The sequence below is a fragment of the Girardinichthys multiradiatus genome, chromosome 22 (genome assembly GCF_021462225.1).
Source record: "Girardinichthys multiradiatus isolate DD_20200921_A chromosome 22, DD_fGirMul_XY1, whole genome shotgun sequence".
NCBI lineage: Eukaryota > Metazoa > Chordata > Actinopteri > Cyprinodontiformes > Goodeidae > Girardinichthys > Girardinichthys multiradiatus.
The window spans coordinates 35,999,054-36,143,232 of record NC_061814.1 but is presented as its reverse complement, the minus strand read 5'-3'; the positions used below and the strand labels follow the sequence as shown (position 1 = coordinate 36,143,232).

General features: G+C 40.4%; 2 protein-coding genes and 1 long non-coding RNA gene across 11 annotated transcripts; 2 read left to right on the top strand and 1 right to left on the bottom strand.

The window, feature by feature from the left end:
- The first annotated feature begins 8,638 nt into the window (after window positions 1-8,638).
- LOC124859243 lies at window positions 8,639-14,842 on the top strand. Its single transcript, XR_007036042.1, has 3 exons — window positions 8,639-8,722; window positions 8,905-8,988; window positions 14,566-14,842. It is a non-coding gene; the product is annotated as an uncharacterized LOC124859243 (long non-coding RNA).
- Window positions 14,843-60,698: 45,856 nt separating this feature from the next.
- fancl (FA complementation group L) lies at window positions 60,699-89,230 on the top strand. 3 transcript variants are annotated; one of them, XM_047351805.1, is made up of 14 exons: window positions 60,699-61,005; window positions 62,562-62,620; window positions 62,744-62,804; window positions 63,205-63,261; window positions 63,459-63,556; window positions 69,402-69,498; window positions 71,798-71,866; window positions 75,811-75,961; window positions 77,657-77,740; window positions 79,835-79,880; window positions 84,712-84,793; window positions 85,500-85,616; window positions 88,735-88,806; window positions 89,091-89,230. In XM_047351805.1, exons 1-14 carry the CDS (start codon window positions 60,919-60,921, stop codon window positions 89,136-89,138), a joined length of 1,128 nt encoding a protein of 375 aa, XP_047207761.1. In that variant the 5' UTR covers window positions 60,699-60,918; the 3' UTR covers window positions 89,139-89,230. The 3 variants fall into 3 exon arrangements, with proteins under 3 accessions (XP_047207761.1, XP_047207763.1, XP_047207762.1); XM_047351807.1 differs by lacking the exon at window positions 89,091-89,230 and adding an exon at window positions 88,838-88,954; XM_047351806.1 differs by lacking the exon at window positions 60,699-61,005 and having other exon boundaries at window positions 62,602-62,620; window positions 63,188-63,261.
- Window positions 76,001-114,305, bottom strand: LOC124859184 (serine/threonine-protein kinase VRK1-like). 7 transcript variants are annotated; one of them, XR_007036028.1, is made up of 16 exons: window positions 114,013-114,185; window positions 111,121-111,255; window positions 110,962-111,017; window positions 110,369-110,438; window positions 109,585-109,672; window positions 107,640-107,748; window positions 107,337-107,429; window positions 107,055-107,187; window positions 98,150-98,270; window positions 94,781-94,839; window positions 93,335-93,504; window positions 91,847-91,996; window positions 89,717-89,908; window positions 77,929-78,031; window positions 77,625-77,721; window positions 76,001-76,547 (listed from the first exon to the last, which is right to left on the bottom strand). XR_007036028.1 is itself a non-coding variant. In XM_047351802.1 (15 exons), the coding sequence occupies exons 2-14, from the start codon at window positions 111,248-111,250 to the stop codon at window positions 77,957-77,959; spliced, it is 1,446 nt and encodes a 481-aa protein (XP_047207758.1). In that variant the 5' UTR covers window positions 111,251-111,255; window positions 114,013-114,185; the 3' UTR covers window positions 77,709-77,724; window positions 77,929-77,956. The 7 variants fall into 7 exon arrangements, 6 of the variants coding, with proteins under 6 accessions (XP_047207758.1, XP_047207756.1, XP_047207754.1 ...); XM_047351802.1 differs by lacking the exon at window positions 76,001-76,547 and having other exon boundaries at window positions 77,709-77,724; XM_047351800.1 differs by lacking the exons at window positions 76,001-76,547; window positions 77,625-77,721; window positions 77,929-78,031; window positions 114,013-114,185 and adding exons at window positions 87,130-89,535; window positions 114,192-114,305.
- Window positions 114,306-144,179: the final 29,874 nt, after the last annotated feature.

Here is a 144,179-nt window from a genome sequence, read left to right as displayed (position 1 = left end):
TGTGTATGCATTTTATTTACCTGTACTGTATGCTGAGGCTGGTTGAAGATGCCACTACACTGTCAGTGTGCCAAGCACACAGAGCCCTGCCAAAGACCTGTACTAACCTACTGACCATTAAGACATAAGATTGTCTGCTTTCCCCATCAGAGTATTTAAAAGATTGTGTAAATAAATACAGTATATTAAAATCTGTCAGTTTTTCTTTTGAAAACCAAATCTATTAATTATCTGCATAGATTTAAAGTAGTCATTTGATAAATTTTATTATCATTTTGGAGGAATTTTGTTATTTTCTTTCCACTGTTGCTTTAGTTCATTAAGGTTCATAGACTTCTTTTCTGCACAGCTCCAGCACAATATTTCCATCAGGTGAAGGTCGGGACTTTAACTGAAAAATGGCAACATCTTGATTTTATTTTTCAGCCACTTTGATGTAGATTTGCTGCTGTGTTTGGGATCATCGCCCTTTTAACGAAACTGTCCTGGCATTAATTCTAATATTTAACAGGCTAACTGAGATCTGTAGAGATCTGTAGAGGAATAACAGAAACACCATCAGATGGAGGTCTGATGGTGTTTCTGTTATTCCTCTGAGAATTGTACAGTCTGAACTGGGACATTCAATGCTGGGGAGAATTCTAATTGAGGGAAACCAGTGGAAAATGTTTTCTACTTGTGAATAATCTTTCTTTCTGTAGAATTTGAATTGTTTGGAAATGGTCTTTCAGCCTTTCCCAGATTGAATGGTATAACTGTTGCCAGCCTGAGGTCAGTGCTGATGCCTTTCCGGCTTGGCATTGGGTTAATGCGCACCTGTATTATCCAGACTAATGGAAACAGCCAGAGTGTACACAGTTTTTTTCTTTGATAGTATACTGCACATATTACAAATAATGTACATGTGCAGTCCCTAAAAAAACCTTAAATGACAAGAAAAACAAGAAAGGTGATAAACTGTAACTCTCTCATGTCCAACACTGACAAAATAAACAGAGACAAACCCCCTGAGAAGACAGGCTTTGAGTTCTATTTACCCAGTTTACAAACTGAGATACACACACCAACCCTGGAGGCGTTGTTTGGCCAACACTAAACCAGAGGACCCTCACTGGACACCACTTGGCTGTTCCTTAACTCTCTGCACTCACCGTCTGGCCACAGGCTTGTTGCAATTGGCAGGCCGTGTTCTCCATGCTCCCTGGCAACTGCCCACTCTTGAGTTCATAGCTTTTGACCTGCATGTTGAGAGGATCATTTGGCTCTTGCTGAGCCGTATAAACAATGGAATTTGTTAGCCGAGGGCAGTTTGGCCAGAGCCAAAACACCTGATGTTCTCAGTCTGTCTTTGAGCCAGTTGTAGTGACTGTCCTTTGGCAGGTTTGAAACCATGTTAGACTCCATGTGCACAGTACTGTAGCATTACTCCTGTATGAAAACAAGCAAGCACTGCTCAAAGTGTTGACTTATGTCCCCTCTGTAACTGTAAAATCTTTAGCAAGTCTTAAAAAAGGGTTTGTTTTAACATCAATATGTTGTTTAACACCCAAAAGTGATCGATTTAGAACATTTTCATAGAAAAACAACTATATCTCGTTACTCTAAAGCTAAAATTAAACAAGTTTCAAACCAAATGATTTACACTTTTGTCAAGCATGGATCAGAACTATTATTTTGATGTGCAACGCTTAAAAATTGTGAGCTAGTAGAATAATAAACAATATCTTATTAGAAGTTTTCTAACAGATACTAAACATGTTCAAACCAAGCATCAAAATGGACAAGAAAGAGGATTTAAGTGATTGAGGACCAGACGTGCTGGTCTGAGTATTTCAGAAAATGCTGATCTACTGTTATTTTCATGTGGAACAATTATCTTGGGTTTGCAGTGAATGGCCCAAAACATGTGGATGAACATACCTTGTTAAAGACAGAGGTCTGTAATCATGATCACAGCAGTGCTAGATGACAGAAAGGCAACACTGGGTTAATCACCCAGTTGTTACAACCAAGCAATGTGAAATACCATCCCTGAACACACAACAACTAAGATTAACCAAAGTTGGAGCATAGCCTAAAGAAAAAACATTGCTTGGTCAGATGAATCTTGATTTCAGCTGCAACATTCAGAATTTGGTACAAACCATGAAACCATTAAAGAAATGATCCTTGCTGTCTTGGATTAGCAGATCTGGCTGATGGTAGTGATGTAATGGTTTGGAGAACATTTTTTGAATATAATTTTAGCAGTATGACCACAGCGCACCCATCTTCTGATGGATATGTCCATCAGGATAATGAACCATGTCGCCAATTTAAAACATATTAAACTGTTGTTTTTAAACTCAAATTCAAGCTGGAGTGTTGCTGTCACTACTTTCCTCTTAGGTAGCCATTTTGTTATGAAATTATGCCCAAGTTTGGTGTTCCAACGTATCATCTCTTCTGCAACTTTTTGCTGGATTCTTGGTGCCTACTAATTGCTTTTTTTTTCTTCAATGCTTTCTAACAAATTTCTCGCTTTCAGAGTTGGAAACAAATGAGAGCTACAAGCCTGAGCACAGTTGAAAGGGGAAACTTGCACAAATTATGAAATATGCCCTTTAATGTACATTCTCCCTCTCAAATATGAACATCATTGGTCTGGTGCTGGTTTGATGCTCATTACTTGCCTGGCCAGTAATCCTAGCTTGCATTTGCATTTTTCCAATTTTCTTTTGCAACTTTACAGATTAAATGCATTTATACTGGTCTGAATGTTCTGTGGCATTAAGATTATAATTATATCCAACTGCCACATCTTAAGTAAAGTCCTTCGGAGAATAGGTAGCATTTTAGAATTTAGTAAAGCAAATTAATTTAGATAAAAGCTGCACTAAAGTGAATTGTTAATCTTAGATTAATGAATTCAATAAAATATAGATGACTTAACCTTAAGAAGGAGGTTTGAACTCAAGATCTTGCAGCAACTTTCTTTCATTGTAGAAGTAATAGAATTATTTTTATTATTTTCTTTTCTGTTTAAAGGAAGTTTTAACAGCCTTAATGTTTACTGATATGGTTTCACCATTATTATCTGAACTATTGTCATGATGTAATTGAATTTATTTCAGCTCCTGTACAATCAATCAGGATCTGCAAATAGCTCTTAAAAAGTTAACTAAGCTTTAACAGACACGCCAACCAAGCCAATAAGATCTGGATCAACTAACGCTGCTTCTGTATCATATTCTGCGTGTGAAGGGTGACTGATAAATTAATGGAAACAAAGCAGTGACTGTTCTGTGGGTAACAAACTTTGAATGTCAGCCAGCGTGACGGCCACTGACTCAGACAGACACAAGGAGGAGGGTGTGAAACGGAGATGAGGCTGGCACAGATCCCTACCTGGTTGAGAGCAGTTGGCGCTCCTCCAGTCAGTGTGCCACCCTGGCTGCCATCTCTCCTCCCAGCTCGTGGCTCCAGGCCCCGTTTTTATTCACACTGAGGACATGACCAGAAAAACACTCAAATGGGAGAAGAGGAAGGCCGTTGCAGTCAGATCTCTGGATGAAACAAGGCATTTTATTACTACAACCTACATGTTTTCCTTATATATAGCCATAAATCATCTCTAAAACAGGTCAAATGTTGTAGTTGGAAAAAAAATCTGTAAAGAAAATCATAAATGTAATGACTGAAGTATTATAAAAACTTAAGACAAACAATTATAATTCAGTCCGAGGTTAATTTAATTGTGGTTTTGTCGTAAGGGGATATATACAGTATTAAGTGTTCCCCTACTGTATGTCCAAAGCTTTTATTTTATCCTTTACATTTGGGGAAAATATCAAAGTTTTCAAGCATATCCATAGGATTGATTTTAACTTTAATGAAGTATCAGACAACAACTGTAGCTTAATTTAATGGCTGACATGCTTGGTGCAAAGAAAAATTATCTATGGATTATGTATTTTCTGCAGCTCTTTGTAAAGTAATTTTTTAAGCCAAAGGCCAAAAACTAGAAATGCACCAATCAGGCTCCCCCCAAGGACCATAACTCATAAAATAGTGAAACATGCTGCCAGAATATGACAAAGGCTGTGGTTTTGAACTTATCAGAAGGTTAAGAAATTAGAAGATTATTGGCATTTAATCCTCAAAGCATCCTTGCTAAGTAAACCTAAACCTTTATCTGATTTGTATGACGCAAAACAAAGTGAATCACCTGTTACTTTATTTGTTTATATGCTAATAATGATGCATGTTCTTAGTTTTCAATAGAAATGCACATTTTTAATGGTATGACCATCACCCATTCAGAGCTGATCCAAAAAAAGTTTTAAATTTTCATCTCTGGCTGACTGATTCGTGCAGCTATACTGTATATATTATAGTATATATTGTAGCAATTTATCTGCCCTGATAATGGGCCTACAGCAGAATGGTAGCTGTTTCCAGCATTTCCTTACTTTAAAAACAGTGATGATATCAAAGTTTTGAGCATCAAGGTTTTTTTGGGGGGGGGGTTTGTTTTGTTTTTTTAAACTGGGTTTCTTCTAAATTGCCTGACTTACTGGCAGCTGAGAGAAATAGGTTAACAGCTCCATATTTTTTGCACTGTAACCTCATTGTATTCATTCTGAATCTAATAGATACTGTTTATTCCGCTAATTTATGTACTTATTTTGCAATTTAATTAATTAAAAGTAAATAGATTGAAACATTTTGGATAAACATAAAAAAGAAAACCTAATTGACAAACAGCAAAAACAAATAGCTGGGATAATGAAGAGGATCTGATTAAATCTTTTATTACAAACAACTTCACAGCATATAGCCCGAGAAAACAAGTGAAAAATAAACAATTAGCAGTCACACATTCATGCAAACAATTAAAATCCTGAAGAAAAAAGCGAAAAAAGTTATTAGCTGAGCAGAGAAGGTCATACTTTATTTAATATGAGGAAAAAGAAAGGTGCAAATTCTCCAAATTTTCAATATATATGAACAAGTTTTAATCCTGCAAGATTTGAAATAAAGAAAGCCTTTTCGATGAACAGCTGTAAATAAAGACAAAACTTATAACCAGAATCTTTCTGTATTGACAGTGCAAAAATATGTAGATCACTTTTTTTCATTGAAACTCAAGCAATAATTTTCAATCCATCCATATTAAAATTAATCCTTCATTTAACTTTCTAATGCTTTGTTTCCTTTTAATTAAGGTTCATCCATTATGATATTTTATGCGTACTTTGATAAGTAAATATCTTCAACAACATCACAGTACATTGTTGAGAGACTCTCACAAATGTTTTATTGTGAGTGAAGTGTCAGTATTCACAGTGATATTTGGTGCAAACTGGTGGCTCGCTTTATTCTTTATTTTCCCAATGCGTTTATTCACAAAGTCGCTCTGTGTTGTTCATGTCATACGACTGGGGATCTTTGTCTTTTGTGGAGGAAGAAAAAAGGAGGACAAACCTTGACATTATCAAGCTGTTAAAAGCTCGTTCATCTCTTTTTATTGGCCTTTATTCTATCAAGCTTTTTTCAATTTTGACAATTTGTGAAAACTTTGTTTAGAGAAATTTGTTTAAATGGCCTTTGGGTCTCTTCCTTGTAATTACATTTACCAAGTAGGTTGCCATTGTTATGGGGAAATGTGAAAGGACCACTTTTATGACTGGGGTTTTGAACAAGCTCAATCTGTGGTAAAATACAGAAATAAGAAGCACATTAACTCCTTGCAGGTTTGGATCTGAAAAGCAAGATGTAAAAAAAACATTGAGGGAAGACATTAACAAAATCAACCTTAAAACCAATCTCCACGTACAGATCATTGACAAAATCAGTGTGTGGCTCGACTTAGTTCATATGCAGAGTTTATTTAAACAAATGTTCAAATGATCCAAAAATGTTAAAACTAGACAGAAGCATAGAGTAGAAAAGCAAAACATATACTGTAAAAACCATTGACCTAAATGGTGGAAACGTAAATGAAAGAGCATAAATTTATTTTAAAAAGGTCCAATTGATAAAATGACAGCAGTTATATAATACGTTATAGTGCTGTTTAAAGTAACAACCTTGGTATATTTTGAATGAAGTGGGATAACACACATTTTGGCTAACCAAGAAATCACTTGAGTGGAATCTGAGAGACAACACGAAGTAGGCTAAAATATCTCAAAAACCTACATATCCTGCCAACTCTAAAGAACTTTGAGTATATATGTGAGCCATTCATTGGCATCTTCCGGGCCGGAAAGGGTTAATTTCATTTCTCAGACTATGGGGTTGCAGTGAGAGCCATTATCCACAAATGGCAAAAACACAGAATAGTCCAATGAAACATCCCATGAGTGGCCGCTGCCAAAATTGCTCCTGCAGTGACTCATCCAGGAGGTGACAAAAAAAGCAGAACATCTAAAGCTCTGCAGGCCTCACTTGTCTGAGTTAGGATTCAACAATAAGAAAGAGACTGCATCCATGAGACAGTTCCAAGGCAAAAATCACTGAAGACCTCAAATAACACATTGTCTTACTGTCTTACTTTTCCAAAAAACTTCTTAAAAATGATTTGTTTGATGCTCAGAAATTTTTAAGAAATAATAGTTTTTAAATACATTTTAGTCTACATAGAAATAGCCTATTGTCGCGAATCGACATCTTTGGTTTTGATGTGGTCTTGTGTTTTCTATTAGTTTGGAATTTCTCTAAGTTCTTTTAGTAGTTTATTTTCTACTATTTGTTATGGTTTTCTTATGACTATTATTATATTCGTTGTATTCTAGTTCTCTTGTCTTTCTTGTAGTTTCTAGTTTAGTTTCCCTTTTAGCATATCTGTGTTTATTTATGTTTAAATAGTTGTCCACCTGCGCTCTTTCTTTACCAGTTTATTTTCTCTGTTCCTTCTCGTCCTCGTTCCCTTTTTGTGGTTTAGGTTTTGTTTATTTTCGGTCAGAGTTTCTTTATGGGTTCTTTGTTAATTATTGCGTCTCCAGGTTGTGCAGAATGCTGCTGCTAGACTTCTGACAAAATCTTCTAAGTATTCCCACTCCACACCGTTACTCATCCAGCTGCACTGGCTCCCCATTCATTTCAGAGCTCAGTTTAAGATTCTGGTCCTGACTTATAGAGGTCTTTATGGTCAAGCCCCAACTTATATCAGTGAACTCTTGTATCCCCCCAGGTCTCTGAGGTCATGCGATAAAGTCCTACTGGCTGTACATCACACAAGGCTGAAAACTAAGGGTGATAGAGCTTTTGCAACAGTAGCTCCCCGACTCTGGAACTCTATCCCCTTGTGTATAAGGACTGCGGATTCGGTGGTGTCTTTTAAAAAACTGCTAAAAATTCATCTTTTTAGGCTTGCATTTGGTTAGTTTATTTCTGATTTTATCTTATCTTCTTTTATTTTACATATATAAATATATTATTCCAATTGTAATTTGTTTAATGTTGTGAAGCACTTTGTGATCTGTGTCTTGAGAGGTGCTATATAAATAAAACTTTACTTACTTACTTACTTAATTATTAGGTTTTGATGTTTCTTCTATTCCCACTAGTTTCTCGGTTTACTTTAGTTAGTGATTATTCTAGGTTCTTATGTCTCTTTTAGTTTATTATCTTCGTCCATAATTTTGCTTAGTTTCCTTGAGGTTTGTTCTTTATTGTTTTGTTTTTGTAGTCAGGTTCTTTGGTTATGTTCTTATCTAGTTTCCCTCATGTTTTGTTTCTAGCCTTGTCACCTTAGCAACTATTCACATTCTCTCAGTTCTCTACCTGGTCCACACCTGTTTTCCATTCTCCTCTGATTACCTGCCTCTGTTTCTCATTGGTTCATATCTTACTACCCTCTGTTTATAAGCTCTCTGGTTTTGATTGTTCTGTGCTGGTTCCTACCATTCGAATCTCCGTTACTACTCCGTTCACTACCTTCGTCTTAGTGCTATGCTTATCATGTGCCTGCAGAGTCAACTTGTGTAAGTTTTGGATATTTGTCTATGTTTTTGTACCTGCAGTGCTTTGCTTCGTTTTGGATTATTCTTTGAATAAAGAAGACTCCTTTAAACATGCTGCTGCCTAGCTCTTGTCTGCACGTTGGTCACTCTAAACCACAGAATGTGTCACCTATAAAAAGCCCATGGTAAAAACCCATTAATTATTTTGATGTTTGGTTCCACTGTTGTTTTAGTGCTTAACACTTTTGCCTTACAGCTAAAATAGTTGTTGGTTTGAATCTCTTTTGGGCTTCTCTGTGTAAGCCCAATTGTTTGGGTTTCTCCCAGATAATCTGGTATTCTCCAACTGTCCAAAAGCGAGCATGTCAGGTTAGGAAAGACTCAAATTGCCCTTAGATTTGAGTGTGCGTTGTTGATTCGCATTGGCAACCTGTTCATGGTGTACCCAACCTCTCAGCTGTTGATTTATGGAATAACCTCCAGCTCTCCTGAACCCCTAATTAGATCAACAGAAAATATAAAAATTTATGTATTTTCCTTGAATCACTGTCTTACCCCATATTTGACAGTTAAAAGTTATGTTTTAAATCAATACCTAGACAAAGTTTGTTTTGCATTTAGAAGTTGTCGTGAATACAGTATTTTGTAGACATTTTGAATGAAAATTCAAGGTCTAAAGTGCTAGTGATCGGGCAGGGTTTTTAGGATTTGAACTAATCCGGGGCAGATGATTCAGGATTTACTAAAGAGTTAGAGAATTGTTCACATCAATGGTTTGTATAGAGTCTGTATCTAAAAAATTATTTCTGTTATTTTTTTGTTTCAATTTGCTATAAAGAACTTCACATATTAGATATGAATTGCAATAACATGATTTAAGATATGAAAAAGCCGTTTATTATGTTAAACTCCTACTGATTTGTAAATTGGCAAATTATGTTTGTTGCCCCAATAGGAATGGGACCTGACCCTGGTGGGTGTCTTTTATATTCCTCTGCTTGACATGTGGCAGCCCTACACTCTGCAGCCACTTTATTAGGTACACCTTTTTTTGCCTTTAGGACTAACTGAATTCTTTGTAGAATATTTCAATAAGGTGACAGACAGATGCTCAAAGGTGCTCTACTTGACTTAAATCTAGTGACTGTTCCACTTGGAGTATAGAGAACTTGCTAAACCAGTTTGAGATGATTTAGGGCCCCTAAGTGTGCCGAGAAAAGGTTGCCTACACCATAACATTAACATCCCCTGAACCATTGATACAAGGTAGGATGAATCCAAAGTTTGTCATTGGTTATATCAGATTTTTTGTTTGAAGTTCCAGCAATTTTATTTTCTCCACCTTAAGCCTATGTCTAGCGTCACCCAGTTCCAATTTGAAAGTAAGAAACCAAGTAAGGGACAAGTAGGGGACACAGAAAACATGTGAAACAAGCTACTGTGATCTATTTGCTTCCAGTACTTTGCTGCTGGAACATTCAGACCAAAATGTTGTCCTGAAAACTATGTAGTCCTCCCCACAGACCTGAACATTAGGTCTTATACTGCAGAATTCTAGGTCACATAAGCACTTCCTTTAAACTCATGAGAACCCAGTGAACTTTAGGTAAAGGTTCAACCTTAAATCAACTTAAATCAGTCCCTCTCTTGGCTGTAATAGTTGTTTGTAACGGTATTATTAGCATCTTTATATTATGTTTATTTTTTTATTTCTTAATTGTTATTTAACTAATTAAAATAGACAGTTTGATTAACAATAACATTAGTTTTGAGTATTGTTATTAGTTTCCAGGGTACTTTTTCATTCCAAATCTTGACTGAAGTTTAATCATGTTAGTGATGTTAAATAAATCTTCATTCTAAGATACAGAATCTTTTTGCTTCTTTAAATTTGTGATAAAGATAATTTTATGCAAAGTCAAACAGATTTCCGATATCTTGTGATAGCTTAATTATTTATTTTACATTAACATAGTTTAATGTAACTTGCCAACTCCTAAAATAGAAACCTCTGAAGAAACCCTTCAGACGTTTCTTTTTTAGGAGTTGTCAAGCTTCTTTAAACACATATTTCTTGAAACACATATTTAGTGTCAACAGGTATTAGGTATTGTGGGTCTTAATGACAGAAACGAACACTTACTGACAAAACAATGAAACAGAAACTGGAATTCTGTTCTAAATTACAGGTTCGCATAAATTAATGCATACATTAATAATAATTGTTCCAAATAATTGAAATCTTTGGTTGTTTTGGCACCTTGAGGCAATAACACATAAATAGCAATGGATCTGATCTGTAGAAAATGGACATTTATGAGCATTTTGTTTTTGACCTGGTAGGTGTTTGTGGCAGATGAAACAAGCAGTTTTAAAATGAGTTCACAATTCTTTCAGATGGAAAACACAAAACTGAAGCTTGCATCTGACTTGAAGCTTCCAGTTAGGCAGTTAAATTAGTTATATAGCTCACACATGACATAGCATTGTAAGGAAAAGGTTATTTAGTGAAACTGTAACTTAAGAAAATATTTCACAGGTTATGGCATTCACCCCAGACACACCCTAGACAAAAGGTATTCATACTTCTCTCGGATTTAGGTTTAAAGTAATATTTAAATTTTATTAATATGTTTTTTCTGACTGGAAAAAACATTAATGGTTCTGAAGGCCCCACCCCGAGTCCTGACTTGAATCTGATACTGGATCTGTGGAAGGAGAAAAAAAGATTAGGGTGATAGCAAGGAAACTTTTCAACCTCAAATGACGTTATCTAAAAAGATGTAAATGTAAATCAGTGTATATCAGTGGAAACATGCAAGAAGTTAGTCAGAAGTTATGTCCTAATTAAGGCGGTTGAAACTCCCCTTTCTCCATGTGAAGTGAAATATAATCAAGAAGATGAAAATTAAATATATTTACAGTCCAATGTGATAACTAAGCTGTTTTAAAGATGGAATTATTACAATTATGGTCTAAAAAAAATTCAAATGTGAAACCTGTGGTTCTTTAAAATAGCAGAAAAAGATGGAAATTGGGGGTGGGGTGTTAAAGCTAAGATGGAGGGGAAATGAATTCCCAAAACTAATCTTTGCATAATCAGGGCACTGTCCCAGTGTCCTAACCCCATCAACATGCACACATACACACAGTACAATGCATAACCTCCACTGTGTGGGCGGTGTTGTTCCCATGACCCACTTAATACATCTGGGTCAGCTGTATTCAACCACCAATTTGCAGACACACACACACATCCAGCCAGGTGCATTAAGACAAATGAACTTACACAAACAGAATCAAAAGAGTCAGATTGTTTTCTCCCTCCTCTACCTAGTGAATACTGCTATCAGTTGACCGCTTGTTACTGGAAAGAGCAGCAAACCTCTGACACACTGCTGTAGTTATCCGATAAACTTCACTTTTGTTGAACAACTATCTGCCCCTCCACAGCCAAAAACTAACACCGCTTATTTATTCCCCCATTTACTCATCTCATTGCCAAGCTGCAGAAGAAGAAGCAAGGGCCGCGTATGCGGCCCCTTTTTACTGTATATAAAGAGCACTGTGAGATGAACACCTTGGAAAGCCAAAAGGTTGTCTTGCCATTTGTACAGCTGGATGTAAACTAGTAAGTTTTGCTGCCGCACTGGGGCCTTTTTGCAGAGGCAGGAAGAAAGAAAAGGGCACATGAAAAGAATGCTTAGGCTCTTTAAACGCAAGGGTAGCACTGGCTGCATCGCTTCCAAAAATAAAAAAAGGAAAAAATGAAAGAAAAAACTTTTGAAGTGTGTTTGTGTTTGAGGCGAGGGAGCAAAGGTGTGCTTTTGCGTTTGAGGCAAAAGGCAAGAGTATCCCCCCCATCTGTATGTGTGTGCGTGTCCATGTGTGTGCGTGGAAGTCCCTCTTGCCAGTTTTAAAAACCATGTGTAGCCCAGGTAAATGGCACGCTGTCATCTGTACATGCCCAGTGGCTTTTCCTTTCTCTTCACAGGGAAGAGTTCAGAGGGCCAGTTAGCACCGTTCACAGCGGACCCCGAGGCTTTAGTCAAACACACACGGACACACAAAAAAACACGAACACGCCGATATGCTTAACATCATGCACAAACTTTCTTACAGTATACACACACACATCTGCACATGCTATCAGGCTCTTGTAAATTCATGCAGCATCTGTACATGCATGCACAAAGATATTGAACACACACATTTGAACACACAGCTGGCCCGTGGCTAGGGTGTTCAAACAGCCGTGATATCGAAATCCAGCAGTTGGGAAAACAGTGGATTTTGCCGAGGTCCATAGCAGGTTATTGATCAAGGTTAGCTTAATGGGCAAACTGCCTGTGGCCAAGGGCCATTCCCACTACAGACGTGTGTGTTGTTGCATATAAGTGTGTAAAGACAGGCCTTTGTGTCAGTGTGAGTCAGCTTATGGGTGCAGATGCGGGGTTTTTTCACTTACCTATGCTGTAAGAACTAGCTGGCTTAAATAAGATAGAACAGAACACCTTTTTTATGGCCCGGGAGGCTAAAGGCAATAACCATCTGTCTTTATGTTACTTTACATTACCCACCAATATGTTGATTTAATTTGGTCTGAATGCAGACTAGTGATTGGTATGGTACTGTTAGGATTTGTAAAGGGCTGATATGTCTTGAACAGCAGCAGGAGGGTACAATTGGCTTCTCAATGGGACTGATAGTGCTTTCAGACAACTGTCAGAGCATTCAACAGTTAGTCATAATTAGTGGGTAAAGTTTTCAGAAGTGTGCGTGTCCCCACCCATAAAGCTGTCAAGCACGGAGGGGGGAGGTTGATGATTTGGGCTTGTTTTGCAGCCACAAGACCTCAGAACATTTGTAACCATAGAGTTGACTATGAACACCTCTGTATACCAAAGTCTTTCAAATCTACAACAAAACAGTTAAAAAATTGCCCAGGTAAATTTGAAACCTGAACTGCACCACAAAGTTGTGGAGGACTTTATTGGACTTGTCCAAATGTCTGTCTTTGCATTCATATAGACTAATGTTTCAGACTGGGTAGATAGTGTCTGTCAACATCAAGTTACAAGCCTTAAGAAAGATTTTCAATCAAAATTAGTTTTGGTCTTTGAACCAGCCATTCTAACAATTGAATATGCTTTGATTGAAACCATTTTATTGTAGATCTGGTTGTATGTTTATGGTCGTCCTGTTAGAAGGTGAACCACCACCCGAGTCCCAAGTCTTTTAAAGCCTTTAAACAGGTTTTCTTCCAGGATTACGTTGTATTTAGCATTTATATACATTCCTTTAAGCTCTGACCAGCTTTCCTTTTTTTTCCAAAGCAAATCATCCCCACATCATGATGCTGCCACCACCATGTTTATCTGGGGGGATATTGTGGCAGCTATACCATAGTTCCTAAATGGGTCTTGATATGTTTTCTGTTTAATGTTCTCAGTTTGTGGACAGCTATGACTTGGTAGGTCTGCAGTTATGGTATACTCTTTGCATTTTCAGGTGGTTTAAGCCCTGCATTTCAGACATTCAAAGCTTGAGACATTGTTTTAGAGCATAAAATCTGAGGCCTTTGAAATCACAGGCAAATAGAAAATGCAGTTTCCCTTTTGTCTGTATAACCTGTTCCTTGTAGTTTTACTTCTGTTCTAATAAGTAAATCTGCAAATCCTGAATCGTGCCAACAGAAAACACAGGAGAGAATAGTAGGATTTAAACTCCAAAGAAAAAAACAAATTGTGTCACAGCAGCTCATTCCTTTCTGTGTTTATGTGGGTATTGTATCTGTAAACCTTATATCCATTGAAACCAATATTAGCAGTCAGGAGAAAAACAAAGATTAGATATTTTACACACACATATGGTGCAAAAATAACTGCTGTTATGAGCGGAGGCGAGCACTGGAAACTGTACTTGCAAAAATCACAGCACCGCAGATAAATATGCGATTGCCTGCTAACATGACACAGTTCCAAAACTAAAGCTGGCAAAAAAAAAAACCTTATCGTGGAGCCAATATGTGCTAAAGAGACAGCATGGAGTCTACTGCTAAGTCTCCAAATGGTTCACAGGTGGAAAGCTTTTAATAGCAGCGTGCACAAGCAGCCGGGGCAGCGAAGATTCATTTCATTACAGCCTGCTGGACAAGTGAATGGTTAGAAAATCACCCAACATAGCAGGCTCAGCCCTTAATCCTCAGAAAACATAATTTCTCAATATAGCTAAATCTGAAAACAAAAGCCAACATGGAGCTCTGAGGCTTGTGGTCTCTCAAGAATGACTTTGATATCTGTGTTTTCTTCATTTTGCCAAACACAAATTTGCCCTCAGGCTTATTCATCCAAAACCCTGAAATCCCACAACTCAGACATCAAACCTTAGTATATGTGCAAATGATGAACAGCCAAAATGTCCTCGCTTTGCAAAAAGAAATTTTATCTGATCTGCAACTGGTCCTCTAAAGGGAAGCTCTCGGGCACACGCACATGCCCACACACACAAATGTCCCCTCTGCTTGCCTTCCAGTGTCCAGTCAAAGTAAAAGATGTTGAATTCTGTTGCTTACTCATGCATACAGCTGACAAATTGTCCCTCTCCGATTGCGCAGTGTGATTTGTGAGAGATGGAGCACGACAGAATGAGCTGGCAGCTCCAACCGAAGAAGGGCAGCGGAGACACAGACAACACCTAGTCAGAAAAGGTGCATTTGAAGAAAATTATATATCTGAGGGCTGAAAGGCCGCCGGAGTGCAGATGAGCTGCTTTTAAGTGCGAGTGCATGCACATCTAAGAAAGATCAAAAGACTTGTGAGACACTTCTTCTTCTTCTCCTCTCTATGCAATGACCTTGCTGTATCTAGCAGTACAAGCCTCCTGTATGGTGTTTAAACTCACACAAATAGCATCAACAACAATAGCAACTGAATAAATTGTGTAAACAAAATTCACAAAAGTGTGATCTGATGACAGGATTTACCTGTAAAATATTCACATAACGCCCACCAATCCTGATTTAATTTGTATAATATGACCCATACATCACCCAGCAGCTACTGCTTGCACTATAATTTAACCTACATATGACCCCTGTCCCACTGGATCTGTTAGTGTCATACAACATGTTTTTTTCTGGACCAAAATACATGTTGATGCTGTGCAGTGAAAAATTGTTGGTCTACTTACAGATTTCTTCTATTTTTGCTTTTTTCGTCTCAATTATGTTTCAGTAATCAAACACATTTTAATATCAGATAATGAGTAAATGCAAAAAGCAGCTTTCAAATTATGATTTTCCAATTAAATCAGAGATGAATCACATTTTGCCCAGTCTCACTAGCCACACCCAAGCCTTATTACTGCCTTACTTGTAGCATCAGAACCAGTCTGACAGCATGAAGTAAGCTAAAAGATCTCAAAAAAGCAACACATGATGACCAATCAAAGAAATTCATGAACAGTTGAGAAACAAAGTCAGTCATATCTATCAGTCTGTAGAGGATTAAAAGTGACTCCAATGAACCCCAGTCAGAACTATTATCTACAAATGGAGAAAACATGTGACAGTTGCCAAACTACCATAATTACTCCAAGAATGCATCAATAGCTAATCCAGGAGAACACAAAGGAACCCAAAACAATATCTACAGCACTTTGGGCTCACTTGCCTTAGTTAAGGTCAGTTAGATAAGATTAAAAGATGAAAAAAAGATTGGTCATAAATAGTATAGTTGCCAAAAACATCTTGATAGTCCCGAAGATGTTTGAGAGGATATTTTGTAGACTGATAAAAGTGGAACATTTTAGAAAGTGTGTGACCCCACAAGTGTGCTGTAAACCCAACACAGAAAAAAACAGAACATCATCCCTGCATTCCAACATGGTGGTGTTTATTGTAATCACAATTTTGTCTTTTTTGTGTACACAAGTTGTTTTACTTTGCTGCTTCAGAACCTAGAGAAGTTCATTGATTTGAATTGATGAAAACATGGATTCTTCTCTCTACAAGAAAACCCTGAAGGACAATATCTGGCCATCAGTTTGTAACCATAAGCTCAATCTATTTGGGTTCTAAAGGGAGACTGTGTTCCAAAGCACACCGACAAGTTCACACCTGAAAGTCTCAGAAAGACTATAGTCAAAGTCTGGAGTTAAATCTGATTGAGATGCTGGGACATGAGCTTTAAGAAGCCATACATACTCAAAAATCGTGTGTAGATAAAACTTACAATAAAAGTTGGTCTCCTGCTTTATTAACTTAGTGCCATAAAATGTAATCACTATTATCTCGGCTGTGTCTATCTGGACAGGTGGGGATATCTGAGCACAGAGCACATCGAATGACACCAACAAGCGGGAAGCTGAAGCTGCTAGTACAGTCTCACACTGTAAATATCACTGTCAAGGGTGGAAGACACTTTGATGTTAGAAAAGCTCTGACTTGTTAGGTCAAGAAAATAATGTGTGCAGTTTATAGTATATTTTTACAAGCTGTGCTCACAAAAATAAGCTATGTGTAAAAATTAAAAGAGCAAAATGCAGCTGTGCTGGGGGTCCGACTGACAAAGTCATATATATATATATATATATATATATATATATATATATATATATATGTGTGTGTGTGTGTGTGTGTGTGTGTGTTAGAATCATATAATTATTTCTACCTTTGTCATGCACCAAACATTTAGGTTTAGAAGAATTTTAGATCATTTCCCACTAACTGCCCATTCAGAGTTGTTTTGGGCACATTTTCAATCAAAAATATGTGATGGATGGGTGCTTTGTACAGTAAAAGAAGCTGCAGTTAACTCATTAAATATCCAGTCTAAGAGCAAGTTAAACCACTGCAAACAAAAAAGATCAGTAATAATAAAATACGAAGAAAATAGAATCCAAATATGACAGAACAGTAGTAAACGTTAAAGCAATCCTTTCTTCACGACTCATTGTGGCATGGCTACCTAGAAACTACTCCCCCTTTTTAAAGGATGTGCCTGAGACTGGATGTGCTTTTGTAGTCATAAATCTGAACTGCACTGGGTTTTTACACATTATGTATTTGTCTATGTGGTCCATAAGCAAGCATACATGTGCTTATCTCTCTGATCAGTTCTCAAGGCCAGAGTTAAGGCTGTTACTGATGTTTGAGCAGCAGAACTACTGACAAGGCAGCTAAACCTGGCAGGAGCAGTGTTTAGAAAAAGCTGCTAAGAAAGTGGGAGAAATAAAGAAACAGTGTGGTTTTGACTACCAGTGAGTGGAGCTTAGTCAGAAAATGGAGCATTTTAAACTGGGCCAAAATGGTTGATTGGAAAGGTCGATCAGTTATAATTTAACACAGATGTAAGCCTTTGGCATGGCTGATTTGTGTTTGATAAAACGTTTGCCTTCTTCTCTGTGTTGCTGTTTAAAGCCGGCTGCACAATCTGTGCACAAATCATAGTAAGACCCATGTTCAGTTCATGGCAGACTCCTGGAGTCCAAAAGTCCACACATACAAAGTGCTGACTTCTCAACCCTTCAAGAGGTACCACTGTAACGATGCATAACCACATGCCACCAGTTGCCACTGACAGACACAAAATGGCATCCACATGCCTGTGATACTATCCAGATGAGTTGAATAGAGTGAACTACATGGCAAGAAGCCATACTGGGTCTGATTAAACAACTCAAGGAGTAACAAGGATGAGTTGGTTTCACTGTTTTGTCAGTTAGAAGCAATTAATCCAAAAAAGACCACAACAAGAGAAAAGATTGTTACTTTGTGGACCAAGTACCCCATGGTATTCCTGCCCACCACATAGACACATATACAGAAAACTTTCCAACATCCCATGTTTTCCTCCACCAAGTCCTGACGATTGGCCTCTCCTAAACTACCAATTCAATGCTTCATGCATTGGCTCCTTTTAATATTATAGCAAAGAAAGCTGGATTTGGAGTGATGGTGCAAAAAAGAGGCATGGACAAATGATGAGTGGTGTCATTATGCTCAGCAATAAATCGTCTATGGTGACACCAAGGGTAAAGGGCAAATCCTGCCAGTGTTGTTATAGAGAGACACAAAGGCGTTACTCCTGGCATCATCATGTAGGAAGCAATCATATATGACCCCAGAGGTACAACACCCAATCAGTCCTGTTTTGTGTCAGCATATCTTATCCTTATTGAGACAGCACTGTGGTAGAGTTTTTAAACAAGTCAACTGTCCATGCATGTCTGCATTAATCTGCCAAATCTCGAGGACTGGCTACAACAGCTGTGGGGAGACTGTGAGCTCTGGGAAACTCCCATTCATTTAGCTCTGACACAGAAACAACAATACAATGTGTAGCATCAATGTGTTTATTCATGCTCCATGTTGTCACTGTGTGGCTTTTCTCTTACTATTCTACACCCACCACCACCAGTCTCAGATTAAGCCACAGAGCATTTACCACGAGTTACATTAATCCAACCTCTGGCATTTCCACCACCACCGTGTATGTTTGTGTGTAGTCGGGGGTAGAGTGGAGGGGTGAGAGTGTCAGTGTCAACACCCATTCTGCGCACAACACCCCATCGGTAGTCCCAGACATGTACACTATATACAGAGGTAACTTGACATGAAGACGATTGTTGCCCCGTGAGGAGACAATACCAAATGATAGTCCTGGCAAAGCTGGGACAGAGTGAAGAGCGATGCCTTCCCTCCCTCATCTCTAAAAATAATTCTACATAATGCACCTGATAATAGGTTTATGCAATAATGCATCCATGCATGGTAAGGCATCCACCCCAACATCACTCGGTTCCATCATTAGTGATGGAGTGATGGAAAAAATGGCCAAAGTGGCATAAAACCCTAAAGGTTCTGCTGTAACACAAACAAAAAATATGCAGATCTGTGGTACAATAACAATAACGGGGCCAAATATAAAAAGTAAAAGGCAGATTAAATAATCATGTGAGGGCAGTACTATGTAAGTAAACTTTTCAGATACATCTTACTTCTCTGTGGCCTTTGTACTAAATCCCAATTTCTATGCTTATACAATCAGTTTAGTCAAAGTTTTAACAAAAAACGTTAATCGGCATAAATAACTTGAATAAGAAGAATTCCTTTTTTAAATTTTATTCAGGCTTGTATCTCACAATAGATATATTCATTTCTATGACCAAAAATAGAAAAATGGGTATAAAAAAAATCGGTAATAGAAAAAGGAAGCATATGGCAGCCGAGAACACAGCTACAAGTTGTTGAAGAGTCGTGATGTTACATTGCTGTACTTGGACATTATGCATAAGTTTGTAGGTCCATCTGAACTAAACCTACTCACATGTCCATTGGCCATTAAAAGCTACTTCAATTAAGAAAAAGTAAAAATACTGATGTACAATCCCACTGCACCTGCGGTGAAACATTTTCTCATTCATTTAGCTCAGACACAGAAAACAAACTGTCACAGCTGAAGATATCGACCTCCTGCTAAACATGCAGGAGAACTGTTTGGAGAGACCGATTACTGATTCAGAAGTGCTCACTCCTTCATTTTTGTAATGTCAATAAGCGACCACACAAGCATTTGAAACATTCACGTTTAAATGATCCTCTGGATCTCTGGGATTTAAAAATCCCAAAGGGCAGTTAATTATTGTAGTAACTTGAACTCAAGGTTTTTTTTAAATCATCCAAATATACTCATTTCCTGTTTTCACGAGAGTGGTAAAAAAGGCTTTTTTTTCATTGTCAAAGCACTTTGAAAGCACTTATTTATTTGTGGTTTGTTCTTTAAACATAAAACAAGTTCTATACCTGTTAATTAAATTTGCCCTTTAAACAATAATTTTATTTTCTAAAATGAAATGGCTTTGTTGTTTTTAACAAATGCTATACAAGATATATAAAAAGGTGGAAGTGATGACAAGAGGAATTTCAATTGCACTCAGATGAAATCAATGAAGTAACTTCAGTAGCATGACTGCAAATGAGAATTAACACGGTGTTTGTTTACACCGCTGATGAGGTACTAGTACAAAACAGTGGCATAATGTTGACTCTATGTCAAAGATAAATTCCCATTTTGGATTTTCCTGCTATTTGTTAATTGTGGAACAAATCCCAGAATGTCATAGGATGGTTATGTGTAGCTAAAGCTATGCGTAAGGGAAGAAATGCGAGAAAATAACAAGCAGAGGTCAGGATGAGGCCCAACCTTCAACAACACACCTCGCCTGAGTTACGATGACATTACCACCTGTTCATTGCAACTTATTCCTTAGGCTTGTTTGAACTGGCATGCACAGAGGAATTTATCTCCGTGTCGAGCACAATGAGGAACATTGTGTCTGCGTGTGTGTCGGTAAGCAGAAGGTAGCGCTCCACACAATAGGAAAGGAGCCAGATTTAAGAGCACGGTCGCTTGGTGCGCGCCAAGCATCTCCATAAATCCTAATACACATTTCACATTCCCCGTGGGACACACACACACTGAAAAAAAACACAGCAAAGGCAAAGTAAGGAAGGGAATGAATGCATTTTCTTCTTATCTATCTGTCTTTCACTCTCTTTCCCCAGTGAGAGAGACAGAGGGGAATAAATGGCTTCCCTCTCCTTTCCTCTCTCCTCGGTGTGGGCTGACAGCGCAGCAGATGGCGGTTTAAGCAGTGAATTTATGAGCGCCACATTCTTAATGTTGCAGAAAGAAAAGAAAAGGACTCGCATCAAACGCCACTGACAAATGCACTTGCTAATATTAATGCACTCCTCATTCATCCAATATGCTGGCTAATTGCTTTTCTGTACACAGTAATATGGCACCTGCTGCTCAAGTCCGGTGCTCCCGTCAGGAGAGGGGAGATCCGGGAGGGAGGAGGTGGACGTGGAAGTGGAGAGAGATGAGAAAGAAAGTATCTCTCCCTCTTTTCTTCAACCCCCCCTTTTTCTTCCTGTGATGGATGCAAGGTTGTGGATCATGCGCCAGACCTGTCAGTGTTCCTAATTAAAATTTTATACTTACAAGCTCAGAGAAAGGAAAAAAAATGGTGGAAAGCACTCAGTAAACAGTCATTTATGAGAGGAGAGAGGCCATCACTGAGAAATTTGTGTGGTGCGGCACACAAAAATCCAATTTTAAATACGGCATCATGGAGTTAAAAACCTTGGACTTTATTAGAGCTTAACAAGGCCGTGTTGCCCACAGATCAAACCAGACTCCAGAGGTACCTAAAAATTTGCGAGCTGCCTACCTTTGCCACAAAAAGAAAAAGAGGAAAGAAATGCAACTCTTTTATGGGCTCTTGTTGAACTGTTGAGTGTTATAAAGTCTCAGAGGCTGTTAGGTCGCATTGCTATGTCACCTTCAAAGTCCCAGAGACTAAAACGGTTTTACAGAAATCTGCTGAGAAAGTTGAAATGGCTTAAATGTCTTCAGGATTTATCATGGCCACTAGTGCTGATAGGACAGTCATCATAAAAATCAAGCTTGTCATTAAAAATTTTAATGAATATTTCCACCCTTAAATCAGTTGTGACCAATCAATATGTACTGTTCATTTATTACAAATTGTTTAGGTTTTGAAAATGAAATGAATTTGCATTAATTATCTCCTGCATCAGCATTCATTTTTCTTAATAGCCTAACTATTTGAGGTTTTAAAGTCAGACAGATGAACATCATTATTTTTGTGCTTTGCATCATGTTTGGGATGCCCATCTGGGGACCCCTATACCCTCACCATGATCTGCCCTCCAGCTGCTGTTAAATGCACTAAATTGTAAAATAATGAGTTTGTAAATTGCACGCAATTACGGATGCAAATTGAATAAATCCTCCAAACTATAGATTGTCCTTTCTCCTCACATCAGCAGCTAATTAATGCATGGAGAGTAGCAGGTATCTCTTTCGAGCTCTGGGGTAAGAAACTGAAAACGTCCGTTGTTGTTCGAGATGTCTGGCTGCAGAGAGATGAACTGTGATTTGGTGGAACAGAGCGTTCTGTACCAATTGGAGTGAGACATGCTTCATGCAAAACCGGTTGCTTGGTAAGTGATCAATCTCTGTGAAGATGTAGTGTAGCATCTAAAACAACAAAGGCTTGGGGGTCGGAAGTGAAAAAAAAAAATCCCAAATGGAGGTGTTAGGATAAAAATCTCCAATGATGGATCTGAACCAGGCGTAGAAAAGGTAGCGCAAAAGTTCAAACTTAAATGTAAATATATACACAGTATCTAATGCTAAAATATTATCACATACTGTTATAATAATACAGATTATTATTATAGACTTAATAACGTATGTTTTTGTTGTTACTAGTCTGATACAAAGGAATGTTTGGAATTGATTACAGCCTGTTTCTTGAACTTATTGTGATTTTAATTTTATTTCAGATGCAGATATTTTGAAGATCAAAGTTGAAATTCAAATTCAGTCTGAAGTGGTGAGATTAATTTAAATACCAGTGAGCTAGCAAGCAGTTTAAACAGATGCAGACATTCTTTTAAACAGATGTGCAAAGTGTTTGAATGCCTAAAATATAAAAGAAATATCAGATGAATTTTGTAGGGATATTCTATTAACTGTGGTTGTTGTAGAGGGCGTTGCTCATTATAATACATTAAAAGCCTGACATGGGTTGGGGGGTGGTAATCTGGACTACAAACATACAGGAGACATTTTTGTAAGTAATTAAACAGTATTTCTGACCCCATAGAAAAAAGCAATAAATAAAAAAAATTGTACATAGATGTACACAGTAGTGGAAGACCAGATACATTTTGTAGTAGTCATGAACCTGCTTGTCACACAGAAAAACAATTTTTACGACACATTCTGTAACTTTTCAAGCTTGATGCTAATGGTTGTTTCAAACTGCATCAGGAGTGACTGATTCTCTGTTTAAATAATAAAACCTTTGAGTTAAAGAATAAACCTGCTTATAATTCAGAAAATGGGTTATTTTCAGGTGTCCTCCTCTTTTTAAAGAGATGTTCTTAGCCTTGATGTTGATGTTAGTTACTTAATTGGCTGCCCAGGTAACCAGCTGTGGTAGGCTGTTATTTTTTACCGTGACTAACAGTAACTTTCAAACCTTGATCCTAACGCTTGTTAAGTATAAAAGAGTGCAGGACTGTGGCTCTTGTAGTGTACAAACTATGACAAACTGTGATTTTTGCAACCGGGATGTGCTTATTCAGAATATTAGTGGTTTTCTGATGTTGTCCTCTTTTTAAAGTGGCCTTTGTTACCTAACATGGGGATTTGAGTTCATTAGCTTCCAAGGAAGCTGGCCCAAAGTATGCTTTTACTCAAGGAGACACAAACTGTTAAAGCTGGCTTTAAACGTTTCTTATAAAACAGTGTGAGTTAAAAAAAAATTCAATACTTTATTACCTGCTTTTTTTTTTTTGCTGGAAACATTTCAAAACAGACTTAGTAATAAAGACAAAAAACAAAACCACACAGCAACAGGTGGGGGAGGGGGGTGTTAATTTGCACTACAAATGGAAGAACATTCCAAATATTTTGGCTATCTCTGTGGAGTTATTTTTGATGGATGCATATAGTGAAAAACTAAAACTATAGGATTAAGTAAGCAAGGTTAAAAAGCTTATTGTGTGGAATATTAGTTGTTTTCTCTACATAAAGTAACAGTCGCCTTGCAAGTTGATGTTAGCTAATTAAGTACTTAGCCTGCTGTTTACTGTTTATTTAACTAACAAACGAAGTAACTTTCAAAGTTTAATGCTAAACCTTGTTTCAAAAAGCTAAAAAAAGATGGATTGTGTTCCTCGGGTATGCAAAACATGACTGTATAGGTTTTTTGAAACTGGAACAATTTAAAATAAACTACTTACACTTTCTTCTAATAACGTTAAATATTTAGAAAAAGTCTCTAATTCAGTTTTATCCTAAAATGAACATTTTTACAGTTTATTTCTGTTTTTCTAATTGAAGATACCTAATCCTCTGAGTAATGTTTAAAACAAGTCCTTGTAATAAAGACAAATAATTTTCTGACAAACAGTGTGCAGCAACAGGCAGGGGAGGGGGCTGCTACATTGCACAACATAAAGACCAGAGATTTGACCTTGAAAACATTTTCCAAAATAATGTCAGTACTCTGCAAAACCTGATTACATGGAATGTGTTTTATAAAGAGGTTTAACATTTGATGTTATGAATATTAATATTTATAAAATAAACAATATTATTTTGTAATCAGTGTATATTTCTATGATGTACTTTTAGTTTTTGCAGTTTTTTTTTTACTATTTAATATTGCAAACTACTTGCCTCATTTCAACTTAATATGTCTAACATTTCTAAAATAGTTTAAGCAATTCTCAGTTTGCAACATTGCAACAGTATAAATTATACTTTGTAACAATATCCTCTATGATTCCAATAACCAACTTGCTATACGAGCTTCTGTTGAAACCTGTTATTAATTTTTCTTCCCTCAGCTAATTATTCTGCTCAGAAACAACATATGTTAGTTGTAATAATGAGGCAGCAGACTGATGGACTGACCGTATCCCACTGAGCATCCGACACATACGCACACACACCTGCTATTACCCGTTCTTTCTCCCAGAGTATCTGCGTACGTGGGTGGATATTTTAGATGCATTTACCACATCCCTACTCCCTTCGTTTGTGTGTGTGTGTGTGTGTGTGTGTGTGTGTGTGTGTGTGTGTGTGTGTGTGTGTGTGTGTGTGTGTGTGTGTGTGTGTGTGTGTGAATTCTTTGCACCTGAAGGCACACGTCAACACGCCAAGAACAGACTTGAGCTTAGGACTTGAGTCCTATTTGATTATGCACACACACAAAAAAAAGAACAAAACCTTTCCCACCCATTGAACACACACACACAAACATAAAAAACCCCATTGCAATGAGTGAAATAAGAACATAAATTTTTATCTGTCCTAGCAGCATAATTGTAGAATCAAGTCTCATCAGGGGAGATTCAAGATTTAAAGAAATATGCACTCATGGCTATGCATACTGCAAAATTAGCTTTTGGAGCACAGGTACAGCTGATCTGTTTTAAAGTTGACTTTTTTGTGCTAAAAGTAAAAAAAAAAAAACAACGAATTAATCACAGGCACAATCGCAAGTCATATAAAAACCAGAGCAGCGACATCACCATTGTCATCTACATGAGAGACATACTACCCACAATCCTTTTCCACAAGCTGACTAATTAGCCACTGAAAGGTCAAGTTAAGTCAGTGTGATTAGGGAGAGGAGGAGAGAGGAAACAGAAGCGAGGGACAGAGGGAGGGAGGAAACAATACAGACATGAAAAACAGTAAAAAGGCAGCTCACATGCATTTATTTCTGGAGTCATGCCAAGATATGTGCAAGTCTTTTTTTCTTTCTTTTTGTTCACACATCCAGTCTGTCCTCACTCTCTCCTTTTACTAAGAGAGATTTAGTGCAAAACGTTGGTTTCAATTTTTAATGAAATGCTTATGTTGTAGCACCTGGACACGCTGGCTCGGAGCTGGCCCATCAGGTAAGGCATCCCAGGAGGGTCATTAAATACAGAGACTCAGTAAGCAGCAGGACCTGTCTGGGTGCTGGCCACGGTGATGCAGGGCCTCTCGAATCAAATGCACTGCACACACACTTGCATTTTTTTTATTTTATGAACTTAGACATTTACATTTTAAAGTGGAACCCAATGCAAACCCTTTCTTTAATGTCACACTAACTTGTGCATCTCAATTAATTTGAGAATTTGGTTTTTTTATTAGTTGTAAACTGAAAATCATCATAACTGACAGAAATAAAAGCTTGAAAACATCAGTTTGTCTGTAATTAATATATATAATGTGTTTCGCTACTGAAATAAATTAACTTTTCAATAATATCTTAATTTATTTAATATGACTGTGTTATATTGAACCTAGAGAGATGTATTCTTAGCAATTATTTCTCTTAATTTACAGTATATGATATTGGGTTAGTTAATGAAAACCTGAAATAAAGTTTCAGGAAATTGTAAATATTGCAGAAGCCCAAATAAAAAGGGATTTTTAATACAAAAACGTCAGTATACTGAAGAGTGTGTTCAGTATGGTCTGACATCTCTGATTCATGCGTGGTTTAAAACAGTTGTTGCTGACATTTCCTGGTGACATCTGTGTTTGGTGGCTCTTGAAGCAGTGACTTTAGCCACATTTCCCCAAAATTCTTAAACATGCTCTGCTCCATAGTACTCTCAAGGCTCCAGTTATCCACGGCGCATGTGTATCTTTGTCAACCTAATTTTTCCTTCCACTCAACTTTCCCATTAACATGGTTTGACACAAAAATCTGTGAACAGCTAGCTTCTTTAGGAATGACTTTTTGAGACCTGCCCTCCTTGTGGAATATGTTGCTGACTGTCTGCTAGATAATTACCAAGACAACACTTTTTTTCATGAATGTGTAGGCCATGTTACATTGTATAAGACTTTCACTTTAAGAATCCTGCTGTTACCATTAGGGCCAGCTCTCACAAATTCTAGCAGTTCTGTGACTTCCCATTCCATTGATTTGTTAAATATGTCAGTTCAACAGTTTTTTACCCAGACATACAATAAACAAAGATTTTTTTAAAGAATGCCAGTGACATGGTCTATTGAATAGTTTCTTTAGAGGCAATGATTCCTTTCATCAACTGAAAACTTTTTCTTTTATTACTGTTGACACATTGATGTGAGTGTGGGACATTAATGAAATTCACATCTCTAAGGCCTCTCTCAAGGTAATGGTCATCCCTATTCCTTGTGCACCGGTTTGTTTAGCTCACATTTTTCTTCCATGAAATCTAACATACATAACAATCCATTTTTATTCATTTAAAAAAATTGCCAATAGCCATAATCATCAAAAAACTTAAATTGAATTACTGAAATGCATAGATTTTTTATAAATATTTTAATTTCTTGAGATGCATCTGTGAGTTTTGCACATGCATGCACTGTGCGTGGGTGAGTGCCAAGGGAAAACGTGACATTAGAGGCAGGAACACTATTCCCAGAGAGTCTGGTATGGTGGTCTTGCCGCAGGCTTCTCCCCTGGCTCAGTGTAGAGTCATAACATCTCCTGTGGTATAAAAAAATAAAAAAACAACAACAACAGCAGCGGTGGCAGCGCAGCAACACGCGCCTCCCTGTCAACGGCAAAACACAGCAACGAGTAGGATGACAACAACACTGACACTGCACCTACTGTGCACTCTCAACCTTTGGGAATTCACTGGAGTGAGAAGCCCGTGTAAACTCGCCGCCACGGATCCGAGTGATGAGGGGTATGTGTCACATTGCAGGCTTTTCTAAAGCAGCATATGCTTTGCTGCACACCAGCGAAAAGTTCTTGTTCACAGACAGACAATGGCTGTGCACTTGCCCTTCTACCTGGAATAGCCCGATCCCTGAAGGGAGTGGTGTTTAAAGACATTCAAATACTCTCACACACACACACACACACACACACACACACACGGTAAGTGGACCCGCAGTCTAATGGAGTTTAATTACTCCCGGCTCATCCATCAGGGGCTCCAGTAAGGGGAGTGGAGTATTTTATCACCACTTTTAAGGGGTTATTAGTACAAATACACTGTCACCCTGCATTACCACTGCAGCGCTTTAAGGTGCCATGCCCTCACCACATTCATTACAGTCTCTATCAATATCTATCAGAACTAAATGCTCCTTCTGTTTCCCTCAACATCCTACTTCAATGTTCTCTGCCCACATTCTTGCCATTAAAAGATGATGCAGTGACTCTTCCACAACCAGCCAGTCCTTCCTCCACAGTGTGTCCTTCTCCCTTCACCTCCTTTGACACATGGCTCTAAACGTTTCACCCCATTCATGGTCCAGCTCTCATCTTGGGCCCTGGATGGAGGGAGCTTTGGCTGAAACTGCCCGATGGAGACTTTCAGAGCAAGGTGATTATTCTGGGTGGAAAAAAAAGAAGGACTAAGAGGGGGGATAAAAATTCCCAAATATGATGCTTCCTTTTCAAAAAGACTGAAAACTTTTTTTTTTCCAGTTCTTTGAGCTGTTCTGTTAATGCATTTAGAGGGATGTGTCATCTTTTTGAAGTTACTTGAGAGGATCAAAGTGAAGAGGGCGAGACTAATCACTATATTTTGAAATAATATTTTTTGTGCCTCTGTGTGTGGCACTCTGTGGTAAAATCTGACAATTAGAACACAAGATTTTTTGCAACTCATTTGAAAACTGGTAGGTGCATAAAATTTGTAATGCTGTTTATCAATGCAAATTATCAGACTTCATTATACCACTCCGCAGGACTCTTAGCCCTTCATGCCCATTAGGTCGCATTAGGCTACCACGCCAGCTCCAAAACTTCTAACGATTTTGTGAGTTCCATAACTGTTTGCTAAACATGTCATAGGAGACAACTTTTTTAAACACTCACACAATAATTAAAAATAGTTTTACAAAAGAAAGCTGTATAAAAGTGACAAAAGAACTCCGACTTAGATTGTTAACAGGTCCTGAAGGGAACCCCAGACATCTCTCTCCCCTATGACATCCTCTAGCTCTTTCTGGGGGATCCTAAGGATTTCCCGGGCCAAACAGGATAAATAGTCACTGGGTTCTGGGTTATCCACGGGGTCTCCCAGAGGGATATGCCTCCAAAATGACACACCCGGGTGGCATTCTGATCAGATGCCGGAACGACCTCAGCTAAATCCTTTCAATGTGGAGAAGCAGAAGCTCTACTTTGGCTTCCCCCAAGATGACAGAGTATATATATCTTGTATCCAAGATCTCATTCTTTTGGTCATGATCCATATGTCATGACTATAGGACATACCACATGACCATATGACAACAGACCGGAGCAGCGCCCGCATTACTGCAGAGAAAGCCCCAATCCGTTTGTCTATCACCTGTTCCATCTTACCATCACTCATGAACAAGACACCAAGATACCTATACTCCTCTGCTTGAGGCAAAGACTGAACCCAACACAGAGGGGGCAGGCCACCTTTATCCGATTTAGAACCGCTTAGCTTTAAAGGAGTTGACCCTCACCCTGGCCACTTTACACTCAGTGTGCAGTTCCCGTGCATGCTTGAGGTCATTGCCTGAAGAAGTCACCAGAACTACATCATCTGCAAAAAGCAAAGATGAGATCCTGAGGTTCCCAAACCAGACACCATCCTCTCCATGACTACACCTTGAAGTCCATGAATACCTCAAACAGGATCATTGACTAGGGGTATATATTTTAAAGGTCTTAACTTATTATTTTATGAAGTAATTCAATTGAGGAATCTAATGAAAATTGAAATCAAATACATACTTACTCGTACTCGTCGTCTTCCGCTTATCCGGGACCGGGGCAGCATACTCAGCAGAGACGCCCAGACGTCCCTCTCCCCAGACACCTCCTCCAGGTCCTCCGGGTGGAGCCCAAGGCGTTCCCAGGCCAGCCGAGAGACATAGTCCCTCCAGCGTGTCCTGGGCCGTCCCCTGGGCCTCCTCCCGGTGGGACGTGCCTGGAACACCTCCCGAGGAAGGCATCCAGGAGGCATCCAGTATAGATGCCCGAGCTACCTCAACTGGCTCCTCTCAATGTGGAGGAGCAGCGGCTCTACTCCAAGCCACTCCCGGATGGCCGAGCTCCTCACTCTATTTCTAAGGGAGTGCCCGGCCACCCTACGGAGGAAGCTCATTTCAGCCGCTTGTATCCGGGATCGTTCTTTCGGTCATGACCCAAAGTTCATGGCCATAGGTGAGGGTAGGAACGTAGACCGACCGGTAAATTGAGAGCTTTGCTTTTCGGCTCAGCTCTCTCTTCACCACAACGGACCGGCACAGTGCCCCCATTACTGCGGCAGCCGCACCGATCCGTCTGTCGATCTCCCGCTCCATTTTTCCCCCACTCGTGAACAAGACCCCGAGATACTTAAACCCCTCCACTTGAGGCAGGAACTCCCCTCCAACCTGAAGAGGACAAGCCACCCTTTTCCGGTCGAGTACCATGGCCTTGGACTTGGAGGAGCTGATCTTCATCCCAGTCGCTTCACACTCGGCTGCGAACCACCCCAGCACATGCTGTAGGTCTTGGCTAGAGGGGGCCAGCAGGACCACGTCATCTGCAAAAAGAAGAGACGAAATCCACTGGTCCCCAAACCAGACACCCTCCGGCCCTTGGCTGCGTCTAGAAATCCTGTCCATAAAGGTTATGAACAGGACCGGTGACAAATCGCAGCCCTGCCGGAGTCCAACATGCACCGGGAACAGGTCCGACTTAGTGCCGGCAATGCGGACCAAACTCCTGCTCCGCTCGTACAGGGAGCGGATGGCCCTAATAAAGGGCCCCCGATTCCATACTCCTGGAGCAACACGAGGGACACAGTCGAATGCCTTCTCCAGGTCCACAAAACACATGTGAACCGGTTGGGCAAACTCCCATGAACCCTCGAGCACCCTGTAGAGAGGGTATAGAGCTGGTCCAGTGTTCCACGGCCGGGACAAAAACCACACTGCTCCTCCTGAAGCTGAGGTTCGACTATCGGCCGGACTCTCCTCCCCAACACCCTGGCGTAGGCCTTACCAGGGAGGCTGAGGAGTGTGATCCCTCTGGAGTTGGAACACACCCTCCGGTCCCCCTTCTTATGAAGGGGGACCACCACCCCAGTCTGCCAGTCCAGAGGCACTGTCCCTGCCCGCCACGCAATGTTGAAGAGGCGTGTCAACCATGACAGACCCACAACATCCAGAGACTTGAGGTACTCAGGGCGGATCTCATCCACCCCTAAAGCATTGCCACCGCGGAGCTTTTTAACCACCTCGTGGTGATGAAAGAGTCCTGCCCCGAGTCCCCAGCCTCTGTTTCCACCACAGAATGCATGATGGCAGGATTGAGGAGATCCTCGAAGTACTCCTTCCACCGCCCGATAATGTCCTCAGTTGAGGTCAGCAGCCTCCCACCCCCACTATAAACAGTGTTGGCGAAGCACTGCTATCCCCTCCTGAGGCGCCGGACAGTTTGCCAGAATTGTTTTGAGGCCAACCGGTAGTCCTTCTCCATGGCCTCACCGAACTCCTCCCAGGCCCGAGTTTTTGCCTCTGCCACAGCACGGGCCACAGCACGCTTGGCCTCACGGTACCCGTCAGCCGCCTCAGGAGTCCCACAAGCCAACCACAGCCGATAGGACTCCTTCTTCAGCTTGACAGCACCCTTACTGCCGGTGTCCACCACCGGGTTCTGGGATTGCCGCCGCGACAGGCACCGCACACCTTACGGCTGCAGCTACGGGCAGCAGCATTGACAATAGATGCGGAGAACATGGTCCACTCGGACTCTATGTTTCCAACATCCCCCGGGATCTGGTCAAAGCTCTCCCGGAGGTGGGAGTTGAATACATCCCTGGCCGAGGGCTCCGCCGGGCGTTCCCAGCCTAGTCTGTCCGGCTTTCTCCTCCTCCAGCGGATCCAACTCACCACCAGGTGGTGATCAGTGGAAAGCTCAGCCCCTCTCTTCACCCGTGTGTCCAAAACATGCAGCCGAAGGTCTGATGATATGACAACAAAGTCGATCACCGACCTCCTGCCTAGGGTGTCCTGGTGTCAAGTGCACCGATAGACACCCTTATGTTTGAACATGGTGTTCATTATGGACAATCCGTGACTAGCACAGAAGTCCAATAACAAAACACCACTCGGATTCAGATCGGGGAGGCCATTCCTCCTGATCACGCCTCTCCAGGTGTCACTGTCATTTCCCACGTGGGCGTTGAAGTCCCCCAGCAGAATAATGGAGTCTACGGGAGGGGCACTATCCAGCACCCCCGACAGGGACACCAAGAAGGCCGGGTACTCCGCACTACCGCTCGGCCCATAGGCCGGGACGACAGTTAGAGGCCTAACCCCAACCCGAAGGTGCAGGGATATGACCCTCTCATCCACTGGGTAAACCCCAACACGAGACGGCTGAGCTGGGGGGCAACAAGCAAACCCACACCAGCCCGCCGCCTCTCCCCGTGGGCCACTCCAGAGTAGAAGAGAGTCCAACCCCTCTCAAGGAGATGGGTTCCAGAGGCCACGCTGTGCGGGGAGGCAAGCCCGACTATTTCTAGTTGATATCTCTCGACCTCCCGCACAAGCTAAGTCTCCTTCCCCCCCAGCAAGGTGACATTCCACGTCCCTAGAGCCAGCCTAAGCATCCGGGGATTGGGCCGCTGAGGTCTCCACCTTCGTCCGCCACCCAATCCTCTTTACTTAAATCATTCATATTTTTTATTACTGTTTTGCTTCCTTTGCTGAAGAACATCATTAAAAAATTTAAATAGGATTGGATAACCTGCTCAGCAACTAAGCTAAGTAATTTTAATTTGAAATTTATTAAATAATTACTAACAATTTAAGTAAGAAAAATATTTCTAAAGTTATCAATTTATTTAGGGTAAAGATAAAAAACATTTTTGAAGCATACAGCTCCAATTATGTTACAATTTTTATATTTATAAACATCAACCGAGATCTTTCAATGTATTGAATGGTGGCACTTTTTACTGTCTGTACTTGCTAGTTGTTCTAAATCTTTCTAATTCTAAGCTACTGCTTGTGTGACTTGTTTATGTTTAAGCTCCAAAGGCCATGGGCCAAACCTCCCTTTAGTAGTTGAGGTTCTACAGCAGTCCATTCACTTTATTCATGTGAACCTGGACCTCCAGCCCAGATCCTGTGTATCACTGCAGCCATCAACATTTACCAGCCTCCAAAGTTGCCTACCTTAGTCTGGCTGTCCCTGCGGTTTGAGGCATGTTCCTCAATTGATAGACATGCTATTGTTTCTTTATACCCAGGTGATGGAGCAGCTGCCTGACCCAGAATGGAGGGACAGATTGAAGCTGCATATTTTCCTCTGTCTGCCTGTTTCGCCGACCATTTGATACTGTACTGTATCGGCTTAACGAATGTAAAGTTGTTAGTCACCAAACCATTTCTGTTCGGAGGGGTTCTGGACCACTACTACGAAGGCAAGTAGGAATAAAAATAAAAATGTTTATGTAACCTAAATATTAATCCTACTTTTTTATTCATAGAACGGATTTGACAATAATTTGATGGTTGGAGGGCCCAGTTCTGGGCCCCCTGAGACAATTGTCCCGTTTGTCCCCCCCCGTCAGCAGACGTGCCCTCAGCAATTCTGGCAAGGTCAAGATTTGGTTCACTGTTCCACAGACAGGATGAAAGCCACAATGCTCCTTCTTAATCCGAGGTTCAACTATCAGTAGGAACCTCCTGTCCAGCACACCAAAGTAAGCTTTCCCAAGGAGACTGAGAAGTGTGCTCCCTCAATAATTGGAACACACTACCCGGTGTGTTCACACTACAGAAAGTCTCTGTTAGCCGTTGTGTAGACAAAAATGCTCTGTTGATGTCAGAGGTAAGTGGAGAATAGATTGACTGTTTTGAGATTGGCCCATTTTAAATGCAACAGTAGCTCAAATAACCACTCGTTACAACCAAGATATACAGAATTGACTGTGTGAAACCTTGAAGCAGATGGACTAGAGAAGCAGAGGACTGTACTTGGTGCCACTTTTTTAAGGCTTAAGTTTACACTTGCTCACAGCAATTGGACAATAACAGATAGAACAATTGTTGCCTGGTTCCATGAGTCTCAATTTCAGTTGTGACATTCAGATGGTATGGTCAGAATTTGGCTTAAGCAACATGAATGTATGTATCCATCCTGGCCTTCAGCAACTTTCAGGGTGGTGGTGTAATAGTGTGGGAGATTTTTTATTGCCACAGTTTGGGCCCTATAGTTGCAGCTTGTAATCTCCATATCTAACCTAGTATTGTTGTTCACCATGTCCTTATGACCATGGTCTATCCATCTTGTGATGGTTATTTCCAGTAACATAATATGCATATGCTCTTAATATTGTCATGCCATTCACTTAGAAAAATATGTAATAACTGGCAATTATTTCACTGTAAGTTTATTTTCCATCCAGTCTACCTTTGATCTTTACAATACAACCTAAAAGACAATGGAGGTGATGCTTCAGACCCAAGTAACACTTTAACCAGTTTTTTGAAAACAAAAAGTGTTTCCCAACAAAGCATAAAACTATAAAGACATCAAACAGGCTATATTATCTGATATATCTTGAATGGTCTTCTTTAAGAAAGCTTTCTAGGCAGCTGATGTCTGGGCAGCCAAAAATGGATTCTAATCCATGGAGAGTAGGAGCATAAATTTGTTGTTTAACTGGCTCCACAGTTCAAATAACAATCAATTCAGCTGTGTTTTGTTGTCACAGCATCCCTGGCTCAGAAAAAAGTGACATTTTGTCTTCTTTTGTCTGTAAGAGCACTATGAGTGTGTATTAAACCTAGAGTCTTGACGTTGCTGGAGGAGGTTTGTCGGAGGTATACAGCCTCAGCCTCTGAAATGGCACAATTATTTTGTTTTTGCAGTGCTTAATCCATGCTAAACACCTGGCATAACTGGCATAGCAGTGATAACCCTGAACTACACCGTTATTTAAAAACAATCTCTTTAATGCTTTCAAGTCAGGTTTTCAACCACACCACAGCAATGAAACTTCATTGGTAAAAGTTTTGAATGACATAAGCAACACAATGCATCAAAAACTTCTCTTTTTTTTGGATCTTTGTGCTCCATTCGACCCAGTTGATCAAAACATCCTGATTAATTTGCTTGAAAAGAGGGTGGGGTGGTCTAGTACTATTCAAAACTGGTTTCCATTTTTTGGCAGACCAAGACTGCTTTTTATCATCTGATGCTTAAAAATCTGGGCAAACAAAAATCACGTGGGGTTCCCCAAGGCTCCAGGGCCACTTTTATTGAACATCTACGTGATCCCCCTATCTCAGATTATGGAGTACTACAGCACAGCATCCCCCACAATATCTATGCTGATTCTATACAACTTTATATTTCTGTTTCACCACTTGACAACAGTCTGCCCCCAGTGTATCCAAAATATGCATGAGTGGATTGGTCAAAATTTACTCCAAATGTTGTCTCCTTTAAATTGGGACCATTGTTTGCTGCATCTTTCCAATAAAGGTCAAAGACTCATGTTTTAACTTCTTATTTGTTTTAATATGCATCTTAACATTTCTTTCTTTGTATGTATTTTGTGTTTTCAATGCATCTTATTGCTGCTACTTTGTTTTAGTATTTGCCACTTTTAATTACCCTGTGTATAATGGTGTCATACAAATAAATCTGCCTTATGTAAAAAAAATGGAACGAAAACTATTTAAATTAAACAATACTATATATATATATGTATAGATAGATAGATAGATAGATAGATAGATAGATAGATAGATAGATAGATAGATAGATAGATAGATAGATAGATAGATAGATAGATAGATAGATAGATAGATAGATAGATAGATAGATAGATAGATAGATAGATAGATAGATAGATAGATAGATAGATAGATAGATAGATAGATAGATAGATAGATAGATAGATAGATAGATAGATAGATAGATAGATAGATAGATAGATAGATAGATAGATAGATAGATAGATAGGATAGATAGATAGATAGATAGATAGATAGATAGATAGATAGATAGATAGATAGATAGATAGATAGATAGATAGATAGATAGATAGATAGATAGATAGATAGATAGATAGATAGATAGATAGATAGATAGATAGATAGATAGATAGATAGATAGATAGATAGATAGATAGATAGATAGATAGATAGATAGATAGATAGATAGATAATAGAAAAGAAAAGGGCTTTTTAAGAATATTGTTTTTACTCAGATGATCAACATATGTGTTCAACACTGCATGAACTCCACCTCCACACTGACCAGATGTCTCATTAATCTCCCTTAATTATTTTCTTATCGTCCATTTTTTTTCACTCAGGGTGGTAAAACAAACAAAAATACTGGATTTATTTTCCCAAAGCTCTCGTTATCCAGTTGTACATATTTTATGTGAGAAAGTAATTTTACTGTAATGAATATTAGAATTTGATCCCTTGCTGTTTAGGCGATTCAGAGGTCAGAAAAAGTAAATTGTATACTCTGTTGCACGGGAAAGACCAAAATAAAGAGAAAAACTGACATAAAAAGCAGCCAAAAAACATCTCATAACAAATTATTAGTAGAATTAACTTTTGATTGGTTAGCTCTAACTTTCAAACATTCATGTTTAACTTAATTATTGCTGTGCATACACAGGGAAATCTGAACTTGAAGCCCTGCAGATATGGACATATATCTTTTCAGTGCATTCACTAAATTTAATCTACCTCTGAAAGAGTGGCTAAGGATGTACGTCTGCGTGAAGCACCTCGAGCGCCTGTCATCTTTTGGAGAACAAAAGCACTCAGCATTACAAGTCGGTCCAAGCCGAGTTTGGCCCTGTTATTTATGGAAAACGAGGATTGTATGGATTAAAAAGACGATGCCAAAACGAACAGCATTAAAAAAAGCCATGATTTATTTCCCAAACCATGGAAAAAAGCCAAAGGACAAACAAATCAATGGCAGTTTGGATGATATCTGGCCTCCGGCACTGACAGGCCCCCGAAGTGTTTGGCACAGATGTAAATGTGAAAAGTGTAGTTTTCTTTAAAGTCAGTGAACCAGGAAAATCTACAATATACACTATTTAGTTCTGATTAACATTACTTATTGGATACATTTGAGACAATTGTGGAAGTAGTATAGCTAAAGAGAGTGGGCTTAACACATCTACAGTGAATATAGTCTACAGACTCTGTTAAATGTTAAATGTTTGGGTTGTTTTGTATTGTAAAACAATGGGACCGAGATTAATAATTCCCAAACTTTCAAAATGTATCAGTCAGGAGAAGGATACAAAAGACATTCCAAGGCATTAGATAAATCTTTGAACACAACATATGGTGCAATGATACTACAAAGAACTGGACATCCCTCCAATGTTGCTGAAAAACAAGAAGAAAATTGGTCAGGGAGGCTCCCAGAGGCTTGCAGCAACATTAAAGGACTTTTTGGAATTTCTGGTAAACACAGGCTGTATAGCACATGTAAAATTAGTCTCCTTAATTTTCTATATGTCAGGGTGAGAGGGAAAGATAAAGCCTTTTCTTACAATGAAAATACTTTTAGCCCATGCAAAATTTTAGCAAAAACATTTGAGGTTTCCAAAATGTTTAGAAAATAATTTTATGGTCAGTTGAAACCAAAGTTAAACTTTTTGGTCATAATTCCAAAAGGTGTGTTTGGCATAAAAACAACACTGTATATCACCTAAATAACACCAGACCCACTGTGATGTATGGTGGGAGCAACGTCATGATGTGGGACTGTAATTCTTCAGCTTAAGATGGAGGGTATTATGCGCAGTTCCAAAAAGCAGTCAATATTGTAACAAAAAATCATCAGCCTCCTGCAAAAAATCCAAAGATGAAGAGGAAGTTCGTCTTTTAGCATGACAACAACCCAAAGCATTCATCCAGATCAACAAAAGAATGGGTTCAAGACAGGGTGCTGTAATAAATATAAAAGGTGCTCTAACAAAGCTTCCATTTAAAGATGTGCAGGCCTATGCAACCACATTTTATGTTTCTTTTATTTTTCCCTTTTTTTCTTTTCATTAGGTTTTACGGGCTATAGATCAAATTGAATGTGAAAAAACATCTTAAGTTGTTTTTTTAAACAAGGGTTCGGTTAGGGTTAGGGCTGTGAACACTTTTTTTTATCCACTGCATTTTTTCCTGTGATAGCTGAAAAGATTAAGCAGAAGAAGGAATGCTGATTACAACAAAAGAGTGAAATAATATGCATTAAAATTAAAATCCGGCAGACACAATTAAATGATGCACTGGATAGATTGTGTCATACTGGAACGATCTATGGCTTATTGTCTGGGCAGAAGGTTACTTTACAGAGAAACACTTATGATTCAAAACGGCTGCTAGTCTTTATTCAACCACTCTGGTTTTTCAATGTAAAAACTGTATATTAAAGTGCTGGCAAAAACTGTCTGAAGTTAAAGTCTGTGTAGGTGGTCGCAAAGTGCTGGGAGGAGGCATTAAGAAGACCTCTACATCTTTAACAATATTGGTACGTTCCTACAAAACCTGATGTGTCTGGTCCTATATTTGTCTTCTGTCCTCTGGTGGAGGAGATGATGTTGGTACTTCTCTTATTAGCAAAGGAAACCACAGCATCTAGTGTAGCACCCTGCTTTCCTCTCTAGGACATGAGTAAACAGTCCCACACATAAGGAAAGTCACTACATTTCCTCTTGATTTGAAAAAGAATGATACTGTCATTTACCAACATGGGAAAACAGTAAGAAACTCAAATAATACCCTGCTGTAACTCACGTGTACTGTGTTAAATATAAAGTGAACCACTGTCTAAACAAATACAAAAACAGGCTCCATTAAGAATAAGTATTTTAAAATTAATATTATATTGAATATTATAAAACACTTTCAGGCTTGTTCAGGTTAAAGCTTTAAAGATTAAGTTAATTTTTGTCATCTAATTTATGACTATTGTGCCTTTTATCAGGCTGTAAAAGGGCTTTGGATGTCGCTTTCTCTCAAGGACTGGACCTTTATTTGGGATCACTCTTAACTTACCTTCACACCATTCAGACTGCATCTCCGCAGTCTTGCTATTGCTCTTTATAAGATGTTTTGACATATCACATTATTTGCTTGCAATAAAACTCAATTAGTCCAAGGTGCTTTCAAAGAGAGGAGAAAAAAAAACATCTAATTCTCATTGTAAAGCGGGTCTTTTGGAGCCTTTCATAGACCACGGAAGTCAGAACTCAAACATGGGAATGACATCACTCCTCGCTTATTTACTCATATTAGCATATTTCTGTGCCAAGTTGGAAAACAAGTGGGACCCGTTTTACGCATACCCATTTTATGCTTTCAGACACTGTGGAAGCAGTTTCTCTAACAGATGTATTTGTAAAGTTAACAAACTAATCTATTGACCAGCTCTTTTACTTGAATATCCGTTATTTTATGTTTTTCACACAGATTCATACACAAGCCTCTCCTTTGTTACTCAGTCGAGTTAGGCACAAGGAGAGGAGCGCTCGAATGACTCCCTCTGGGTGGTGCCTTCACATGAATGGCCAGTAGACAGTGGTCTGAGGGGTCAGGGAAAACACTTTATTTGAATGAGTGGCTGGCTTCTCAAAAATACATCTGAGCCAAAGAAAACGCAGCAGCATCTGGATGTGCTTTTCTGATAATGAAAATGGTCAAGCAAAGTGTAATATTTGCTTGAAAAATATCTTGTTCAAGTCTGGCTCTGCAAATAATTTGTATCACCACTTAAAAAGCCTGACTCTGATCTAATACTTAACCTACCGTTTCTGCCAATGATTATTTCGAAGATCAACATCTGGCACCCTTCAAAGAGCCATAAATCTCATCAATATAAGTTACTATGTGTGTCACAGATTTAATTACCAGAAGTCCAGCCCCCCTCCCCGCCAAAAAAACGATCTTACTGTAGGTAACCATACATTTTATATGCAAAGCAGCCATTTTGGACTTTGAAGAAAAGTGTTTATGAGAAAACTCTGGCTTCAAGGGGCACTTAGCCCCATGAATAAGGCCCTGCAGCAACAACACTGGACACTGACTTGATGATTGGTTCATCAAGGGACAACAAATAAGGGCAAATTGAATGTAGTGCTTTAGACATTACTTTTGCTTACCGACTTGACCTCAATTGAGAATAATTCTTGACTAATCTTCTGTTTAGGCTGCATTCCTAATACTATTAATCAAAAATGTTGACAAAGAGAGCTACTATCCCATGTTTCTCTATGTAAATTGTGCATGCAGGGTTATGACGACCTCTGCTAAAAGCCACATGTGAGAAAGAGGAAGGGACGGGAGGGGGCGAGAGGAGAAGAGAGAAGCCCTGGCCTGCTGCCACTCATCTGGCCACCTTTTCTAAGCAGGGCAGAAAATCAAATACGCCAGAGAAGAATTAAAGGAGAAAGAGAGAGGGAGAGGAAAGAGGAAGAAAAACGATTTTTCCTTATAAATAGCAGGGCTTGCCAGAAGGCAGAGGAAATGAGAGCAAGAGAGCGCTGGAAAAGAAGGGCTTGAGCTTGACACGGGGCTTAAAATTGAGAGGGGGCGGAAAGAAGGGACCTACTGCGCGAAAATGTCTCCAACCAAAGCAAGGATTAGTGTTCCAACCTCCTCCAACGCCAAGATCTGCCAGTACAACTAATCACCTTCACAGTCTCTCTCTATCTCTCCCTCTCTCTACTTTTTTTTTACACTTTTTCACCCCCCTCCTTTTTGCCTCCACTGTCCCTCTGCTCTTTAAAGTATCATTTTGCCCCCTTTCGTTGTCATTATGGTAAAATGAAAGCAGAGCATGTACTGCCAAGCATGATTATCTGCTGCAGACTAAGTGTGCACAGGGAGGTGTTTTTCTTTTTTTTTTCTCTGAGTCACGGGTCCATGGTGCTTTACAAGCTGCGTGAACACGTTGCAAACTTCAAAAGGCATCTACATACATGACGACAAGGATGTTGCAGATAAATCACCCCTCTCCCCATTCTCTCTGTCTGTCAACCCTCGTCTGTCCCTCCATCCCTCACCACTCCTTCTCCACCTGCCAGCCCATCTTCTGTTTTTCTCTCTTCCATCCCTTTCTCCTCCTGACAAGGTCTCCTCACAAACATGGCGGCGGTGCATAAATGTAAACAAGTCAAATTGATCACACAGAGGATAAGCCATCAGGCGGGGACTTTGTTTGGAGGGAGGGGTGCATGCACGAGACAGGAACGATTGCGCTTGTTTCTCTTTTGTTTCCATTTTACCCCTACCCAGGTGTCTGTATGGAGGACCAAACCTGTCATAATTGAGAATAACTATAGAAATTAATAAGTGGCTCAATAAAATAATTTCTATGGCAAGAAGAGGACATTTAAATAATTTTAGATTGATTAAGTTCATACTCTCTAACTGCAACAATTGACTTCAACAATAAAGTGCCTATTTTAATTTTTTTATTTAAATTTAAGGATTGCTTTGACACAAGGTTGGATATTACAGTTCAAGTGCCGTGCCCACACTTAATGGTCCTATTTTAAATGATAATGTAGGGCTAGATGTTTTCCTCTATTAACTAATTAATGCTTTTTTTTTTCTTCTCTTCATGGACTTTTGTAATTCATGTATTAATTTCTTTATTATTTTCCCTTTTTCCTGTGTTATTTTCTTTTATTATTTATTAAGAAAATTACTTTTGCATTTATCTTTATAAATTACTTGATTATGTTTTATTTATCTTTAACATTTTTACCCCCTCTTTATTTTCACATGTACTTTTATTACATTATCTTTTCTTATTTTTGTCTCCATATTCTAGATTCCCAAAAATGGAGCAGAGAGGGGAGGGGTCTTCATGATGCTCACTGACTTAGCTTTTTGGTTATTGGTCATAATTGCTTTACTAAATTATTTTAGTTAAGTAAAAAATAGAAAAAATGGAGAAGGGTAAATAGTGAATAAATCTGTAATAAGAGGAAATGCTATTTAATTTGATAAACAAATCAATATAATTAAAAATTAAATGGAAACACTGAGCAAACATTCACATAAATAAATGCCAAACAATATGAAAATGTGTTTTTTAATGATTTTTGCCAGTATTTGCTGTTACATTAATTATTTTGTTGAGCAATTTATTTATTTCTGTACTTAATCTTGATTATGAGAGGTTTGGCCCTCCAGAGTAGAGGAGGGGTGCCACGGTTACAGAACCCAGAGACAGAACCAGTTCATAGACAGATGCCTGGCAGGAGATCGCAGCCGGCAGAGAGTGTGTGAATTTATTCCTCCAGTATGAATAAATACATGCTGCGTCTCTGTACTGTATAGGTGTGAACACAAAAATGTAATTAGCCAGTCAGGCAGAAAAGTAATCCGCCTTGTTGTTCTCTGTGTTTGCACATTTTGTCCACAAATAAGGCACTACAGAGGCAGACAGGGGAGGAATCACTCCTGAATATTCATTTACAAAATAACAGTGTGCTGATAAGGCCAATGCACGTGATAATCAATTAACTAAATGTGCGCAATAAAGACAACAACAATAAATGTGCACACACACAAAATGTGTAGTGTATGATGGGAAGACAGAATGAAGACTTAAGCACGTCTGAATGTCCGTATGACATTAACCGAGACACAATGTCGGAAATAGCAGCGGGAGTGTGATCTTCAACGGGTTTTTTGTTTTGTTCTAAAATGCACCTGGTTTTAGTGTGTGTATGTATGGGATAAAGATAGAAAGTGTGTGATGGACTGTGAGGTTAAAATAAACACACTGTATTTTATTTTCTCAAACATTAAGTTAAAATATCTTTTTGTATTTTATAGAACATGAGGTTCTTTTTCAGGGCTACATTTAATGACTAATAGACGACTACTGATTGAATCAGGTGTGTGAAATTTATACAATAGGTCCAGGTGTTTTTTTACATTTAAACTCAAATGCAGTTCTTTTAAATTAGTTGATCTGATCCACGGTGCCAGTGGAAAGTGTTAATGTTTAGTTGTTTTTATTATAGAGCAGCAATGCATCAATCCACAGTTATGAAGACACAATAATAAACTTACAATTCACTTTCAGAGCATGTTAAAATATTACCTATATATTAGATGTATCAGGAAGAACGCACAGACAGACAGACAGATACAGAATGTAAGGGTCTTAAAATCTATTTTTTAGTGCATCCCAATGTGGATCAATTCTTAATCGATTCACAAATGTCAAAACTTGATTCAAAAACCTAATCTTGAGGAACACAAAAGCTGGAACCTTGGAAGCAAACAATGTCTCTCTCTTCATTACGACAAACAAACATATCAAAAAGTTTATGGCAACTTCTATTGTGAAAGATTGACAATTGTCTGCAGTTTGTGCAAACCAGAGCCCTGAAATGCTCCTTGACTACAACGTCCCATCTCAAAGATAACAGCGATCCCAACACTACAATGAACCCAAAGCAAAGGTGGATCACCGAGGAAACAAGTAGGATAGCTCTAACTTGTGATAGATGGATAACCAATGCCACAAAATCTAAAGTCACCACAGCAGATCAGTTTGTATCTTGTGTGTTCCAAATGAGAACACTAAATGATAGTCAGTGCAAATAAGAATGAGTATGGATGGTAGCATGCTAAGAAGTTAGGTTCCGTTACTGATAAAGTAAAATATCCAGGACTCTTACTTGTGAAAAAGAGCTGCTGCTGTCCAGAAGCCTTTTTATCTGAGGAATTTATCATTATTTATTACACGAGCACTGGAAATATTATGCAAATTCGGCTTACAAATGTAAATTTACCTTATAGAAAGCTTATAGATCAGTGGTAATCATGCAGAACAAAAGATGTGATATTTAAATATCATTTTAATTACTGCGTCCGCTTCTTTGATATGAGGGACCCGGGTCCGAATCCCAGTTGCATCAGGAAGGGGTCCAGCATAAAAACTCTTTGTGCTAGTTGCAATGACTTGGTGTGGCAACCCCTGGATAAGGGAGCAGCTGAAAATGAATTACTTACTTACTATTAATCACTGCAGCTTTATATGAGTAAAATACTCTATTGCTAAAATAGGTTTTTACACTTTTTATTTCCACAATAAAGCAAACTGCAGATAAAAAGAACAAACTACTTCAAACTATATCAATATCAGGAAAAAATATTGGCCTTTCCCAAAATGATCTTAATTAATCTGATAAAATCACAAGATCAAGATGCATAATTCTTGGTGAAATTAGTGGAAAACTATTAGATTTTTATGTTTGAAAATTTGTCCAAACAATATCTAGATGGTCAGTAGAGGTCTTGACTAAAATAATTATATATTTGGTCTACAGGTAAAAGTTTTTTAGAGGTCTAAATTGAGCTGAAATCGAGAAGAGCACAAAGCCGTTGTTTCAGATGATGTTGACGTGGTCCAACGGTTGTAAGGGTACACCCTGGACAGATTTTCAATTGAACAAAGGGCATCACTGAGGTGAGGATGAAATTTGCTTAGTTTTTATTGCTGCTTTCTGGCATTTCTGTATGATTTATGGACTTTGTGTTCCTTATGAAATTTTAATTGATTGTTTGGTATACTTCAATGAGTTTAAAATGGTAACATTGCTCAGTGTAAACATCATTGATATATCTGGTTTAATATTAACTCATGTCTAAATGATGTTTATCTGTAGCCTCACCATGGATATTAGTGCTAATGCTCAGTGGGATCATGGCTATGTTGTCTGCGAACACTGATGATGGTAGTTGGAGGCCCCCAAATCAAATTCTATTTAGGGCCCCAAACAGCCTAGCACCAGCCCTTGAGTGCTGCCTGACCTTCTAGTTAGGGAACAGCAGCAATCCTTCATTTAAATGGCACATTTTTACTTAAATTTCATTTAATTGTTTTTACATATGTTTCTGCACCATGTTTGATGTAACCGAACTCTACAGCCAGTATTGCAGTAATATTTATCTGAGTTGTTGCCTCAACAATGCAGCTGCATGTAAAACCAATTACATTTGGTGTAAAAGGACCTGGCTTCTGTTAGTGACTGCTAACAGCCAGCAGTCTAACACACAGCAGCAGGTTTTAGAAAGAAGTAAAAGACCCCATGACCCACCTCCCACCCTCCCTCCCCCGGGTGTCTAGCAGGAGTTGTAGACCTCTGCTGGACAGTGTGTGAACTACTGCTGACCATGCAGCCAACCAGGCAGGGAACAAAGAAGCAGGACTGTGCCAAGAGTCCGATCGTTTCCTCTTCCAGAGGGGAGTACAGGAGAAAAGAAGGTGAGCGATGCAGCTGTGCTCTATGTGCTCGACTCCCAAACTGTTTCAGTACAGAAAGGGAAGCAGGGGATAGGAGGGGTGAGGAGAAGTTTGGGTGTGAGCATGGTAACACATCTGTCATCCTATCATCAGCGCTGTCACATCACAGAACAAATGGGCTGTACAGACCAAAAATAAGGGATGGCGAAAGGTGTCACTGCTTCTGATGATCTCAATAAGTGTCCATCAACATGTTTATCACCAGAAATAAGGAGAAAACAGTTACCCAGTGTATGCAAAGACGCAGAAAACTAAAACCCTATGCTTTGTAAAGGGGTTTCTGCTTGTCGGAGTCCTCCGCTAAGGTCCCAAAGTATCAAACCCTGTCTGTGGGGATGGAGCGAAAACAGCAGAGAGTGGCATTTAATTTCACCAACATTCTCCCAAACAACAATTTTCTATTTTGCTTTGCTGGTGCTTAATGATGCCTTGAGTGTGAAGAGGTTTGTCCACTCAGTGGCATCTACCTGGTGCTGATCGTCGTTAGTCCTCAGTTGCTGATTGACAGCAACATGAAAGCTGTACAGTACAAAATGTACAGTTGCTTACTCGTTTAAACTCACGACTATGCACGCACACGCACACACACACACACACACACACACACACACACACACACACACACAGAGACACACAGACCTTGATCCCTGGGCTAACAGAGGGAGGTAGCAGCAGTAGCTGTGAGGGTGGTATACTATATGTAGGGTGAGGGGATGGGCAATTCTGACACCATGTTGCCCTCTTTTGGTGAGAACATGCTCCTGCAGGTCAAAGTCCTCTCACCTCCAAGGCAACAAACAGCTCTGCGTGCCTTTCAAAGTGCAATGAAGCGACAAACAGTTAAACAGAACAGTTGATTAATGGTAGAATCAACGCAATGAAATACTGGGAATTCAGTTTTTTAAGTCTAATAGAATGGAAACTTTAAGTGAAAGAAAATTCACCTTATGTCATTGGTGTTACTAGACATGAAGCTGTACTGGAGCACAAGATTTGAACAAAAAGTTCAAAACACTTATGAAAAACTGAACTGTTTTTGTATTGGATTTATGGTCTAAATCCCTGGCCTAAAGTTTTTTGGGGTTTTTTTTCAGTACAGTGTGCTCTCTAAAACCATATTCACATTTCGAGTTAAAACAGACATTTTCTCCATGTATAGCTTTACAGCACATTTCTTTAAAAACCTGGCTTCACAGTGCAATTTTATCGATTCAACTAGTTCTGGGAATAATTATCTAGTCTTTCCTTATTCCTTTATATTTTCTTTCCAGGCAGTCAGACCTTCTTGTAATGTATTAATGTGGATCTTCAGGAGTTTATTTGCAAATTTGATTAGGAAATTTTACCTGGGCACAAAAGATATATCCTGAAGCACGTGGCCCACTAAAATGGCTAACCATGTCTTGACTGTGCCTTAAGACGGGGTGAATTTTTTTCTTGCATCTTCCAGCAAAAACATAAATCAGGTCCACATTGTATACCTTGATTAGGGCTCAAATCATAGGATTTTTGTTATTTTATATAACTAGCAAAACTAATCATTCTACTAAAGACTCAAATAAAATAACTTCAGCTTTGCAGGCTAGCTAACCTAAGTACAGGCAGCAAAGCAAACCGAGAGGCATATCCACACAGGAAAGCAATCACAAAATTAAAAGCCAGTGAGTTTATTGGTTATAAGTATGCCCAAGTATATAAAAAACATTACTCTTTTGTTTTGACCAGATTTGAAGAGCAAAAGTTAACTTTTGCAAAAAAGCCAAGTATGCATCTACAATAAATCAGAACCAAGCGCAATAACCCTGTCACGCCAAACATGTCCATTTTGTTACAGGTATTTCCGATACCCTGCAGCTTTTATTTAAATAAAAACTGCAATACATTTAAAACTTAATTTACACTTGCATATACTGGAAGACACATACTTTGATTGGAATCTAACATTTGTGTCTCTTGTAAATAGTCATTGTACAATTTCTTAGTGTAACATGAATATTTAGATATTTTGTGAAATGCATCCAATAAATAGATTTTTAAAGTGTAGAGTTTTTTTTTTATATTATTTCTTCGATCAAGCTTCAAAGGGTTAAAGGTGGCATTAAGTCTGTTTGAAAGTATTCAACTTGTATATCTGCAGGTCTCTGCATTGCACCAGAGATGAGGAACATCATTGTATTTTAAAAGCTTTCAACTTTAAAGATGTGATCAACTAACACTGTACATGTGCAGTGCTTTTTAAGAGGTGGCATCAAAATGGGTTATACAAGTTTTTGATGAAAAACAAATGCTTAACAGTGGAAGTTATAAAGTCTCTTTTGTTTTCTACTGACTGCGTGTTGGATTTACAGCCTAAAGTGACGGTGTGTGTGCATCTCGTGCTGCTGCAGATCTTTATTTTCCCGCTCCATGCTGGCAGCGCCTGTTGTCAGGCAAAGCTCCAAGCCATTTCCCCTCGATGCATCTCGAGTGAATCAATAGGGCCCCTCGCAGCGTATCATTAGACATAAGTATTATAATTACTTGTGTTATTAATTTTGTCTTAATACCAGGGATAATATGATATGTAATTCAACGCCGTTGAGGGAAGAGAAAATAAGATGATCACAAATGCATCTTTTAAGAAAATCAATGCTGAAATAGATATTCCAATAATCCTAAACCACTGCTGCTGTTTTTCTCTTTCTTTTTACTTCATGCATATCAACCAATCATTTTCTGCTCTCATCTGGAAAAATATATATAAATACGTGCGACGTATTTCACATGGCCTCCTAGTTCGAGGCAAAACAATATGGATTTGTGTTGCCTCGCAAACAATTTTAATAAAAAGCTATCGATTGGAGATTGAGCAGATAGCCTGTGGGTGCAGAGCACCAGACCCCAGTGGCTCCAGATCATTAATGTCCTCAACTGCTGGCTTCACCGGCGCAAATTTCTTCAATAAGGGGCCGGCACACAGGCTCCAGGGTTTGATTTTTAAACCAAGGTGTGCGTGGCTCGCGCACGGCCTGCAAAATCAAGACACATTTAGCAGAAACGTGTTTGTTTGTTTTCTTACTTCGTGAATACACATTTATTCCCATTCTGAGCATTCATGGCAAACGTCACCTGCAAACCAAAGAGCTCAAGTTACAAACAAAGCAAACGAGTCAATTCACAGTCCCGTAATAAGGGTTACAAAAACACCCTCATATGATCTGCTTCATGTCAAACAGCGGACATTTGTGCAGCTTTGGGATCTCCATACAGGGAAGAAACACTTGCATTCCCTTTCCCGAGCAGGTATAAAAACCTTGCTTCTGTGAGACCGTTTTAATTACCAGCTACTTTCCGTGTGCTCATGATTTCAATTTTTCTCTGCAAAGCCGTTAATGATATTCAAACCGCCTGCTGGCTACTCCGACTCCTTATTCTTCCCTTTTCATTCCTTCCCACTGAAATGTGAATACTTAAGTTTATGAGCTTATTTGTCCTACAGTCACTTTGTAAAATCTTTTTCTCACTTTCTCTGCCCAACACGACTTTTTAAACACGGGCCTCCCTGGAAGGGATGGTAATAAAGGTTTTTGGGTAGACGGTTTGGTGGGGATCGATGTGGAATATATTAGCCTGCGCTGCCGAGACCAACTTCAATAATAAAAGAATTGATCCTGTGAAGTGAAGCTTTATTCCGAGCACTGGCATGGTAAAGGGAAAAGGAGGATGGTCCATTCCAATGCTGCACCGACCAGATGGAGAATCACAGCAGGCTTTTTCACCCTCCCCCAAATTTTTCACATTGCATTTTCAATCCGGCGTTAGATGCAATCACACAATTACTGAGGGATTTCTATTGAAGTGAATGCAAGACAAAGAAGCATGTCCAATAATACAGCATATGGAAAAACATATTCAGCTGGCAATACTTTAACTGCCAAATGCAAGACTGTGGTAAAGGGGTGATAAAAAGAGATGGAATTAAGTGAAACAGATTTTTAAAAACACATAAAGATTACTGGAAGGTATTAATGCTATAATTAAAGCCGTTTGCATATTTAGTCAAATGTGAAATAATTTCTCTTAGAATTTTATGTTTTCAAAACAGAAGCCACTAATATTTCCATTAGTCACCGGACACATCTTATCCCAGCAGTGTCTCGGCAAGCAGCCGTCGGTTTGTGAAGTGCGGGCGGTAATCAAGCATGAGGGCTGGATATATAACGAGCACACTTCACAGTATGCCTAACAAGCACACTTCACACACTAATCAGCTCAAGTAGACTTGCGCCGCATCCGCATCTCTGCGTTTGTTTTCCTTCCAGCTTAGATCATGAAAACTGCCTGCGTGGTTTTAATAGGTTTGACCATCACTGATTTAACCAAGAGCACATTGAGGCGTTGCGTGGATGATTCCTGAGGTGATTAAAACAAAGTGATGAATGCAAGGAGGAGGTTAGAAGAAACAAGAGATAAACATACACACAGTTCATGTATTGATCTTAACAGCTGCTTGAGGCTCAGCTCCTCCTCACAGGGCAGCACAATCAAAATAATACACACAAATAAGCCTGACTCCCAAATTTAGGACCCTAAATAGTCTTTCCTGAGGTACCATTGGGGTTAATACTCTCATATTCAGACAAAAAAAAAAAGAGAAATCATCTGGTCTCCAATGATTACTCTGTTATTTTATTTGGGTAAGAAGGTTCTCAACTTATGTACAACCAACAGGTCGAAGTTCACGCCCCACAAAGAAAGAAAATACATAAAATAACACTAAATCACAGACAGCATTACCAGTACAAAATCCATTTAAACATAAAAGAGTCAACAAACAGAGAAATCAAATGTAAAACAAATCAAAAGTAATATTTACATAAAATAATTAAATATAACATTAATATAATGTAACAATCAAGTGTAACATAAACAAATCTATCACAACATAAAAATAATAGTATCAAATACATAAATCAAGTCAAGCAATCAAAGTAAGAAGCATAAGTCAATGTCAAATAACAACAGTTGCTTCACAATTACACCAGCTATCATAAAATAGGTAAAAGAATAAAACATAACATAAATACAAAAACAAATAAACAAATGACGACGCAGCCATCAAATAAAAAACAAACAAATTAATGACAATGAATAAAAAACATTGACAATTCAAATTCAACATTAGAATAAGAATGAAATGCAACAATCCACCTATCACATAACCAAAAATAAATCACTTGTAAGTTTAGGATAAAAGAATCAAATTTAACATAAACATAAATAAATCAATACTAACAAAACATCAAATGTTACAAAAATGTGAAAAAACAAATAATACAAACATAAACACAGCCATTAAACAATAAAACATCCACAAATCAAATAAAACCAAAAATATTTATATTTTAGAGATTTAATTCTATGACATTTTTATATGACATTTACTGTTTGATTGATTAACCAACCATGAAGCTGATATGAGCCTTAAAAGAATCCCGCAAATAAAAAAAATAAAGATGCTTTTTGGTTCTATTTCAGAAAATAGCTCAAGAGGCATGTATTATGTCATAGAACAAGACTTCATAAAGAGACTCACTCACACACGTAAACACGCAATCCGTCCAAATACAAGACTGAAAGCTTCAGCCAGTTTTGCAGAAATGGAGACTCCTCATGCATGTAAAAAAAAAACTGTCCAACATTAGGACTAAAATGGGATTAACGAGGGTTGTTTAATTGGGAAAAGTCAGAAAAGTGAAAAAACAGATGATATAACAAAGGAACCTAACTGGTTAAAAAATGAGTCTTTAAAGTGGAGTAAAAGCTGCAAACCTTCCTATCTTTGTTTAGAAATCAATGTATGATTTTTAAATAAAAGTTTCCACAAAATAAAGGACAAAACACATGATCTACAACTGGGCATGCACAAATTCCTCAATGTCCTCGAAACTATTCTGCTGTCAGGGCAGTCAATCAACCAGCAGTGGGGGGGAACAATGTGTCCCATTATTATTCAGATACATGCAAAGACACAACAACGTGCATAAAAAAAAAAAAGACTGAGATAAAAAGTCACGTCGGACAAGGCACCCTGGCTTGTGTCTTCTTTCATAGACAGAGGGGGAGAGAGAGAGAGAGAAAGAGAAAGAGAGAGAGGCACCGACGGCAGGAGCAGGACCCACACGGCGTGGTTCTAGCCAATTGCGTTCCAGAGAAGTGACCATGGCCAGTGATAAACAAAGCACCATAGATCACTCCTCCCGCAGACGGAGCCCGGCACCGGAGGCGGCGGAAGGCAGAGCGGTGGGTCAGACAAAGAAGCAGACAGCGAGGAGAGAGGACGGCAGATCGCTCACCGCCTGCACGCATCTGCCCCTCTGCTCGACTCTCACGCTTCAATTTGACGCCCTTTTGTTTTGTTTTTTGTTGTTGTTGTTTGTTTGTTTGTTTTACAACCGGAATGCCATTAGAACCAGCCGATTGGCACGGCTGCAGATTTGCTCTCAGTGACGAGAAAGAGCAAATCGAGGCACGGGGAGAAAAGAGTGAGGGAGCCGCGTTCCCCTGCTGTCGGTGTGCCGATGCATCATAAAGAGATAAATCCTTTGAAAAAAATCACAAAAAGACTTATTCCGTTACAGAAAAGAGGCCATTCAGCACTTACCCACTCAGAAGACTTGGATTCAGTGTTCATTCTAGCCCAGTGCGCGTCACCACAGAAACATCAGATATTCCTCCAAAACAGATGTGCAAGGAAGGAGCAGTGAGGTTCTCCCTCTTTTGTTTGTGAGCCTGCCTTGCTAGTTTTTTTTTTTTTTTTTTCTGTTTGCATCAGCTTGCTCTTTACAGCTTTGAAGCAGGTGGATGACAAAAACATCAATCTCTCCAGGCATATTGTGTGGCATCATGCACGCGTTGACACACTCCCTTCACCAGCCCCATACACTATAATCACACATTGTATTTTCTGCTCACAACGTCATGAATGAACATGGGCTCTAAAGGAAAGTGAAGCACAAGTGTGCAATACCGTAGAGTGTTTGTGTTGTAATAAAGTTTCATTGGATGAGGACAGGTTTTCTGCAGGTTAATGTGCCATGTGTTAAGGAAAAGTTAAACAGGCAGGTTAAAAGTGGACATTTGCTACAAAGGCCGGCATTTAGGCCATGAAATTACTCTCAGAAGTACACCAGCTCCCTTAGTTGTTAACACGAATAGAAAACCAGCCAATCACATGGCAGCAACTCAGTGCATTTAGACATCTGGATGTCGTGTAAGCAATTTGTTGAATTTCAAACTGAGCATCAAAATACAAAAGAAAGAGGATTTAATAGACTGAATGCATATTTATTGGTGTCACACTGTCATGATCTGTCTCAGTGTTTTGCATTTGTTTACTTTTCCCAGTTATGTTTTCCCCATGTCCTTAGATTCATTTTGTTACTTGTGTCTTTCTAGAATTGCTTATTATATATGTTTGTTTATTTTTAGGTTTATTATCCAGTCTAGTTAGGTTCCTCGTGTCCCTGTCTTACCAGCTAGTTTATGTATTTAGATTCTTGTACTTCTCGTGATTATAGTTTTCCTTAGATCTGTTTCCCTGGGTTTGTCATTAGTCTAGTTCTTTCCGGGTCTCTGTGTTCCCCTGCACCTGTAGCCATAGCAACCTTATCTCCCTCAGTTCCCTGCAGCAGGTCCTCACACCTGTTCACTATTCAGCTGATTACCTGTCCGCCCTTCTCATTGGTTCATACTCCACCTCCCTCTGTATATAAGCTTGTTCATCTGTATTATAGCTCGCTGATTCCTCTTGGCAACTCCTGTTATCTTCCCAAGTTCCTCCTAGCGGTTTGTTTCCTGTTTGCTCCTGAACTTGTGCTCTTTGAATGACCTGTATGTACTTAGTACTCTGCCTTCCTGCCTGCTTGTACAGGGGTTGGACAATGAAACTGAAACACCTGGTTTTAGACCACAATCATTTATTAGTATGGTGTAGGGCCTCCTTTTGCGGCCAATACAGCATCAATTCGTCTTGGGAATGACATATACAAGTCCTGCACAGTGGTCAGAGGGATTTTAAGCCATTCTTCTTGCAGGATAGTGGCCAGGTCACTACGTGATACTGGTGGAGGAAAACGTTTCCTGACTCGCTCCTCCAAAACACCCCAAAGTGGCTCAATAATATTTAGATCTGGTGACTGTGCAGGCCATGGGAGATGTTCAACTTCACTTTCATGTTCATCAAACCAATCTTTCACCAGTCTTGCTGTGTGTATTGGTGCATTGTCATCCTGATACACGGCACCACCTTCAGGATACAATGTTTGAACCATTGGATGCACATGGTCCTCAAGAATGGTTCGGTAGTCCTTGGCAGTGACGCGCCCATCTAGCACAAGTATTGGACCAAGGGAATGCCATGATATGGCAGCCCAAACCATCACTGATCCACCCCCATGCTTCACTCTGGGCATGCAACAGTCTGGGTGGTACGCTTCTTTGGGGCTTCTCCACACCGTAACTCTCCCGGATGTGGGGAAAACAGTAAAGGTGGACTCATCAGAGAACAATACATGTTTCACATTGTCCACAGCCCAAGATTTGCGCTTCTTGCACCATTGAAACCGACGTTTGGCATTGGCACGAGTGACCAAAGGTTTGGCTATAGCAGCCCGGTCGTGTATATTGACCCTGTGGAGCTCCCGACGGACAGTTCTGGTGGAAACAGGAGAGTTGAGGTGCACATTTAATTCTGCCGTGATTTGGGCAGCCGTGGTTTTATGTTTTTTGGATACAATCTGGGTTAGCACCCGAACATCCCTTTCAGACAGCTTCCTCTTGCGTCCACAGTTAATCCTGTTGGATGTGGTTCGTCCTTCTTGGTGGTATGCTGACATTACCCTGGATACCGTGGCTCTTGATACATCACAAAGACTTGCTGTCTTGGTCACAGATGCGCCAGCAAGACGTGCACCAACAATTTGTCCTCTTTTGAACTCTGATATGTCACCCATAATGTTGTGTGCATTTCAATATTTTGAGCAAAACTGTGCTCTTACCCTGCTAATTGAACCTTCACACTCTGCTCTTACTGGTGCAATGTGCAATCAATGAAGACTGGCTAGCAGGCTGGTCCAATTTAGCCATGAAACCTCCCACACTGAAATGACAGGTGTTTCAGTTTCACTGTCCAACCCCTGTAAGTCTGTGCATCTATAACATTAAACCTCTACTTACCATGCGGCCTCCTCGCAATGTTCTGCGCTCTGGTACTACCTCCAAACCCCGACCTTGACAGTAGGAACCTGCCAAAGAAAGGACCAAGCAGCGAGCGAGGAAATGATCATGCTTTCTGAGTATCTCCGGCGTGCGGCAGAGAAAAGTGCTCACAGAGCTAAAGAGGTGGAGGAGCAGCGATCGCCGTTCTGGGGCTCGAGACTGGCGATTCCTCTACCTGGCACCGGCCCGTGATGCTACACTCTCTCTCCGTCCTCCCAGTGTAAGCCACCAGCTCGGCATCGAGGACACTGGCATACCGCTTTATCCTCGCCATCAGAGTCTGTGTCGGGCGCCGCCCACTTCCTCTGTCCGGTTCAGCACAGGTCCATGCTGCCGCCGCAGGCTTTCTGTCCGCCTTTTGACTCCGAGCTTCCTGTTTGCTCTTTCTTCCGCCGTCGCTGTCAGGACACTGTTCCCCCTGTTGTGGAGGTTTGGACAGGTTCCTCCTTTTCCTTGTCCGGTGTTGTCTCCGATTTCGTTTCCATTCCCAGCCTTGCCGCAGCAATCACCCAGTGCCCCCTAGTGGCTCCCGGCGGAAGAATGAGGCATCCTCTACTCCCTCAGTGCAGCTTGCAGATTCTGTACAAACTGTTTCCGGTCCCTAAAGTAAATCTGCCGCTCCTTCATGGGTCCAGTCCGGTTTGGCTGCTGCTCGGACTGCTTATCTTGAAGCCTGTTTCCAGAACACTGCAGTGCTTCTAGCTTCAGTTCCCCAAAATAGTACGGGAAAGCCAGCATCAGCAGCCTCTGCATCCATTGAAGATCCGCCACATACCTCAGTTCCTGTTCCAGTCCTCTCTGAGGGACTGCCGGTGCTCCAGCTTCTATCTCCACTGGAGGTCAGCCGGACGCTTCAGCTCCTGCCTTTGCTGGAGGTTAGCCAGACACCTCAGTGCCAGCTTTAGCCTTTCCTGATCAGCCACTGGTTACAACAGCTCAGCCTCTTCTCCCTGCACATCTCCTTGGGTTTCTTTGGGGCATCCTCTCAGAGATCTCCTCTGCTCCTGCCTCTGAGGCTCTTCTGGATGCCTCTAAGGATCAGCAGGACGACACCTCAGCACCTGCTCCTGTCTAAAGGTAGGCCAGTTGTTCCCGTTCCAAGAGGGGTTTGAGGATGAACCGCCTCCAGCTCCAGTTCCTGAGTTCCTAGAGGGGTTCAAGGGTGAACCGCCTCCATCTCTAGAGTTGCAGTCTCACTGCAGATCTCCAGAGCTCCGCCGCAGATCTTCAGGGCTCCGCCACAGATCTCCAGGGTCCCAGCGGTTTCTGCACGGCTCTCCGGGGTCCCAGCTTGGTCCCTGGCCTCCAGAGTTCCAGCTTGGTCCCTGGCCTCCAGAGTTCCAGCTTGGTCCCTGGCCTCCAGAGTTCCAGCTTGGTCCCTGGCCTCCAGAGTTCCAGCTTGGTCCCTGGCCTCCAGAGTTCCAGCTTGGTCCCAAGCCTCCAGAGTTGCTCCAAGGCGCCTCCACGCTCCGCTGCACACCCCTAGACCACCTGTTCCGAGGGTCTCCCATGCTCCGCGGCAGACCTCCTAGACTCCTGCCCAGCCCTCATCTGGTCTATAGCTGAACTCCTGACCGACGTCCCCGAGGGTCCTCTACTCTGCTCGGCTGGCCTCCTGACCGCCGGCCTTCTTCGTTGCCGGCCTCCAGACCACCTACTCCTTCTCCAACATCTTGGACTTTTAATCAGTTTTGACTCTCATTTTCGCCCTAGTGGGGTTGCCTTGTGTTTTGTTTTGGTTCTTCACCTGTCTCCCCTTTTCATTGGTTCATAATCCACCTCGCTCTGTATATAAACTTTTTCATCTGTATTATGGCTCGCTGGTTCCTCTCGTCACTCCCTCTGTTATCTTCCCGAGTTCATCCTAGTGGTTTGTTTCCTGTTTGCCTCCTGAACTTGTGCTCTTTGAATGATCTGCCTTTACTCAGTACTCTGCCTGCCTACCTGTAGGTCTGTGTGCATCTATAACATTAAACCTCAATCTACTCACCATGCGGCTTCCTCGCCATGTTCTGCACTCTGGTCCTATCTCCAAACCCCCAACCTTGACACAGACAGGCTTGTCTTGGCATTTCAGAAACTATAGATCTGCTCGGGTTTTCACTCACACTATTTCTAGGTCAAATATCTTTTACCAGTCATAGAATATGATAGAAAGGCAAAAGTAGCTCAGATAATCACTTGTTCCCCCCATTTATGCCGAAAATGATCTCCGAACTCAGAACAGTTGAACCTTGAAGCAGATGGGATACAGCTACAGAAGACCACAACGGGGGCCACATCTGTCAGCTAAGAACATGAAACTGAGGTACGCGCTCATAAACTGGATTGAGAAAGCATTGCCTGATCCAATGGGTCTCACTTTCAGCTTTTGCATTCAGATGGTACAAGGTCAGACATTTCTCTAAAAAACGGTTAGAGTATCAATCCATTCTGCCTTGTATTAATGATTCAGATTGTTGGTATATTTTAAATATTTTAAAGAGGGGTTCTAGGAAATTATTATTAGTAATAGTTCCCTTGCTTGTAGAAGATAGATGTCAAATTACAGTGAGCTTGTCGAAAATACAAATATAAATGGTTGGAGTAGTGGAAGCGAAAAGCTAGTAAGATGTACTCTGCCTGTGTTAGCCGAATTTAGAGGTTTATAGCAACTCTGTTTATATCAGCAATATACAACGCTATGTTGGCAAGTATTAACAGGCTACAATTTTAAGTTTAGTGCTGTTTTACTCAGCCAAACAATGTCCTTTTTTCAATGTGAAGTTACTTTGTTCAGGCTTATCTTGTTAGTTTTTTTTTTGTTCCTTAATAAAATCATTCAAAATACACTGCTCAAAAAATAAGGGGAACCCTCAAATAACACATCCTAGATCTGAATGAATGAAATATTCTCATTGAATACTTTGTTCTGTACAAAGTTGAATGTGCTGACAACAAAATCACACAAAAATCATCAATGGAAATCAAATTTATTAACCAATGGTGGCCTGGATTTGGAGTCAGACACAAAATTAAAGTGGAAAAACACACTACAGGCTGATCTAACTTTGATGTAATGTCCTTAAAACAAGTCAAAATGAGGCTCGGTATTGTGTGTGGCCTCCACGTGCCTGTATGACCTCCCTACAACGCCTGGTCATGCTCCTGATGAGACGGCGGATGGTCTCCTGAGGGATCTCCTCCCAGACCTGGACTAAAGCATCTGCCAACTCCTGGACAGTCTGTGGTGCAACGTGACGTTGGTGGATGGAGCGAGACATGTCCCAGATGTGCTCAATTGGATTCAGGTCTGGGGAACGGGCGGGCCAGTCCATAGCTTCAATGTCTTCATCTTGAAGGAACTGCTGACACACTCCAGCCACATGAGGTCTAGCATTGTCCTGCATTAGGAGGAACCCAGGACCAACCGAACCAGCATATGGTCTCACAAGGGGTCTGAGGATCTCATCTTGGTGCCTAATGGCAGTCAGACTACCTCTGGCGAGCACATGGAGCCAGAAAGAAATGCCACCCCACACCATTACTGACCCACTGCCAAACCGGTCATGCTGAAGGATGTTGCAGGCAGCAGATCGCTCTCCACGTTGTCTCCAGACTCTGTCACGTCTGTTACATGTGCTCAGTGTGAACCTGCTTTCATCTGCGGAGCACAGGGCGCCAGAGGCAAATTTGCCAGTCCTGGTGTTCTCTGGCAAATGCCAAGTGTCCTGCACGGTGTTGGGCTGTGAGCACACAACAATTTGTGGACTCATACCATCCTCATGGAGTCGGTTTCTAACCGTTTGTGCAGACACATGCACATTTGTGGCCTGCTGGAGGTCATTTTGCAGGGCTCTGGCAGTGCTCCTCCTGTTCCTCCTTGCACAACGGCAGAGGTAGCGGGTCTGCTGCTGAGTTGTTGCCCTCCTACGGCCTCCTCCACGTCTCCTGGTGTACTGGCCTGTCTCCCGGTAGAGCCTCCAGGCTCTGGACACTACGCTGACAGACACAGCAAACCTTCTTACCACAGCTCGCATCGGTGTGCCATCCTGGATGAGCTGCACTACCTGAGCCACTTGTGTGGGTTGTAGAGTCTGTCTCCTGCTACCACGAGTGTGAAAGCACCACCAACATTCAAAAGTGACCAAAACATCAGCCAGAAAGCATAGGTACTGAGAAGTGGTCTGTGGTCCCCACCTGCAGAACCACTCCTTTATTGAGTGTCTTGCTAATCGCCAAAGATTTCCTCCTGTTGTCTATTTCATTTGCACAACAGGATGTGAAATTGATTGTCAATCAGTGTTGCTTCCTAAGTGGACAGTTTGATTTCACAGAAGTTTGATCTACTTGGAGTTATATTGTGTTGTTTAAGTGTTCCCTTTATTTTTTTTGAGCAGTGTACATAATAGTGTGATTTCTAATAAATAATGTATTTGATTACATGTAATTATGTTTGATTGATAAATGGATCTTAATTTTTTTAGAAATATACAGAATTTGAGGCCCTGTCCACACGGAGATGAGCTTAGTTGTATCTGCAAAGGTATTTAGTCATTTGGGTGTTGCATCCGTATGGATCTGGCGTTTTGGGAGACCAAAAACAATAATTATCCGTGTTTCCATGTGTACATGTGAAATGTGTTTCCGAAACGATGACATCATTCAACCTCTCTCTGTAACCATGCTGCTGTGTTTACATGAGTTGTCTGCACATGCCCAGTGTTTTTGTTTAGTTTCTGTGGCAGTGTTACAGCGCCACCAATGGGCCTGACATACATACCACAGCGTTTTCAGTAGTTATGCGAGTGGTTGTGTGGACGCACATTTTTTCTAAATTGTTTTGACATGATACCGTTTTTGTCTCTGTGTGTACAAGGCCTAATTCTCCTATTTAAATCTGTAATAAAGATTACTCACTGGGGAGGAAAGAATTGATCTTTCAGGTCAGATTTTCATTATAGAATATGAAACTGGTTATTTTTGTAGATTAATATAGATTAAGCTATTTTATCCTTTCATGCAAAATAGAATATATGGGTTTAGCAGATGCAATGTCTATGATTAAGGATTTAAGCTGCATCTAACTCAAGCAGATTAGGCCCTATAGCAAATAAAAAGAAACAAAAAAGTAAAATGTTAAGTCATTTTTAAATGTGTTTTTAAATAGTCTTAAGGTGTTAAAAATATTGCATTATATTTAGATGTGCTACAGGCACCAAGCTAGGAGCAAGGATTAAAAATGTTTAACAAAATTTGGTCTGTATGCTATACTTATAATAATTAATAATAATTTTCACAGTGAGAAGTTAAAGAAGTGAAATAATGTAATTGACAATTTCAATGCAATTTGCATTCCCCTTCCTTTTGTTGTTTATTTCCAAATATTAGCTGCTAAATAGCTGGGTTTTTGAATTTCTTGATTCATACTTTGTAAGTCAGTGAGGCGGTGAATTAGTGGTGAGTGGTAAGATAGGAGTGACAGATGGGTTGAAGGTATGGGTGAAATTAAGCCTGGGGTGAGCTTTGAGTCCCTTCTTGTTTGCTCTGGAGATGGACATGTGGATACAGAAGATCAACCAAAAGTCTTAGTGGATTATAATTTCAGTTGATGACACTGTGATCCACAAGGAGAGTAGGAGCATGTGAAGGAGAGCTAGGACAGGTGAACCTATATGCTGCAGAGAATAGTAATGAAAGTCAGTTGGAGTAAAGCAGTCTACAGTGTGTGTGTGTGTGTGTGTGTGTGGCTGAGAGAGACAGACTATAAATAAAGGCAGGGTAATACAGAAACTGCTTGTATTACATGCATTGATGATTGTTGTTAGCCTGGTCATGGATCACAAGAATAAGCAAATTCCACTGGATTTCCTATGGTGCTGGTCTAGTTCCCCCGTTGTATTTAATTCCTTTCCAAATTTGGTCTTTTTGAAGATAACTAGCATCTGGTTAGTTCATTTATTTTTTAAATGCTTCTTGTAGGCATCTGCATGAAACTGTGGTTATGTGACTACAAAGTTATTGTTGTAAATATTATAAAACAGGTCCTTTCATATTTATTTTAGTTTGATAGGGGTCACAATCTTTTATATTTTCGCAATAATCTGTTCCAAATTGGGATTGGAAGCGCAATTACTAGAAAAAGGGTGCAATATCAGATTTTTAAAAAGTAATATCAAATCAAATAAACTGGAATAGAAAAAAATCTGGATTTTTGGATTGCTTACCTGCATGATTCTACCAAAAGAGTAAACTGAAAATAAGCTATTTTTAACAACCTGCGTACGAAGCAGAAGTAAGGAGCGAACAAAATCAAGAAAAGTGGGCATGAACTAGGATTATGGATTATCAACGAGGCGATGCGTCTTAAACTCGAGTGTGACGTAATTATCAGATATGAGGTCACATTTCCGAAGTAAATCGAATGCAGAAAATTTCGGCATTCGTGCATTACCTGCTCTAACACGATAAAAATTCGGATGTGTAAAAGGTTTACTTATGTCAATATCTCTGATTTTAAAATTGAACACTTCAAGTGTCTAAGTGGAAATTCCGATATTTTTCGAAAATCCCTGAAGGCAGCTGGATGACGTCGACTGTTTTGCTTTTGGTGGCGGGATGCGGATGTGTTGCTCTCAGTTTGGCTGTTTGTGTGCGTTGGTTTTTAACAACCTTACTCAAAGTATACCAAATCAACCTATCTTAGTTCACCAAAGTAATTAAAGTAATAAGTTCTCTGATATCCTGAGTGACATTAGTGACGTTTGCGTTGAAGATCTCGGCATTGTTATTAATTGACGGCTGAAAGTATACTTCAATGGAGAGCTTACTAATACGAGACAACCCGCTGCTTTTACCTCTCAACAAGGAGAAAACGGTCTATGATGGATTTATAACCGTCCAGGTAGGTGTTCTCGCGTAGAGGTCGATGCTCTCTATTTGTTCGAGCAAATGTCCAAACTGTGTTTAATTCTCTGCGTCACTGACGGTTCCGTGCGTCACACGCATTTTAAATCCCTGCAGTTTGCATTGCGCAGGTTTTTACCGAATCTAAACACTTTTTACATTAGTGTAAATACACGTGTCTGTGTTTACAGTTGACTTATTGATCTCATCGAGTCACATGGCAGCATTAGAATATGTTTGAAGGATATGAGGTCCCTTAAAATAGTGGTAGACTATTAAAACGTTTACAAATTTCGGATTATTTGTTCAAGTCGACGCTTACAGTTTATATATAAAGGTGCTGCGTTTATTTATACTCACCCCCTTTACTCTGATACCCCTAAATGAGTTGTAGTTCAACCAGTTTCCTTCATAAGTCACTTAATAAATATAGTCCACCTGTGTGGGATTTATTCCCAGTATATTAACAGTGAGGGAGAACGTTTTGGCTAAATTAAAAGGACAGTTGTGTTACAAACAATATCCCAAACTTTAAACATCCACAGAGCTGTGTTCATTCATCATCCAAAAATGGAAAGAGTATGGTACAACTTGGCCATCCACCTGAACTGACAGGCTGGGTATGGAAAACAATAGCCAGAGAAGCAGCCAGAAGGCCCATCGTTATTATAGAGGAGCTGCGGAGATTTACAGCTCTGGTGGGAGAATCTGTTGCCATAACAACTGTTGGTCTTGCATTGCACAAATATGAACTTCATGGAAGGGTAGAAAGAAGAGGGCCATTCTTGAAAGAAAGCCATAAGACGTCCTGTTTGCATCTTCCCAGAAGCCATGTAGGAAACAAAGCAAAGAGGGAAAAAAGTGTGTTCTGGTCAGATCAGGCCAAAAATGTAACTTTTTGGCCCCAATGCAAAACACTCGGCTTCACCCTGAACGCACCATCTCACCTTGATGCATGAGGATGGCAGCATCATGCTGTGAATATTTCTTCAAAATGGACAAGAAAGCTTGTGAGAATTGATGGGAAGATTGGCAGTGCTAAATACTGGGTGATCCTGGAAGAAAACCTGTTAGAGGATATAAAAGAATTGAGACTGGGTCAAAGGTTCTGGAATGGTTTAGATCAAATCAACTTTGTTTGTTAGAATGACCCAGTCAAAGTCCAGACCTTAATCCAGTTGATATTCTGTTGCAAGACTTGAACATTTAGATGCTCTCCATCCAGTCTGACTAACCTACAGCTAATTTTCAAATCATAACATTGCACTTTCCTGGTTTGCAAAGCTAGTAGAGACATATGTGGAGCAGTGAAAGGTGGCTCTACAAAGTATTTACTCAGGAGGTCAAATGCATGCCACAGTTTTCTGATGTTTTTGTGTTTGTGTAAAAAAAGAAAACCATGCATCCTTTTCCTTTCACTTCACAATTACTCACTACTTCGTGTTAGTCTATCACACAAAATCCCTGTAAAATACATTGAAGTTTGTGGTTGTACCAAAATATGAAAAAATAGGTGCATTATTACTTTTGAAAGGTACTGTATGTTTTCTCTAGGAAAGAGACTTCAGAATAAGAATACTCCTCCCTTCAGATCTCCAACTGAAGAGGGCCAGGTACTAATAGGGTCACCTTCCTTTGTCAATATATGCTTAAAAACCAAGCATGATGTCATAAATATTGTTTTTCTTTAAGCCTAACCAAAGAAGATGTATTTGTTCCTACCTTTGACTCTGCAGGCTGCACTGCTGTTGGCAGCTGAAACACCTGTTGCGTGAATATGAGCACATATTGAAGCAGGTAAATGTATAATCTGTTGCTCGTGGCATCACCGTATCAAGTGAAACGTTGTGTCTGCCATCCCTGATTAATATGTTGTCGTTTCCTGTGTATTTATCGCCATGTCATGTTGCCTTCTTTATGCCCTACTATTTTTTTCCCCACTGTTTAATTAACATTGCCTGGAAAATGTCCGCATTTGTTACGTGGGCCCCTCAGGGTTATTTGGATGAGATTGATATTTCACCCTGGGCTGCAAAGTTCATTATTTTCACAGCCTTTAAGCTATCATTAATTATTTAAACGGGTGGCAGCACACATTAATCACAAACACTGTGTTTGATTTGAATGGCTGGCTGAAGGAAAAAAAATAGACAGTGTCACTTCATTATACCTTCATTCAGGGATGTCTTTCTCACAGAGGCTGCAGCAGTCTGCCGATCTTGCCAGTTTCATTCTGGAGTTGAAGACTGTCTTGGTAAGGAGAAGGATGATATTCTCTACATATATATAATTATGAGCAACAGATGCACATCTTATTTATGTTATCAAACATTCCTATGAGCATTGGATTGATTAGTGGTTAGGTGAAACTGGCTCTGATTCAGTTTAGTTTGTGGGGAAATGATATTGGTCAAAGTGGTATGATCTTCTCCTTTTGCATGTTTGTTGCAGGAAGTGGCCCTAAATCGATGTCCCGAGGGTCGCTCCGTCCCGCCTCCTCGATATTATTCCCAGCTCATCTCGGAGATGGAGACTCTCGGATGGGATAAGTAAGGGTAGAAACATTATTAAAGGAGCACTGGCATTAACAAAATGCTCAAATAATAAAAAAAAAGGTTAGTTTTAACATTTATTTAACAGACAAAGTACAAATAAAATGTCCCCACCGATCAACTTTATTATTTTCAAAAGTGTAAACAAATCTTGAAGTCGATATCAGCAACTTTGTTGAAAAAAGTTGGAATGACATTACAATCACAGGAACTGATGATGGTAAATGATGTGTTGAATAGTAGATTTTAAAAAAAGAAAACGTGTAGGAAAATCAACTTAGAAGAATATTGCAAACAGGAATTATGAGGATAATTATTGTACTTAAATATTAAAGGCATTAGTTGTAGTTCTACTACTACAGTTGCTGCCAGAGTTTCACATCTGCTCGGCATGACTTTCAATCATTTATTTGAAGTAAAAATAATTGAAATATTTTATTTATTCTCAATGGGTAGAGTGTTTGAAACATACAACTACAATGACATTTTAAAATAAGAATTGGGTGCACAGGTTTATATCTATTGTGGATTTTTTTCTTATCCATAGTATACCTACCTTTTACCTCCTACCTCATCTCAAAAAGCACGAGGCGCTCTAAACTTTACTAGTAGAAGGCTGTTCTGACTTTGGGCCTGATAAAACACAGTGGACCAAAACCATCAGAGGAGATGGCACCCAAATCCTTCACTAAACAATGTTAATTTATTTCTGCTTTGGGTTCATTGCAAATATGATGCGGATAGTCAGTTTATCCTGCTACTAGGAAAGAAATTTATTGGTCATTGCACATGTACATTACAACAAAATTTGTCCTCTGCATTTAACCCATCCCTTACAGGGAGCAGTGGGCTGCCATTGTGCGGCGCCCGGGGAGCATTCTGGGGCTAAGGGTCTTGGTCAGGGACCCAGAGTGGTAATCTGTGGGATACGAACCTGGCCCCTTGTGTCCCCTCTGGAACACAAACCCCCCTGTTCTAACCACTAGGCCACCACTTTAACTTTTTATTGATGATGACATGTATTTAGTTGCACCTGTATATTGATTTATTCCTACTGTATTATAATAGGTTTTGTGATTCATAGACCCAGGCCAGCTGACAGCTTTGCCAGAGCCTGGGACAGAACTGTCCTTTTGCGCCCCCCGTGCATAGACCTGTTCAGTGTCTAAAGCTGATGTTTAAAAAGAACGTAAATATGTTAAAACTTATATAAATTTATTTGGCTTACAGAGAAAATCAAGTAACACTGAAACAATTATTTGTTTTTTAATGAACAGCATGTTAACATGGTTCCATTTCCCACTTACATATTCCCAGGACACTGTGCAAGTAATTTGTCTGTGGAATTGCTTGCTGATGGAGCATATTCTTTTAAGTGATCCTAATATAAGCTTTGCTTTTTTTTTCCCTTTTCTGTTAAGAATCTCTTGTACTGTACGAACAGTGGATGGAAAAGTTACAAATGCATTTTTCAAGTTTTCTGTTTATTCCCCAGAGGTAAGATCAAGTTGGTATGAAGGAAAACTCCACTGCTTCAGGTGGCTAAATGGAACAGGCATTTTCCTTTTTTTTTCCCCTCTCCCATAGCTTTCAACAACACACCTCCACATTAACAAGGGGTTCTTAATGACTTCCTTATTTTTAGTTATTGAGTTACAGTTAAATCCAGGCCGCCTTTAATAAAGCTCAGCTCTTGTGCGCTGATGGGCCTGGCTAATACCGTCGTCAGGAGAAAGCAGTTAGCAGGAAGATATGCGTTCTCCCTCAGCTCGGATTAATCCTTGACTACCAGACTCATTTTCCACTTTCCTATTAATGACCACGACTGCAATTATGATATTAGCAAAATGCAAATGGCTCTAATTGAAGACTCTCAGGTTTTAATAGGGGATGGGGGGGTGAAGGTATGCTTAATGCTAGAAATGGGAATGACATCATTTTCAGTGCGGCGTTACGGTTAGAAAGCATTATACACAGCGGGCCTCAATCTCCAAAGCACTCGAGGTTTGCTTAGCGTCTTAATTGGTATGTGCCGTGCTAATAGCCACCGGGGGTTTCAGCTGTAATTCCGTCTGCTGATTGGACCAGGTAAAGTGAGTCTTCTCTTCTCTGCCACATGCCTCTATTTTGACATAGTGTGGTCATCTTGTTAGGCTGCAGATGGCAAACCTGTGGCAAAAAATATGTTAATTAATGGAAATGGGGTCAAGTAGGTCAGCTGCTATCTCTTGGTTCCACCAAAAACGTGGACCTGATGGCTCCTGGGCTCATTATAGGCACAGCTGGTGCTCTGTGTTCACAACCTGTTGGAGAACGTGCATAGCTTCATGTCTTCTGATTGCAGTGTTATCACTCCGTCACACTGCGGTGGTGTTTTTTTGAGGCCGGCTGTAAATACTTCCCAGCAGCATGGCTCTGCTGGGCCTTTTAGGCCCACAGCTGAGGGATTGCAGGACTATCAAAAAAAGCTTTTCCTCTTCATCCCTGTTTATAGTCCAGCTGAAAAATGACTCCCCCAACCTTGTAATGTAAACGTGATCGCTAATAGTATTGGGAATTCCCGGGTTACAATCTCTATGTAATGTTGGTGTCCTGGTTATCACAATAACACTACAACCAGACTTATGAGCCTGTATTTCTTTATGCTGTGTGAAATGACTGAATAGTTCTTCTTATGCACTGGATTTGTCTGTGCCACGGCCCATTGTTTCCGTTTTGCATGTATATTTTGTCATACAACATACAGTGTTGATTGCACTATTTATGAATCACATGGTCAACATGCACATAGTACAATAGAGATACGCACTTAAGTTGCACGGTATAGAAGTGGCTCACATTGCTGCAGAGTTGCAAATGGGATGCTCTCATCAGTCTTCCCGGCAAGAGGTCGGACTATCAGGCCAATTCCATCACGGCTAAGCAGGGGTGGCAGCTTGTCCCTGGTATCTGGGCTGTGGGACCCTGTAGCAGAGATGGAAATATGCACGATCTTGACACAGTTGTGATCAGGTGTTTACACATCCAGGGCATGAATATGAAAATCATTTTGCAATGATTGTAAATCATTCCACTTTTTTTTCCAAGGTGTAATGATTTACTGTGGGAAGGTCATTTCAGAAGCTTATTTCTATTTTCCACAACCAGCTCTGATCTGGGTTTGTGATTGTTGTGTTGTTTGAACACCCAGTTGTTCCCAGGTTTTAACCATGTATGTCTTGATCTGAGGTAAAGTTGGAATAACTTGAGGTAGTTTTTTTCTCCATGTTTCCATTCTCTTGCTAACTTTAAACATTGTCTTTAAAAATAATTGGCTGGCTTGGTCTGAAGGTTTATAGTTTATGGGTGTTTTAATCCCAATAAAATGTCCACCTGAAGATGTAAAGAATTGTCTTCTCACTGAGTTTCATGTAGATGCTAAATAATAATGAAGCGTTATTCTCTGTGCTCAAACATTGTTAAAATGTAACACGAGGAATGATTTGCATTAGTCGGCACCGATACTATGAAGCTGTTTGCTTTCAGTGTGTTGATGTTGTTATTGTAATGACTTGTGAGAATTGTTGCCCTTCTCTGTGGCTTTGAGTGCGAATGTGTGAGAGAACAGAAGGTTTTTATGAGCTGGGCCCAAATGGACATTGTCCCCCTTCATTCCATCACTTCCCTAAGTGTGTTTCTGAACATTACTTATCTCTAGCTCCCCCATAAATCTTGACTAGATATACAGCTCTGTCCGTCTCATCACAGAGCCTCCATTGTAATATACTGTAAATCTGGCCAAGTGATGTTTAGGTCGTTTGTCTCAAATCAGTTTTTTCGTCTTGAGGCCTCAGTAAACCAGGGGTAGACTTCATGATTGGTTGTAACCCATTCAAACGGTCCCAGTGCCGTAAATCTGACAGCGGTGTTGGTGAATGGTTGCGCCACATCAACATTTTGTTCTTAGCCTCTCAATAGATTGTAATAAGGACATGAAGGAGAGTCTGATTTATAGGATAGGACTCAAAAAGTTGAGACACATTATTTTCTGACAGTTTAAGTCCTCTTTTATTAACGCCACAGCCACTGTACTGTAGTGCTAATTCATTTCTAGGTAAAGTGCTGGTTCTAGTGGCCTACTCAGTCATTTCCTGCACCGTCTGTATTTTAAGTATTTTCCAGGTCTGGATAATAATTGGAAAATAAAAATAACAAGGAAAAATGATCCATGGTCCTTCAAAAACATTTTGCCACTCGTGCATTTTTTAGTATTTGCTTTGTTTTCACACCTGAATGTTTCAAGACATGAAAAATATGTGTATTAGACAAACCCTTATTAAATCAAGAATAACTGTAATTAAGCACATGTTTGTACAGCTGAGTTTAATTTCATTAGCCACACCCAGGACTCATTACTGCCTGGACTGCAGAATCAAGAAATCACCTAAATAGAAACTGTCAAGCAGCATCAAGTAGACTAAAAGATTTCCAAAAACTCTTCCTGTCTGATCTGAACGAATTCAAGAACAGATGAGAAACAAGCTATTTCTAAAGCTTTGGAGGAGGTCAAAACAGAATAATATCTAAACCGCCATCATGAAGGCCTCATTTGCCTAAAGTAAGGTCTGTGTTCATTATCTGAAAATAAAGAAAGAGACTCGGCAAAAATTCAATTCAATTCAATTCAAAAATACTTTATTAATCCCAAAGGGAAATTAAATGGCATCCATGAGAAAGTCCCTGGGCGACAAACACTACTGATCAAAACAACACAAAGACTCGTCTCACAATTGACAAACAATAACTTGGTTTTCATCAAGATATTCAGGAAAATCTTTGGTGGACTCATGTGAAAAAGTGGAACTTTCTAGGAAGTGTACGTTATATCTGGCATTAAAGAACATTGTACAAACAGTCAAACATGGCAGTGGTAGTGTGATGGTCTGGGGTGGCTTCAGGACCTGGACAAATTGCCATAATTGATAGAATGTGTTCTGCTCTCTAGAAAAAAATCCAATGGACAATGTCTTTACATCATTTCATAACTTTTGGGCCAGCACACTTAGGTTATGCAACAGGACAATGATCCAAGGCAAACCAATAGGTCTACCTCTAAATGATTCAAACAAACAGGTATTGGAGTGGTCTAGTCAAAACCTGAACGTGAATGCACTTGAGATGCTGTGGCATGACCTTAAACAGGTCATTCATGTTTGAAAATTCTCTGCTGTGACTGATTTAAACCACTTCTGTAAATGGACTGAACTTATATAGCGCTTTTTCAGTCATGCAGACCACTCAAAGCACTTTACACTAGAGCTGCATTCACCCAATTGCACTCACTCACACACCGAAACGCAGATCGGTAGGCAACTTGAGGTTAAGTGCCTTGCCCAGGGGCACATTGACATATGGCAGGAGGAAGCTGGAATCGAACCCACAACCTTTTGATTGCAAGACGACTACTCTTCCTACAGAGCCACAGTCACCTCAATAGTTGTACAAAATTCCTCCTCTAGGATGAAAAAGACTGATTACCAGTTATCACAAATGCTTGATAGGAGTCACTGAGGCCAAGGATGGTACATTTAATTAGTAGATTTAGGGTGCAATTACTTTTTCACATCAGGCCAGGTTGGTTTTCAAAGCCTTTTGTTAATGAAACCATTATTTTAAAATTGTTTTCTGTGAATAAAATAACTTCTTATCATTAAGACCCAGTATCAGAAATCTTTTCTTTCTTTTTCTTAGCACAGTTTTCCCACCTCGCCTCATAAGTTTTAGGAGCTTTGCTTCTAAAAATATTCATCAAATGTGGCCATTTAGAGCAGTGAAGATCTAAATCTGTTCTGTCCATCCCCAGGATGCTTTTCATAGACATGGACTTCCAAACATTGAAACTGAGAGCTGAGGACTCCTCTGGAAGGCAGCACGTTCTCACTGTGAAACTCAAGTCAAAGGTGAGCCACTCAGTGCAGCACTCACAGGAACTTTACAGCAACTCCATCACTGTCACTCCAAAAATTGTTCATCATCAATTGGAATACTCCATGGCGACCTGCAGTGAGTCCAAATCACAACAGGCCCACTTCTCCAAAACTGCATACAAGGAAACATCAATTTAGATGATAGCAAATCTGTGATTTACATCTGTGCCCCTAAATGTAGGTCAGACTGGTGAGGGTGTGGAGAGACATGATAACCTGCTGTGACTGAGATGTAACTCAGATAATGTGTCTCTTCACAGACCTCAGCAGGATGGGAAAAGCTTCCTGTGTACACAGAGAAAACCAATAAAGTCACACTAATCTTCATATAACTGCTGCTGTCAGTCATTGCTTTCACTTTTTATTTTTTTATTTCTTTTTTTTTTAATTTAATGGTCAAAAAGCAGAGGCTTAGTGTTCCACCACATTTTTGGATGTTTTGGATGGTCAAAATGTCCAATTATACTCAGACCAGAGCAACATTTTCCACGTTTGCCATTCCTTGATAAGTTTGCACCTGTGCTATACACTTACCATTTTTGATGTTCAAACCTTTACATTTGTATTATAACCTCGGCCTGCTTTAAACATCTTCACAACTTTATACCTGATGTGTTTCTTAATCTTCATGACGTTGTTTGTTCACAAACAGCTTCATCACAAGATCACAGACGCTCCTTAAAAAACCTTGTGAGGCCCTCACAGAAAAGCTTTTATTTTTTACTGAGATAAAATTACACACCAGTAGACTCTATTTATTAATTAACTCCTTACATCATGCATTCATGCCTCCTAATGTGAATTTTAAAACTTGAACTTAAAGAGCAGTTTAGGTTAAAGCTTAAAATAAAAAAAGGAAAGAAAATGGCTTGAAAAAGTTTTCTTTTATGAGTGCACAAAGTTAATAAAAGCATCAGTTGGGTAGCAGGAGTGGAAGGAGCTCAGGGTGGGGCTTCAGAGTCTGGGCACGGTGGCATGGTGAGATGGTGCTTACCTAAGCTGGGATGACCTCCACCGGGGATAAGGGAGAACTGTGAGACCCCACACTGTTCCCACCTGCCCACCTGGCCCTCCTCAGCCCTCTGGCACCTCCTGGCCTCCAGCTGCCATCCCCAAATCCAGCGCCAGGTCATTCTTCACTAGGCACAGCTTTGGAAGAAGGAGTACTGGCATGGACACATGGAGGCTTGGAAGTGAGGGAGAACTGGGGAAGGACATGGAGTTTTGTGATGTTGAAGGTGAACAGAGAGTTTACCTAATGTGTGCAAACCAAAGCTTCTCAATGAGCTTCTACTATGGTTTTACCAGCATGTTGAATCTAGGCCAGCTCTACTTGTTTCTTTAAAATGAATAGAGGCTGGTGGACTGATGTGTTCCTCAAAATTAAAGAAAAGGAAATAGCGTTTATTTCCCTGAATTGTTTTATAACTCCAAAACTGTATTTTGCAATATCTAAAATATGGAACATTTGGACAAGAACTAATCAAACAGATGCAATAACCTGCAGGACTTTAACGCTGATAGAGACTGGAAGACTAAAGTCATGTTCAGTGCCTTGCAAAAGTTTTCCAGTACTTTATTAGGTTTTTATGTGCCTAGATCAGCACAAAGTAACACATGATGCTGAAGTGACAAACAAATGAAAAAGGATTTTTCGTTACAAAGACAAGTTATGAAATGTTTGGCATGTATTTGTATTCAGCTCCCCTAAGTCAATAGTTTTTAAAGGCCAGCTATCACTGCAACTAGAGCTGCAGGTGCTTTGAGGGATCTCTTTAGCAGATGAGCACATCTGAGGGACCAAGAAGCTCAGTCAGATTGGATGGAGAGTGTTCGTAAACATCAATTTTTCATGTCTTGCCACAGATTCTCAATTAAATTTAGGTCTGTACTTTGTCTAGGCCCTTCTAATTCCCAAATATGCTTGGATCTAAACCATTCCATAGTATCTCTGGCTAGAAACTATCTAACACTATCCTCTCTCGATTTTATTTAGTGGTATATGAGTAAAGAGGCCTGAATACTCTCTCTGCTGCAAACCGCTCCAGTGTGTGCTATAGGTTGTGACTCATGGAATGGTAGGGTGCTTGGTAGGGAACCTCACAGTCCAGTCCCTCTTTGCTTTCAGTGGATAACGTAGCATGATTAACTGAAGCATAATCATGCTATCAAAAATGCTGTGCTATAAACAAAAGTTGGATGCCGATTTCATAACAAAATATGTTTTTGAGTATTTAGTCCCATAAATGACCTCCGTCTTCTATATCCACAGCATCCAGCAGAGGCTCCTGACTGTTCAGCTGACCTGCCAATCCCTTTGACCATCACCTGGACACCACAGGTATGTATTCATCCACAGATCTTAGAACTTAAAATAACTAATATGTTTATGTCCTGACCAGGAGCAGCACTATTACTAGTGTGTTATGTTACCATTAGGATCTTTAATTTGCTAGATATTACACGATTATAACTTTGTGTGGTTACAACACCAATTTTTTTTTCATTAGGAATTGACATGTTAAGTGAAATTTCAGGTTCTAGAGCCCTGAAGCCATTTTTGTCTTTATCCTTGTACCGATCTTCTTCCTCTGCAGGAATGACTTTCATTAGCCCCGTTGTTTGCTTCAGTCTGTTAAATTCACAGCTGTCACGGCGCTGGCGTGAACTGCACCTCTGACCATAACTGTGGGAGCTTTAAATCTAGGAACCAGACATCAAATGTCTGTGATGCATTTCTGTTCACACTTTAATAGGCTTTATGAAGTCTGGAAACGAATGAAATTTGATCTAAATACTTTTCCAGGTCTGGATAGATATGAAAAAATGGAAACAGACCATAAATATGTATAAAAGAATGTGTTTTTCTAAGGCCCTGAAGTGCATCTAGTCCAACGTAGCTCACGCTTTTTTACGGAAACATTTTCCCTTACGTCAAATAATTTGTTAAAATCCCTGCTTAGGCTCGTCAATCCTATATCACATATCTTCTTGTCTTGTAAGTTGAATCCTAGAAGGTCCACAAATATTCTTGAATTATTCTCAGAATCATAATGATTATGAAAACTTCGGCCTCCTAGGTACCAACTCATCTGAGTCTGAGCGCAATCTGGAGATGAATGCCTTCTCCACATCTGCACGCCCTACTCTAGGGACACAACTTATACTTATACCAATTTCTATGTGTAACGGGATTGGGTGTGGCTTGGTTTTATTGGTATAGGAGGCATGGATTGGTCTTTGCGACTGCATGATGAAAACATGGCTGTTTTATTTAAGTGGTGCCCAGCCAGCAGGGTATAAATGTGATGAGGTTGTAGCCAAAGCACAGGCCCAGCGAGGCCAGTCCTGCTTCTAAGTTCTGAAAAGACCCAGCCCCATTTCATATGCTGCCACCAAGCTTCCATACACTCCACCCAGAACCGTTTTATGCTGCCACCACAATAGTTTACTGCCATGACAATTCACCAGATCTGTTGTGCTAGCTCAGATCACATTTTCACATGCAATGGGGATCCCAAGCCCCATGTTTGGTTTTTGCCGCTGAAATGGGGTCTCAGTCTGGTGTGAAGCGGACCTAAATGTATGCAGATTTATTTATGGACACAAAAAATGCTGTTTTTTGTTTTTCCCAAAAATGTTGTAAAAACGTCTCATTCTCCATGAGCTGACTGCTTGTATAAACCCCTGTCGTTTTATAATGAGAAGCATTGCGGCCTTTTGTGAGGAGAAAATGAAGAGCTCCACAAAAATCCTTGAATCATTCTGAGTCATAATTTGATGGAACCTGTCTCCATATGCTCGATTAACACTTTTTCTTGTAGCCCCTCAAATTTAGTCTGCTGTAATCGCCATAAAGGTGCTTTGATGTAGAACCAGCTGTGGGCTCTTTGTATCCCTGTGCTTCCTCGTTATTGTTGTTTGTTGTCCTGCTTCTTTCATCTTTGTCACAGCCTTCGAGTCTGTGCGTCGCTGACACACACACACACACACACACAATCTTAGCATCTCTTTCCTCAAACCCACCAACTCTCTGCCTCTCTGACTTCTTTTAACAGTGCTTACTGACATATCTCAGCTCAGCTCTGCAATCAGGTTCTGGGCTTAATTACACACCAGGAAGAACAGTCCAGTTCAGTGGTCTGATAGTGTGTGTGTGTGTGTGTGTGTAAGTGTGTTCCTGTTTTGGCATCACAGTGAGAACCATTTTCCCGATTTCACCATCAAATTGAGGATCATTTGTACCAAAGTGAGGACATTTTGCTGGTCCTCACGACCTATTTTGCTAATGGTTAGGTTTAGGACTAAGGTGTGAATTTAGGTTAAGGTTAGGGTTAGGCATGCACTGGTAATGGTTAGGTTTAGGGTTATTGTCAGGGTTAGGGCATAGAAAGGGTTGAAAATGACTGAAAATCAATGGAAGTCAACACATGGTCCTCACTACACATAGCAAAACAAGAGTGTGTGTGTGTGTGTGTGTGAGCTGATACATGGCAGCCGTACAGTGAGAACCAGCTTAGAACAGCGCTACCGTATGGAGTCTGTCTGCCTGCTGGGCCGTTGATAGATCTCTCCCACTCTGCGACATGAAGCGTGTGTTTGTCTTTGTGTGTATACATATATGCGTGTGTGCTTGGTTTTAACTGTGCCAAGTGTGTATTTGTTGTGTGTTATGTGTGTGTACTTGGTTGTGCAGAGGGAAGGGCCTGTCTGTCGGCAGCCCTGACATGTTCATTTGAATGAGTAATTATTGCCTGCTCTGTTACAGGGCCAAGATGTGCCACTCAGTGCGTTTGTATGGAACAAGATGTGGAAGAGAAATAATTGTGTGTGTGTGTGTTGTTCATGTCCTTCATGCTTGCACGTTCTACAGTACGTCAACCATCAGACATTAAATATGTGAAGATAGAAGGTGTTGAGACAATTGATACAGACTTTCCAACAGTCAGGATTCCTCCAGTCTTGAAAATCTGGAACAGCATTGAGTTGGATTTAAGCATTTAACCAGTTCAGAAAAAAATATAGAAACGTTTTTGTGATTCCGTATTTTATTCCCTCTCCTGTTGCTTGCATCCATCCATCCATCCATCCATCCATCCATCCATCCATCCATCCATCCATCCATCCATCCATCCACTATAGCAGTAAAGATATTGACTGCTCTTAACTTCCCAACTGAATCCACTCTAAATGATCTCAAGTCCAACCAAACATGCAATTGTGATGAAATTTCTCATTTTGTCTCACTTTCAAATGAGCAAATTTGGGTGAATTTGTGCTTCCTTGTTGTCATTTCCAAAAGAATTAGGGCATAAGCAGAATTTTAGATGCAAATTAGTAAATTGAGTCAAATACAGGGAACAAGCAGAAAAGAACAGTACTGCATGTTCTTGTTTTTTTTGTGTGTCAAAATGATGAAATTGAATAACTGACAGTTATGTTTCGTTTTTAGTTTCTAAGTACATTAGATAATAAACGTTTCTGTAGAAAATATGCTTCTCAGGTTATCGCTGAGAAGATGAATAGTTGAAAAGGGTTAAAAGCAGAGAGATGTAACAGCATCTTCAGCATTTCTGCTCTCAGAGCTGAATGGAGGTCAGGGAGAGACATCATACATAGATAAAGAGAACTGATTGAGACAGCCAAGGAGCAACACTCAGCTCAGACTCAACTCCTTTTATCCTCTGCTGCAGCCTCCAGCTCTCACTGAGGTTCTTCTCTGATCGAGCAGGAATTTAAGTAACAGCTGAACTGGGCCTCGAGTAGTTATCCTGGGCTCTAACTGTAATCATAGCGCTGGCATTAATTGGGCTGTAATTGCTGAGGCTCTCAGCACCTGGACGAAGCTTAATTGTGTGCACTGTGCTGGCACAATGACCCATAATTTTTGGTTCATTTTTTCCCCCTATTTTTTTTTCCTCTCATTCCATCTGCATTGCTCTCCCACACCTTTATCAGCGTCTCTTTCTTTTTTCAGTGCTTGTGTTTATGAGAGCATGTTTAATGCAGCTTGAGTTGCTGCGGTTTTTAATCAACTTGTTTTTACCGATCTTACTTCTGTTTTCTTTCAATCTTAAATATCATGACGGAAGCTTTCTAAAGGTAACTATGCACCTCTGTTTTTAACTTAGACTAAATCTTTACTGATACATGCCTAGTCAGGTTGATCTGTTCTAGCTTTGATCGGTTTGTAGTAAAGATCTCTGACTATGGATAATGTTTCAGTTGATGTCAGGTCTCACAGTAACACTTTGTCACGAACCCTTGCTGGTTCTGGTCTTGTAGAACACTCTGGAGCAGCTCCACAGCCAGTTCCTGCTGGTTCTGGAGTCCCTGACAGACTTCTGGGACGTCCTGGATGAGATCGACAGGAAAACCTGGGTTCTAGAGCCGGAACGACCCAGCCGATTCGACACAATGAGACGGATCGCCATTGGTAAAGTTTACTACATCCTGTCACATGTTGCAGCTAAAACACAGTTTCATGAAATGTTTGTGATGTGCAACAGGCAGAGTATAACAAGATCATAGTACTAAATAGAGAATTGGCATTTCAAGACAAAATACAATTTAAAAGTCAGTTGCTATTGTTCCATTTTTTTCCCCAGTTGTGAACGAGTGACACATTTTCCACATTAAAGATTTCAGCTACCTTAAATCACTTTAATGTCCATAAACCAACCATTCTCAATGGTCGTCAGAAATTAAATCAGTCTCACGAGTTGTTGATGAAGTTATTTCTTGTGAAGGTGAGTTCTTGACCTTTCCAGGAAGTTTAACACTGCACTCAGAAGAGATTTCTTTTAGATGTTGCCTGAGGGTTCCTGAAAAGTCTGGAATTTGACTTCAGTATTTTCCAGGTTAGGATAAGTATGGAAAAATGAAATTGGAGTATTTCCAGACTTGAATTCCTATGCCATTGTCCAATTGTTATGTCCTAACTTCCTTATTTTCCTTTTGTTCTTCCTTGTTTCCTATCTTCCTTACTTCCTTCCTCGTGTCCTTCCTTTCTTCCACCTACCCTAAAGTGGAGATATGGCTTCATTTTAGCAATGAGCTGTTGTTGGAAAAAGATTGACTTAACAACTCATCTGTGTGTCCAACTTAACAGAGCTGTTCAGAATAACACCCAAACTCATTACTGCAGAGTGACTGCTAGTACTTGTCTTGTTTTACCTCCCTTCCTTCTGTCCTTCCTTGGTTGCTTGCTTGTGTCCTACCTCTATTCCTGCAATCTCCTTCATTTGGTCCTCACGTCCTTGCATCCGAAGCCCCAACCTCTGTTGTGTCCTATTTCCTTCTTTCTTGGAGTATTTGATATTTTTAAATGAGTTTAAAGGACTGAAAACTCTAGAAAGTTGGGTCTCAAATAGTTTGGACTTTCCACATGAACATTGTGTAGGAACCCTGTTATCAGGATTAGGCTTTATTGGAAGAATCGATATGAAAGATCTAAAATAGTTTACGAATTCTTTTAGATTTTCTAAAGAAAATGAGAAAAGATCCATGCATCCATCCGTCCCTCCAGACTGTAGTTTTTGCAGGTTTCATCTATAAACCATTGACCACTGCAGATATTCCTATCATTAATTCATATTGAAGTTTTGTATTTATACTTTAAAAGGCATCTAAAAATGGACTTAGGAATCAGAAATTCTGAGTCTGGAAAAGTTAGGAATTTCCACATGGAAAGAATTTGCAGCTTTGAAAATCTATGCTCATCCCAACTACCAAAAAACTTCTAATGAAGCTTTATTTTAGAGCAAATGATTTTAGTGTTGATAAACAATATTAGTGTTGCTTAATATAATATTTTGTTAATGGTGCATTCACGGACAAATGGACAATTAGAATTTCCCACCTTTCCCTGAAAAAAGAGATTATTTTCTTGATTCAATATAAAAAACAGGTAATGTACTATTTTTGCCACAAATATAAATTGATTAAAATGTGTGTGGTTTTTATTTTTCTGACTTCATTGCAAAGTTTTTGATTTAGTGGTGACTTCTGAAAAAGCAAATTCGTCATAGCTCTATACTTTTTAAAGGCAGCGGAGAGAATGTGGCCCATTGAACCCCACATTCAACTGAATTACATACCAGTTCCCATCAGTACTTGTCCATGTGTGCAGGAAACAACGTCTCCATCAAGGTGGAGGTGGATCCAAGGCACCCGAAGATGCTGCCAGAGTGCTGCCTGCTGGGTGCAGATCATGGTGGGTAGAAGCCCACAGACATAGTAACACTTCTAAGCCAGGCATTCACAGCATACACACAAGTGTATCTACTATAGTACACTCAAACTGACACAGTGCATTAAAGCATGAAGCATTTTCTCATTATGATTCAGTTTTCAGGGAACTATAAATAGGTGACTGCTGCTGCCTCGGGGTCATGCACGTACCTAGCATTACAGCCTCCATCAGGAGGATCTATGCCTTGGAAGCGAAACTCAGGGAGAACAGAGTCCACTTACACCTGCCATGTTTAATAACACTCCTGGAGCCCTGAAATTGAAAAACAGAAAAATGTCTTGATGTATAAAAATGGAGAAAAAAACAAAACAAAATGTATAAGGATGTAGCATCAAAATAATTTGATAAATGCAGTTTTAGTTTTAAATTATAAAGGAGGCAGCCCATGTAAATCAGCAAAATAAGTAATCGGTTATGAACTAGTGCTAACATTTAGAATTTAAAATATTGTTGTAATGTTAGTCTACACTAATTTATATATTTATTTTATGTTTTTACTTCTTACATTTTTGTATAAATGTAAATGTTTGTAAAAGTAACAGTAGGACTAGAAATGTGCTAAATGAATTCAGTCTATTTAGTATTTATGTTGCAAACATTTAATACTAATATTTCATATTAATAAGGACATGAGTTTTGTGATTCAGAGCTGTAAAGTAACAGCCATAATAATCAGTCTGACTTAAAACTGAAATTTAAAACATTTTAGAAACCTGTTTTGCATTTGTGTGTCACATTTAACCAGTTGCAATAACAGACAAAGAAACAATATCTTTGTGCAGCGACAGATGCCTCCGAAAGTTCTGTAAAATCTACGCAAGGACCGACATTAACTGGGAAAACTGGTTTGATGGCTAAAGACCTCCAGCTTAAGACTTGGACTGCTCAGTTATGGAAAAAAGTCAGTCACCGTTATTATGGTTGATATTAAACCATGATTATTCACAATGATTACACATTGAGTTTAGAAACACAAGGCAGCCATTGCACTTAAAGAACGAAATAAGACAAACTTCTGATTCTACTGAAGTTTGTCTGAATCAATTTGTCGCAAATTTATGCTTTAAAATAATCACTTTCGTCTACCTCACGTTTTCTGACAACCTTAAGTACAACACATATTAATCTTGTTGCACTAACTGGAAAATTTTGCTACTTTGCTCTAAATTTGTAAAATTGCCAGGCTGTAAATTTAAACCTAACAGGTTGAATAATCATAGATCTGGGAAAGGGATAAAAGCAGAACTCTGAAAGTCTTTGAGAAGATAAACTCTGGATGTCACCATGTTAATGTCACTCAAACTGTCTGCTCTTGTTTTATAAAATGATTACTGATCTTATGAAAGAAAGTCTCCTAGTAAGTCAGATCATTTTAATCCTTATCAGGGTTTTCACAAATGAACATGTCTTTATAAGGCTGGTAATCAACCATTAAGAATGAGTTCAAAGAGTAAACCACCACTGCTCTACAGTTCTTCAGTAAAAATCCTACAGTTCATTAGGGAAAAAACAAAACTACTCTCTTTTGGATCTCCACCTGTCTGCAGGCTGACTCCTTTTGTTGGTTGTTGTGTGCCGCCATGTCCTGCTTCCTCACGTACTTATTCTCACCACAGCCAGCTGGGCCGAGCTTTGACCCTTTCTAGACAAGTCTGTGTCAATTGATGACCATTGTTTTTGTAAACCCTAGGTCATGTAACTCCTCGCCTATTGCCTAGCAATGCAACACGTTATTAAACGCACACACACTTCGGCGAGGCGGGCAGCGACCCTCAAATACAAAATGTCATGCAAAAATATTGCATTTTACATGTAGGAAAAACAAATGTGAAAGTGATAAGTGGTGCACAGAGACGGCGCTCCCTGCAGAGCAGGAAGCTGGGTTCACATGCGACGGTGGTGGCGCCGTCAGAGGGATAGGAGTTACAGACAATCCTGAACGTTCTGCAGGTGCTTTAGATTTAAGATATAAGACTTCAGCTTGGAATTAAAGCTGTTACTGTGATCAGAATTCACATCCAGAACCAAGACCCACCTTTTGTTCTGTTGTTGCAGTGGTGACACCGCTGAGGAATAAACTGAATGCCAACATGCACATGTGGTGAGTTTAATAAATTCTCATCAAGACAATCATTTCTTCTTCAGATTATTGTTAGGTATTGTCTTTCCACTTTACTTTCTGTCTGTACACGCTGTTAATTGCATGCACATTATGACTAAACAGTCTGTTGAGACTGTACTCCTTCCTGTTATCATTTGCACTGCTATCTATACTGTTACTCCTTTCTGTTCTTATGATTTCTACTTTAGAAAATGTATTTAAATTTCACATTTTGTTCTTATTCCTTAATATAATTTGCTATATGCTACTATGCCAAAACAATTTGAAGCAACCATACTGTCTAGATATAAACTCACCTACCACGTTATAAAGTAAACCTGCTCAGCTGCTTATCATCACAAACAGCGACTCAGTTAAGCTGGCATCTGGCGACTTACTGAAGTTCAAACCGAGCATCAGAATGAGGAAGAAAGGGGATTGAAGTGACTTTATTTCAGAAACTGCTCATCTGCCTGGGATTTTCATGCACAACAATTTCTCGGGTTTACAGAGAGCAGTCTGAAAAAGACAAAACAATATCCAGTAGGCGGCAACTGTGTGGACAAAATGGCCTTGTTGAAGTCAGTGAATGGGCAGATCGGTTCCAGATGACAGAAAGGCGACAGTTCCTCAAATAACCGTTCATTACGAGTTTTTTATATGTCACATGGTTTTATCAATTTTCGCATGATGCCTAGGTCCTGAGGCAGCAAAGCAGCCCCAGACCATCGCCCTGCTGCCACCATCTGAAATGTTTTGTTAGTTTTACACCACATTTAATTAGACACACACCTTCCAAAAAGTTTGACTTTATTTATAATAGTCTTGGAGATCAGAAAGATGTTGAACCCAGCTTCTGGGAAAAAGAAATATTTGTTGCACATACATTTTTAAGTACATGTAAAATACTTAAATACACATGGTGGAATATAGTGATTTCTACAGAACCAGTTTTGTAATATTGCCTTTAAATATTCTATTTCTAGAACATTTCTAAAAAATAGGTTTACTATAATACTATAGCAGACTTGTACTTCTGTTACATAAATCATCCTGTATCTGACGTTAAATATATATTTAACATGGTCTGAAGTTACAACAATTCAGGGAATTAAAAAACGTTTATTTCGGTAATTGACTTTCCTGCTGAAAAAAAGCTTTTTACATTAATTTTGTTAGGATTATGATTATTGATTAATTAATATTTATCAATAATTATAATTGAAAACCATAATTTGACAAAACTAATTTCTTAACCAAAAATCCTTATTTATGAATCGAAGCCAGAGATGTCCTCTGGTGTTGTAATTGTAGCCTAAAGCCCTTGATAATTACAACCGTTAAATACTAAGTAATAATCGATAACTATTACTAGATGTCACTGTTTAATCAACCGTTTTTACCGAAACGTGGGGAACTTTAACCTTATTTTGACTGACAAATCACTCTTGCACAAAATAAACACAAACGCCTTTTCTTTATCTACGTGAATATTTATTAAATCAACAGCCCTGATACAATCCGCTCTCCGATTCAATAATCTTCACCTAATCAAACATGCAAAGTTCTACACAAAAAGGGGTAAAATATCTAACAAACAAATAAAACAAAACAGCAGTGGTGTATATGGAATCAAACCAGCAGTTATGGCAAACAAATGATAATGTGATGCTGAGCAAAGCTCAGGGAGGCCACTCCCCAAAGTATAGCTCAGCGGGACACAGGCAGTCATAAACTTCCTCCAAGCAAAGTTGTAAACCCAGAGGACAAAGGGTAATAAACTTTTGGTGGCAAGCTATTAAAGCACAAAGTTGAAAACAAAGAAAATGGTTGATTTTCACCATAAGGTTATTATAGCAGTCCAGTTTCACAGCGCGCCTGAGCTCAGGCGTTAAAACAACACAGCAAAACACACACAGCTGGGAAACACAGCGGCTTTCAGATATCCAACAGCAGTAAAAGTTTCAATAAAATGTTGCATGCACATACAGTTTAGAACACATTAGACTATAAGTGGCGATTCTAAATCGCACTAGATTCTACTCTACCCTGCCCACGCTATTCCTAATAAAGAAATAAAAAATAAAAGGGTGGATTTTACTTGTTGAAGTCTTCTCTGAGCAGAGGGAGAGAGGAAGGGGGAGTTGCTGCGCGTCCACAGTTATCACTAAGAAGAGCGGTCAATCTTTGTCCTCTGGCCTCCTTGGCAAAAGGGGAAAATATGATCTGACCGTCACCAGTCGACTGGAACAAAAACAAGGGTGGCAATCCGTCTCCTTGAAACTCCGGGGTTCTTTGGTTATGTGTTAAACTCACGTCTTTGATCGGTAAAGTTGAAAACTTACAAGCCTTCTTATTCCTGTAAGCTTAATTCGCTTAGTTTTCTCGTTGGCCAACGAGGAGAATGAATGAAAATCCATGTGGTACTTCTTCTCCAGAATGCTGCTTCAGATGCCGGTAACCGTGTGTAGGTCCCAAGCTGAAAAGCAATGGTGGGCCGTCTCATCCTCTGTTATATACAGGGGTTGGACAATGAAACTGAAACACCTGTCATTTTAGTGTGGGAGGTTTCATGGCTAAATTGGACCAGCCTGGTAGCCAGTCTTCATTGATTGCACATTGCACCAGTAAGAGCAGAGTGTGAAGGTTCAATTAGCAGGGTAAGAGCACAGTTTAGCTCAAAATATTGAAATGCACACAACATTATGGGTGACATACCAGAGTTCAAAAGAGGACAAATTGTTGGTGCACGTCTTGCTGGTGCATCTGTGACCAAGACAGCAAGTCTTTGTGATGTATCCAGGGTAATGTCAGCATACCACCAAGAAGGACGAACCACATCCAACAGGATTAACTGTGGACGCAAGAGGAAGCTGTCTGAAAGGGATGTTTGGGTGCTAACCCGGATTGTATCCAAAAAACATAAAACCACGGCTGCCCAAATCACGGCAGAATTAAATGTGCACCTCAACTCTCCTGTTTCCACCAGAACTGTCCGTCGGGAGCTCCACAGGGTCAATATACACGGCCGGGCTGCTATAGCCAAACCTTTGGTCACTCATGCCAATGCCAAACGTCGGTTTCAATAGTGCAAGGAACGCAAATCTTGGGCTGTGGACAATGTGAAATATGTATTGTTCTCCGATGAGTCCACCTTTACTGTTTTCCCCACATCCGGGAGAGTTACGGTGTGGAGAAGCCCCAAAGAAGCGTACCACCCAGACTGTTGCATGCCCAGAGTGAAGCATGGGGGTGGATCAGTGATGGTTTGGGCTGCCATATCATGGCATTCCCTTGGCCCAATACTTGTGCTAGATGGGTGCATCACTGCCAAGGACTACCGAACCATTCTTGAGGACCATGTGCATCCAATGGTTCAAACATTGTATCCTGAAGGCGGTGCCGTGTATCAGGATGACAATGCACCAATACACACAGCAAGACTGGTGAAAGATTGGTTTGATGAACATGAAAGTGAAGTTTTGCAGGCCATGGGAGATGTTCAGTCACCAGATCTAAATATTATTCAGCCACTTTGGGGTGTTTTGGAGGAGCGAGTCAGGAAACGTTTTCCTCCACCAGTATCATGTAGTGACCTGGCCACTATCCCGCAAGAAGAATGGCTTAAAATCCCTCTGACCACTGTGCAGGACTTGTATGTCATTCCAAAGACGAATTGATGCTGTATTGGCCTCAAAAGGAGGCCCTACACCATACTAATAAATTATTGTGGTCTAAAACCAGGTGTTTCAGTTTCATTGTCCAACCCCTGTAGTTGACTGTGGCATCGGAACTGGAACGCCCCCGTCTTATCAGCTGCGGCGCCCGCTGGGAATTGTAGGAGCAGACTATCCTGCAGTACAAAATGGCCGATGACGTTGGAAAGGCAACGTGCAAATGGTCCAATATTCAGCAAACAAGTGGTCCAACAATTTATATTTAGACAATTTAGACAAATTTTGATCTTTTTTGTGCTACATATAAATTTTAGTTTTTTCCAACTTTTGATAATTTTGTTTCTTGAGTTACTAACAGTTAAACACACATTCATGCCAAAATCTAAAAAGGACCATGCCACTGTTTTTTGGTGCCATAGCTGTCCTTTTTATGTGGGTCAAAAACTGGTCTTAAGGTACTTGTATTCTGGGTTTGGTTTAGCTACCAAAACAAAGCATTGATATTGCGATTTTGATTAAATAAAGAAATCTCTGGTCAAGACTGTGATTCAATCAGGGATAATTTAGTCCCAAGTGCTTTAACATGTGGCCGGATCAGCACTGTTGAATTTCATGATTTGCAGGAATGAAAATATTGAAATCCAACAAGGTAAATGTTGTGGAACCGGTCAACAAAATGCAGGGTTTGTCCATTTAGTTGGATCCCACCCAAAGCATTAGTTTCAAGCTTTTATTTCTGTTAATTTTGATAGGATTTACTAAATTAAATAAACTTCTCAGTGATTTATTTTCATTTATTGAGATACTACCTGTAATATCTGTATTTTAACAGATGTTGCGTCATTGTTAAAGTGAGAACCAGTTCAGCTGCTTGGAGAAAAATCAGATTGTCACTCAGGGGTTTAAACAAACAAAAAACATGATTACTCCTCACTTTGATTGTAATTTCACCACAGGTTGCAGCATTTGCCCCAGAGCTCAGGAAGCTCTCCCTCCCTCAGTCTGAATAAACCAATGCTCTGCAGCCTTTTTGTTTTTTTCCCCTTGTTGTTTAGCAGTGGTGAAAGTGTCCTAATCATCCCTCAGTGTCTTTGCAGGCTCATTTGCATGTGGTTAATTAGTGTGTGAAGGATCTGTCTGTGGTTTGCTGGCAGGAACCCGGACTCCAGCGTCTTGAACAACCTCAGGGATGTTTTGGAGATTGAATTCCCGTCACCGGCCACCCACGAAAAATCTGTATGTCACACAGATGCACCTCTCCATTTCAAACATGTCCGCTCTCATCAGGATTAGCTCCAGGCGCTGTGTATGTTCAACTTTTAAGCGGGCGGATGTACACAACTGCCTTTTCTTCCTATCCATTTCCATATTTTTCTGTGTTTTTTGTATTTTTTTTAAGAGGTGGACACAACTGCTCCTTTAATTGGGTTGTTTACAGATAAGATCATTAGAAAAACAAAGATGGCAGAATTCTGTTCACTATCAAACCGCTTTAATCACGCAAAACCATTTATCTTTTTTTTTTAAAGAAAAAAAATCATTTTCCCCTCCCTTCTTTGCGAATGGGTTGAAAGGGCATTGTGTTTATCTGCTGTCGCCACGGTGATTAATGCCTCAGCTTCATTAACATTCAGAGGAGTGCAAAAAAGTTGGGTTGACCAGATGTTGATTTTTATTTTTTTTTAAACCTGCCATCCTCTCTCTTAATGGATGGCTCCAGGGGAAGAGGGGGGGACAAAAACAGAAGCTTCTCATTACACAGAAATGCAGAGAGTGAGAGACTGCCCTGGAGGTGTGATAGTGGAGCAGGAACACAGTGCAGAGTGGGTGTTGGAGGTGATGCTTGGAGGTTGATTTAGCACGTTTGTGCTCACTGCCTCCAGGAGTGACCAGAAGATGTTGGAAAGCACCACTGGACATGTTTAATTTTCTGTGTGTGCAGAGCTTCAACGTAGAGTGCGGCATCTGTTACTCCTATCGGCTTGAAGATGCCATCCCAGATCAAGTGTGTAATGACCCCCGCTGTGGCCAGCCATTCCATCAGGCTTGTCTCTATGAGGTATGAACACAGAGCAACTCCATCATCAAGGAGGTTCACCAAAGTTAAGCCACCACACACCAACTCCTGAATTGACAGTGCCTTGCAGAAATGTTCACATGCCTTCAAATGTTCCACATTTTGTATCATTAAAGCCAAAAATTGTAAGGCATTTTAGTGAGATTTTATGTGACAGACCAACACAAAGTACATGTGAATTACCAAAAAAAAGAAGGAAGGAAAAGCAATACTTTTGCGTTCCCATGCAATAGTCTTTGCTATATCTTGCAATACTTTGTGGGATAGTTTCCAAACCAGACAACTGCAAAAATGGAGCAAACAGGCCGATTTCAAAATAAAACTCAATAAATCTCAAAAACGGGTGTAGTCTTTGTTCCATTTTAGCAGTTGTCTGGTTTGGAAACTATCCCACAAAGTATTGCGAGATAACGTACAGACTATTGCGAGCGAACGCAAAAGAAAAAAAAATCGCCCCATGTCCCTTCACGGGCTCCGTAGTATTCAACCCAGCTTAATCTGATACCCCTAAATAAAATCCAGTACAATGGAAGAATGGCATGAAGAAACGACTGTTTAAGGAAAGAAAGCCACAAGAAGTCCCCTTCTTAGCAGTTTGCTACAAGTCATGAAGGGCAGAGGTCCCCAACCCGGTTCCTCAGGGCCGCACTGTCCTGCATGTTTTTGGTTTTTCCCTGCTGTCACACACCTGATTCTGCAGCATTAAATGGCATGCTAAGGAGGATATGCAACCATTTGAATCAGTTGTGCTCAAGCAGGGACACATGTAACACACGCTGGACATTGAATCCTAAGGTCCGGGGTTTGAGACTGCTGATGTAGGGGACACTGCAAACAAATAGAAGAAGGTCCAGAATTGAACTTTTTGACCTGCCTGCAAAGCACTGTCAGAAAACTAACGCTGGACATCATGCTTGACACACCATTCCTACGGTGAAACATGGTGGTAGCAGCATTATGGTGTGGGGATACTTTTCTCCAAAGAATGGCTCAACAATTTTAGTCTCTAGATGTGCAAAGCTGGTAGAGACAAACACTAAAAGGCTTGTAACTGCAGCAAAGGTGATCCCACAAAATACTGACTCGAAATGCAGGCCACCCTTTTCAGATTTTTACGTTTGAAAAGCATGAATCATTTTCCTTACGCTTCAGAATGTTGTCCTCCTTTGTGTTTATGTATCGCATCAAATACATTGAAGCTCATTGTTGAAAGAAACTGTGGGCTTGTCCCAGCAGTGGTCAGGTTTCCATTTCCTAGTGAAGAAATCATTTTAAAAGCCACAAAAATATTAAACTTGATTGTTCAAGTTATTTTAAACCAAACTAAAATTAAGAGCCTTTTATGAATTACTTTTTTCAAGGAAATATCTGAAATTTTATGTCTGATACGATGTATGCCCTTCAGGTGATTTCACTGTGTGGTAAATGTTTATACAACACACACACACACACACACACACTTCGTGTAAAACAAGAGTACAGCTGCAAGTTTACATTGAATTTCATTGTCTAAAATGTGGGATTTCTTTTATTCATTTTGCTCAAGCAGTACATTACATACAATAATGCAATGGAATTGGTTGTGCAAGTTTGAATTTATTATGTATTTTTATAAATACAAAGATACATTCAGCTTGTTCTTTCAGTAGGTGTTGCTAAAATATTAAGAATGTATTTTAACTGGACAAAGCCAAGGCTTAGTAATCATTAGTGATCATGATTGACAGCAGCTGAGGGTTTCTCTTTGCTCACATAAAAATTATTTTTTACAGAACAGCAAAAACACAGAACAAGGGGAAAAGCCAATGAATTAACTAACAACTGCAGATTCCAAGATAATTACACCACTTAAAAAAAAACAGTTTTAAAGTTGTTCAGTTTCTGCCCCTGAAGGTGGCTTACTGCGCTAGTTTTGTTGGAAATTAAAAATCAAAATGCTCATTACATTACCTACCACCAGCTCCCTTGTTTTAGGAGAGTGTTTAAAGTTCATTAGCTTCTGTGTGAAAGTACTGGAGTTACAGGGCTAAGCTGAACAAACTTAAGTTCACACAATTACCTTCACCTTCTTCAGGTTGTTAGCTAAATTTATTAAATAATTGGAGAAGCTCTCTATTACTTTGGTGTCTAGATGAACTTAGGCGAAATAATGATGAAGTTGGGAAGGTTTTAAACTGAATTACTGTCAAGCATGGTGAGGGCAATGTCCTGCTGTGGGACTGTTGCAAATAATGAACAAAGACTGTTCAAATTCATCAGCTTTAGCTAACAGTACGAGCTAGATAAATGAAACTTGGACAGAGCGGAGCGTTCCAACAATGAGCCCAAGCACGTCAAAAGTGGTTTAGGAATAAAAAATTGACACTCAACAAGAGTTTGGAAAGCTCTCTGAGCTCAGCCCTATAGAATTGTCTTTTCCAAGAAAGTAGCCAATTTAATTGAACTGTACCAGTTCTGTTATCAAGAGTGGTCCAATATTCAACTACATTTATGCTAGATGCTTATTGATGCTAGAAACTTAGTGATGGCATATGGTCAAGGTTCAGCTTGATAAAGTGTCAGTGTGTGCATTTACCTGATCATGTATGTATAATTCTGACCCTATTTTGCAGTTTATCCTAAAAATAACCTGGGGTTAATGGTAAAGAAGGTCAGTGTCACGAATCCACAGGAGACCAACCAAAGTGTTGAGGACCATATGTCCTGCTGCTGGTGTGCACCACAAACTGGATTCCAGCACTGACTATTGTTATAAGATACATCCTGTCATACTTTAGCCTCTGGCGACTGGGTCTTTTAGCAGCTCTTGGTGAGTTTGTATTAATACCAAAGCTCAATGTTTGGAGGTAAAGAGGGATCACTCCGGTGATGCCTTATAGAAGAATGTTTTCTCCACATTTATTGAATTTCTGGTTCTCAGATCTTTTGAGGACCTGGTGAAATGTGGCAGAATAAGCTCTTTTCACTGAAAAGCCCTTTAAAACCTATTCTGTAGTATGATATTGTATACTAAGAGTAGTGTGCACTGAAACATGTTGTTATTGTCGCTAGATCAAGGGTGATGATGAGATCAGTGAGTCATTTCTTTTCTCTCCTCCAGTGGCTGCGAGCGCTCCCCTCCAGCAGGCAGAGCTTCAACCTTGTTTTTGGAGAGTGTCCTTATTGCAACAAGGTATGTTCACACCTCTGACTCCAACTGACAGCTGACACAAAGGCCTGACCTCAATTCTGCATACATATTCAGCAGCTACTCATATGGATCCATTCATCATTTGGCCTTGTCAATGCCTTCACATGCAGCTCTGGAACTGCTCCACTGATGCTGCTTAATAACAATAACTGAGTCGGATTTCTATTGCTTTGTGCATGGGATTTTTTTAACAGACACTTAACATATCTCATCTTTACAGATTATTCATTAATAACAACAACCTGAAGCTTCTCTTTCTATTTCAGCCTATTACAGTGAAAATGGCAGCACAGAGGTCCTTAGGAGCAGCATGAAGACCTTCTACCTGCTAAAAAAGTCACCTTTTTTATTTAAATGAACTTTGGCAAACAAAAAAATAGCACCCAACAAAAGGATGAATCCCACACAGACAAACCCGAACATCCAGGAGTTTCTCTGTATGGAAGCACCTCCTTGTCTTGGATCTCTCTGAGCCGAACATTCCCACTCACCAGAACTGTGTCTGTGCTCTGAACAGATCTGACTGTGCCCCACTCTGTTCTGATGTGGCCTTTCATCCCAATGTTTTCGATAATACCCATGCGTTTCTCTTTCCCTGTCCCACTGTGCCCAGCCATATTTTGCCCGTTGGAGGTTGAGCTGATGTTCCCGTCTCGCCACAGTCCGGCTCAGCTCGTCTGTTTTCTTGTCGGGTCTTTTGCATTTAGCTCTCTGTTAAAAAAAATTTGTATGTGTTTTGTTTCACATCTAGCAAAACAAGAATTGATTTGGTGCCTATTTGTATCTGATGTTGAGCTCATGAATCATTAAAGGTGTAGTGTGTAACAGTCTTCTAAAAAGGATTCAGGAAAGTCAGAAAAGCCATCTGGCCGCTAGCCTTTTGGCCTCACACCTGTTTGGGCGCAGCTCCAGGACCAATAGGAGGACCTCTCAGGTAGCATGCAGGAATACGTTTGGGTCTAACATCCTCCTCTTCTTCTTCTTCTTCCTCCTCCTCCTCCTCTTCACTGTCTTCTTTTTCTTTGTAAGTACGTGCAGGCCTTGGCCTCAGTGACCTCCCTCCCGCAGGAGGAACCTCTTTGTTCTAGGAGGAAACACGAGAAACAGCAGGTTTTACACTGTTTTCCAAGTAAAACTGATTCTTTTGTCATTTCAGTCGACTCAACAGTTTGCTGCTTGTGTTTATTTCAAACTTGAAAAGAACAAAAAATGGCAAAAGAAAGAAAATGGGGAAAATTTTGTTAAAGTAACAAATTTGATCCTCTGGAGGTCTTGCTGCTTTTGTTCCCCCGTCACCCTGCAGCTTGAAGTACAAAACATGCTGCTGGTGAAATATTCACTCTGTGTTTTGGTGTAAATAAACATCTAGACCAGGGGTCGGCAAGCTACGGTTCTTCGGACTCCTTTTTGTGGCTCCCTTGGCTTTGACCAAAGGTATATATATATATAATTTGATGCATAATTATTACGTCAAATTTCAAAAAGGGTTTTGTAAACTGTCAAAAGTATACGTCACACCCACGTCTATAGGCCTCGCCCTTACCTGCAGGTGGCTTCTTGAGGTTGCGACAACAGCGGTAAGCTAACCATGAATTCATCCAAAAAAAGATAAATCTCAGAAGAAAATGGAGAGTTTAGTTCTGCATGGACAGATTCTTTTGCCTTAACTACCAACAACGCTGGCTTGCCGTTTCAAAGTGCAAATATCGTTCTCGTCTCACAAATGAGAACCCACAGTATGTTCAGGTGCTTCGCTTGATTGCTGGCTGAGAAAGAAACCCAAAGAGGATGAGAGCCCACTGACTGTAAAACATTTTTCTAATTGTATGTTTACTTTATTAAAACAACTAAGCTGCAACTGCATTTTTTATATTGATGTGGGATACGTTTTATTTTAATTTCAAACAAATACAAGAAGGACTTAAAAATGTCTGCATGGTTCAGTGTTTAGCTGTGTTATCTTTTGCAGCTCCAGACTATTTTGCTTTGGTGGAAAAGGGAGCAAAATGGAAATAAATATTGCAGACCCCTGATCTAGAGTTTAGTTGTGTCCTGGGCTTTCGTACGGTACACCTTTTAAATGCCAAAATATTTTTACTCAGAAGTCCAGCTTTGTAACATTGTGATGTACAGTTGCAAAGTTATTAATATTTGTGCAACTGTAGAAAAGATTAGTACGTGTGGTTAAGTTCTACACAGTTTGAGCATCACCTGTGCCTCCTGAGTCATAAGTGAAAATGTGGACAAAATATTTATACATCAGGTTGAATGGACAGTGACCAATAAAACTGGCCAATCAGAAGACAGATTGTTTTCTTACGGTTAGAGGTCCAAGGATTGGACAGATTTTCAGGGACTGTTGTCCTTCTTCAGGACCTGGACAACTTATATTTGATGGAACCATGAATTCTCCTTTCTAAGAGAAAATGCTGGAGGGAAAATGTGTGGGCATTGGTGCATGACTTTAAGCTCAAGCACTATTTGGTTGTGTAGCAGGAAAATAATCCAATGCAAACCCCGAATGACTCAAAAAAAGTCTGAACTTAAATCCAACCGAGATATTGTGGTGTGACCTTAAACATGTCTTCTGTGCTCGGAAACCCTCGAAATGTGACTGAATTAAAACAATTCTGCCAGGAAGAATGGGACAAAAATTCATCCTCAGTAATATTAAAGACTAATCATCAGTTACCACAAATGGTTGATGGTAGTTGTTGCAACCAAGAGTGCTACAACCAGTTATTTGGTTTAGGGGGCAATTGCTTTTTTAAGGCCAGGTTGGTATGAATAGCTTTTTTGCTTTAATAAAATTAAATCACTATTTGAAAGAACTGGGATACCATACCTTCCAGCAATATAGAGGCGATGGCTAAGAATGAGGGGCAATATGTGAAATGGGATTTAGCCTTAAATATTTTTTCTTGTACTATTTCAGCTCACTGTAACAATAAATGTAGTTCAATGTTATCATTGATTGCAGAACGTAATGGGTCTGTTTCTACTAGGTTGTGAGGCACCTTACCTCTTTGGACCCAGATTTAGTGGGGGGTGGGCCTCTTATGAAGTGAGCTGGCACCGGTTTGGACTTTACGCTTTCAGGTTCCTCATCATCCAGCTCTGCGGTCACCAGCTTGGCTCTGCGTGGTCCTCTGGATGCTCCTCCTTTCTGTTGCTTCGGGAAGAGTTGGAACATTAATATAAAAGAAGTTTGTAACTTTCTTTAACTTGGCTTTGAATAACACTACTTTCCATTCACACTGATCACCCATAAAAGAATCATATTTATCCAACAGTAATGGCAGACGATTCTGTGAGAGTTCGGTGGCCTTTTTCTCCGCTGACATTTCCTCTCCTCACTAAAGCGTCAGTAAATGGCCACTTGTGTTTAACAAGGGATCAAACTGGCCAGCACTTTAGCATGGAAATGAAATGACACAAGGAGAGGAGAGGAAATTAGGAGCATAATTAGAGACACCCTGTGCCGGTAAAGTGTGTGTCATCAGCTTCTTCAAACTGGGCTGTTGAAAGGGCGGTTAGTGGGCCACGCGGGGTCAAGAAGTGATTCTGGGGAATGGAGCGAGGATTGTGGTTTTCTTTCAGCCTCAGGTCGGTGACCATCTTTTGTTGACATGTTCTTTTCAGGGGTTAGAGCGGAGGATGTCACCAGAAGGTTAAACCTCTCTTTCACTGCCATCACGTTTCTGCACTCTGAGGTTAAGAGACTCGGCAGAGAAAACCCTTAACGGCCAGCAGTGAGGTTGTTAAATGAATACAAAATGTAATTATGGTGAAACATTAAGCACATCCTTGTTTATTTCTACATGTTGTGTACAGGGGGTACTGAACAGAAGACCTGTTAACCTCTACTAAACAGCAACACAAGCCACACTGCAGCATTTAATTTAATTTAACAAAAACAGTGAAATAAGGAGTGATGTGTAAAAAACAAAGGGCCCTTCATTAAGACTTTGGTAATATTAAAACTCAGCAAAAATGTAAAAGGTCTTTACAGGGTCATGTTGAGGTCTTCCAGGGTTCCGTGGGATCCCCATTACACTCATTGGAGTGTCTGTGCAGCAAAATATGTGACCTTTTGGTTAATTATTGTGGTGGTAGTACATTGGGAGTGCAGGACAGGGGTGGCCAACTCCTTTCCTCAAGGTTCAGTGACTTGGCATGTTTTAGATGTGTACCTTCTCCAACACAGTTGAATTATGTCATGAAGTTCTGCAGAGGCCTGCTGATGACCTGACTTAGATTTGTTAAATCATGGAAACAAATTAAGAAATGAAAAAGACCTTGAGGACTGGAGTTGGCCACCCCTTCCCTAGAAGACATGACCACTTTGAATTATTCTGACATGTTATTTATAAGTAGATTCCAATGTATGTGATATGATTTAAAGTCATTCTGGCTTTTTCAGTTATTGTTAGAGCGCTGCCTATTAGACACCCTATAATGTCAAACTGCCCAAATTTCACACCTGGTAATCATCTCATGTTGTTCTCACCTTCTCTCGCTTCAAAGGCTCCTTGGTGGCAGACCCTTGTTGACTTTCAGGCGCCGAGAAGTCAAGTCCTCGTGTGACATTACAGGCCAACAGCTTTTTAAGAAGCTGGTAGTCAGGCTTATCCTCATAGTCCAGAGTCCTCACATAAATCAGAAACTCAGTCAGCTCATCTGGTGATAGGAGTAAACACCAAAAACAAGTTTAATGTAAAACATGTAGACAATTCTGGATCAAGTCACAGCAATGAAATCACTTGATAGACGCGCACTGCAGTCAGGCTGCTGGTTCTGTGATGCTTCCTCCTATGTATAAAATGATTTCAGGAGTGAGGCGGATGAACTTGAAGGTCTCTCACTGCAGATAACGCACTGACTGGCCATGTATCTCCCCACACAGAGCAGATCAGGCATACGTACAGCTATGGCCAGGCGGTGTGTATGACACATCTTGCAGTGGAACCTGTATCTCTCCCACACACAAACACACGTGGCTGATGCATTGTATGGCTCTTATCTGCAGCGGGCAGCCTGGCTTTGTCAGTAGATGAGCGTGCTGCTTTGACCATTCATCACACACCGAGCCATCACTAAGGTGTGACCTCTCCGTATAAAGAGGAGATAAAATACAACTAACTTTGAAAGGCATATCAATGAGACAGCCGTCCATTTAACTGATACGAAGTTATAACACCTTCCCGGGTAACAGAGGGATTCTGGGTCCAGGGCAGAATTTTCATCCTTTAGCCTCCTTCTGAGGACTAGATTTCAGTCCTCAGAACGTATAAACCCTATTCATGGAAGGTCATTCCATTAATTTGTACTAATTATTTCTAAACCTAAACCTTCCAAATCAAGGCAAGAGTTTTTGTAGCAAAAGATTTGCAGGATCAAAGTGCTTTTTTTTCTCCATACAGCAGTTCAAGGTCCAATGTGAAGAACGTTATATCAAAGAAAACAAGCTGCTGCTCATTCTAACCAATTTATTTAGATTATTCTTTCTTCTCTATCAGAGGAACGGTGAGTAGGATGACCCAAGGTGTTGTTGGATGTAAAACTGGACGGCTTACATTTTATTTTATTTTATCCAGCTTGACACAAAATTTGATTGGAGCTTGAAGTAAGGTCATCTGGTGAAGGTAAGGTAAATCTGTGAAGGATTTGCCAAACTCAAAATTCAGCCTGTTTTCACTGGTCATGATTAAGGTGTTTCTATAACCTGATTGGTCAATACAGTTGATTGAACATGATTTCACAGCACAGTATGTCTGCCCCCTATTTGAATTATCTTCGACTGTGACCTTTTCTTTAGATTCCCGTTAAAAACAGCTCCAGATTACACAGAGACTCCTTTCCTCAGGCTTTTCATCTTACTTCCAAATTCTCAGTTTAACCAGAGAAGTCTAAATGATGTCCTGCAACCTGAAGAAGCCCTGAAGCCTTGGCTTACCTGTGCTGGCTCCGCTCGCTGACAGCTGCTGAACTGAGCCTGGCAGATTATCCATCAGTCTAAGAGAGGAAATAAAACGAGGAGGAGATGAGGACACAAAGACATGAGAGATGGAGTTCAGGGGCAAAAAGCAGGATGAGAATAAGGCAGCAGCAAAAGGGAAAGAGGAGCTAAATCGCAGCAAAAGCAAGCCGTCACACAGAATGTTAACACTTATCTGAGGTCAACTACACTTTCTGGATTATTAGTGACCATGAATATTTATACAACTCTGCTCCAGACTGCAAGATATTAGCCTACAATCATTGTAATACAGTAATATTGCAAACCAAATATAACTCAGAAACTACATTACTTTTAAAGGAGTCTAACATTTTATATTTTAATACTTATTTAGTTTTACAAATGCCTGCCGTAAGAAGCAGCTACAACGTGCTTTAAATCACAAAACTACTGACAGCCACTAGCGGCTTGATCCAGTAAAGGTGTACCAAAAGCATTTAAGCAAATACATTTTTTGCAGTAGTATAATCTGACAGTGACAATTTAGAAAAATCCAACCTTCAACTTTAAAACATTTATTCAGTGAGGAAAACAATATATGGTAAAAAATCTTTAACAGAACTCACTGGAGGCACAACTATTCATATCTTGAACAACTCCTAGAAAAGGAGTTGTTCAAGATATTTTTAAGTGATGTATTTTTGTAATTTACACTTTTCCTTTTTTAATAAAACTTTCTAGGATTTCTAAATAGTAATTCTGACATTTGTTTCCCTGCGGTAGAAATATGTGACACAGAGATACATTTTAGACAGAAGGCTGCATGAGGACTATATTTATCTTGCCTCCATCTGCATAGTGCATACTGGTAAGGCAGGTCAGAAAACCTTTAAAACTAACTGTTGGAGAATTCAGGGGAAAAGTGGCATCTTGTGGTCTCCAAGTTGCCATATCAACCAATTAAACCACTGTGCACAGCCCTGAACACACCATCATCACCATGAAACATGGTGGTGACAGAATCATGCTGGGGGAATGCTTTTCAGCAAACAGAGTCAGAAAGATCTGTGGTGCCAGAAACATTGGCCTCATCTGTGCTACCATCAAAAACAAACTTGTGGAGTTTGCTTAACTCTACTGGGACTTTAACTTTGTTACCTTTGGTCAGATGAGACTGAGTTTGGACTTTTCTGCAACAAAGACTGCATGTGACAGTGGCATCAAACAAAGGACCAATATGTGGGAAAGCAGCTCATACCAACTGTTAAGTATGGTGAAGGATGTGTGATGCTGTGGGCCTGTTTCTCCTCTGAAGGCCCTGGAAAGTTAAGAGTGTATGAATGTTTTAAATGAAAAATTTGGTGGTTTGTAATTGTGCCTAGCAATGGAATAATGATCCAAAACATATGACCATATCAACACAGAAAATGTTCGGACACAATGGACCTTCCATGGCTCTCTCTTTCCACAGATTAAAATCCTATTGAAAACCTGTGTGGTGAGCTGGAGAAGAGAGCCAAAGAGATGACCCAGGACTCTAAAAGACCTAGAGAGAGATCTATTCAAAGACAAGTCGTCATACAGGGGTTGGACAATGAAACTGAAACACCTGGTTTTAGACCACAATAATTTATTAGTATGGTGTAGGGCCTCCTTTTGCGGCCAATACAGCGTCAGTTCGTCTTGGGAATGACATATACAAGTCCTGCACAGTGGTCAGAGGGATTTTAAGCCATTCTTCTTGCAGGATAGTGGTCAGGTCACTACGTGATACTGGTGGAGGAAAACGTTTCCTGACTCGCTCTTCCAAAACACCCCAAAGTGGCTGAATAATATTTAGATCTGGTGACTGAACATCTCCCATGGCCTGCAAAACTTCACTTTCATGTTCATCAAACCAATCTTTCACCAGTCTTGCTGTGTGTATTGGTGCATTGTCATCCTGATACACGGCACCACCTTCAGGATACAATGTTTGAACCATTGGATGCACATGGTCCTCAAGAATGGTGCGGTAGTCCTTGGCAGTGATGCACCCATCTAGCACAAGTATTGGGCCAAGGGAATGCCATGATATGGCAGCCCAAACCATCACTGATCCACCCCCATGCTTCACTCTGGGCATGCAACAGTCTGGGTGGTACGCTTCTTTGGGGCTTCTCCACACTGTAACTCTCCCGGATGTGGGGAAAACAGTAAAGGTGGACTCATCGGAGAACAATACATATTTCACATTGTCCACAGCCCAAGATTTGCACTCCTTGCACCATTGAAACCGACGTTTGGCATTGGCATGAGTGACCAAAGGTTTGGCTATAGCAGCCCGGCCGTGTATATTGACCCTGTGGATCTCCCGACGGACAGTTCTGGTGGAAACAGGAGAGTTGAGGTGCACATTTAATTCTGCCGTGATTTGGGCAGCCATGGTTTTATGTTTTTTGGATACAATCCGGGTTAGCACCCGAACATCCCTTTCAGACAGCTTCCTCTTGCGTCCACAGTTAATCCTGTTGGATGTGGTTCGTCCTTCTTGGTGGTATGCTGACATTACCCTGGATACCGTGGCTCTTGATACATCACAAAGACTTGCTGTCTTGGTCACAGATGCACCAGAAAGACGTGCACCAACAATTTGTCCTCTTTTGAACTCTGGTATGTCATCCATAATGTTGTGTGCATTTCAATATTTTGAGCAAAACTGTGCTCTTACCCTGCTAATTGAACCTTCACGCTCTGCTCTTACTGGTGCAATCAATGAAGACTGGCTACCAGGCTGGTCCAATTTAGCTATGAAACCTCCCACACTAAAATGACAGGTGTTTCAGTTTCATTGTCCAACCCCTGTAGATCCCTCTCTTAATTTTCTTCAACCTTGTGAAAGACAAAACACAGCTCCACTGCCAAAAAGGTGGCTATACGAAGTGTTGCAGAACAGAGCAGAATTAGGATGTATAGTTGGTTAAATTACTTATTTTCCTACTGCTCATTTACAAAACAAAATCTGTCTCTAACATTCATTGTTGTTAAGGTTTAATGTAAAGAGAAAATCAAAAGAAAAAAAGGCCAAACAATATTCTGCATGTCACTGAGAGAAATTAACCAGAATTTTTAAAAAGGTCTTCAAAGACAGCTTCAGCTAAACTGCTATTTTTATTATGTTAAATTAAAAGATGTAGGAATCCAGTATAATGACTGCAAAATACCAACCCAATACCGACTCTGCTTGTTGAAACTGAAAAGTATTCCCATTTTCCTGTTCAGCGGTTGCCTCTGAAATGTGAAATTACTGTTAAAAAGAAGCTGCTGCATAGTGAAAACAATTCAAATCCACCCAAATACCCAAGAAGCACTCGTTAAAAAACCTACCGGATTTTGGCCTCTTGGACATGATTGGGATTTTTGAGGACGTTGTCCCAGGGCAGCAACCCGCATAACCAGTGAAGAAGACAAAAGCCCAAGATCTGGAGGTCACCGCGTCTTGATGGTGCTATTAAAGGAAAAACAGGTGGTCTTCAACCTATTGAATGCAAACTAACAGGGCTGCAACCATAAATCTTAAGTCGAGGTTCCTACATGTTTCAAGTTCAAAATTCCATACATTTCACGACTCAAATGTCAAAAGATTTAACAGAAAATGGTGAACCAAAAAAAAAGAAAAAATCCTCATTTTGTTTTTTATCCGTATCGCTTTTTTGGGGGTGTTAAATCAGCTCTATGTTAAGATCTATAACAATTTGGACTGAATGATCTTGCATTAAATCGGATTCTTTAAAGCACTGATAGTAAATGTTTTTTCTTTTTAAGAGAGAATTTTTTCAGTTTAGAAACAGAACAAACAAGGTTTCACATAGCCCTGGAAAACTAAAAGGAACAATATTTTGACAAACATTCTAGTGGAGACATGGCAATTCAAAGATAACTTATCTGAATAAAATATAAATCTCAAAGTCATTTATTCTGTGGAAATTATGTTGTTTTTTTTTTTTTTATCTTTCAAATACAAAATAAGAAATGAAGTCTGTCAACTACTATTTTCACAATTTTCCAGATCTGTAAAAGAGAAAAAGCTAATTAAATACTTTTCAAGACCGCGTAGAAACCCTGTAAGGTGGTCATAAAGCTAAAAACCATTGAAAATCCTCTATTTTGTGTTTCCACAGCTAGAATGAAGGTTTCGTAATTCTCCAACTGCAAACTAAATCTAGAGATTCTCTGTTCAGTGCAGGAGTATCCTGTTCAGATTTGATCAATTTAAGAACTGATGGATTGATTGATGATCAAACGCAGACCATACTAATTAACAAGCATGTAATACTCAAGTTTTGCAGCCCGGGTTTGGGGGTGGGGTTGGCGGGGTGCCCGGTAACTGGGGCCGCCGTGGCCTTCTTTCCACTGCTTCTTTCTGTGGTCCTGGCCCGGGGTCGGGCGCTGGGCCGCGGTTGGCGGTCAGGTGTGTGGGGCGGCGGAGCATGTCTTGTGACTGCACCGGGACGGCTGGCAGATTGTGCTTGGCCTGGAGCGGTTGGCCTGCATGGCCCAGGTCCCCGGCCGGTGCATGTATCCCTCTCGTGGACTGGTGGGCTGGGGCTGCTGGCACTGTCTGGGGGGGTTGGGCGGGCTTGGAGGTGTGCTGCTCTGCTGGCTGTCTTGTCCGAGGGGGGATCGGGGCGGTGGACTGGGGGGTGGCGTGGAGGGGCTGCGGCCTGTGGGGTGGAGTCCACTTCTAGGGCGTGGGGTCACTGGCGTTTGGATCGGCTGGGTGGCGATGGTGGAGCTGAGCTGGATAGTGTTTCTCCCTGGGCGGTCGTTGCAGTGGCAGTGATGTAGTATTTTTTGTTGCTGAGGGGGGCGTGGTGGGGTCACTGGCCCTGGGTGCCTGCCGCTGGCCGGGGACCTCTTGGTGGATGAGTTTGTCCCGTCATGGTGTGGGGTCGGAGGTCCGGTTGTGGGTGCGGTGCTGGGTGGGGTCTGCCCTGTTGCGCCAGTGGGCGGGGGTGGCGTTGCGCAGGGCCCTTGCCTTGCCGTTGCAGCGCGCTGTATGGTGGGGGAGCAGGGTGCGGCGGGGGTTCTTAGAGCGGGGCTGTGTGTGGAGCTTGTGCTGTGTGGCTTCTTCGGCTTCTTGGCCACGGAGTTCACCTGTGGGGGTGTGCCCCTGTGGGGGTGGGGATTTGTGGCGTTTGGGATTGGGGGGATGTGTTCGATATCGGTGTCCTTGTTGGGGGTGGCCCTGTGGGGAGGTTCTTGTTGGGGTTCACTGGGGGTGGGAGACTCATGGGGTTGGGATCGGAGGTCGTAGGGGGGGTCTTGACTGCTCCATCCTGGGGCGGCACCGGTTGGCGGGTTGCTTTTGGCCATGTGGACCCCTCTTTTGTACATAGCCCCCTCTCCGGAGGTGGATGGGGGTTGTTGGGGACTGGGTTCAGGGCGGGGGGTGGGAGCTGGGCTGGGGTTACCCGGGTCTGGGCAGTACCGGCGCTGTCTGCCTGCCTCTGCCCCAGGAGGGAAGGGGACCACCTCCTGGGTCCGGGGACCGGTTGCCCCGAGGGGGTACTGGCGCCTGGACCTGGGAGTATAGAGTATGCATGGGGACTGTGAGTGAGTGTATGATGTCCATTGTTGTTTATCCTTACGTTGGGTGTGAGTGATTTTATGTGTATGCATGAGGGTGGGAGTGGGTGATTGTGACTGTGTACCTGTTTTTTTTTTTTTTTTGCGACAGGTTGGGTCTTGAACTGTGAGTGACTGCTGCTGCACAAATTAACTAGCCTTGTCTTGATGATTTCATCCATGATAAACTGTAGGCTAAAAGTCAAAAAGCTTTGCCAGAAAGCTTTCAACAGCAGACACTGAGAAGTGTGACTAAAGATTGTTGAAACTTGTCAAATGTAACGTGCTAAATCGTCTGAAGAAGTAAACAAATATATTTCACTAATAAAAAAAAGAAAGATGTGCCTTTTTATTCTCAACTTGTGAAATAATGCAAAAGCTCCAACAGTTCCTAAGCAATCTACTGTATACACAAAGGCAAGATTTAAAGGGCTGAATGCTGTTCTCATAATGTGTTTTAACTTCAATTAACATGACCATTCTAATCAGCTTTGTGTGTGGACTTTAAATAACTGAGATATTAAGACTGGCAACAATTAATAACCAAACAGGTCAGTACAACAAAGATTTAAACAACCTAATGCCCAGATAAATTGTTGACATAAGGCCTGTGCAAGTTCCCATGCACCTAAGCTCCTACAACAAACCATGAGTGTGTTCTTTCATCTTATGGTGATTATATTTATGACTGCATGGATCTACATTTATGTGTGAGGTCTGTCAATACTTGGTGACCAAGTCCAGTAAGGTTGAGCCTGGGGAATTTTAGTAGCTCAATACAGTAAAGGCTGCCACATGTCTCGGGAGAAATTACCTATCGACTGGCTCTAGAAGAAGGGAGAAATCACCGGCCTGAGCTGCTGCCAGCATTGATCCTCCCCATTCAGCCAGCAGTCTGGTCCAAAGGGGAAGTGCGGCCACTTGCACACAGGATCAGATTATGAAGGTGGTAAACTGATTTTAAGTTGACATATTTGTGAAATTAAAGTACTGCGAGTTGGCGTAACCAAGTTGTCATTTGAGGACAGTAAGAAAACGAGTTCAGATACATAAATGTGTCTAAACCATAAACTTGTCTGTTTGCCCTAATCCAGGACTTCAATGGAACAAGCTGGTGAGTTTAAGAGTTGCTGGTTAAAAATGTTTAATAATGAAATACATGGCAGGCTGCACGTTGGCGCAGTTGGAAGCACTGTTGTTTTGCAGCAAGAAGGTCCTGGGTTCGACTCCTGACAGGGGGTCTTTCTTCTTGGGTTTCCTCCCACAGTCCAAAGACAAGCCTTTTAGGTTAAATGGACTCTCTAAATTGCCCTTAGGTGTGTGCATGATTGTATGTTGCCCTGCGATGGATTGGCGACCTGTCCAAGGTGTACCCCGCCTCTGGCCTATAGACTGCTGGAGATGGTCACCAGATTCCCCGCGACCCACTATGGAAGAAGCGGTATAGAAAATGTCCGACTGAAATACATGGCTACATCTTTAATTGCAAGGTTGGGTTCTAACTGATTGTTTCTACATGGTAAATCGAGAGAATTTATATAGCTCTTTTCCAGTCATACTGACCACTCAAAGCGCTTTACTAGAGCCACATTCACCCAATCACACTCACAAATGCACACAGATTCATATACCAATACACAGATTGCCTTGCCCAGGGGCACACCAAGGAAGCTGGAATGGAATCCACATTGCAGGATGATTACTTTTACCACTAAGCCACAGTTGCCTCTAAGACCTAGTCATGAGGGAATAGCTTAAGCAGACCTCCTTTTCCTGAGTTACATCCTTCAGCTCAGCTGGGGGATCCCCAGCCAGATGTGAGACATAATCTCTAAAGCGAGTTCTAGTCTGCCCAAAAACCTCTTCATGACTAGTCTTGTCTCAAACACCTCCCTAGAAGGGCAACCTTGCATGACACCCAAACGACTATAACTGGTTTCTAATTATGAAGAAAAGAAATAACTTCACTCTGAGCTCGTCTTTACTCAGTGTAGCATCAAGGAAGTTAATTTCAGCAGCTTAGGTGTTTTAGGTTCATTTGATACCGTAAGGATGAGTCGAAGTGATTTCTTCATTGTAAGGGTCTGGCAGTAATAAGTCTTCAGGTGGAAAGTGAAATCAACTCTGCTTTCATAATAATGTAATAACTCACAGCTAAAAAAGGGTCAGGGTGCTTTGAATAGCTTTTTGCCCTTTACTAAAAAAAGTATAACTCGAAAACTTTTTGTATAATTTTGTATTAAAATTTGTTAAATAATCTGAAACATTAAAGTGTGACAAAAAGCAAAAGCAGAATAAATCTGTAAGGTAGGAAATATTTTTTTACTGCACTGCACAAACCTGCTGTAAAAGAAAGACAAAGTGTCAACATATATTAGCTCCAAACAAGATACTGCCATAGACTCTTCTACTTGATCTTAATAACTCTGATAATAAGGGTCAGATCTGTTTGTCCTTGTGAATTTAAAGTATGTATTATGCCTGCATTACAGCGGGGCTCTCTATAGTGGTAAATGATTACAGAGTGACTTATTGCTTCTAAGAGCCTGTTGGAGCAGAATAAAGATGAAAAAAACACATGATACTGATACTGGAAAACGGTGTCCAATTCCCAGAGCAACATAATGGATTAACAATTAAAAAGATCAACAACTACATTAAACGTTGCTGCCCTCTGCGTTCGCTCTGGGCGCGATAACGCTGCTCATTATGCCGCTTTATGTGTCTGCTCTTCTTTATTTATGTATGTACTCTGCCCTCATATGAAGAATGGAAAAGGACAACAAAAAAAAGCATATGTGCGTATGTGCATGTACAGGTTTCACATGAAACTTGGAGAAAAACAATCCATAAATACATGACACAGGCAAAAATATATCCAACAGAATGGCTGTGTTCCCTACCAGCTTTAGACAGTAAGCTGAGAAAACGTTGGCCGTGCTGCCAATTATCTCCTATTGTTATTCAGATTCTCTTAAGCACAATGCTGTGTCGTGCTCTTAACCCCTCTGCCTTGCAGACTTGTTGTTTGGAGACGGTCATCAGTCCGCTGTCCGCCCACCAAATGGCACTAATTACACCGTTTAGCTCCGGGTACATAGGTCTGCCGTTAGCAGGATGTGTTCACCAAGGCTCATCATCAGCAACCTGACAACATCTTTGTGGGACTGAATGCCACTGGGTTGATGGGGGGGCATATATGGGTCTGGTTCTTGAACGTGTTCTGTTTGTGTCTTGGCAGGTTTTGCTAAGCAGGTTTTTTAATAGCTAGAATCTGACTCTATACTTTGAAGGTCTCAATTTTTAACTATTACGCAGGATTCTTATGGCTCCAATCCAAGAATATACTAAAACAGATGGAACCTTATTTTGTTTCCTTAAGATAATGATTTAAAAAATATCATTTCAGAGCCAGAAAATATAAACATTTTGAAAGCATTAAAGATCAAAACTGGCCTTTTTATTGTTTTTCAAAGGCAAATAAGAGGTGAGCAATTTTTTTTAAGCAATCAAAAGTAAATAGCTGGGAAAGACAGATTTCTTCTCAGCCACCAAAATCCCTCATCACTGAAAACACCTATTATTACCCCAAGAATATTTAGCAACTTGAATCTTGGAACACAAGTTTTATGCTACGGCTACTACTGGTTTAACGAGTGAGTAAACAGCCAGACCACAGAGGTGACTGGGCATGTTGTTAATAAACTTGATTTGACTTTTTATGCATTTCCTGTCAGTACAAAACATGTGCTGATGTATGCAGATTATCATGAAGCGATTTCTAGAGCTAAACCGCATGTTGTGAGAAAACTAACTGCATATGGAGTGCCTTTAAAACCCTGTGTAGGGTGCTGGTTTATTAGCTCCTGCTCTTAAACGACGTTTCTCCTGATGTTTCTCCAATCGGAACTTTGAGTCGCCTTTCGTTTTCACACTTTTAACACATTCTTCGATTTCTGACATGGGAATCAATATAACTGTAGTAAGTTACAAGCATGAACATTTGAAATGGAAATGTTGTAAAACTGATAATATATGCCCTTTGAAGAAGAGTCTTTTTACTGTCCTTCCCCTCCCAGCACAATATTATAACTGATGTGTTTTCCTTTTTGTAGTTTTTGCAGAGCTGAAATACTAATAGAAACCTTGAAATGGTAATTACTCCGTCAGAGTTTTGCAAACCCACAGTATTGAACTGCTGAGCGGTGGAGATGGTCGACATAAAGATCACAGAGGTTATCGGTAGCTCAGGTCTTGCGCTAATCAAACATCAAAGCCCTTAATTAATGGGTGGATGAATACAAGATGCAGGTTATGACTTCAGCTAATTAGGGAATTGTTGAACAGAGACAGAGCTGGGGAATTCAGTGGGGGGCATGGATGGGAAAATCAATGGTCAATGAGAGAAGGGAGGATGTAGGCAATTTGCCAGCTAATGTGTTCCCAATATCAGCTGGTTGAGGCAAAGGGCAAAAAGACCATTTTAAATGGACCAATGAAGCAAAGAATGTAAATAAACCTGGTTGTAGTAAAGGTACTGAAATAACAAGTCATTTATCCCTCATTAAAATAACCAGCCTGTTGTTGAGTCCGATATACAGCCCCCTGCCACCTTGACAAGCATCTGGGTAGATTAGTGTAAAAAGCCTCAAAATAATATAAGTCATTGAAGTAGCATTATCTTACACCGACAAATATAGCTTTCATTTTGAATACATTAAACAACTATTTATATTAAATAAATCAGAATTCTTTTAATTAATACTTTATTTTTCAAGCTGATCTAAATGTCTACAAACCTTTCATTGTGCTGGGGTAGCATGATGATGTGAAACACAGGTCTACTACTCTAAGCCATACTTGAAAATGGGAAAGACGAGAGAAAATGCTTTCTCAGTAAGAAACATGTCTTGATTTTCATATGTCAGGAAATGGCTGCAAGACAATAACTAGTCCCCTAAATTTGTCCATATCTACAGTCAGAGTAGTAATGAAAATGTTTCAGAGAATTGGAATTCTGATAAAAATGGCTGGACAAGAACCCACATTGAGGTTACCACCATGCACAGTGACAACAACAGCAAGAATGGAAACTTTTACAGTAGTCACAGATATAAAAAAGAGTAGAAGTTCACACTAACAGCCTGGTTTGTGTTTCATGATGAAAGACTGAGGATCACACACTTCAAACAGCTGGATCACAGTCTACAGCATTTATCGGACCATCTAAAGCAAACTGAACACATCAAACTCTCCTGGAAACTCTCATGAGGACAACAGTTTGAAGGAAAAACATATCAGTAGGTGGCACTATTAAAAGATATTATCTGAAATCAGACAGGCTATATTTTTGTTACACTCTCCTATAAAATAAAATGATGCAACTTAAAATAAGTGAAGTTTAACCCACAAGTGAATATGATTTGGAAAGTGTTTGACTGTATCCTGTGTTAAACTCATGTTGAGAGTTTGGAACCTTTATTTGAGGTTTCTTGTGGGTTTTGGAAAGACCGTCAATGTTGGCTGTAATCTAAAAATGTTGACAGTGGGCATAAGGAGGATGTGTGATGGTGTGGACCTATTTTTTCCAAAGACTCTGGGGACCATGTTAGGATGCATAGAATCATGAATTTGAAATATAAGGACATCTACCAGCTTTTTTCACGTATGGGGTTCCTCAAGGGCCCACTCTTGGTCCACTTATGTTCTACATACACATGTTGTCAATTGGTTTGATGATTCCTTGATCCATCCCCCCCTCAAAAACAATACTGCAATTCATATGCCATATGGCAACATCTCCCACATTTTTTCTGATGAAAAGAAAGTTCCTCACCTTCATTTCTTCCAAACATAAAAAAAATCCATTTGCTTTAACTTTTTTATCTCGAGTCTGGTTTACAGCTCTCCCAAAAAGCAGCAGCTTGACTTCTGAGAGGAGAGCACAAGTCAGACCACATCTAACTTCTCCTAACTTCAATGCACTAGCTCCCGTTCATTTTAGAATTGAGTTTAACATTGTATTGTTTCATTGTTTAAATCACTGAAAAGAAAAGCATCTACACACTCAAACATCAGGAGAACTAATAATTGTGGCAACAGGAGCTTTATTAAAAACCCATTAGAGTATGTGTAAAAGTGCATCAAAAATCAATGCAAACCACTAGGTGTAGATGAATGGGTGTATGTGAGAAACTTGTAGGTGTGTTGCTGTAACAATCAATTTAGAAACGGTTTTATTTGAGAAAAACTTGAATTTCATCGGAAATCTTTTGTAATTTAAAACACAAATAATTCGGTGTCATTTAAAACAAAACCAGAACATGTTTTTTGAAATTAGGTTTACAGTCTCAAGGACATTGACAAAAAATGTACCACCTAAGATTAAAACCGAATGTTTTGTGTTCATCAAAGTGGTTCAACTAAACATTGTCATCTGGATTTGTCACACTGCAACCTTTGATCAGTCCAATCTTTATGGTTCTTTCTTTTTGCATCTTCTTCTCTACAAGTATAAAATGACATTGGATTTTTTGTGGACCTTCAATTAATTCTAGAAGAGCCTGCTAAAGCAAATATTGTCTTCTGACAGTATTCACCGGGTCTGGCCAAGGAGAAGACAGGTTTTAGGTTTTTGTCTAGTGGCACTAATTAGATGGCTCACCAACTCCTTTGTGGGCATCAAGGCTGGTGTACTCAATTGTTCCGTTGTGGCCCTTCTTGGGGTTTTCCTTGTATTCTTTATGGACTCCATCTGGACAGTATCTATAGGAGAGCCCATAGTCTGCAAGATAAACCTGGAGAAGGCAACAGGACATGGACACCTGAGAATTACAATGTTCACTTCCAACTTGGTACGTTTAGACAGAACCTTGAAGAAAGCAAACAGCTGAGAATTATTATCAATACTACGAGGATGCATAAGACTTGTAGCTATGTGACTAACCTGCTCTGGGTCTCTGTAACCCAACATGAGGTTGGCAGCTTTGATGTCTGCATGGACATACTCGTTTTCATGAATATACTCCAGGACATCTACCTGACACAGAAACAAAAACCCCAACAACAAGTTGCGATCAAAGATAACTGAATGCACACGTCTGAAGAAACAGTTAGCATTTGGCGGTTAAACTGGCCTTTTCCAGTGGTTTCCAGCCAAGATCTTGGCACTTAAGACCCATGCTTTATTACTCCAACACTAAAGAACAACAAAAAGTACAGAATCATGATATGATTACAGGTCCCTCACCAATCTCTGACCAAGCTGGAGCACAGTGGTCTTCTTCAGTCGGCCTCCATTGCCCTCACAGACTTTCTGAAGGTCACTTCCCAGCCGGTCCATGGCCATGAAACGATACCTGAGTGAGAGAAGAATCAGACTAACTACCAATGGCAACTATGTTTCAACAGTAAAGTTCTGCTTAAACCTACTAATATAAACAGAGGATCTTGACGTCCTTGTAATGTTACGTACAATAAACATTTCCCTCCAAACAAAAGAATGAACTAAAGTTCTCTACATACAAATAAAACATCATCAAATTTTTGCAGAAGTTAAACAAATACATAAAAAAACTATTTAGACACAGGGACTATATTATGATTTTATTATGAGGAAATGTGTCTATAAAATCTATTTTTGGCATTTTGTTACTTTCTAAGTTGAAAATAAAAAGATCTGAGCACCATGTCTGTGAGAGTTTCTGGACATCCATGTCATTTACTTCTAATGTCAGTCAGTCATTTTCTACAGCTTCTTCCACAGAGGGTCTAAGCATCTCCAGCGGTCTAAGGGCGGAAGGCGGGGTTCACCCTGGACAGGTCGCCAGTCCATCGCAGTATTTCTAATGTCGTTTAATGATTTATTTGAGCTGTAATGGTTTTGAAAAACAAAAATTGGGTGTGCAAGTTTGAATTTATTGTGGATTATCTCTGATCCGCACAAGGTCAAAATAACACATACAGGTTCAAATATGATAATATTTGGTTAAATGCTCCTTAGCAAGCTGCACCTCAGCTGCTCTCCATCAATAAACTGCTACAATTCTGGCTGGATATTAGACCATTCCTCTTGAGAATTCAACTTTATTTAAAGAGTTCCCTAAAAAAGTATTGATGTATTAACCCTAACCCCAGCATTATGTCACCACTGCTGTGCCCGACTGCTTCTATTGTGTTCTTTGGTTGAAAAATTTCCCCTCGATTCTTCTAAACCTAATAACTTTATGTCTTTGGGATAATTGTCAGACTCGAACCACCGATTGTATCAAGGTTTCAACAATCTGACCCCAACTGACACCCTCAGTTGAAAGGAATTGCTAGATGTTTAAGAACAACCCAGGAGTCAAGGTGAGGTTTTCAAAATGAAGAACACTACACCGCCTTTTAAGCATAGCAGTGGTAGCATCTTGATGCTTCCTGCCAGAGGTACTAGCACATTGCACAAAGATGGTGTAATAAAGATGGACGACCAGCATCAAGTTCTTCAACTTTACGTCAAAAAAAGGTAAATGGCTGAAATGTTTCAAATAAATCATTACATTTTGACCATTAAAATGGCATTCAAGCCCATGATGAGTGGATGTAAACATCTGACCAAGACTCAAGCTGCTCTGGATGCATTTCTGATCTTTTTATGGTGCTCTGTAATTCTTTCACATACAGTTCTGGAAAAAATAAGAAAGCCTTCCAAAGTTTTTAAGTTTCGCTGATTGTACTAGTTATAGGTACCTTTTAGAATAAAATGAAAATGTTTGATTTTTCCACATAGTACCGACAACATAACAATATAAAGCAGAGAAACAAGTTCATATTCATTTTTATACAATACCAATGTAATATCTTGGGATAAATTCAGAAATCAAAATTGGAATAATTCAGATTTTCCATCACAGATTGCACACCTCTTGGCACGCTCTCCACCAGTCATCACATTGTTGAAGGGTTCAGATGATCCCCTACTTAGTACATCATTAAGTGGAACGATGCATGTTTGTGTTGGACGTCAACAGACACTGTCAAGGAAAAGCTGTCATACATGTAGATATGCCAATTTCTTAATAAAAAGAAAAGTGTTTTCATCTGAATAATTGCTTTGTTGTTTTGAAAGAAAGACATTTTGCAGTAGGTTTGTAAAAAACTGGTTCATCCTTTGATTTAGTGAATATTGTTGATTTGTTTATTGTGTTATCTACCGGAGGTCCTTATATTCAGCCAGTCCTGATCCCCAGTATGTCGGGATACCCAGAAAATCCAGCTTCTTGCCTCTCTTCCATTTCTGCACTGAAAGAATAACAAAGGAGGAGTAAATATACGTGTGTGTAAATTCACGTTTCTGTTACCACACTCTAGAAAGTCTGAAATCATAGCAGGAAGCCCAGTCTTAAGGAAATAGCTGCCAACTAGAACCTTTATCCACTTGTCTTTTTCCCAGCAATTTTAGAATGGTATGATCTTCCATCTATGCCCCATGCCTCCATTTTCTGAGCTCTTTTAATAGTGTTTGACAAAAATGTGAACTTTATAAAAAAGTTAAATATTTTTCTCAAGCAACAGATCTGTCCTTGCATGTATAAAAATACGTGCACATAAACACCAGGCTGAAGAGTACACAACACAACCATAACCACACGAAAAGGCCACAGACAAAGCGGTGGGCCTGGCTCAGAGGCTTGATGGCGGCTGGCCTGACTGGCTTTCAACCAGGCTGGCAGGTGGTCAGGGGCTCAGCGGAGGCCCAGGCGTCATTATATGTGAGTGCCTTTCTCTCCTTTGCTCCTCTCCAAACGAAGGCATTGGAGAACTCAGACAAGCGTAGAGAGGAGGCCCCAACTGCCACTGGGGTGCGTGTTTGCTTTGGTTTGTTATTAATTACTATGTGCCAGGCAGCGAAACCTCTGTGTCTGCAGCCACTTCATCAGTCAAACACACTCGCGCCCCTGTGGGCTGCTAGGACACAGGACAGGTTGTGCTACTCACTGCTCTCTGGTTTGGCTGCTCTCTGGTAGAACTTGAGCTCGGAGAACAAGGGGCCATTATCATGGTACTCCTGGATGCACAAACACAGTGTTGGCCAATTCTTCATTACAAGTTAAAGACTACATAACTCACAGTGGCCGTTTCAAGTCATAGTTTGAATCTTAACAAATAAGACACATTCTTTCTATGCCCAATCTGTGCAGGGTCGCTGGAGGGTTAGCTTATAAACAATGTCTCAACCTTTAATGGCCTCATGGACCACTGAATATTTTACAAAGGAAAGAGTATGGTACAACTTTAAGCTAATCTACCATGAGATTTTTATTTATTAAACCTTTATTTAGCCAGAGAAAAGACCCACTGAGATCAAGATCTCTTTCAAAAGAGTGACCTGGTCAAGAAAGGCACCACACGATTTCTAAAAGTGACTGAGTCAAGTCATGTTTTGTAAGGCTGAAACTTAGAAAGAGGAAATGAAATACTGTATTTTATCAGTGCTATATTAATTCCATAATCATGATAACTCATTTCTGGTTGTACCAGCAGACAGCTATAGTTTAACAAAGGATCAGACTGACTCTCTGTGTACTCACCACTTTTATGACAAAGTCTGCGTCCGATGATACGGGCCTGCTTACATCCTGGGAGGCTTATCGATAAAAAATGGATGAAAACAATCAAGAATAACAATAAACTGAAGATGAAAGCCTGTATGCATGTTTGCATTTTCATATAAGCGGTGTAACCATTACCCAGATAAATCAGCCCAAAGCCTCCTTGACCAATGATTTTTCCCAGCCTCCATTTCTTTTTCTCAGCATCCACCAGTATGAAGCCATCTGGGAGAGGTTTGGGCAAGGTCTGCTTTCTTGGGGGTGCCATTACAGCTGAAGAAGTTTTAAACAAAAACTCTGAATGTTAGACAATCTTACTCCATCCTGGTCGTGACAAAAACTACATTTTCAGGGTTTTATATACCAAAAAAGAAAAAAAAATGATTTGTTCTAATAAGGTCTTACAGTCTTAAGTTAGAAACAGTAATCAACAACACATATTACGGTGTATCATTATCTGTTTATGAAAGCTAAATCAAAATGCAGAACTAGTGCCTGAAAAATTAAGGCACAAAAACACAATGGGAGTTGAGAGAGAAAGTAGAGGTCTTGATTCAGTTATTTTCAACAAGTATGACCATATGCCAAGACAAAAAGACATCAGCAATAACCTGAGAAAAGCAAGCAACATCCCTGCAAATTCTCCCCAAATTCAACATTTCTCAGAGAATTTGCAAAAACCTGAAGACCTACAACTCAGACTCTAACTCCCTCAGATGGCACATTAAATTTTAAAGCTGATCACAGAAAAAGACCCTATTTAGTCATGGTGAACGCACTCAAAACATGCTGAGAAAGGTACAGATACATGGTATGGGACACATGTCTCTGTATTAATTTGGCAGCCTGGAGGCAATCCGTCATTAGATTCCAACATCAAATAAGCCAAGAGTAATTACCCAGAAGGCCACCAGTTAAAAAATAAATAAATACAATTGTATTAAAATCAGCACCACTCTCAGCTAATCTAAAACAATTAAACAGCTATCTAAAATACTTAAACTAAAATACCTTCAGTTTAAGTTTTAACAAACCCTCTGTTGGTATCCACCTCAATAAAAAGGTGCAGTTTCACCAGTTGGTGGACACCAATTCACTGTATGGGTGTTTTCTTTGTAGTGTGTAGTTTGATTGAATTAGCTGATGTGAAAATATTGTAAAATGACTCATGCAAAGCACACCATGTCTCTATAGGTGAAATGTCCAGTCACGTTTCCACGGTGCTTTGTGTGTGGGCTAATAATGGTGTGTGGAGCAGCTGACAGTTGGAAGGGAGCTGTCAAATGGTTTTATTACGGTGAGGCTGTTATGGGTCAAAATATTAGTGTCTGTGCACTTATGCTGAGAATTTTAAACTCGCATTATTTATTCATTTTCTCTCTAATGTCATGTCTGTTATGCTAGAACATCAGGCTTATAAAGAATTTGAAGTTGAAATAATAAATAATGTGACTTGGGAAAATCTCGAGCATGTTGACGCTTTTACTGATCCCACGTATGCGATACAAGCCCAGAGGTGACACAGCTTTCTCTGTTGCTGGTTCAAAACTGTGGAATGACTTGCCACTACATGTCAGGCAGGCTGCCTCTCACTGTTTTTAAGTTTCGTTTTAAAACACACTTTTATTCCCTGGCCTTCGACCCAGTGTGAGTTTTTCTTCACTTCATTGTGTTTTCATTATCCTAGTTATAGCAATAGCTTTTTTTTTTTTTACCTCTGCTGATTTATGTATTTTATTCTGTGTCCTCTACTTGTTTGTTTTATTATTCGGCACTTTGGTTGGCCTTGTTGTTGTTTTAATGTGCTTTATAAATAAAGTGGTATGGTGTGTTCATCTCTGAATAATAACCGGGTACAACTGATGATGCTTCTGCAATCTGTGATGCTTCAGAAACATCGGTAGATCAGTTGATGTCGTGTTTGTTGCCCACATGAGAGGCCAAGGAGTGATGTGACCATTTGCCTGTGAACGGGGTAACTGATCTAATGGCTGAGGACAGATTTTAATAAGAGATGTGAATGGTTGTTGCTAGGCCTGTCTAATTACACCTGCATCCATCAGGTCTGGTTTATTTGGTGTGGTTGAAGAAGAGAGCCTCATTTATCTAAACAGAGAAAAATGGCAGCATTACTTAAATATATAAAAGGTGCAACTGAATGAACCAGAGAACTTCAGTAAAAATAATCTTTACACAGTTTTTTTACACAGCGGCAAACTACAATAAATTTCATAACAAGGCAAAAAGGTCCATTTCATATGCAGTTATATTGGATCTTATTCGGTCGTATTTGGATCAGTCCAATTCATTCCAATCACAAAGTCACACACAGATATTTTACATACAGAGCTACTTGATCCTAACAATAATAGATAATAATTAAGGTCAATTGATCACATCATGTTGATGGGTAATAAGTTGTTGACAGATGACCAGCTGACTCTGCTGCAGCAGGACAGCAAATCAGAAACCCCTAAGGCCAACTGTCAAGCATGGAGGTGGAGGGGTGGTGATTTGGGCTTGTTTTGCCACCATTGAACATGAGCATCTTGCATTCAATGAGTTGAATATGAACCTGTGTTTACCTAAATATTTTAGAGTCGAATGTAAAGCAAGAGTGAAGTTATTTAGAACAAGCCTACCGAGCGTTATTGTTGCTAAAGTTGGTTGTACAGGCTGTTAAGTGATGGGGTGAACAATGTCTCATCTTAACTAAAAAACAAAACTGATACAGCAAACATGGGGAAACGTCTCTATCTATCATATGACTTCCCCTAAAGACGCATTTTAGGAAGAAAAGCCAGTTTCATTGGTTTTAAACGCTAACGTCAGTGATTGGGTCAGAAAGGCAGCCCATTGTTTGCAATATAAAACAACTGGGTTAACGGTTTTAACGGTTCAGCTGAGTTTAAAGTTTGATCATGTCGACCACTATTCACCATGATGGTTCAGATATAGAAACACGCTGAAAACAGATTAAAGTTAAACGTGGCTAAAGTAGAACCCATGGAGCTCTGGAAAATGACTCACTTGTTGAAGTTTGAAAACACCTCCGCAGGCTGTAGAGCCCAAACAGCGATGGTTTCGCGTATTCTTTAGGACCCCAACGACAATTCAGTGTAACAAAGGTCTTCTTTAAATGTTATTCGTCAAGCATTCACTGACGGTCAGGGTAAGAGAGAAAGGAAAATGAAAACATTTGTACTTACCGGAAGTTGTCCCTCCCACTGCACCGCACAGCCAATCGCGAATAACTACCGGTTTCTCAAGGACCAATAGCGTTTGTAGAGAGACTTTCCATGTTTTCTATAAGCCAGAGTTCACTATGAAATCAATCAAATTCTCTGTAGATATAGTCTTTAACCTCTAGTATAAAAACGTTTTCCATTTTTTTAATTTCCTTTACTATTTTGTTTTAAGTTGTTATTTAAATCTTGCTAAAAACAAAGTTTGAATTCTAAGTTATATCATAATATGAGGCAATTTGTTATTTAAATGCCTGTTTATGCCAACATGTAGTTCACCTTTTTAGTTTCTTTGATTGAATAATTTCAATAGGTGTTAGTGTCAGGTCTCCACACCAAGGTTAAAGGAGTTTCCTTCTTTCCAGGACTGAGCATTAATACGTTTAAGCACCTTTTATTTAAAAAGCTGGTGCTGAGTGTCAGGGCTGTAAAAAACTGCCTGCTGCCTTACAAATTCTCTATTAGCTTTTGGTGTTTTTTACATCCTTAAAGTTTTTTAGATCATCAAGAAAATGTATTTCCTGCGAATGACAACCTGAGTAAATGCAAAATGTAGTTTTCAAATGATGTCTGCATTCATGTACAGAAATCAGTATGGTCCTGTGTGAAAAGTGATCACTCCCAAAGCCTAATAACGGATTGTGCCCACCTTAACAGAAACTATTGCTATCAACCATTTGTAATAACTGGCAACAACACTTTTACATTGCAATGGCAAAACCCTTATTTGGTTTTGAGTTTTTTTTTTTTTCTTTCAGAGCCATTCAGAGGTGTATTTCACTTCATTTTCTTGCTGATTAACACAACTGTGCTTGAGCTTAATGGTGTGAATTGATGGCCTTACCTTCTCCTTTAGGATTTTCAGCTAGAGAGCAGAACTAAATGTTCTGTTGTCTACAGCACATTTTCCAGGTCCTGATGGAGCAAATCAGCCACAGACTATCACACTGCCACTGTTTTACTGTTAACATGACAGTTTCTTTTCTGTTATTTTAGTGACAGTTTGGAACTCTCTCATGGATGCAAACATTTCTTTCATATTGTTGAATCACCAACACTGACCTTAACTGAACTGTCTAAAGACATGAAAGTCTGAATTTCTATAGATGACATTTTTGTGACCTCTTGGAGCTTAATTATTAGTTTAATTCCACTGGCTTCCTCTTTGCGACAGGAACCTTTCAGACTTTATTTTCTACAAAGCCCTACATGGGCTGGCCCTTGCTCATCTGAAGGACCTTCTATCCCACTCTACCCCAACTAGAAGACTCAGATCTACTAACTTAGATGCTACTGCATGCCCCACAAACCAAAACCAAGAACAGGTCTGGCCTTGCTTTTACAGTGGCAGGACCCAGTCTCGGTAACAATTTATTGATACAGATAATGAATGCACAGATAAAAGTAAAAAAAAACAACCTCCTAGACAACCTGTCATTTTTTCTTTGGCTTTCAATTCCAGCAAAGGTTTGACATCCTTATATAAGCCTTATATAGCCTACTTCATGGTTTCAGACAGGTTCTGTTTAAGCAATGTCTAGATTCTATAGGCCAGACAATAATTAGGTCTGGGTGTGGCTTATAAAGTAAAAAAACAAACAAAAAAACAATAATGGGGTTATTCACAGTTAAGTCATGAATCAACAAGTGGATTGGGATTGATTACTTTTTCACTTAGTGTCAGGTTGTTTTGTTAGCTTTTTCTCCCTGAAAAACTGAAACCATTCTTTGAAACTAATTTTATGTTTACAGATGTTGCTGATGTCACATATGTTTTGATGATCAAATGCATTAGCGTGGCAAATATGAAAAACATATGTAAGGTTGCAAATACACAGCACTATATCAGTTCCAGTTTACAGAAGCTAATTTTTATTTTTGAACACAGAAAGTGAAATTCCCTTTTACAGAAATACTCAAAATAGTCAATAAAAAGGCAGCTTGTGTTTGTGGAAACAAGCAGTAAAATGGAACAGGAGGAGGTGCCGCATTGTTACATTGGATTGGACCTTCAACACCGCCTCTTGTATACTACTTATTCAACCTGGTTACACAGATCAATACCAGTTTGTTTTCAGGAACTCAGGCGTCCCTGTTGGAACTCGGTTTGATCTCCGTTTTGCTGAACAACATGGTCAATACCTCGACCGGCTAATAGACACAGGAGGGGAGAGCAGAAGGCAATGCTGAAACCTGCTAGAGATGGACGCAAACTCACTCATCTCTCTCTTTACTCAGAGCTCTCAGTCAGAAACGTTTCATTTTGATGAAAGGAGAGACAAAAATTCCCGTCAGCATGCACCTGCAGCAAGGCTGTCGATCTGCTGATACTCTCAGGGCCTAATTTAGGTCTCAGGGTTTCAGTTATGAAAAGAAGAAAATAAATCATCACTGCATGAACATCAGGAAGGCACGATAAAAACTAGGTGGAACTGGAGCTGCTCTTCAGTGAAGATCAGCCCTGAGTCATGTGTTGTGTTTGTCTGAAGATCAATGAGCAACACTTACAATGAATGTGTCCTAATTACCGTGCTAAAGAGCCAATACCTTACCTTAAAACCTACTATTTGCAGAGCCAGCATAAGGTGGTTACAGAATGCTTTTAATTTCATACCTATTTTCAAACAGCTCCATTAAGATACGTTTCTACCTAGGTATTTTTTGTACCTTAGCTCAGTTTGCTTTACATATCATTGGGAATACTGTAGTTAACCTCTGATTACAAATTTTCTGTTCTGTGGTTATAAATTAAACCTCATCCCTTGACTTTGATGGAGTTTTTAGTTTTAACATAATTTGCTCCTCTAAGATCTGTATTTAAGGGGAACGCATGTAAAATTGATCTTGTATATAGAAACTATCGGAAATAGGCAATCCAGAATGTTTAATACACAACGAAAAGCATAACATCAGAAATCAGCATGAGTTTTAAAATATTACCTCAGAGAACATTGTTGTGAAAAGTGTCATTCCCTTAGAGATGTCCTGTTTTTTATCACTCTTAAATGCTCGAGACATGCAGTTCTCAACTTATTTCATTCATCAAGGGAAATAGCTTTTCAAAATACCCTTACTGTATCAGAAGATATAATCACCCCTGCCCACTTGTTGAATCCTGACATGGTAAAACTAGGATCCATTAGAGGACTTCAAGACCAACACCCGTGTTGACAAAAAAAACAGTCTCACATTTACCCAAAAAACATCCTGATGATCCCTAAGACTTTTTTAAAAATAGCCTCTAGATTGATGCAACATAAACTGACCATTTTGGAATGAATGCATCCTGTTACATTTGGTGTTAAACTAAATTAACACAGAATTTCAGAAAAATACATCAAATCAGCAGTTAGACAGGGTGGGAGTAGTGTGATATTCTGCTTTACTACTTCAAGACTTGCTGTAATTGATAGAACAATGAATTTCCCACTCCAATGCAAACTCCTGAAAGAGAATGTTTAGCCTTCATTTGTGACATTGATCAAAACATACCAGCAAGTCCACCTCTGACAGGCAACTAAATGAAGGTTTTCCGGTGGCCTAGTCCAAGTCACAACTTAAATCTAATCAAAATGCTGTGATGTTCATGTTGGAAATCCTTAAATGTGTCTCAAATATAACAATTCAGCAAAAAAGACCCATGCCAGTTGTTATAAACGTTATATGACAGTTGTTGCCACCAAGGGTGACCCAACCAGTTTTGGTGTTCAGGGGACAATTAATTGTTCTCTAGGGCCAGGTTAGGTTGGATAAATTACACATACATACATATTTACTGTGGTTATGTTATGACTTATATAACAATTGACTCAATCTAAATCATATATGTAAGTGTGACCAAAAAAAAGCAACAACAGAAGAAATCTGTACGTGGGCACTTTCATGATCTTGTACTTGTTCTAGCCTAATTGTGAAGCGCTTTGGTTAGCAGCTCCATGATTTTGATTTAATTCTGCTTTGAAGGATCACTGCTACTTTAAACTCCATCACTACATACTGACTCATTTAAGCTGGTGCCAGTCGTGTCCAGTAAACCAGAACGGCTTATTTATGACAAGGTTGCTGCATTCCAAGATCTCATCCATTGGATCTATATCTAAAAACCTAAAGTGGAGATCACTTTTATATATACCAAGTATTAAAGTCATTATATCAACTCTGTTACATTGACATTAACCATTTCTAGCAATCTTAAAGTATTACTGTTTCGGCTTGTCCCATTAAGTAGAAGTTCATATCTTCTACTTAGCTTTAAAACACGAGTTACACAATTATTTAGCAGCATCCGCCTTTGAGTAAAACATTGCTTGATGTAAAATATTTGCTCCAATGGATTTAAAAAGAGAAAATGCTGTCGACTTTATTGGGAGCAGGAAATGTTAAACGGCTGAATAAACTCTTTGTTCTTCTGTAGGACACAGCTGTACACCCCACAGATCCAGAAGTCAACCATGTTAACTTCATTGACTTCTTGGTGTCACTTTGATCCAGGTTTTGACCCTCACCTCCTTCCATCTCCACTCTCCCCTCTTCCAGTATATCTTTTTCGACCTCTCTTTTGTTGCTCTGATTCTGCCACCTCTCACACAGGGTAATTGTTGTGTGGGTTTGGCAGCTCTTGCTGAATGACACTGCAGCATGTCCTCCCGCCACCTCTCATAGACACCAATCTCAGATCTCTGACACCAATCTCAGCGAGGGCGCGACACCATTTGGTGTAACTGGCCCTTGTGAAGGAGACAGCATAATTGTCCTAATTAGGACGAGGGGAGACGATCCGGGCGGTCGCGGCTCTGACCCAACCCGGTCTAAGTCCATATGGTGGGAGGTTGATAATGAGCTGGTTAATGTGGTGTGTCCATCCGGAGGAAATGCTCAGTATGAATGGCATGCCAGAAAGATTGACGAGTTTTTAAGCTTTTTGCCATCTTTTCTTTCTCAAACTGTCACATAAACTCCCAAATTTTAGATTTTCTCCCCAATAAAAACAGAATTTACTGATTCTGCATATGTCTTTAATTACATTTAACAGCCATACCTGATAGCACACTAGCGGGAGTTACATTTTAGCAGTAATTAAGGACATCTTACCCCCTTATCAAAAACGACATTCTCAAACTGTTCCATTTTATGAATGATTTGTTTTTTTGGCCTTAACTTTCTTGGCTCCCATCTGCAGCTGTGTCAATATTTCATGCTTTATCTTTGTTCCCTTTATGAATATGAGATGTAGTGCCAGTTCACATGAAAGTATTACAAATCTAATAGCCAGTAATGAGATGCTGTTTCACTGTTATTGGGCATGGGTTGTGTCTATTCTAGTGTGTGTGTGTGTGTGTGTGTGTGTGTGTGTGTGTGTGTGTGTGTGTGTGTATTTTGTGCACGATTTGATGCTAATAAAACTATACTTTCTGCTCCAGGGAGCAAACACTGACCAGGATTCAGATTAGGCTTTAATGGCTCCTAGGCCTGAGGCTAAATTGAAATGTAAAACCCCAAACCAAACATCATTTGGTTCTTGCAGTTCTTGATGTGGCCCAGCAAAGTGGAAATTGGAGACATGTTGCTGTTTAACTGTGATTTACTTTATTTTATGCTAATATTGACACGCTCTAAAGGGGCTCCATGCATGTCTGGATTTATGACTGTTCGTTTCGGTTAATCTGCATCCACTTAGCAGCTTCTTCCCTGTGAATTCAAATGTTTAAGCACATACAGTGCCTGGCAAAAGTATTTAGACCACTGGAATTCTTTTGCATTTCTTCACTTTACGACCACTAATTTCAATACATTTTTTTGGGATTTGTTGTGATAGATCAACATATAGTAGTCTATAATTGTGCAGTAGAAAGAACAGAATACATGGTTTTAAAAACATTTTACAAATTAATTTGGAAAGTGAATCGTGCCATATGCATTTAGTCTCCTTTACTATGACACCCCTAAATAAAATTCTGTGAATTGTTTTAATGTGGAGGGCAGACCAGTCACCTGGTCAGATGACATCAACTTTTTGGTCTGCATCCAAAATGTGGCAGATACTTCACACTGGGCATCACCCTAAACACACTATCATCACATTGATGGTGGTGGCTGTATTATGTTGTGGGTATGCTTACACCAAAGCTTTGAGGAGTTTATACTTGTCAAGACTCCAGCATGCAGCCTAAGGAGGATGAAGGATGTGTAGAAAATTAATGAAATTGCACAACTTTTGTTGCAACTTTTGTTGCAACATATAAAGCAATTGTTTCATTCTAGTCTAGTGAGCTCAGAGATGCACCATTAACAACCAGAATAAATCAAAGATGCAATGAAATCACGATGTACTGTATCTTATCCAACTTCTCAAATTTAAACCAGACATCATATGAATGTTGATTAGACTGATTCCTGATTCATAAATGAGAGATTCTAGACTATTTCATCCCAGAAGAAATCTTTTCTTTTAGAGAACACTTTTATGTTTCTGTAAATGCTACACAGCGTAACCCAATCAGCAGGTATCCTGGTGTGCAGAACATAGGAAGGACAGGTTTTTTAATGGTTTTAATGGATCATCTTTGGGATGTGGATGAACGGGAGCTTCATATCATGGAATTGGAGCAATTTGTGGAAACTGTGTGATGAAAATCTGTGAGGAATGTTTTTTTTACACCTTACTTAATCCATGCCTCAAATAGGTAAAACAGTTCTGCAGGCAAAAGGGTCCATCCCAGCACAAACAAGGTGTACCTAATAAAGTGGCCACTCAGTTTATGTGCCCTAGCTATCCTAGAGCAACATTGATTTTATGTGATTTAAAACATTGGTTTTAGGGACTTTATTACAGAAGCCTTTATTAATTATTTTTATCTATAGATCTGTTTTATATCCCATATACTGTGCCTACTGTAGCATTTCACTCAATAAAGCACCCACACACGATGTCAGTAATCTCTAAGAACATTAGTTTGATGCTTATACCCTCTGTTGGTTTCTTTCCAGCAAAGCAGGAGCTTCAAATGTTAAAAGTCAGAACTACTGATAGAGTATAGGCATGAAACAGGATGTAATGATGTAGTGGCAGAGTTCCTCATGCAACTTATTAACATTTTCTTTTATTGGTCCATAGGGATCTTAGCAGTCATAAATCAAGCAAAACGCCCGGCAACACTAATTTTGTCTTTAATTGTAACAATGTGCCGTGATTCATGTTCTAATTGCTCCTGAGGGGGGTTTTAGCTGATGATTCAGAAATTATTCTGCACAACACAGGGTAGAAAATGTAAATAGATTTTAAACCTTGATCCAGTAACAAATATCCAGTTAACCTGACATGAAAGACCCATATTTGTGTCAGTGCTTCATATATTAAATCTCTTTTCTTTAACTGGTTGGCACATAACATTTTATGCACTGTATAAAAGTAATTATTCTCACTGTCTGACCAGATTGTTCCTGTTTTAGGCCCATTATGAATACCAAACGTATTTCTCTTTGCTAAGTGTCTAATTAATTAGAGGGAGATTTGTATTTCCCTTTTTCAAATTCAGAAGTTTACACACACTGAGAATAGCATCTCTTTAAACAGTTTCGGAAAGCCCAGATGATGATAACATGGCTTTGTAAGCTTCTCATAGGTTAATTTAAAACCTTTGAGTTAAATGGAGGTACACATGTGACCTTCTGAAGTCTAATTGGTCTTTGGTACAATGTTTATGTCTCTGAAGATGTCACGTCCATCTGTTCAAACAATTATATGCAAGTATAAAAGCTTTCACATTGTTCAGGAGGGAGATGAGATATGCATCCCAAAATGTGTTTTGGTGTGAAATGTGTGTATTAACCTCGAACAGAAGTAAAACACCTTGTGAATATTGCCAGCTGAAGCCAGCAGTTTTTAAAATCTGGCCACTCAGTGAGGAAGAAGCCAGTACTCCAAAAACAACACAAGAAAGCCAGATTACATTTTGTAGAACCTTCAAAGGCAATGCCCTCATTTTTTGAAGAAATGTCCTGTTCTCTGATGAAACAAAATTTGAAAAAGAAATCAATTGATTCAACTCGACAGGTGAATACCTTCAGAAGTGTTGCATCACATTTCATGTATGACACAGCTTAACTTTGGAGGTTGAAGTGGTTAGATGGATCATCTGTTAGAGAATCTGAAACCTGTTCACATGTTTTTGCTTCACCTGAACCAGCTTCATAAACACCTCATTTACGAGATGGGCTGCTGGGCTGCTGGGCTGCTGGGCTGCTGGCCTGCAAGCCGTTCGCTCTAACGAGACTCACCTACTTTACTTCCACTAAGCTTCCAAAATACACCACCTTTTCTAAGAAAAAAAACAACAACAAAGAAGCACTTCTGGCAGGGAAGAGGGTATTGATCTGTTCTATATGCAAACTAGAGCTTCACAAACAAATAACACTTTGCTTTTCTTTTGATTCATCCCAAGTTCCACCCCACAAATCGCTGAGACCTCAATAAACAATAAACTTCTGATACAAAAGAATCCCTTATGTTGATCTCAAAGTTTTTCTTCAATTTAAGCATGCATGTGAATGTGTGTTGTGCATGTGTGTATATGCAGACTATAGGGGATGTAGAGATCCAGCCCCACTGTTCCCCCACCTGGGGATCTTAACTAGCTCCGAGAGTGCGGTCATACGGTTTGCAGGTACTGCAGGCCAATTACACGGCTATCATTTGCCGGAGACTACCTTTTGTCTTTGATGTTGTTCCTCAAACAACAATACCTCCCTTCTTTTCATCCCCCACTGGTACTTGCAAAGTGTTAATTATCAAGGCAATTACCATCTGCATCCAAACCACTGCTTCCCAAATGCTGGTTTGGATGCTGATTTGGGTCACACACAGTTCTACCAAGGACTTGTCTTCAGATAGAAAGTGTGGTGTGATATCAAATGATAAACAAGAGCGGCTTTCTCTTCTGTTGATTATGTGAAAAGGTTAACAATTTGGGTAAGAACAGGCTCTGCAGATGGTACGTTTAGGGTTTCCGATCAGTGTTAGTGGATCACAGAAAAGCTCTTAGAAAGAAAGAATATATTGAATGTACATACCTTAACTTTATTATTGGTCTGAGGTTAGTTGCTTTCATGCTAAAGATGCGATAGCCTCACTTAGGAGTGTTTTTATTCATTGTCAGGTGAGAAGATATTTGAACTTTATTTCAAACACTTTTACTTTTCAGGGAGTTTCTTACATGTCTCTTCAGATGGTTCACAGCACTAAGCAAAAAGGTCAACACTAAAGTAGTTGAAACCAGTTAATTACAACAATCTGGCATTAGGAAGACAAATACAAGGCTCCCACACTGAAACAGTATTTTTCTTTTGAGTTACCATGTTATGATACCAAACTAATATAGCGCCTTTCCAGTCATACCGACCACTCAAAGCACTTTACACTGGAGCCACATTTATCCAACTGAACTCACTTGTACACCGATATGCAGATTGGTAAGTGCCATGTTGGAGGAAGCTGGAATCGAACCCACGACTACTCTTCCCACTATCACAGTCACATAAGTACCACACCATTCCGTACTGTACAATACCATACCATACCATATTAGCTTTATTTATGAACCCCTTTAAAATACACCATAATTCAAAAACTGATATACAGTACAGACCAAAAGTTTGGATACACCTTCTCATTCAAAGAGTTTTCTTTATTTTCATGACTCTGAATGTTGTAGCGTCACACTGAAGGCATCAAAACTATGAATTAACACATGTGGAATTATATACTGAACAAAAAAGTGTGAAACAACTGAAAATATGTCTTATATTCTAGGTTCTTCAAAGTAGCCACCTTTTGCTTTGATTACTGCTCCGTACACTCTTGGTATTCTGTTGATGAGCTTCAAGAGGTAGTCACCTGAAATGGTTTTCACTTCACAGGTGTGCCCTATAAGGTTTAATAAGTGGGATTTCAAGCCTTATAAATGGGGTTGCGACCATCGGTTGTGTTGTGCAGGAGATGGATACAGTACACAGCTGATAGTCCTACTGAATAGACTGTTAGAATTTGTATTATGGCAAGAAAAAAGCAGCTAAGTAAAGGAAAATGAGTGGCCATCATTAATTTAAGAAATGAAGGTCAGTCAATCCAAACAATTGGGAAAACTTTGAAAATGTCCCCAAGTGCAGTCGCAAAAACCATCAACCACTACAAAGAAAGTGGCTCACATGAGGACCGCCCCAGGAAAGGAAGACCAAGAGTCACCTCTGCTGCGGACAATAAGTTCATCCGAGTCACCAGCCTCAGAAATCGCAGGTTAACAGCAGCTCAGCTTAGAGAACAGGTCAATGCCACACAGAGTTCTAGCAGCAGACACATCTCTAGAACAACTGTTAAGAGGAGACTGTGTGAATCAGGCCTTCATGGTAAAATAGCTGCTAGGAAACCACTGCTGAGGACAGGCAACAAGCAGAAGAGACTTGTTTGGGCTAAAGAACACAAGGAATGGACATTAGACAAGTGGAAATCTGTGCTTTGGTCGGATGAGTCCAAGTTTGAGATCTTTGGTTCCAACCACCGTGTCTTTGTGCGGCGCAGAAGAGGTGAACGGATGGACTCTACATGCCTGGTTCCCACCGTGAAGCATGGAGGAGGAGGTGTGATGGTGTGGGGGTGCTTTGCTGGTGACACTGTTGGGGATTTATTCAAAATTGAAGGCATACTGAATCAGCATGGCTACGACAGCATCTTGCAGCGGCATGCTATTCCATCCGGTTTGTGTTTAGTTGGACCATCATTTATTTTTCAACAGGACAATGACCCCAAACACACCTCCAGGCTGTGTAAGGGCTATTTGACCAAGAAGGAGAGTGATGGGGGTGCTGCGCCAGATGACCTGGCCTCCACAGTCACCAGACCTGAACCCAATCGAGGTGGTTTGGGGTGAGCTGGACTGCAGAGTGAAGGCAAAAGGGCCAACAAGTGCTAAGCATCTCTGGGAACTCCTTCAAGACTGTTGGAAAACCATTTCAGGTGACTACCTCTTGAAGCTCATCAACAGAATACCAAGAGTGTGCGTAGCAGTAATCAAAGCAAAAGGTGGCTACTTTGAAGAACCTAGAATATAAGACATATCTTCAGTTGTTTCAAACTTTTTTGTTCAGTATATAATTCCACATGTGTTAATTCATAGTTTTGATGCCTTCAGTGTGACGCTACAATATTCATAGTCACGAGAATGAGAAGGTGTGTCCAAACATTTGGTCAGTACTGTACATATACAAAAGAAATAAACAATTAAAATTTAAATATGTTAGAAACAGTCAACCCCTCTAAACATTTCAAAAGCTAAATAGGAACAGTGGATCTGAAGAAGATTTTTAAATTCAGAAATAGAGACATGTCTGAGAAGAGAGGCCAGATTATTTCAGAATTTAGGAGCAGCTACAGTGAAAGCACAGACACATCTCAAGTTCAATTACCTTTATCAGCATCAGCTTTCTCAGCATCCCCAGCTTAGTAATCATTACATTAAACAGAGGAGGGCAACTTGAGTCCTCTAGGTCGGGTTTGCTGATCTACTGCTGCAACAACTCTTGTAGCATCAAATGTGAGGCACCACAGAAGAAATGGTCAAAGCAATTGAGAAAGACTGGAAATCAAATGTCAGATTGAACCATTGTCCATACAGTGTGCAATAACATCGGAGACAGCATCCAATATCAAGTGACCTACATAGCAAAGGTATCAGTTGAAACTCCTAAACAGTCATAACTAGTAGACAAAAAAAGATTTAATCATTATAACAAAAGCTTAAGGAAGAGTTGGGTCAACAAAACTGTACTTTTTTGGTCTTCAAGAATGCATTTTGCGGTATCACTTTGTTTAAAAAGTAAGCAATGATGTTGATGTATATGAAAATCTGAGCCTTTGATAATCACTATTGAGACAAAAGATCTTGTATAATAAAAAAGCTATTAATATTGTATTTCAGAGAAAGAACTAATCCTCTCTAATAAATAGCTGGTTAAACTGAGTTATGCTTGGCTTAGTTCCATTACAAATTACAGACACACAATCGCACGCACTCACTTTGTCATATTGATGCCAAAAACAGATACACCTATTTTTTTTCTCTCTTTCTTTCTTTCTGTCTGTCTTTCTTTTTTGTTTTGTCTTTCTTGTTTTTTTAGGCTGTGCACAGTGGGAATCCATTATTCAAATAGATCTTTGTTACTCCTCCAAGATGATTGTGGCACAATCAGCCATGAAATAAGTTTGCTGTTTTAAAAGTGTTATTCTCTCTCAGGTATTTTGTATTCAGGTCGGCTTGCCTGCACCAAAAATCAATCTCAATCAAAGGTGGCGAGGAGTTTATCATAAATTATCATGAAAAGGGTTCCCACTCAGTAGATGCTTAATTACAATCTCATTTGAATAAGTTTGCATATTAATGAGTTTGGAATGAAAATGGTTTGTGGGGTGGGGTAACCCATGGCGATAATGACGGTCCTTTAAAATGTATGTGATATTATTGCTGGTGGAGAGCATTACATTACACACACACACACACACACACACACACACACACACACACACACACACACACACACAGACTGACATATGCGTGAAAATATGCAAGACCCCTTGCACAAGAATACACTCAAACAAAGACACATATAGGACATAAGCAGGCAATGAAAGCATTGAAAGCACACGCACACTCAGGGCGTTATAATATGATTAATGGCAGAGTGTCTGTGACATTAATAAACTATAACCAAATTAAAGACTTCATTAGTCCCAACTTGGGCTCAGCGTTTGGTCACACAGTGAGTCTGAGCAGTGTGATGTTTTGCCTTGCATGACTTCTTCTTTCTCCCTATTCTTATCCCAAAAGTCAACGAAAGTTAACTTTAAAAATAAACTTCTTGGGTCAGATTTCTGTATGTGAGGTGAGACTGATAACTTTATAAAAGATGCTTTTGTGTTTTGTTCGAGATATGACTGTGCATGTGTGAAAAGGCTATTTGCAGGTACTGATTATCTTCTCACAGTTTGGTCTTTCTAGCTCATACCAGATGGGAAATCCAGAGCATCAAGATGTGCAAAGCCTTTCTCTAAAAACTGACATGCATTTTTACAAAATGCATCATATAAAACCATTTTGAAAGTCATTGCTCCTTATTCTTGCTAAAGATGAAATAATCTAGAAAAACAATCTGATGTATTTAAACTGTAGTTAGAGAAGTGGCAACATTATAAAAAATACACATGGATGTACTGCTCACAGTGTTTTAATTGTATTTATGGAAAGGTTTTCTGTTTTAGATAAAATTTTCTTTAAATGATGTTTGACACATGGATTGTCTTTTTAATGTACTCGTACCCGTCGTCTTCCGCTTTATCCGGGACCGGGTCGCGGGGTCAGCAGACTCAGCAGAGACGCCCAGACGTCCCTCTCCCCAGACACCTCCTCCAGTTCCTCCAGGGGGAGCCCAAGGCGTTCCCAGGCCAGCCGAGAGACATAGTCCCTCCAGCGTGTCCTGGGCCGTCCCCTGGGCCTCCTCCCGGTGGGACGTGCCTGGAACACCTCCCGAGGAAGGCGTCCAGGAGGCATCCGGTATAGATGCCCGAGCCACCTCAACTGGCTCCTCTCGATGTAGAGGAGTAGCGGCTCTACTCCGAGTCCCTCCCGGATGGCCGAGCTCCTCACCCTATCTCTAAGGGAGTGCCCGGCCACCCTACGGAGGAAGCTCATTTTCGCCGCTTGTATCCGGAATCTCGTTCTTTTGGTCATGACCCAAAGTTCATGGCCATAGGTGAGGGTAGGAACGTAGATCGAGCGGTAAATTGAGAGCTTCGCTTTTCGGCTCAGCTCTCTCTTCACCACAACGGACCGGCACAGCGCCCCCATTACTGCGGCAGCTGCACCGATCCGTCTGTCGATCTCCCGCTCCATTCTTCCCTCACTCGTGAACAAGACCCCGAGATACTTAAACTCCTCCACTTGAGGCAGGAACTCCCCTCCAACCTGAAGAGGACAAGCCACCCTTTTCCGGTCGAGAACCATGGCCTCGAACTTTGAGGAGCTGATCTTCATCCCAGCCGCTTCACACTCGGCTGCGAACCGCCCCAGTGCATGCTGTAGGTCTTGGCTAGAGGGGGCCAGCAGGACCACGTCATCTGTAAAAAGGAGAGACGAAATCCTCTGGTCCCCAAACCAGACCCCCTCCGGCCCTTGGCTGCGCCTAGAAATCCTGTCCATAAAAGTTATGAACAGGACCGGTGACAAAGGGCAGCCCTGCCGGAGTCCAACATGCACCGGGAACAGGTCCGACTTAGTGCTCGCAATGCAAACCAAACTCCTGCTCCGCTTGTACAGAGATTGGATGGCCCCTAGTAAATGGCCCCCAATTCCATACTCCTGGAGCACCCCCCACAGGGCATCACGAGGGACACAGTCGAATGCTTTCACCAGGTCCCCAAAACACATGTGGACCGGTTGGGCAAACTCCCATGAACCCTCAAGTACCCTGTAGAGGGTATAGAGCTGGTCCAGTGTTCCACGGCTGGGACGAAAACCACAATGCTCCTCCTGAAGCCAGGGTTCGACAATTGGCCGGACTCTCCTCTCCAATACCCTGGCGTAGGCCTTACCAGGGAGGCTGAGGAGTGTGATCCCCCTGTAGTTGGAACACACCCTCCGGTCACCCTTCTTATGTAGGGGGACCACCACCCCAGTCGGCCAATCCAAAGGCACTGTCCCCGTCCGCCACGCAATGTTGAAGAGGCGTGTCAACCATGACAGCCCCACAACATCCAAAGACTTGAGGTACTCAGGGCGGATCTCATCCAACCCCGAAGCCCTGCCACCGCGGAGCTTTTTAACCACCTCGGTGACTTCAGCCTAGGTGATGAAAGAGTCCAACCCTGAGTTTAATGTACTCGTACTCGTACCCGTTTCCAGCCTCTGTTTCCACCAGGGAATGCATGATGGCAGGATTGAGGAGATCCTCAAAGTACTCTTTCCACCGGCCGATAATGTCCCCAGTCGAGGTCAGCAGCTCCCCACCCCCACTGTAAACAGTGTTGGCGAAGCACTGCTTCCCCCTCTTGAGGCGCCGGATGGTTTGCCAGAATCGCTTTGGGGCCAAACGGTAGTCCTTCTCCATGGCCTCACCGAACTCCTCCCAGGTCCGAGTTTTTGCCTCTGCCACCTCCCGGGCCGTGGCACGCTTGGCCCCACAGTACCCGTCAGCCGCCTCAGGAGTCCCACAAGCCAACCACAGCTGATAGGACTCCTTCTTCAGCTTGACAGCATCCCTTACTGCCGGTGTCCACCACCGGGTTCGGAGATTGCCGCCACGACAGGCACCGCAGACATTACGGCCGCAGCTACGGGCAGCAGCATTGACAATAGATGCGGAGAACATGGTCCACTCGGACTCTATGTCTCCAACATCCCTCGGAATCTGGTCAAAGCTCTCCCGAAGGTGAGAGTTGAATACATCCCTGGCCAAGTGGTCCGCCAGACGTTCCCAGCAGACCCTCACTATGCGTTTGGGCCAGCCAAGTCTGACCGGCTTTCTCCTCCCCCAGCGGATCCAACTCACCACCAGGTGGTGATCAGTGGACAGCTCAACCCCTCTCTTCACACGAGTGTCCAAAACATGTGGCCGAAGGTCTGATGATACGACAACAAAGTCGATCATTGACCTCCTGCCTAGGGTATCCTGGTGCCAAGTGCACTGATGGACACCCTTATGTTTGAACATGGTGTTCATTATGGACAATCCGTGACTAGCACAGAAGTCCAATAACAAAGCACCACTCGGATTCAGATCGGGGAGGCCATTCCTCCCGATCACGCCTCTCCAGGTGTCACTGTCGTTTCACACGTGGGCGTTGAAGTCCCCCAGCAGAATAATGGAGTCCCCAGGAGGGGCACTATCCAGCACCCCCGACAGGGACGCCAAGAAGGCCGGGTACTCCGCACTACCACTCGACCCGTAGGCTGAAATGATAGTCAGAGACCTCTCCCCAACCCGAAGGTGCAGGGATGCGACTCTCTCATCCACTGGGGTAAACCCCAACACGAGACGGCTGAGCTGGGGGGTGACAAGCAAACCCACCCCAGCCTGCCGCCTCTCCCCGTGGGCCACTCCAGAGTAGAAGAGAGTCCAGCCCCTCTCGAGGAGATGGGTTCCAGAGCCCACGCTGCGTGTGGAGGCGAGCCCGACTATTTCTAGTCAATATCTCTTGACCTCCCGCACCAGCTCAGGCTCCTTGCCCCTCAGCGAGGTGACATTTGACATCCCTAGAGCCAGCCTAAGCATCTGGGGATCGGGCCACCGAGGTCTCCACCTTCGTCCGCCACCCAATCCTCTTTGCACCGGTCCCTTTTTAATGTTTCATCTTCTAAAATTAAAAGGGCAATCAAATGGTTCACACGGGGTTTAGTGCCTTGTCCAGGTACAAATTGACGTGACTGCGGAAGAAGTTGAAATCATACCCACAACCTTTCAATGGTGAGATGACAACTCGCTGGCTGTCTAGGTGGTGTCCAGAAAACAATGTGGGTTACATTGATAACTGGCGAACATTTTGGGGAAAACCTGGTCTGATCCGGAGAGACGGCATCCATCCCACTTTGGATGGAGCTGCTCTTCTTTCTAGGAATCTGCCCGAATTTATTAGTTCTCCAAAACTCTGACAACCCGGGGTTCAGACCAGGAAGCAGGGTCGTAGTTTAACACTCCTCTCTGCAGCTTCTGTACTGCTACCCACCCATTACCCTATTAAGACAGTGTCTTGCCCACGGCCAAAATTGAATAGATTAAAAAATAATCTAAAAGGAGGAAATCAGGAAAATCTAATAAAGATAAACACAACTCAGACCGAAAAGAAAAATAAAACAATTAAATGTGGCTTACTGAACCTATGATCTCTGCTAGTTAGTTAGTGACATGATTTGTGACAATCAGATTGATTTACTTTGCCTCACAGAAACCTGGCTGCAGCAAGAGGATTATGTTACTATAAATGAGTCAACTTCTACTAATTATTTAAATTTTCACATTCCTTGAATTACTGGGCAAAGAGGAGGAGTAGCAACCATCTTTCAGTCTGATTTATTGATTAGCCGCAGACCAATCAATAGCTACAACTCTTTTGAATATTTAATCCTTAGTTTTCCTTATCCAAATTGCAAAGCACTAAAACCTCTTCTGTTTGTTGTTTTGTACCGTCCACCAGGCCCTTACTCTCAATTTTTAGATCAGTTTTCAGACCTTTTATCTGATTTAGTGTTAAATACAGATAAAGTTATTATAGTGGGGGATTTTAACATTCATGTAGACGCTGAAAGTGATAGCCTAAATATAGCGTTTAATGCTATCTTAGACTCAATTGGCTTTGATCAAAGCATTAACAACCTACCCACCTTTGTCTTCATTCTCTGGACCTTGTGCTGACATATGGCATTGAGTGTAAAGACATAACAATATTCTCTCATAACCCTGTCCTGTCTGACCATTTCTTAATAACCTTTGAGTTTAATTTAACCGAGTACTCCACACCTGAAAGAAAATTTCATTATAGTAGATCATTATCAGGCGATGCTGTAACAACCTTTAAAGAATCTGTTCCACGTTTAATTTCCTCATTATCAGTGAAAAGCACAGTGGAGGGCAATAATTCTGTTTCTGCCCCTTCACAAATTGATTATTTTGTTCATAGTGTTTCTTCATCATTGCGTGATGCATTAGACAATGCAGCCCCCTTGAAAAAGAAGGTAATCATTAATAGGAGGCTAGTTCCTTGGTTTAATTCAGAGCTGCTTACTTTAAAGCACAATGTTAGAAAATTGGAGAGAAAATGGCACTCTACACACCTAGAGGATTCCTACTTAATCTGGAAAAATAGCCTACTGTTGTATAAAAAGACACTTCGCCAAGCTAGAACAGCTTATTTCTCATCATTAATAGAAGAGAACAAGAATAATCCTAGGTTTCTCTTTAGTACAGTTGCTAAACTTACACAGAGTCATAGCTCTGTTGAGCCATCCATTCCCTTAGCTCTTAGCAGCCATGACTTTATGGGATTCTTCTTAAATAAAATCGATTCTATTAAAAAGAAAATCTTTGACATACTCCCGAAGATGATTACTTCATCCTCAGCAAGTGAGACAACATTGGAAATAGCTGCAGAACCTGATTTGTGTTTAGACTGTTTTGATCCTGTGAAGCTTCCTGAGTTATCAGAAATATTAGCTTCATCTAAACCTTCAACTTGTATGTTAGACCCAATCCCAACCAAATTATTTAAGGAAGTGTCCCCTCTGATTACCAGCCCCATTTTAGATATGATTAATCTATCTTTAGTAAATGGATATGTACCACAGGCTTTTAAGTTAGCTGTAATTAAACCTTTACTTAAGAAACCTTCGCTTGATCGAGATGACTTGAAAAATTACAGACCTATATCCAATCTTCCATTCTTATCTAAAATTCTTGAGAAAATTGTTGCTAATCAAATGTGTGAGCATTTATACAGCAATGACCTGTTTGAAGAGTTTCAGTCAGGTTTCAGAGCTCATCATACCACTGAAACAGCTCTGCTGAAAGTCACTAATGATATTCTTATGGCCTCAGATAATGGACTTGTGTCTGTTCTGGTTCTGTTAGATCTCAGTGCTGCATGTGATACAGTCGATCACAAAATTCTCTTAGAAAGGCTGGAATATGCTGTAGGGATCAGGGGAAAAGCGCTAGGCTGGTTTAAATCTTATCTGTCTGACAGATTCCAGTTTGTTCATGTAAATGATAAATAATTTTTAAACACCAGGGTTAATTGTGGAGTACCACAGGGCTCAGTACTTGGGCCAATTCTTTTTACTATATACAGGTCCTTCTCAAAATATTAGCATATTGTGATAAAGTTCATTATTTTCCATAATGTCATGATGAAAATTTAACATTCATATATTTTAGATTCATTGCACACTAACTGAAATATTTCAGGTCTTTTATTGTCTTAATACGGATGATTGTGGCATACAGCTCATGAAAACCCAAAATTCCTATCTCACAAAATTAGCATATCATTAAAAGGGTCTCTAAACGAGCTATGAACCTAATCATCTGAATCAATGAGTTAACTCTAAACACCTGCAAAAGATTCCTGAGGCCTTTAAAACTCCCAGCCTGGTTCATCACTCAAAACCCCAATCATGGGTAAGACTGCCGACCTGACTGCTGTCCAGAAGGCCACTATTGACACCCTCAAGCAAGAGGGTAAGACACAGAAATAAATTTCTGAACGAATAGTCTGTTCCCAGAGTGCTGTATCAAGGCACCTCAGTGGGAAGTCTGTGGGAAGGAAAAAGTGTGGCAGAAAACGCTGCACAACGAGAAGAGGTGACCGGACCCTGAGGAAGATTGTGGAGAAGGGCCGATTCCAGACCTTGGGGGACCTGCGGAAGCAGTGGACTGAGTCTGGAGTAGAAACATCCAGAGCCACCGTGCACAGGCTTGTGCAGGAAATGGGCTACAGGTGCCGCATTCCCCAGGTCAAGCCACTTTTGAACCAGAAACAGCGGCAGAAGCGCCTGACCTGGGCTACAGAGAAGCAGCACTGGACTGTTGCTCAGTGGTCCAAAGTACTTTTTTCGGATGAAAGCAAATTCTGCATGTCATTCGGAAATCAAGGTGCCAGAGTCTGGAGGAAGACTGGGGAGAAGGAAATGCCAAAATGCCAGAAGTCCAGTGTCAAGTACCCACAGTCAGTGATGGTCTGGGGTGCCGTGTCAGCTGCTGGTGTTGGTCCACTGTGTTTTATCAAGGGCAGGGTCAATGCAGCTAGCTATCAGGAGATTTTGGAGCACTTCATTTCATTTTTCAGCACGACCTGGCACCTGCTCACAGTGCCAAAACCACTGGTAAATGGTTTACTGACCATGGTATCACTGTGCTCAATTGGCCTGCCAACTCTCCTGACCTGAACCCCATAGAGAATCTGTGGGTATTGTGAAGAGAACGTTGAGAGACTCAAGACCCAACACTCTGGATGAGCTAAAGGCCGCTATCGAAGCATCCTGGGCCTCCATAAGACCTCAGCAGTGCCACAGGCTGATTGCCTCCATGCCACGCCGCATTGAAGCAGTCATTTCTGCCAAAGGATTCCCGACCAAGTATTGAGTGTATAACTGTACATGATTATTTGAAGGTTGACGTTTTTTGTATTAAAAACACTTTTCTTTTATTGGTCGGATGAAATATGCTAATTTTGTGAGATAGGAATTTTGGGTTTTCATGAGCTGTATGCCACAATCATCCGTATTAAGACAATAAAAGACCTGAAATATTTCAGTTAGTGTGCAATGAATCTAAAATATATGAATGTTAAATTTTCATCATGACATTATGGAAAATAATGAACTTTATCACAATATGCTAATATTTTGAGAAGGACCAGTATATATATGCTTCCAAAGGTCAAATTATTAGGCAGCATGGGATACATTTTCACTGTTACGCTGATGATACTCAGCTTTACTTATCCATAAATCCTGATGAGCCCAACCAGTTAGATAGACTACAAGGATGTCTTGAAGATATAAAATCTTGGATGATGTTAAATGTTTTGCTTCTAAATTCAGATAAGACAGAAGTTGTTGTCTTTGGACTGGAGTCTTTAAAAAAGAAACTGCTTAGTCAATCACTTAACCTGGATGGCATTAAGTTGACCTCTGGTAATAAAGTAAAAAACCTTGGTGTTATTTTTGACCAGTACATGTCATTTAAATCCCATATTAAACAGGTTTCTAGGATTTCCTTCTTTCATCTCCGGAACATTGCCAAAATTAGAAATATCCTATCTTGGAGTGACGCTGAAAAACTAGTCCATGCATTTGTTACTTCAAGGCTGGACTATTGTAATTTGTTACTATCAGGATGTCCACAAAATGCAGTTAAAAGCCTTCAGCTGATTCAAAATGCTGCAGCAAGAGGTCTGATGAAAATTAAAAAGAGAGATCATATTTCTCCTATTTTAGTTTCCCTTCATTGGCTCCCTGTTAAGTCCAGAATAGAATTTAAAATTATCCTCCTCACATATAAAGCCCTTAATGATCTAGCTCCATCATACATCAGAGATCTGATTGTTCCATATGTTCCTAACAGAGCACTTCGTTCTCAGACTGCAGGTTTACTGGTGGTTCCTAGAGTCTCTAGAAGTAGAATGGGAGGCAGATCCTTTAGTTATCAGGCTCCTCTCCTGTGGAACCAGCTCCCAGCTTTAGTCTGTGAGGCAGACACCCTGTCTACTTTTAAGGCTAGGCTTAAAACTTTCCTTTTTGATAAAGCTTATAGTTAGAGTGGCTTGGTTTATCCTGAGCTATCTTCCTTATTTTTTTACCTCCGTCTTCTTCCCTCCCTGTTGGTTGGAGTAAGGGGGAGTCAGGTTTAGCCTAAACCGGCTCAGTTATGGTTGAGGTGCAAACACACCCTCCATTTCTGCTACCTGTATGACCCCTTCTCTTTTCCAATGGTTATAATCAGTCTGACAGAGGGAGGTATGCCAATCCTTGTGGTTTTTAGTATAACAATGACCATCAGTGGGACCCTTTGTGAGGTGCCTTGAGACGACATTGTTGTAAATAAGCGCCGTTTAACTAAATAATTTGAACTGAAACTATCTGTGTAGTTATGCTGCTATAGGCTTAGGCTGCTGGAGGACATAACGACCACTTTCACCCTCTTTGCTACATTCTCACACTACTCTCCAATTTTGCATTATTTGCTGTTATTTCAGCTTTTAACCTTGTTCTCTTCCTAGAAGCTACACCTGGCCTGGCTCTGTGTCTGCCTGTGACACCTTTCTGGAGAGGGGAATTGTCCGAGCTTCTGCTGGCAACAACTTAATGCTCACCCTCTACTGATGATCCACATAGCCCTGTCTTTTAGTGTTTAACCCTTTCTCTCTCCTAGACATGGAAATTGACTGAGCTTTTACTGTAACTAATTATATGTGCTCTCTTTCAGACTCTAACCTTGAAAACTGGCTCAGAGTTTATCTGTTCTTTCTTTCTAGGTGAAACGACTAAAGGAGCTACATCCATTAACATTTACTTTCCCTTCCAATAGAAAGTACTTCTGTACTCAGTGCTTCTGTGTTCTTTTTGTGTCTCTGCTCTGTTCTCTCAAACCCCCAGTCGGTCGTGGCAGATGGCTGCTTACACTGAGCCTCGTTCTGCTGGAGGTTTCTTCCTGTTAAAAGGGAGTTTTTCCTCTCCGCTGTCGCTACATGCATGCTCAGTATGAGGGATTGCTGCAAAGTCAATGCCAGTGACTGTCCAATGTCTCTACATGCTCATCCGGGAGGAGGGAATGCTGCAAGTCACTGACTGGATGCAATCTGCTGGGTTTCCTTAGATAGAAAAACTTTTTATCCAATTTGAATAAAAACTAACTCCGACTGCACTGTTCAATTGTTAGGATTAATTGGAATGTATGTACCTGACTGTTGTGAAGTGCCTTGAGACAACATGTGTTGTGAATTGGCGCTATATAAACAAAACTGAATTGAATTGAATTGAACTCTTCCCATTTAGCCACACTCGCCCCATAGTTAGTAGTGTGGCTGGGGCAAACCAACTAAATGCAAATATGCAAAGATTTAGTTTCACAGCAGGGTAGCTGGCTATTCAGGCTGCAAGGTGTTAATTGTATTTATCAGAAAGACAGCCTGGGGGAAGAAGCTGTCTCTGTTGTGGCTGGTTTTTGCAAATAGCACTCTGTAGCGCTGACCTGAAGGTCAAATTTTAAACAGTTTGTGTCCAGGATATGTGGGGTCTGCAGATTTGTTAACTGCTCTTTTCCTGATCCTCATCCTCCTCCAAACTGCTGCCACTTCATCCCCTGAGAAGCTGCTTTTTAGCTTCTCGCTGTAACTTCTCTTAGATGCCCTGATCTCCTTGGTCAGTCTGTTTTAGTTAGGGCCCTGGCCCCACTGCTGTAAGCTCTTCTTTGGTTTGACACGGCTTCCCCAGATGTGCAGTGAACCATGGTTTCTTGTTGTTGTACATGCAAAAAAGCTTGGATTGTACATACATGCCCTTGCAAAAACTGATATGTGATGTCACAGTTTCAGCAAATTCATCCAGGTTCCGATTTGTGCAGTCAAAGCAGGCCTGTAACATTAGCTTTGACTCTTTAGTCCACTTCCTAACAGTCGGACAATAGGCTTAGAGATTTTCAGTTTGTGCCTATAGGTTGCAATGAGATGAAGCAGACAGTGATCAAAGAGTCCTAAAGCTGAACAGGGAACTAGATTATATGCTTCTTTTAAGACTGTGTGGCAGTGGTCCAGAGCGTTTGTGTCTCTGTTTGTATTTTGGAAATTTATTTGAGAGGTTCACTCTGTTGAAATACTCAAATACATTGATGAGAGGGTCTGGGTGTTTTTTTCTCCATGTCTGTCATCAGCTTCTGATGTGCAGGCTTGTGGTGTGATGTAAACACCGGTCGGAACAAACAAGCAGAACTCCCTCGGTGAATGAAAGGGTTGACAGTCGATAAGAAATTACACTTAGGTTAGAAGTACATGTATTCTGTAACAGACCAACCTTTGTTTGTAAATGCAGATTCCACCTCCTATCTTTTTCCCCGCGATCTCCCTGCTGATGTCTGCTCGAAACAGGTGAAAGCCCAGCATCAGAAGTGCGCTGTCCAGGTTATGTTCACAGAGCCAGCTACCATTGAAGCAGAGAGCAGCAGATCCACAAAAGTCTAAGTTTCTTATGCTGAGAAGGAGAAGCTTGTTTGTTTTGTTTGCCATAGAATGAAGATTTGCCAGGAGAAGAGACAGTAGCGGGGCGCGTAGTCCCAGCTGGTGGAACTTGAGCTCACCTGTGCATATCCCCTGTCTGTGTCTCAGGTAAATCCCACAGAGAGCTGCTGTGCTTCCAATGAGTATCTCAGAAAAATTATCTGGATCAATGAACACCGGAGAAAAACTGCTCAGAGGGAACTGGCTGATGCTTGGGAGTTGGTCTCTGGTGAAAGTGACAAATACAGAAAAGAAGACAAAGTACGAGCGGACGTAGTACTGAGGTGGCCAATCGTGGCGCCATCTTGAATGTTGGGCAGATTCTGAGTCAACATTTATTCTTAAGATCTTTGTATTAGTGTTTCATCAACGTGGTATGCCTATATGGTTTTCTTTTAAACAACTCACACCAGATCCAGGTTGTGGCGTCCACCAATCACACCTCTTTTTTCAGACCTCTTCTGTTTATGAGTGTTGATGGCTCTAATTAAGATATCCACAGCTAAAGTCCAGTAATGTATTCTGTCTCAGTGCGCTTCACCATAGACAGGATATAATGAATGGTAAAAGCGACAATTGATTGCGTCGTAATAGATGAGACACACTGTGTGGACTTGTAATGATCCAAAGTTTGCCTGAAGAAGTCACACTTTCGTGTTTAAGTTTTTGTCTCAGCCATGGCAGGACAAGGACTTTAAAGCGCAAAGCTGTGGACTTAGATCGCAGTGAAGTTAGTTTTAAGCTGGATATTGGATATCGTGCTCTACGGATTCAGCGTGGACATCCTCCCCTTTGACCCAAATACCTTCTCATTTCTCCTGGTCCCATGGCCATGATCAGCAGTCTGTTCATGTCACATGTAGTCTCTGCTCAGCCCTGGTCATGCCTGTTCCGGAGCAGGGACGAGAAAAGTAGGTACCAATATGGTAAAACAGTAATGGAAATGTGCGCAAAGCGGGCCAAGTGGAGTGGAGCCAGGCTAAACAGAGCTAATAGAAAAGGGGCATAATATTCAAATTGCGTCATATGTTGCTGATGTTTACTTAACGAGCAAAGTTCTGCAAGCCCGAAATTTAAAACTTAGTATAGTATTGACAAAGTACCGACAAAGCATACAAGTAAATAGACACTCATGCATGTCTGCCCTTGTATGCATGCATTAACAGGCAGACACAAGACCAGTGCTGTAATCAGTTTATATTTCAAAATCATAATCTCTAACAGAATCTCCAGCTTCAAACTGAAAGTCTGACTTGGAAAGTTTGAGATTTCTGACCAACCCAGACCTCAAAGTCTAAAATTGCAGCCACAAGAGCTAATCCTTGAACTGTTTATTTTGACTAATAATGATGTGGAACTTATTAAGTTGCATGTATTGTTTTGTACATCTACTAACATCTACTTGCTTTATTTTTTTCCACATTTAAATATCAACTGATGTGTGATCAGTGGATATTGTTATATGTGGTTAAGTGGATGTTCTCTGTTTCAGACTGTGTCTGCATAGTGAAGATTATGTAATATTATTCTGTCATTGCTGCAACACATACATTTCATAAAAGGTAGGGCACCCCAGAGTAGAGACACTCATTCAAAATTCTTTGACATCAAAGAAATTGTGACAGCCTGGCTTAGCTGGTGATGAAACTGTGTAAGCTACAGTATCAGATGTGTAGGAAGGTTATGTTGGAGCGTTTTTTTGAAGTTCATAATTTTTGTACCAGAGATGTTCACAATAATGTTGTCCTAAATATAACTCAAGTCTCTTTTCTTTGAGAGGCAGGTCCAAGTCTAGTCTCAAATCTTTCAGGGGCCAGCCTGGGACAAAATTTAAAAAAAACTTTTTTGCATCAAATGCATGACAAGTAGTCTGTTTATACCACTATTGCTGTAGATTAGGATTTCAATCTGAAAAGACTCACAAAGAAAGGGATGGCAATTAGAAAAGTTTTAATAATGAGAAATTATATAGTTATTTCTTTGGCGCTCAGACCTGGGAGGACATGAATGCTGAGAATGACATGAGCTAAGATGAACATTTGTAAGGCTTAGATTTAGAGATGTCTTCCCCCTGATCCGACACTGGTGGTGGATTGGCGGCCAGGGAGCAAGGAAGCCAGGAGTAGATGTGAAGGAAGATGGTGGAGGTGGGGTGGAGGAGTGATGAGCTCAGCTGACAAGCGAGGATGAACACCGCTGAAGGTCCTTTAAAAGCAAGGCATCGGAAGGTGATTGGATGGAGAATCAGATGGACAGGATGCTGACTGGAAGGCCGGGAGACGCACAGAAGAGTCATTGGAAGGTGGAGGTGGTGAAGGTGAATCTTTCATTCTGAATTTTCGTTTAAACTCCATTTCAAATCCTGTATCATTTGTGTATATGACTTCAACACATGAACATTTAACAGTTATCTTCAATTAGTCAAAAAAGTAGTAATAAGCTACTTGAAATGATTTGAGATTTTTTTTGTGTAATATTTACCATATCGTTTGCCTCATTGCATCATTTGGAAAATATGACTTAGGCAATTATGCTATGAGGCTAACAATATTAGAAATACATTATAAACATGCCTTATGTTCAAAGAAAATAATAATGAGAGATTAAAACCTGAAAGCCTAGTCAGTCAATCATTAGAAAATGACTGACTGACTAGGCTGCACGGTGGTGCAGTTGGTAGCACTGTTGCCTTGCAGCAAGAAGGTCCTGGGTTCAATTCCCGGCATGTTCTCCCCGTGCAGGTGTGGGTTCTCACCGGGTACTCCAGCTTCCTCCCACAGTCCAAAGACATGCCTGTTAGGTTAATTGGTCTCTCTAAATTGCCCTTAGGTGTATGAATGAGTGTGTGCTTGGTTGTTTGTGTGTTGCCCTGCGATGGACTGGTGACCTGTCCAGGGTGTACCCTGCCTCTCGCCCATTGACTGCTGGAGATAGGCACCAGCTCCCCGCGACCCACTATGAAATAAGCGGTAGAAAATGACTGACTGACTGAGATTAAAACCTGTTAATGAAGAATTTCTGAATTAGTCAAACAAAGTGGTTTTTATTTAGTCTGTTTTAATAACATAGTTAATAATTTATGTATTTACATTGTCCACTTCTTGCATTTTATAATACAGTACAGGGGTTAGGGTTCAAACTGACTCAGAACATGTTTTAGAGATTGTTGAGAAACAATGTTCTAAATCTAAATTTTAAACTGTTATTGTAAATGACAACATTATAAGTGAAACACACTGTAGTAAGTAAATAAGGGCACATCTTGAATTTCTGAAAAAAACAGAACAGGAAGTTCGTTCATTTAGAGGAACAGGACGTTTCCTTGTAAAGATGCAGCTAGCTTAACAGCAAAATCATGAGATTTCAGAGCCAATAGGTTTGGTTTATTTTGCCCTGAAATGACGCATTGTCACTGAATGCAAAATGTAGTTGGACAGACATCCATTTGGTCATTAATTATGAAGCTACAGCTAACATGAAGAGATTGTTACAAGCAGTGAACAGCGCACCATCCGGGAACATCTCTGGGTAATAAATCAAGCGCATCCTTTCACAGGAAAATATGAGCATGAAGCTCATCACCTGTCAGAGCTGTGGTCTGGAGCTTCCATGCAGGCTTTCTTTCACTCCTACAGGAATGAAAGATTGTTTATAAGACTTGAGCCACCACACTTCTATGTCAACTCTGAAGTCTTTGTTTTTACAACTCAATGCGGTACTTGAGTCCAAGTTTTAAAGTCGAGGCACTATCTCTGCTTTCTTCCACCACTGAAGCGCAAGGAAGAAATGTATTAGTGTGACAGGGGAATTAAACTCAGGCACAGGCGAGCTGTACTTTTAGTTTCTTTCTTTGATCAAACTTTCAAATACTATTCCGTGAAATGTTTCAAAGATCTTTTGAACACTACCAGTTTAACATGTGGAACACCGCCTCAATTGAGAGTGAAGCTTCACAAGACAGAGAAGAACAGTAAGAACCCTCTAGCAGGAGACGACTGTGTGTTATTTAAATCTTATTTTTGCATTTTCACTCTAGCTGGCATCCACATCCAGAGTCTGTGCCAGTTGCTAATCTGTGGTGACCCATTTATCCACCGCCTTTTAGATAATATAACACAACAGACTCTTAGAGCAAACAACCTATGTGTCTGAGATAAGAAAAATGTGATTTAAAGAAAAAAGTTAACATTTAAATACTGATGGAAGGCAAAATCCTTCAACCTTTATTTGAGAAGAATTTAGATGACAAGAAACGCATACAGACAAGGATGGAGTTACTGTTTTCTGTCAAAACTGCAGCTGTCAGTAAAGATGGTGGATGGCTTGTTAGAAAGGAACCAAGCAGAGACCTTGGGCTTCTGAGATACAAGCACAGAGAAGAGGTGTCCAAAGCAGTTGGAGTATAGTACTTCATTCCTGATGCAACAGCAGAGACTAGTGGCCAAAGGCTGCAACGATCAATGACTTCACTATGCAGTTTCCTCCCAGTCTCATCAAGCTGCTCATGTTCTGAATCAATCTCCTTTTGTTTCTTCAGCCCCACTAATTTTTCCACCACTGCTGGCCACTTGTGTGTGACCTTTTCTTCTGTTTGCAAGATTATACTTAACCACACATTTGTATAAAGCGGCTTTTATTAGATCTCTGCAAAGGGGCTTATTGACTTCTCACATCACCTAAAGGGCAACATGTGAAATAATAATGGAATCATATTCCAGCTTTTCCTTTTATTAGATGTGTATGTACGAATTGCTTTATCTTTTTTTAGCTTGTGTTGCCAATATTGTACACACTTTAACACAATTGCATGGGAATTGAATGGAGCTTATTACCACTCATTTCCAAATAAAATCGTTTAGGAATAAGTAAAGTTTGGGGAATAAGTAAAAAATTCTGGGGCACTAGCACGCCTCCTGTCTTTGTCAGCACCTGTTTCTCTGCCTCGCAGAAACATAAATCATCAGATTTTACTGTGTACTCCGCAGCAGGTTGATGAGCGCAAGCCAGGAGGACGAGAGGTTGGAGAGTGTTCAGCTGTGTGGAAGAATCTGAGCCTAATCAGAGCTGAGGACCAGCAGATTAATTACTCCATGACTTCCACGCACGCCACCTAAAGCACACTTACACGCGCATGGAAACAAGGATACAGCAGGGATGGCCCTGGCTAATAAAGATGGCATGCTAATGAGCAAGCATACTCCCCAACCAGCACAAAAAAAAAACAAAAAAAAAACAACAACCATGAAGCAAATAATTCATCCAGTCATATTGATCTGTGAGTAGATACGTTAAGCCTCCATTAAGGGCAACAAAAGGAAAGCATCATGCTTCATCAAGAGGAGAAGTTGAGCGGAGAAATGTGAGATAAGAGACGGATTGCCGTTAAGAATGTCATGTGATGCACTAACTTGTCATGTTTGCACCCCACACAGTGCAGCAGCAATCACACACACACACACACACACACACACACACACACACTTGCTGGAAAGTGAATGCGTCCTTGCACTGTAACACGCAAGGAGAGGAGGGGAGAACAAGAGGGAACGGGGAGGGGGGAACAATAATGAAAGATTAAGAGGAGGAGAAGGGGAACAAGAAGGCAGGACTCGTCTAATAAATCAGAAAAACACGCAGCTCCAGTTTGTTTGGTGATGGACTCTGGCTGAGCTTTTACGAGAGCGCTGCGATCCCGACGCACACCGCCTGAATACTAAATCTTTATAGTTAAATAGCCAGACTCCACACGGTCAACCCGATGAGATGAGACTAAAACAATGAGGCGTACCACAGGAGATCAAAATGAAGGCAATAAAGTCAGAAGTCTTAATGCAGAAAGCTAGAACTCAAACATTCATTTCTCGAACCATATTCATGGATGTTCCATTATCTGAACACTATGATGCCATTTCTGAGAGTGAAATGATGTATGATGTTCACTGTAATCATGAAAATACAGTGCCAGCCACATTTATTGGCACCCATGGTAGAAGGATGGTAGAGCCTTAAAATATTTTCATCCTTTATTAGAATTAAATAATTTTACACTAAAGAATGTCTGAAAAATCCAATTTTGAGTACATTTATTAATTAGGAAAAAATCTTTTGTTAAGAAATCAAAAAACAGTCCCTTTAAAATAAATTCA

What these genes read in the sequence shown, in the direction of transcription:
- fancl (XM_047351807.1), top strand. Translation starts at nt 60,919, where the DNA reads ATGGAGAGCTTACTAATACGAGACAACCCGCTGCTTTTACCTCTCAAC. An exon ending in TGGAGTTGAAGACTGTCTTG is followed by an intron (nt 63,262 to 63,458) that starts GTAAGGAGAAGG and finishes TGTTTGTTGCAG; the next exon opens with GAAGTGGCCCTAAATCGATG. An exon ending in CCATCACCTGGACACCACAG is followed by an intron (nt 71,867 to 75,810) that starts GTATGTATTCAT and finishes CTGGTCTTGTAG; the next exon opens with AACACTCTGGAGCAGCTCCA.
- LOC124859184 (XM_047351800.1), bottom strand. Translation starts at nt 111,250, where the DNA reads ATGGCACCCCCAAGAAAGCAGACCTTGCCCAAACCTCTCCCAGATGGC. An exon ending in AGCGAGCGGAGCCAGCACAG is followed by an intron (nt 93,505 to 94,780) that starts GTAAGCCAAGGC and finishes TCCTATCACCAG; the next exon opens with ATGAGCTGACTGAGTTTCTG. An exon ending in CTAAATCTGGGTCCAAAGAG is followed by an intron (nt 89,909 to 91,846) that starts GTAAGGTGCCTC and finishes GTTTCCTCCTAG; the next exon opens with AACAAAGAGGTTCCTCCTGC.